General features: G+C 51.6%; 5 protein-coding genes, 1 long non-coding RNA gene and 1 pseudogene across 14 annotated transcripts; 5 read left to right on the forward strand and 2 right to left on the reverse strand.

The window, feature by feature from the left end:
* Window positions 1–234: 234 nt before the first annotated feature.
* On the reverse strand, window positions 235–8030 carry BCDIN3D (BCDIN3 domain containing RNA methyltransferase). Its single transcript, XM_005663848.4, has 2 exons — window positions 7781–8030; window positions 235–3538 (listed from the first exon to the last, which is right to left on the reverse strand). The coding sequence occupies exons 1-2, from the start codon at window positions 8012–8014 to the stop codon at window positions 2864–2866; spliced, it is 909 nt and encodes a 302-aa protein (XP_005663905.1). The 5' UTR covers window positions 8015–8030; the 3' UTR covers window positions 235–2863.
* An 84-nt stretch (window positions 8031–8114) lies between these two features.
* Window positions 8115–52389, forward strand: LOC102167177 (uncharacterized). 5 transcript variants are annotated; one of them, XR_014803217.1, is made up of 7 exons: window positions 8115–8209; window positions 13176–13335; window positions 34619–34702; window positions 38448–38595; window positions 46557–46649; window positions 47760–47831; window positions 51987–52389. It is a non-coding gene; the product is annotated as an uncharacterized LOC102167177 (long non-coding RNA). The 5 variants fall into 5 exon arrangements; XR_014803216.1 differs by lacking the exons at window positions 46557–46649; window positions 47760–47831 and adding an exon at window positions 36518–36586; XR_014803215.1 differs by lacking the exons at window positions 46557–46649; window positions 47760–47831 and adding an exon at window positions 36518–36586 and having other exon boundaries at window positions 52191–52344.
* On the forward strand, window positions 21379–22167 carry LOC110260659 (translationally-controlled tumor protein-like; annotated as a pseudogene).
* FAIM2 (Fas apoptotic inhibitory molecule 2) lies at window positions 25801–59353 on the reverse strand. 2 transcript variants are annotated; one of them, XM_003126120.6, is made up of 12 exons: window positions 59244–59353; window positions 55339–55534; window positions 52830–52933; window positions 52333–52397; window positions 51569–51622; window positions 45581–45631; window positions 45207–45246; window positions 44399–44436; window positions 43751–43838; window positions 43381–43476; window positions 41618–41671; window positions 25801–29364 (listed from the first exon to the last, which is right to left on the reverse strand). In XM_003126120.6, exons 1-12 carry the CDS (start codon window positions 59256–59258, stop codon window positions 29215–29217), a joined length of 951 nt encoding a protein of 316 aa, XP_003126168.5. In that variant the 5' UTR covers window positions 59259–59353; the 3' UTR covers window positions 25801–29214. The 2 variants fall into 2 exon arrangements, 1 of the variants encoding a protein (XP_003126168.5); XR_014803211.1 differs by lacking the exon at window positions 25801–29364 and adding an exon at window positions 34944–39355 and having other exon boundaries at window positions 41120–41671.
* On the forward strand, window positions 52509–85239 carry LOC146403175 (uncharacterized). Of its 2 annotated transcripts, XM_084955710.1 has the most exons (5): window positions 52509–52696; window positions 54022–54125; window positions 64247–64318; window positions 65383–65519; window positions 84530–85239. In XM_084955710.1, exons 1-4 carry the CDS (start codon window positions 52619–52621, stop codon window positions 65432–65434), a joined length of 306 nt encoding a protein of 101 aa, XP_084811836.1. In that variant the 5' UTR covers window positions 52509–52618; the 3' UTR covers window positions 65435–65519; window positions 84530–85239. The 2 variants fall into 2 exon arrangements, 1 of the variants encoding a protein (XP_084811836.1); XR_014803214.1 differs by lacking the exons at window positions 64247–64318; window positions 65383–65519; window positions 84530–85239 and adding an exon at window positions 56823–57529 and having other exon boundaries at window positions 52554–52696; window positions 53585–54125.
* Window positions 85240–110546: 25307 nt separating this feature from the next.
* On the forward strand, window positions 110547–118804 carry AQP2 (aquaporin 2). 3 transcript variants are annotated; one of them, NM_001128476.2, is given in 4 exon segments: window positions 110547–110986; window positions 114284–114448; window positions 114752–114832; window positions 115492–118804. In NM_001128476.2, coding segments are annotated over 4 exon segments (816 nt in total). In that variant the 5' UTR covers window positions 110547–110626; the 3' UTR covers window positions 115702–118804.
* Window positions 118805–123669: 4865 nt separating this feature from the next.
* Window positions 123670–126751, forward strand: AQP5 (aquaporin 5). Its single transcript, NM_001110424.1, has 4 exons — window positions 123670–124033; window positions 125131–125295; window positions 125618–125701; window positions 126488–126751. Exons 1-4 carry the CDS (start codon window positions 123671–123673, stop codon window positions 126671–126673), a joined length of 798 nt encoding a protein of 265 aa, NP_001103894.1. The 5' UTR covers window position 123670; the 3' UTR covers window positions 126674–126751.
* The last annotated feature ends 8206 nt before the right edge of the window (window positions 126752–134957 follow it).

Below are 134957 nucleotides of genomic sequence, written 5' to 3' on the forward strand. Positions count from 1 at the left end.
GGCTCAGCGGGTTAAGAACCCAAATAGTATCCATGAGGATGTGGGTTCGACCTCTGGCCTTGCTCAGTGGGTTAAGGATCTGGCATTACTGCAGCTGCAGTGTAGGCTGAAGATGTGGCTTGGATCCCGTGTTGCTGTGGCTGTGGTGTAGGCTGGCAGCTGCAGCTCCAATTTGACCCCTAGCGTGGAAAACTCCATATGCCTCAGGTGTGGCCATAGAAGGAACAAAAAAAGTTAAAATTGTACATTTTATGTTACATAAACTTTACAATTTTAAAAATGCAAACATAACCCCAACACGAACAAACAAAAAGAAACAAATCAAACCAAACCAAACCAGAATCTTAAGCCCCATTTCTGGTCTGAATCACTGTTTCTGGAGATGAGTCCTGGACTCCTTGGGTAATTCTTACGTAAATTAAAATTTGAACTACTTGCTTAAAGGGTAGAGAGAAACTAAGAGATAGGAAGAGAATAAAGGGAGAATGGTTCAATAAGGAAGAAGGGATCAATAGTGTTGAATGGTTCCATGGCCCAAGAGAAAGACTGAAAAAGAGGCCTCAGAGTATGGTGTTCAGGAGGTCACAGATGAATGCGAGTGAGGGAGCTGAGGCTGTAGTGTCTGTTCTTTCAAGGGCTGTGCTCATGTTTGTGGTGGCGAAGAGATGGAGGGAAAGCCTGAATAAGCTTGAGGGGGGAGACAGGACACAGGAACAGTTGGTGGCTCTGAAGATGAAAGCGAACAGAGCGTGTTGGTAGGTGGATAGGAGCCAATGAGACCAAGGAGACACAACGGGGATCCTTACTAAAACACAATTTAGGAGAAGTAGCAGAGATTCGGATTGCCTAAGGAACTTAGGCAGAGGTTATTTGGGTAAATTTCCAAGTGAAAAGGAGGGAAGATGAAGGGGTTCAAGACTGAGGGCAAGAAAAGACTTCCTGACACAGCAAACAAGAATGGCGCTGGTTGGTGTTAGGTCGCCTGCTTAGATTTATGAAGCAGCACTAGACTAAAGAGCCTGAAGAAGGGTAAGAGTCTGGAAGTCAATGGGAGGAAAGGCATCAGGAGCAGCAATATAAAAAGATTCTGAAGTAGCACTGGAGTCCAACTGAGATTGGAAATGGCCCACACCACACAATTACCCTGCACAAAATAGAAAAACTGGTTTTCCTAAATGAAGGTTTTGGTTTCATCCTCCTATTATTTAGGGACTGTTCTGGCTTCTGCTCTCTCATGCAAAGAATTCAAATTCCTCAGTAGGAACTTTTACTAACTTCTCCTTCAAGAGGTCCAACCTCTAATTGGTGGTTCAGACTCTCTTGTCCCTGGTTCCTCCTTCTATAACATCACTTCAGAAAATAATAAGATTTTAGAGATTTTGAAACGCATCAATCCAATCTCCCTTCTAAGCAAGATATCTTAAGTTTTTCTATCTTCTCTCTACCAACTCTTTATCTTCCACTTTCCCTTGGAGTGGACTTGTGGGTGTTTTAAAAATCAAAACCTGCCAGACATCAGTGACACCTATCCCAGAACAGTGACGTTGTGCCATCCAACTGTGGACTGCGTTTTGTATATGCTTCCCTGTATGTATTTCCTCCCCCATACTGGTGTGTACCCCCTCCGCCCCATACTGGTGTGCTTTGGCAGAAGACACTGACCAAAAAAAGTCCTGAATTAGTTTACTCACTGGCATGCTTTCTGTTTTAAGCCTGGGTGAGGTTCTTTTTCTTGTGTTGAAACCTCCATGGTCAGAGTGGTTAAAAGCAGAAGTTTCTTATCTATCCCAGATTCACAGGGCATTCTCAACCACACTTGGCCCTTTTATTATACTTAAAATATAATTGTAGATAGACTGTATACAATGCCACTTCATTTATTTCATTTGTACCAGTTAGATTTTGAATTCATAATTTAAATCTTTTAAACACTAATCAATGCATCTTGGCTAGTACTGTGTAACAGTTGTGCTCAGCCCAGGTATGCTGGAAACTTGACCTGCTCTGAAAAGTTGTATTTCCTACCAAAGCTCTCCCTGAGCAAGGCAAGTGACTTTTCATTCCAGATTGTATTGTGAGATTTTTGCCTCACAGACAGGATGAGTAAATCCAGATGCCTGAAGAAGGCAGATTAGATTCAAGGAGCCCAGGGAATGGATACATTCTAAGGCTAACCAGGTCTAAGCCTTCCTGAAAACAAACAAACAAACAAACAAAAAAACACCAAAAGTGGCTCCTTCTATACCCCAGAACCAGGATCTCTTTCTCTGGGCCATTTCATTCCAGACAGCCCAGATCATTACTCCACAGATGTATTCTCCATAGGGATCATCCCCCCAAATGGGGAACAGACACTGATTCTTTTATCGGAGCCATAGCCACTGGCCTACGCCAGAGCCACAGCAACGCCAGATCCGAGCTGCGTTTGTGACCTACACCACAGCTCATGGCAACGCCAGATCCTTAACCCACTGAGCAAGGCCAGGGATCGAACCCACAACCTCATGGTTCCTAGTTGGATTTGTTAACCACTGTGTCACGACAGGAACTCCAGATACTGATTCTTTTAATTGCATGTCTTGGACATTTTTTTTAAATGGCTGCACTCATGGCATGTGGAAATTCCTAAGCCAGGGACTGAATCTGAGCCCAGCTGGGACCTACACTGAGGCAACACTGGATCCTTCAATCAACTGCACCAGGTTGGGGATCCAACCCAAGCCACTGTAGTCAGATTTTTAACCCAATGTGCCACAGTAGGAACTCCATGTCTTGGATATTTTAAAAGTTTCTGCCAGGTTTTGAGGCTGCCTAACTATCAGGAGTTACGGAGAGTAAACTTAATTCTTAATATAAAACCCTTTTAATATCTACCCTGGTCTTCCAACCCTCCCATCTGTCTCCAGAATCTTAATCTGTTCCTTTCTTTCCCTTCTTCTATCAGTGATTCAGGGATGGGATGAGTCTCTGTGGTTTGTTTTGCCCTGAAGAGCAGAAGGCTTCGGTCCCAGCTGGTATTGCCAAAGCAGCATACGAATTCCATGCCATGGTCTTGGGTCAAGATCTGCACAATCTGATTGGCCATATCTCCTCGGATGGCAAGGGAGCGGAAGTGGTCAAAATCATGGAGGCCCAGCTTCCGAAGACGCCTTGCAGCTGCCCGATAACACTTCCAGGGCTGTGGCTCCACAAGGAGGTAGCGGCATAGGGAAGAAAGGTGGGCCAGGAACTCCCATAGACCTTGGTCCCCATGGTTCAGATGAATCCACATGGTTATAGACATGCAGAAGCCAATATCAAAAACTGAGCGTCCAAACTGGCTTAAGAAAGAGCTCAAGAGAACTTTCCGGGTCTTTTGATTCATAAAGTCCAGGGTAATAAAAGTCAAGCCATCAGGAAAAGGGCATTCTTTTTCAGCTCGTTCCACCAGGACAGGATCTATGTCGCAGCAGAGGAGATGGAGTTCTCTTGAGGCATCTGAGCAGGTCTCCCCATCATGTAAGGAAAGGAAATGTTTGTATAGGGCCACACTCAAATCCTAGAGGAATCCAAAAGAGCTTTGTCATTGCAGCTCTCAACCAGTGAATGGAAGAGAAACCTATAACTCCTAACTTCCCATTGAGACTGCCACATACTTCTGGCTTCACAGGCTGTAAGGTTCCTAATCTATAGCCTAAGGAGGTTACCCCCAAACAGTTTTTTATGGAGTGGGCTTGAGCTCAGTGCCCTCCAGGGGTCTCAGGCTATAATGCATCATGTCTATACTTTCCTGATACTGATGGGTTGTACGGTTGAAAGTTATAGCTCAATGGATACAGCAAAGGAGTCCAGAGTGTTATTTTCCAGCTCAAGTAATATGCTGGTAAACTCACTATCTCTTTCTTTTGGGGGCATTGCAGGCCCCAGGGAAGACGAAAAGGTTTGGGTGGCATAACCAGTGCTCTTTACCAGGAAGGTGAGGAATAGAGCAAGCACCAGCTTATAAAAATCTACTTCTCAGCAGAGCTTCTGTGCCTGCCCACTTGCATCTCTCACAAGTGTCCTATCTTAATAAATCTATTTCTTGCCTATCCAAAAAAAAAAAAAAAATCTACTTTTCAGACCTGTGGTTGGGCAAGTCTGGATTTCAAACACTCCTCATTCAGCCTTCATTCTACAGCTTCAATTCTGCTACCTGTCTTATGCTTCACCACCCTCTTCTGAGACTTATTCTACTTTTACATCCACTGCTCTCAAAAGTCACTGCTGAACTCCTTCTAGCCAAATCCAATTTGTGATTTTCATCATCTTACCACCGCTTTGACTTGTAAGCAAGTAACTATCTCCTTTCTCTAACTCTGACTTCTATAGTCATAACTAATGCAAATTTGTGTCCTAATGTTTTTTCAAGGCATTTTTCTATTCACTACCTCATTTCCTCTGTGCAACAATCCTGTGAGAAATATATTTATACTCCTTGTGCAGGTGAATAAAGTGTGGGTGGAAACAACCCAGATGTCCAATAATAGTAGCACAAATTAAGACAGAATACCAGATAGCAATTAAAAATGAAGGAATTCAGCTCAGTGCAGCAACATGAATGACTCACACAAATACGTAATGCTGAGTAAAAAAGCAAGACACAAAAGAAAATACATGGCAAGCTTCCATTTATATAAAGTTCAAAAATGGACAAATTTTTTAAAACAACATTGTTTACGGATACAAAAATAGTAAGCTATAAAAAAAGGCAAGGAAACAGGAGTTCCCGTCGTGGCTCAGTGGTTAACGAATCCGACTAAGAACCATGAGGTTGCGGGTTCAATCCCTGACCTTGCTCAGTGGTTAAGGATTCGGAGTTGCGGTGAGCTGTGGCATAGGTTGCAGACGTGGCTCGGATCTCGAGTTGCTGTGGCTCTGTGTAGGCTTGGCAGCTACAGCTCCAATTAGACCCCTAGCCTGGGAACCTCCATATGCCATGGGTGCAGCCCTAGAAAAGGCAAAAAGACAAAAAGTAAAATAAATAAATAAATAAATAAAGCAAGGAAACAATAATAATAAAAGTTGGGCTAGTTACCACCTCTGGGTGCAGAGAGGAGTTTATGAGCAGGAAAAGGCATATGGGAGACTTCTTTGGGTGCTGACAATGTTTTAATCTTGATCCAGACAGTAGCATAAACGGGTCTGGTTCATAATAATCCATAAGGTGTGAATTTGTGTTTTGTGCACTTTTAAGTGTGGCGCAATTCACCAAAAAACCCTATATCTCAAAAATTATGGTTCAGAGGCTAGTCACCCGTCCAATGTCACATGGTTAATACATGGCAAGATTGAGTCTGCATTTAGGTTCCGTTCTCCATACCAGGCTTCTCAGACTTTAACAGGCATACACATCACCTAGGGATCTGATTAAGTCTCCTTCCTCCTATCTGATGGGTCCCTCCTCCATCACATCTCTTCATCCTCAATTCCCCAATCCCAGAGTCCCCTGGAAGCTTAAAAAGGAAGCACAGACTCAAGGGCTCAATCCCCCAAGATCCTGATTCACTAGATCTAGAGTGGGGCCTAGGAGTTTTAAAAATTTAAACAGAGCACTTCCCAAATTACTGCACAATAATCATCTACACAATTATTATGAAGCTGCTAAAAAAAGAATGCAGGAGCTCCTCTGTGGCTCAGTGGGTTAAGGACCTGGTGTTACCACTGCAGCAGCTTGGGTTGCTGCTGTGGTGTGGATTCGATCCCTGGCCTGGGAACTTCCACATGCCATGGATGTGGCCAAAAAAAAAAAAAAAAGAACATAATGATATGAGTGATCTCCAAATTATTAAGTGAAAAGCAAGGTGCAAAACAGTGTGCTACCATTTGTAAAACTAGAAGAGGTAGCATATTTATATTTATATATACATAAATGCTTGTGTACACATAGGATGTACTCCCAAGAAATTATTTTGTCATTGTGTAGGGGATTAGGAGGATTCAGAGTCAAGGATAGAGACTTGCTTTTTACTATAAGCCCCTTTGCATTTTGAATCCCCCCCCTTTTTTGTTTTATCAAGTACAAGCATGTTTCTTAAGTGCAAAATAAAAAATTCCCTATGGAGTTCCCGTCGTGGCGCAGTGGTTAACGAATCCGACTAGGAACCATGAGGTTGCGGGTTCGGTCCCTGCCCTTGCTCAGTGGGTTAACGATCCGGCGTTGCCGTGAGCTGTGGTGTAGGTTGCAGACGCGGCTCGGATCCCTCGTTGCTGTGGCTCTGGCGTAGGCCGGTGGCTACAGCTCCGATTCAACCCCTAGCCTGGGAACCTCCATATGCCGCGGGAGCGGCCCAAAGAAATAGCAACAACAACAACAACAAAAAGACAAAAGACAAAAAAAAAAAAAAAAAAAAAAAAATTCCCTAAATGTACAGCCAGGTTAGGGAACCACTGCCCTTTTTAACTGCAACTATGTCCTTGCCCCTAAGGTGCATTAATACCACTTTCAAAATCTCTCTCGGTTTCCTACTGCCTTTCATGAAATCCCAAGTCTTGGAGTTCTCTTGTGGCACAGTCAGTTAAGGATGTGGCATTGTCACTGTAGTGGCTTGGGTTGCTGCTGTGGCACAGCTTCCATCCCTGGTCCCAAAACATCAGCATGAAGCAAGGGTGGGGGGGGGGGAAATAAACCCCAAAATAAAGTCTTAAATGCGGTCTCTCTTTTCCTTTGCTTCCTCCCTTTGGTATCTGTATCAATCACAGCAAGGAAATGTTTGCAAGGGATAGACAGATACCCACCCACCGGTTCACTCCAGTTTTTAGCCTAAATGTCCTCCTTCCATTTACCAGCTGTGCCCCTATAGCCCTCAACTCCATACCAAAGTCTCTTCCGCCTAAGGCCAGCAACACAGTAAAATTTTCCTCACCTTATCCGACTCCTAGCCTGGAATGGAGTGATGGTACTAACTTATGAAGCATTTGTAATCACAGGGTCAGAAGGACTGCTCCTCTAGAATATCCTAGTGGCTACAAATAGGTGTCAGAGTGACATTTCCCTGTTTTACTTGTGGACTGACTATAATTATTGTATGCCTAAGAATACTTTGTGGTAAGAAAACGTGGCAATGCCTTCCTCTGGCAGGATGCTTTATTTTCTTTCTTAATGTCACTTCTATACTCAGCCAACTCACTGCTTTTAAAATAAATATCCTCTTGGCTCCAGGGTCCATTCTGCATTGTGTTTCATTCGTGATTTTTTTTTTTTCCCCCTTTTTGGTCGTGCCCAAGGCATGTGGAACTTCCCGGGCCAGGGGTCGAACCCGCGCCACAGCAGCGACCCAAACCACAGCAGTGACATCAGCGGATCCTTAACCTGCTGCTCCACAAGGGAATTCTCACACGAATCTTAATTCCAGGTATGATTCTGTCACCCCTCAGTAAACCAATCCCAACTCCATGCTCCAAACGTGAGTGTCGGGAAGCGCCCTCTCCCCCAGCCTGATTGCCAGCCACGCTGGACAGGAGGCAAGCGCCAGAAGCCCAGACACGTGGCCCTTTCCACCCGCGGTTTGGCACGGCGTCTGGGGCGCAGGAATTAGGAACCAAAGTTGAAAATGATTCCTCCCCACGAGTCCTAAAAGAGATGGTGCTGGGATCCTGGAGGTCAGATAGCAGCAGCACGGGGTCGAACGCTATGCCTTTAAAAACTTATTTTGTGAAAGTTGTGACGGATGTGATGCCACGCCCAGGCCAGAACCCCAGTGGACGTGAGGCCGCCAACCTCTAGGCTCAGCCGACGTCCGATCCCTCCCCTGTCACTCACCCCGGAGTTACAACCCACGTCGAGCCCCAGGATCGGCCTTGTCTCGGGACTCTGAGGGAAGAGTCGGCGAAGCAGCTCTGGGGGAAGGAGGCGGAGCCGTTGCTCTGGAGGGTGGAAGCGGGAATAATGAGGGAAATTTCCGAATGGGGCGGCCCCGGGTTCTAGAACTCGTGGTTCCTCTTCTGCCGTAGCCTCGTCAACGCTCCCGGTAGCCTGCTTCCTGGACGCCGCCATGAGTCTCAGTCTGACCTCTGGGTCCCCGCGGAACCGGAAGTCGGGAACCTACGGGCGGGGCGAGCGCCGTCTTGGCTCCAGTGCGCGTGCGCTGAATGACAAAGGCTGGCGGGTAAAACGGTGGCCTACCCTGAACGAGGGCGGAAGCTTGGTGTTGGCGTTCCCTTGTGGGACCCTGGCTGTAACTAGGAGGTGGTTAGTAATATCCTTCCATTTTTCTGGTCGGACAAGCACAGAGAGGTTGAGTTGCCCAGGCTGACATTGTTTCAACTTGGGCTACCCAGAACAAGGAGTTTGTTGGGATTTGGAAATCAGTTTTGGTTCAGCTTCCTTCCTTTACAAATGCATAAAGTCAAAGCTAGAGAGTAGCAATTACTCGTCCAGGGTCACACGGTGAGTCTCTGACACAGGAACTTGCTCCCAGTTCATCCTGTGATTCCAGGAAACGGTAGCCAGGAACTACGGTCATTCCAGGTACCACAGGTGCCCCTATCCACCTGTCCCACGTGACAGTCAGGGCCCAGAAGACCCACATGGCCCTGACTGTCACGTGGGACAGGTGGATAGGGGCACCTGTGGACTGTGAGCTCTTGAGAGGCATGGACTGTACCTTAAGAGCCAGCACTTACAAATGTTTACCCGGCGCCAGACACTTTTCTAAGCCCTTTACATGCATTAATTTTCACACCAACCCTTGTGAAGAAAGGACCATACTTAATATCACCTTTATATTGTTAAGGACTTTGGGGCTCAATGAAGTTAGTAATTTGCTCAAGGTGACACAGTTAGAAATGATAGTACCAGGATTTGAACCCAGGCACTTTGACTCCACAGGATGTACCTTTGCTCTTATCAGCCTTGAAAATATGGTAGCCTATGCCTACCTTAATGCCTGGCCCAAAGAGACTTGATAAATATTTGTTGAAGGAAGACTCCATAACAAATGGGTATTGGGAAATTGGATATTCATATGCAAAAGAATGAAAAGGGACCCTTACACAAAAATCAACTCAAAATGGATTAAGCACTTAAGACCTGAAACTGTATAACTCCTAGAAAAAAATCATAGGGGAAAGGCTTCAGGACTGATCTTGGCAGTGATTTCCTGGATATGATGCCAAAAGCACAAACAAAAGCAAAAATAGACAAGTGCAACTGTGTCACACTACAAAGTCAAAACTATACAGCAATAGAAACCATTGATACAGTAAAAAGACAGCCTATGGAATGGGAGAAAATATTTGCAAGCCATGTATCCGATAAGGGATTGATTTCCAAAAAAATATAAGGAATTCCTATGACTCAAAAGCAAAAAAAAAAAAAAAAAAAAAAACCCTAATAATTTGATTTTTTAAATGGGCAGAGGACTTGGATAGACATTTTTCTAAAAGAAGACACACATGACCAACAGGTATATGAAAAGATGCTCAGTGTCACTAATCATCAGGGAAATGCAAATCAAAGCCACAGTGAGATATCACTTCACACTTGTTAGAATGGCTATTATGAAAACAAAACCAAAAGACCAGAGGTGTTGACAAGGATGTGGAGAAAGTGTAAAGCTGGTACATTGTTGATAGAAATGTGAAATGGTACAGCCTCTATGCAAACAGTATGGATGTGCCTCAAAAAGTTAAAAATAGAACTACTGCATGATCCAGCAATCCCGTTTCTGGGTAATTATCCAGAAGAATTGAAATCAGAATCTCAGATGTTAGCACTCACATATCTGTTGTGACACTATTCCCAATAGCCGAGATGTGGAAGTGACTTAAATGTCCATCTGCAGATGAGTAGATAAAAGAAATGTGGTACATACATACAATGAAGTATTATTCATCTTAAGGAAATCCTGCCATATGTGACAAAGTGGATGAACCTTGAGGACATTATGCTAATTAAATAAGCCAGTCATGGAAGGATAGTTACTGCATGATTTCCCTTATATAAGGTAGCTAAAATAGTCAAACGCATAGAAGCAAAGAATAGAATGGTAGTTGCCAGGGGCTGGGGTGAGGGGCAGGTGGAGTTGCTAGTCAACCGGTATAAATTTTCACTTATGCAAGGTGAGTAAGTTCTAGAGATCTGCTGTACAACATTGTGTCTATAGATAACCGTACTGTACTGGACACTTAAAACCTGTTAAGAAAGATCTATATTAAGTGTTCTTGCCGCAGTGAAATAAAGTTTAAAAAAAAAAAAAAAAAAAAAAGCACCCAAATGCCATTGTGGAGGCAAGTAGGCAACTAAAGCCAGGTCTGTTTTGAGAAAACTAAAAAGGAAAAAAGAAAAGAACTGAACTGAAACAGACCTTGTGGAAAGGAGCTAGGCAAAATGTGGGCAGAGCTAGAGATGAGAAAAAAACAGAGCTAGTAAGAGAGAAACTGGGGGTGGGGGCAGGGCATCAGCCTAGGTCGAAGGTTCTAGTCAGCAGCCAGGATAGCCCAGAACAGCCAACAGATTCAGCCAGGGGTCTGCAGAGTTGTGCTAACCTCTACCCACCTGAATGACCACCTTAAAGGGGTGTCCAGCTTCATGAGGCCAGCGATTTGCTCAACTTCTTCCAAGGCTTGAAGCACAACTTCAGGTTGTGCCATCAGAGGGTTAAAATAGGCTTATCTCTTTTTCTCTCAGTATTTACTTCATACTTTCATCTGTCTCTGATCTATTAGAGGGGACATAAGTTAATGGCCAAAAGTCCCAGCCAAAATGAGTTAATCATGATATCCTGCACAGTTTCTAGAAAAAGAGGGTGTGCAGGGGACAGCAACACCACTATTTCCCCAGTGTTTGACAGATTTTGGTGACCTGAGCTTACCCTTTTTTGTCACTAGATGATGCTAGCACAAACACTCGACAACCCTTAATTTTCTTTCTTTTTTTTTTTTCCTTCTTTTTAGGGCTGCAACTGCAGCATATGGAAGTTCCCAGGCTGGGGGTTGAATCAGAGCTAACAGCTGCCAGCCTACGCCACAGCCATGGCAACGCAGGATCCCAGCCTCGTCTTTGACCTGCACCACAGCTCACCCCAACACTGGATCCTTTAACCCACTGAGTGAGGCCAGGGATTGAACCTGAATCCTCATGGATACTAGTCAGGTTCATAACCCACTGAGCCACATGTCGGGAACTCCAATCCTTAATTTTCAAAGACCAGGAATCACCTTGCTTTTGTAAATACTTTTCTGTTTGTCTGTTTAAACACAGTCTATATAACGTTTTGCCAGTAAAGAGTTTAATTTCATTAAGGACATGGGCATGATTTTGGACTTCTCAAAACACTGTTCACCTAAAAAGAAATAGACAACAATCCTAGGTAATGAATGGCAGGCTCCTCCTGATCCTGAGATCCTCAAGAAACAAAGATAGGAGTGGGCCTGGTAATGTTACTGGGGACCTGAAATGCCTCAGAGGTGAGCCCGTAAAGAGGCGTTTCTGTTCCACTCACTCTGGTGGCTTTTTAGCTGGGCCATTTTTTTTTCCAGAACCTTCATCAGCCCAAGTGACCTGATCAGACTCAGCTCCAATACCTTACACAGCTTTTTTTTAATTTTTTTTTTTTTAGGGCCACACCTATGTCATATGGTAGTTCCCAGGCTAGGGGGCGAATCAGAGCTGCAGCTGTTAGCCTACATCACAGCCACAGCAACTTGGGATCCAAGCCATGTCTGTGACCTACACCACAGCTCACGGCAATGCCAGATCCTTAACCCACTGAGCAAGGCCGGGGATGGAACCCTCGTCCTCATGTAACTAGTCAGTTGTTTCTGCTGAGCCCTGCCAGGAACTCCTACCTCAAATAGCTTTAGTAGCACCTAAGAGCACGCTCTGCACTGCAGTTGACCAGATTTTATTGGAGCCAGATGCTTATACAGTTGTGGGGGTGGGTAGTGCTTTACGGAAAAAAAGGTACACACATAAAGGATAGGTATGAAAGTGAATATTTGTGAACAATGAGAACAAACCACAACAAATCACAGTTTTTAAAAAGTTGACAAATACCACGAATATCGCAAAAGTTTTCCTAATAGTTTGATAAATCAAATGCCAATCACACCTAAATGTGACTTTTTTCTTACATTTTTTGGCCTCACATGCTTTGATTGCTTTTTCACGTGGTAATGCTTTGATAAATGCCATTTTACAGAGAGGACTAGAAAGATAATTCAGTCTTAGCATGGCAAGTCAAATTTGTTTTATTATTTGATCATTCAGAAAATTTCAGGTTCATGATTTGTTGTTACCAGTGTCATGTAAATATTTCAGTTTATTCTCAAATCGGGGAAAAACTCTGATCACGTTTCTTTCGTCTAGGAGCTATGCGATTTCAGAGCATTTCAAATTTTCGTGGGCAGGGATTAACCTTAGATATTCTCTTCAAATTGACTGTATTTACAAGCCAGTTGGTCTTTGAAAACTATAAATGGTGTATTATGAGTTTTTTTTTTTTTTCTTTTGTTGTTGTTGTTATTTCTTGGGCCGCTCCCGCGGCATATGGAGGTTCCCAGGCTAGGGGTCGAATCAGAGCTGTAGCCACCGGCCTACGCCAGAGCCACAGCAACGCTGGATCCGAGCCGCGTCTGCAACCTACACCACAGCTCATGGCAACGCCGGATCGTTAACCCACTGAGCAAGGGCAGGGACCGAACCCGCAACCTCATGGTTCCTAGTCGGATTCGTTAACCACTGCGCCACGACGGGAACTCCCTGTATTATGAGTTTTTTATTATCTGCATTGATATCAGTAGTTTGTGTCACATCATCAAAAAGTGTAAATATAGCTGTTTTGATAAACTGTATTTTGAACAGTTCCTATCAAAAAAAGAAAAGAAGAGGGAGTTCCTGTGGCTCAGTGGGTTAAGAACCCAACCTGGTGTCCATGAGAATGTGGCTTTGATCCCTGGCCTCACTCATTGGGTTAAGCATCTGTAGTTGCTGAAAGCTCTGGCGTAGGCCGGCAGCTGCAGCTGCGATGCAACCCCTAGCCTGGAAACTTCCATATGCCACAGGTGTGGCTCTGAAAGAAAAAGAAAGAAAAGAAGAATCTGTGCTACATTTATAAACAATATGTGCAGTGTTACTGAATATTTTGCTGACAGGACAAAATTCTTTGGACTGGATGTCAATAAGGACAGAATTCTCTGCTTCTGTTTTTGTACAGCTGATGATTGGAAGAATTTTTTTCAGACTAGCTTCTGGCTTCATACATTTTCAAAACTTGATTGACTTCTACTCCCACACGCTTCCGGTCCTGGGTGCAGTAGGACACGTTTAGATCCTGATTTGAACACTGGCCTTGCACCTTCAGGTCACGACTTGAGGTGAGTCAGCCCAATGGGCGGTTAAGAGATTCCTGGAGCTATTCCTTCATCTGGGTGGCAGGTAATAGCTGTAATAGCTCAACCCTGGTTGGCAGTGTCTGTAAACTGTGTGGATAGATCCTAAACAGAGTGTTTCCCCAACTTAACTTCCCCTTAGCTGGATTCCAAGAATGCCTGTGGCCATTCCAGGGCCATCTGACGCGAGGGGCAATGTGAAGGAGGGGAAGTCAGAGTGGAAGTAGCAGTTTTGGGGTCTGTGGCTGCCCTGCAGCATATGGAGTTCCCAGGTCAGGGGTCCAATGTGAGTCGCCGTTGCGACCTATGCCACAGCTGCGGCAATGCCGGATCCTTAATCCACTGTGCTGGGCTGGGGAGGATTGAACCTGCGTCCCAGCGCTCCAGAGATGCTGCTGATCCCGTTGCACCACAGTGGGAACTCCTAGGCAGCAGTCTTAATCTACTGCAATTAAAATGTCTCACCTTTTCACATTTTATAAAAATCAAATGACCTTGGGAATACACTAGGGCCTTGGAAGGGTCCTGGGGTGCAAGTGAGGGCCCTGAAGGTTGAGCTTCATTAGCTCCACGGTAAATGCATCTCTGCCCTGCACAGAACATGTACTCAAGCACAGTTAAAATGAAGTATATATTGAATTGAAAACATTCATCATGGTGCAACACGGTACATGAACTATGATTAAAAAAAAAAAATTCAAGTTAGGAACTACATGTAGTCAAAATTGAGCTTGCAGCCATGTATAATGGCTTCTGTGGACTCCCAAGGAATCTTGTGCCGCTGACATCCTGGCCTGTGGTCCAGCTCCCCCTACCCTCCCATCCTGTCCTGCTCTAATCACACCCAGAGCTTCTGCTCAGTCCCTGCTCTCCCACCTCACTCACTGCCTCCAGCTGGGGTTTAGGAGGCCTCAGAACTGAGGGTTAAGCAGGAATCTATGTATATTTTAAAATATTAAATCTATTTCTGCACAGAAACAATATTTCAACCAGGGACTCATATCTGGACTTTTGGAACACAAACCATCTATGAATGGAGAATTTAATTGTTATTATGGTTGAGAAATGCTGCACTTAATCCTGGTAGAGTTTTAAACCACTTGGAAATAATAACCATATAATTTCTAAAGAGAGTATTGTAGCTGAAAGGCAACCGATAGAATACCCATTCCAAACTCCTCATTTTCAGACGAGGAAACTGGGACCCAGGAGGTAAAGGCAGTTTCTCCAAAGATGGAACTAAATTGGTCAAGGTAGGCTAAGTGCTGTAAAAAATTACCCTCCAAATCTCAGTGGCCTACCCCAATAAAAGTTTATTCCTCTCTTTGTCTCAATTTAGTGTGGGTCAGAGGTGGGGTGTGTGGGGGGGACCCTACTTCTCAGAGACTTCATAGACCCATCTAGAAGCTCTTAAAAACATCTGGAACCATTTCACTGAAGGCAAATAAACACATGAAAAGATATTAAACATCAGTAGCCGTTAAAGAAATGCAAACTAGGGCCACCACAAGCTCTCTCAATACATCTTATTAGAACGGTGAAAATAAAAACATATTAGGTGTTCCTTGATGGCCTAGTGGTTGGAAAATCGGCGTCCTCACTCCTGTGGCTGGGCTTCGATCCCTGTCCTGGGAACTTCCACATGCCGCAGATGCGGCCAAACAAAAAAACAACCCCCAAATCCCAACATATTGACAACACCAAATGCTTGGAATTCTTGGATGCAGAGAAATTGAATCTGTCATGTATTGTTGTGAGACTGTCAAATGGTATAGCCACTCTGGAATATAGTTTGGCAAATTCTTAAAATAACAGCAACGACTAGAATTAGGAGGAATGAAGTTTAGCTGTTAATGGATATAGAGTTTCTTTTGGGGGGACGAAATGTTCTAAAAATAGATTATGGTTAAAGAAAATCGATTGTGGTGATGGTTTATTCACACCCTCTAAATATACTAAAAAGATTAAATTGTACACCTTAAATAGGTGAATTGTATGGTATGTGAATTATATATCAACAAGTCTATTTTTTTAAAAATGAATTCACTTACCATATGACCCATCAATCACACTCCTGAGCAATTATCCTGGAGAAATGAAAACTTATATCCACACAAAACCTTTACGTGGATGTTCATAGTGGCTTTATATGTAATAGCTAAAAACTGGAAACAACCAACATGTACTCAAGCAAGTGAATGATTAATCAAACTGAGGAACATCTACAGCATGGACTGGTACTCAACAATAAAGAGGAATGAACTGCTGATACATACACAACGTGGGTGGATGTTGAAGCATTATGCTGAGTTAAAAGAAATCTCAAGGGAGTTCCTGTCATGGCTCAGAGGGAGCGAACCTGACTAGTATCCATGGGGACGTGGGTTCAGTCCCTGGCCTTGCTCTTGAGCTGTGGTGTAGGTTGCAGAGGTAGCATTGCTATGGCTGTGGTGTAGGCAGGCAGCTGCAGATCTGATTTGACCCCTAGCCTGGGAATGTCCATATGCCTGGAAAGACAAAAACAAAAACAAAGCCAAACAAAAAAACCACCCCAAATTCAAAAAGATACAAACTATATACAAACCATTTATATAATATTTTTGTAATGAAAAAATTACAGAAAATGGAAAACAGATTAGTGGTTTGCTAGAGTTAGGGATGTAAGGGGGTGGATGTGACCATGGCAAGGTTAATGGAGATGTTTGTGATGGTGGAATAGGTCTGTATTTTTTTTTTTTGGCTGTACCTGTAGCACGTGGCTGTACCTATAGCATGTGGAAGTTCCCAGGCCAGGGATCCAATCCATGCTTTAATTACAGCAATGTCGGATCCTTCACCTGCTGCGCCACAGGGGCACTTTCCTATATCTTTATTATAGTGGTGGCTACATGAATCTATGTGCTAAAATGTCACATAACTATATACACACATTGTACCAATGTTAATTTCCCAGTTTGGGCAGTGCAGTGTAATTGTATAAGATGTAATCACTAAGGGAAACAGTGAAGGGCTGAGGACACCTTGCTGTACCTTTGTGTGACTTCTTATACATCTCTATTTCAAAATAAAAAGTTAAAAAAAAATAAGAGGAATTATTAGATAGTCAATATGAGAAGCAGTTACACCCCACCGGCTCCACCATTCAACGTTGCCATCTGACCACGTGCCCCTGCCCTCCTGCAGCCCCAGCAGCAAAGAGTATGGGGTCGGATAGAGGATCCCTGGTCTGGGGGACATCAGCCCCCTGGAGGCAAGGATAACTTTTGGGGGGCTTAAGTGAACGTTTACACATGGAATGTTGAAAATGGCAGGTTTCTTGATCTACCACTTTCCAGATCACAGGCAGCCAGGATTACACCCTTCAAGTAGGAGGGTTTGGAGAACCTTCTTGGGGACATTTACTAATATCTGGGGTTCCTTAAGGAAATGGCCCAATCAGAACACAAGCCAATGAAGCTCACAGGGGCAAGCCCACCTCCAGCTCAGAGCTTTTTAGTTCCCCATTCCTTCTTTTTCAAATAGAAGATTTTGGAGTTCCCACTGTGGCTCAGTGGTTTATGAACCTCACTAGTATCCATGAGGATGCGGGTTAGATCCCTGGCCTCGATCAGTGAGTTAAGGATTCCTTGTTGCTGCAAGCTGCGGCATAGATCACAGATGTGGCTTGGATCTGGCATTACTGTGGCTGTGGTGTAGGTCACAACCCTGGGAACTTCCATAGGCTGCAGGTGAGGCCCTGAAAAAGGAAGAAAATTCAATACAAGATTTCAAGCCTATGTGAAAGTAGAGAGAATGGTATGACTTCTATGTACCTGTTACTCAGCTCCAACATACAGCAAGTCTTATTTCTTCTGTACCTCTGTACTTTGAATCTGCAGGTGCCCACTTTCTTTTTCTTTTTTTTCCCCCCTCAGACATTAGCTATTTTGCCCTGTAGCATTTCCCATATTCTGGGAAGTCATTTAATAAGTTTCTCGAGCTTTGTGGTCTATATAAACTCTCGGTTAACTTTAGAATCTTGATCAGATTCAGATTTGATTTTTGGCAGGAAAACTACTAGGTGGGGATGGACTTCCTATTGCCTACTCTGGAAGTAGAACAGATGACCCTAGATCATTAGGCATTTGAGGAAAGTCTCTAACAGGAAAAACAGAGTCAAGTAGCCTGGCAACAAAGTAAATCAGAGGAGTAAAGACCATGCCAGGAGGAAAAAAATCTAAAAAGTCCTAAAATAGTAATATTCTCTAAGAATTAAGGGAGATATTACATCCATGAAACAAGCTAGAAAAAGAACATTCAATCCAGGTGATAGTTAATGTTTACCATAAAATTCTTTCAACTCTTCTATACATTTAGAAACTTTCACAACAAAATGTTAGGAAAAAAGAACATTTAAAGAACAAAAAGAGTTCTCATGGTGCAGCGGGTTAAGGATCTGGCATGGTCACTGCAGCAGCTCCGGTCACTGCCGTGGCACGGGTTTGACCCCTGGCCCAGGAACTTCCACATGCATCAGCGTGGGCTAAACAAACAAACAAACAAACAACAAAAAGAAGTGTTGGGAGTTGTTAGAAATATGATAGCGGATTAAATACTCCATAGAGCAGTTGGAGGCAGTCTTCCACAAAGTGGAGCAAAAACGGCAGAGATGGGAAATAGAAGATGAAAGATAAAAGTCCCACCTAGAGGTCTGGATGTAAAATAATAATAGGAATTTCAGAAAGAGATAGCAGAGGGAACTATCAAACTGTCTATCAAGAACTAGCAAAGAAATCAAAGAATCAGCAACTAAATAATTCAAGAAAATTTCTCAGAACTGGAGGTATATAAAGGATAAAAATAGTTCCATAACAAGATACCACATGGTAGATTTTCAGAACATTGAGGACAAAAAGGGAATGATGTTTCCAGAAAGATTAAAAATAAAATAAAACAAAAGAAGCATGCAAAAAGGATCAAGGATCATAACAGCAGTGGATTTCTCAACAGCCATGCCGGCAGCCTAGAAGGCAGTGAAACAGTGCCTTGAAAATTCTGCAGCAACATGATTTCCTCCAACCTTCCATTCTATGCTCAGCCAAATGATTAAGTAAGTGTGGAGACAGAATGAAGACATTTCCAGACATGCAAGAAGCCAAAAATATTATCTTCAATGAGCTCTTTCTCAGGAAGCTACTAGAAAATATTTTCTACCAAAATGAGGTAGGAAACCAAAAAAGGGAAATTCATGGACTCTTGAGTGCTAGTTTCTAACAGCAGAAAGTGGTGGAGGGGATCCGCTGGGTGGGGGTGAAGGAATATTCCTGGACGTTGTTGTGCAGCAGATCTTTAGAGCAACCAATGCAAGGCAGGCAAGTCAGGAGATTCCAGGAGCGGAGATGGTGTCAATAAGATGAAACTGATAGAACGGCTAGTATATCTGAACATGTCGAGAGTATATTTACCCACTTAGGGGAGTGTTGAAAAATAAGTTACTTATAAGGACATAAAAATTAAACAAACGAGCAACTAACAACAGCAACAATGACTAACCTCCAGAAAAGCAAAATATGCAAGAAAAATAATCATTGTATACCATAGTTCAGTGGTCACCAAGGTTTAGAATCTCAATAATGTAAACAATAAATATTGATCAATCCATATCCAAAGCAGAAGGACCCAGGGTGGGGAGGGGGGAGAAAAAATGCGTGTGTGTGTGTGTGTGTGTACGTGCACACACGTGCGCGCACACACTTGATTTCTATCTCCCAGTTGTGTGTTTTTTGTTTTTTTTTTTTTGTCTTTGTCTTTTTGTCTTTTTAAGGCTGCACCTGCGGCATATGGAGGTTCCCAAGCTAGGGGTAATTAGCTGGTAGTTCCCAGCTAATGAGCTGAAGCTGCCAGCCTACAACGAATCCTTGATCAAGGCCAGGGATCAAACCTGCCACCTCATGGTTCCTAGTCTGATTTGTTTCCGCTCCTCTCCCGGTCTGTTTTTAGTCCTTTCTGTTTCTTTCTCTGACTGTCTTTTTCAGACTAATGTATTTCCTAAGATCCCTATAATGTACATCTATTAGAAAGAAAATGTATAAAGGTTATTACAAAGAAAGGGTTAGGAACCGTGTCTCCAGGCACCCTCAGCTCTTCTTAATTCACCTTGGACTTAGCATCTGTGAATTTTTCTGAACATTATTTGAGCCTTCTTACCATTTCAGCATGTACCCCTGCTTGGACATGATGGGTTCCACAAGGTCACCCTGCTGTGCAAAGTATTCTTTAATAGAACCATAGAATCTTACACTTTCATTTAGTATCTCTCCAACCCAAAGGATCCCCTGCATTCAAGAATTTTATGGCATTCCCATTGTGGTGCAGCAGAAATGAATCCAACTGGGAACCAAGAGGTTGCCAGTTTGATCCCTGGCCTCACTCAGTGGGTTAAGGATCCAGTGTTGCCGTGAGCTGTGGTGTAGGTCGCAGATGCAGCTCGGATCCTGCATTGCTGTGGCTGTGGTGTAGGCTGGCAGCTGTAGCTCTGATTGGACCCCTAGCCTGGGAATCTCCATATGCCGTGGGTTTGGCCCTAAAAGACAAAAGACAAAAAAAAGGAGTTCCTGCCATGGCTCAGTGGAAACTAATCTGACTAGGAACCATGAGGTTGCAGGTTTGATTCCTGGCCTAGCTCAGTGGGTTAAGGATCCAGCGTTACCATGAGCTGTGGTGTAGGTCACAGACATGGCTAGGATCTGGTGTTGCTGTGGCCATGGTATAGGCCAGTGGCAACAGCTCCAACTAGACCCCTAGCCTGGGAACCTCTATATGCCATGGATACGGCCCTCAAAAAGACAAAACACAAATAAATAAATAAAAATACTTTACTGTTTTTCCATATGCAAAAATTATATTAATTTCCCATTAAAAAAAAGAATTTTGTAACATGTGTTCAGGACAATGAGACTGAGGCAAGGTCTGTAAAGGGAGCAGTGGGTGCCAACCTAGAGTGCTTTAGGATCAGAGGGAGGAAAGGGGCTGGTGAAGAAAGCAGGGAAGGGTGGCCTAGGAAGAGATGAGGCTGCCTCTGAGGAGGCCAAGGGAGGACGCATCTTACTGGGACGGACGCATCGACTAACCTCCCGAAAAGCAAAATATGCAAGAAAAATAATCATTGTATACCTCTGTTGTACCTCAACATAATAAAGGCCACATGTGGCACCTACTCAACAGAGAAATAGGTAACCTCATACTCAACAGTGAAAAGCTGAAAGCTACCCCTCTGAAACAAGGAATAAGATAAGGATGCCCGCTCTCACTATTCTTATTAAACACAGTAGTGGAAGTCTTATCCAGGACAATTAGGCATGAAAAAGAAATAAAAGTCATCTAAATTGGAAAAGAAGGAGTAAAATTGTCACTCTTTGCAGATGACATGATTTTATATACATAGAAAACCCTGAAGATGCCACCAATACTAGTTATTATCAGAAATAATAAACAAATGTAGTAAAGTTGCAAGGTACAAAAATCTGTTGTGTTCTATACTCTAACAGTGAGCTAGTAGAAACAAATTAAGAAAACAATTTTATTTACAACTGCAACAAAAAGATACCTAAAATACCTAGGAATAAGTTTAATCTAGGAGGTGAAAGACCTGTGCACTGAAAACTGTAAGGTATTGTTGAAAGAAATTGAAGAAGACACTTTCTTCGATGGAAATGTATTCATGCTTATGGACTGGAAGAATTAACACTGTTAACTTGTCCATATTATCTAGAGCAATCCACCTCTTCAGTGCAGTCCCTACCAAAATCCTGAGGACATTTCCCACAGAAATAGAACCCCAAACACTCCAAAATTTGAATGGAACCACAGAAGACCCTGAGTAGCAAAAGCAATCTTGAGGAAAAAAGAACAAAGCTGGAGGTATGACACACCCTGATTTCAAAGTATATTACAAAGCCATCATAAACAGAATAGGCTTTTCTGCCCGCTCCCCCCTCCCTCCTCCCCCGGAGTGCCGCTCCGGCTGCACTGCGCCCGCTCTGAGCTCCTGGTTCCTGCTAAGCTAGCGCCGCCATCGTCTCCCTCCAGCCACCATCATGATCATCTACCGGGGCCTCATCAGCCACAATGAGATGTTTTCCGTCGTATACCAGATCCGGGAGATCGCGGACGGGCTGTGTCTGGAGGTGGAGGGGAAGATGGTCAGTAGGACAGAGGATAACATTGATGACTTGCTCATTGGTGGAAATGCCTCCGCTGAAGGGCCGGAGGGCGAAGGTACTGAAAGCACAGTAATCACTGGTATCGATATTGTCCTGAACCATCACCTGCAGGAAACCAGCTTCACAAAGGAAGCCTACAAGAAGTACATCAAAGATTATATGAGGTCAATCAAATTGAAGAACAGAGACCAGAAAGAGTAAAACCTTTTATGACAGGAGCTGCAGAACAAATCAAGCACATCCTTGCTAATTTCAAAAATTATCAGTTCTTTATTGGTGAAAACATGAATCCAGACGGCATGGTTGCTCTGCTGGACTACCGTGAGGATGGTGTGACTCCATATATGATTTTCTTTAAGGATGGCTTAGAAATGGAAAAATGTTAACAAATTTGGCCGTTGGGATCGGATCTATCACCCGTCGTCATAACTGGCTGGCCACTGCTTTTCATCCACAAAACACCAGGACTTAGACAAGTGGGACTGATGGCATCTTGAGCTCGTTATTTTGACACTGATTTTTCTTTGGAGCGGAGGCATTGTTTTTGAGGAAAAAAAAACATGTCATGTAGATTGTCTAAAAATAAAATGCATTTAAACTCAAAAAAAAAAAAAAAGCACAGTATTGGCAGAAAGACAGATGCATAGATCAATGTAACAGAATCGAGACCTCAGAACTAAACCCATGCATATATGGGCAATTAATTTATAACAAAGGAACAAAGCACATATAATGGAGAAAGGAGTAGAAAGGATAAGCTCTTCAATAAATGGGGTCAGGAAAAATGGACAGCTTAAAAATGAAACTTGGAGTTCCCTGGCAGCTCAGGAGGTTAAGGATCCAGCATTGTCATTGCTGTGGCTTGGGTTCTACCCCTAGCACGGGACTTCTACATGCTGTGGGCATGGCCAAAAAAAAAAAAAGGAAAAAAAAGAAAGAAAAAAGATACTAGACTACTATCTCATACCATACACAAAAATCAATTCACTGTGGATTAAAGACTTAATTGTAAGACTGGAAACCATAAAACTCCTAGAAGAAAACCTAGGCAGCACACTCTTGGACATCATTCTTAGCAATCTGTTTCTAGATAGATCTCTGCGGGCAAGGGAAACAAAAGCAAAAGTAAACAAATGAGACTAAGTCACACTAAAAAGTCCTGCACAGCAAACTAGCAACAAAACAAAAAGACACCCTTTCAAATGGAAGAAGGGTTTTCCCAGAAAAGGAAGCAGAGACCCTGGGGAGGGGTTGGGGATGGTGGGCTGGGAAGAAAGGATCTTAGCCTTTCAGCCGAGTGTGTGTGTGTGTGTGTGTGTGTGTGTGTGTGTGTGTGTGTGTGTCTGTGGCAGGGGACAGTCAGTGAAAGGGCAAACATAAGTTTGCTGGGAGTAGCTGGACCTGAGTGTAGACAGATGGATGGCACGTGGGGGCTGGATCTGGTCAGCTCGGCTCTGGAATTTCTCCAGCCTGGCTTGGGAGCCTGGGAGTGGGAATGAAGACCCTCAGTGTGAAGACCATTTCTTGGGGGGTGGGGGTGGGGGTGGGAGGGATGTGCACAGAGGTCACCACTTGAGGCAGCAGCTGCCAGAAGGGATCGGAGGCAAACCTTGGTGTTCCTTGGCACGTGGCGGCCCTCCAATCTCTGCCCTGTCCTCACCTGGCCCCAAAAGAGGTGTCTAAGTCCTCACGCCTGGTACCTGTGAACAAGGCCCTTTTGAAAGTAGTAGTTGTAATTAAGGCTCTCAAGAAGAAATCATCATCCTAGATTTAGGGCGGGCCCTAAATCTGGCAGCAGGTAACCTCATAAAAGGAAGGAGAGAGGGATTCAAGACCCAGAGACACAGAGGAAAAGGCCAGGTAAGGACAGGGCAGATTGAAGGGCCGCCACGAGCCAAGGAGCACCAAGGTTTGCCTGCAGCCCCAGATGCTAGGAGAGACTCGTGGAACGAATCCCCCTGAGACCCTCTAGGAGGAACCAGCCCTACTGACAGCTTGGTTTCAGGCTTCCAGCTTCCACAACCGTGGGAGAATAACTTAGCTGTGCTGTTTTGTTTCCGTGGTTTTTTTTTTTTTTTTTTTTTTTTTTTGTCTTTTTGCTATTTCTTGGGCCGCTCCCGCGGCATATGGAGGTTCCCAGGCTAGGGGTCTAATCGGAGCTGTAGCCACCGGCCTACGCCAGAGCCACAGCAACGCGGGATCCGAGCCGCGTCTTTGACCTACACCACAGCTCACGGCAACGCCGGATCGTTAACCCACTGAGCAAGGGCAGGGACCGAACCCGCAACCTCATGATTCCTAGTCGGATTCGTTAACCACTGTGCCACGATGAGAACTCCAGCTGTGCTGTTTTAAGCCACCCAGTGTGTAGTAATTTATTACAGCAGCCCTAGTGACTAGTGAAGACAGAATGGGTAGAAAGATGTCCTGAGGCTGAAGGGCTGGTTGGAGGTGGGAGGCGACGAGGGAGCCCAGTGTTGCCATCTTGGGCTGCCATCCCTCTCTCTCCACCGGGCTGTGCCCCTCTGCCTCCATTCACTCCTGGCCCTGACTCAGAGGCCTCCCCTTTCCACTGTTCCACCTCTCCTTGCTTCTCTGCCAGGGCTACTTTATTATTTTTGTAGCTTCTTGATGATATTTATTTATTTATTATTATTATTATTTTTAGGGTCACCCCATGGCACATGGAAGTTCCCAGGTTAGGGTTTGAATCAGAGCTACAGCTTCTGGCCTACGCCACAGCCACAGCAACGTGGGATCCAAGCCACATCTTTGACCTACACCACAGTGCACAGCAGTGCCGGACCCTTAACCCCTCGAACGAGGCCAGGGATGGAACCCGTATCCTCGTGGATACTACTTGGGTTCGTTTCTGCTGAGCCACAAAGGGAACTCCTATTTTTTTTTTCTTTTTAAATTTTCTTTTCATTAGCGTGTAGTGACTTAGCGTGTTGTGTCCATTTCTGCTGTGCAGCATAGTGACCCAGTCATAAGTATATACTTTAAAGCACATTTACTTGCATCTCCCAGCTTTGTGGTGTGCAGCTGGCAGCTATGTTTTCTCTCCTGCAACACCTTTGGTGATTTCTCCATCTCCTATCTCCTCTGACCCGTGGAAGCACTTGTATACAGGAGGTGCTTAATAAATGTTACTTATTCTTTCTTCAGAGTCCCCTCACTGTTGCCCTGCTCCTTTCCCTGCTCCAGTTGCATCAATACCAAAACCCTGTCTACCAAAACCCTGTGGGAGGTGAGAGAATGTCTCCCCCTGCCCCGCCGTGATGTGTCTCCAAGCACATGCCACCCTCAGCCCCGAGTTCCCCAGAGGAATCTGGTAACGTAGGCATCACCCCACGTGCCCTCTAATCCCTCTCTCAGTCACTTGTGTATAGACCTGGACAAGTCACTGCACCTTCTGCTCCTTAGTTTCCTTTTCAGTAAATTAAAAGGGTTGGAGGAGGTTCATTATTCATTCCTGCAATCATTCAGAAGCTATCGGTGTTCCCGTCATGGTGCAGCAGAAACGAATCTGACTAGGAACCATGAGGTTGCAGGTTCAATCCCTGGTCTCTCTCAGTGGGTTAAGGATCCAGCGTTGCTGTGAGCTGTGGTGTAGGTCGCATATGCAGCTCGGATCTGGCGTTGCTATGGCTGTGGCATAAAAAGAAGCTATCTATTGACACCTTTTGCAATAAGACCTATGAATTCAAGGGTGAACGAGACACAGTTTGCGCCTTGCAGCAGTTCACATTTTATAGAAGGAGACAGAAAGAGTGGTAAAAACTCAGCTAGGGTGGTGCAGGGCAGGGAGGCTCCGAGGAGGGAGTGGCCAGGGCACCAGGGGAAGGACTGAGAAAGACTTCACAGGCCAGGCGAGTCTTTAAGCTACTGTTCTTGGGGATCCTTCGAGGTACAACATAGGCTTTCCTCCTAGAGAACAGATTCTGGGTCCAAAAAAGGAAGACTCTTCCAACAGAACTGTGCACAAAACAGGCTTCAGGGGAGGGCCCCCTGTTGGGAGGAGTCTCTGGCAGGGCTGTGACAGGTGCAAGGATCCCCAGAGCCTCTGCTAAGGGTCTGTATCCAGAGGAGGGCCAGCCCCCCTTTTCGATGTAGAGGACTGAGATTTCTCACTTACCTGAGCTGCGAGCAGCAGCCCTGGTGTGAACTCCCCCCCCCCCCCGCCCCCCGCCACCGCTAACACACACACACTCCCTGAGCCATCTGAAAGAACAAAAGGCAGGCAAGGTTTGGGTGTCACTGTTATTTTTATTCTTATCTCCCATCAGTCATGGACCAGAAAGGTGAGGCCAGGGAAGGGAACACTGTGGACCCTGGGAAACTTGGAGCAACTGAGGCCAGAAGGACTTATGTCTGGGGGCGTGTCTCCGCCCTCAGGCACTAGAGAAAAAGCTCTGAGGCCAGGTGGCACAGGAGTGGTATCCAGCAGACAGGTAAAGTGTCCAAGACATGACAGTGGTTGGACTAAGGGAATAGCAGGAGGCTGATGTGGTCCAGGGAGGTCTGAGAAGAGCCAGGAATGAAAGCCAGTGGCCAGATCCTGCTCGCAAACCTCAGGCTTCCTCCCTGTGAAAGCAGGCCCTGCTTTTCCTCAGGATGCCACCAGGGGGCAGCAAAGTGCCTGTGTGCAATCGCAGGTGGGCCAGGGAGGGAGAGGGGGAGCTTTTTGGAATAAGGGTATCTGCCTGATCTTGACTCCCCTGGGAGAAAGAGTTGAAGGTGGAAGAACCAAGACTCCTGGAGCTTCCCCAGGCGATAGAGAGACCACACCTGAGCCTGGGAATCGGTGCAGGAGGCCGGGCACTTGAGTGTACCTCCCTGGCCCCTCATCTACAGTCCCCAGAGAGGATCTCTATCTGCCTTCCCCTCAGTAAGAGACCTTGGACTCACATCCCAGCTGGGAAGATTCATGGCTGTCTCCAGCTTTATAAAATACAACCCACCCCTTCCTGGCCTCAGCCCCACCCCTGCCAAAAATGTGAGGGGCCAGCAGGCTCCCCTCTTCCTCTGTAGCTTGTGGCACCTGCCCAGCTTTGGTTTCGCTGTTTCTCGTAATCCCACATTCCTGTTCCCCCACCCTTTCTCTTTCCAAGACCCATCCAGGTGTTCCTGGGGCTCCTCATGGCCTCAGCGCAGGTGGAACCCAGGGGCCTCAGCCCGGGCTCTGCTGCCAGCTTGTGGCGTGTCCTGGACCCCTCCCAGGACCCAGAAGAGGAGACTCCATAGTGTACTCTGCTTTGAGAGGGCCTGAGTTGTTCTGCCCCATTGTTTACTCATTCACACTTTGCCAGCTCAGCCTCAGAAAAGCTTCTTAATCCCCAGCTTCTGCATTAACTGGCCCAGGAAGAGGAGGACTTGGACAAGTGGATTCTGGGAAGCATGACCAAGGCCCAGGCTGAGAATTCCTGGCTAAGGGGTAGGGGAGGTAACCCTTTTAGAACTGGAACTAGAGATTAGGAAGGAAAGAGAGGGGACCTTGGAGAAGTGATGGCCACTGGATAAGCAAGTCTGTCAAATTGGTGTTCCGGTGCCTCTCCCTGCGCTTCTCCCTGAGCCGCCCTGGCTGTGGTCTTCCATCTCGCTGATAGGAAAACTGCATCACAGACAGCAAGAAACACTTGCTTAAAACCAGGAGCGCGCTGGCAGCGTGGTTGGAAATCAGACACTGGAATCCTGCTTCCCAGCTTGTGTCTAGAAGTTGAAAACTACCGCATACAAAATCTGGTGGTGGTCGTTGGTGGGGGCGAGGGGTGGCACTGAGAACCGCAAATCCCCCGACGTGTCAGGGCCTGGCCATCCAGTCTCATTTCAGCCCCCACCTAGACTGTTAGCTCTAAGACCTTGGGCCAAGCCTCTTCATTGTCGCAGCTTCCCTCCACAATGGGGCTGCACAGGGTACTGCCTTTGCAGGACTGTTGTGATGGATTAATTTGGACCCGCACACAGGACGTGTTCCACTCCTGCTCCCAGCCGCCTTTAACTCACACACAAACACCACCATCCATTCTTGGTTCCCTCTCTCCTCAGACCCAAGATGGAACAAAACGTCAAATGCTTCTGCAATATTTTTTAAAAGCTAGAAATAGGAAGGGCCTTGGGGTGGGGGCGGGGGGAAGGGCGGGATCAGGAAGACATAAGTGACAAACTAGTTACCCTCCCCAGGGGCAAACAGAACCATGGGCATATGAGGAGAGAGGCAGCTCTGGAGGGAGAGGCAAGGAAAGGTCCAGGTATCCACTCTGAACCTCCCTGACTCCACCCAGTAACTTTCCACTGGCCCAGTGAGCTGCTGACCAGTGCAGGCTGCACGCTTCCCCCAGGTGGGGCCCGCTGGTCCCCTCCCCAGAAGGACCCGCAGGGGGCCGGGTGGCTGACGCACACCCTGCCGGAGATCTCAGCCGCCTAGAGGCTGATAAGGAGACTCGACCCCATCACAGGGGACCAGCTGGAGGGACTTGCCCTGGTTGTTAACATCGGCTGGATGCCTTCCCAATTGGAGAGATGAGGAGATAAGGGGTAGAGTGGCTGAGGCCTCTGGGCTGAGTGGCCAGAGAAGCTGGGAGAAGGGACAGGGGCACTGCCAGCTGAAGCCTCTGGGAGGCCTGGCTGGGGAGAAGCCAGCACATGGCAGCAGAGGGGGGAGGGTGTAGGAAATAAGGGGCCGAAAGGCGGGGGTGGGGTGGGGCTGGGGACAGGTGGGGGCCAGGTTCCCTCTTTCCAGGGCTGGCTCAGCAGCTGGAATAACCTCCCTTCCTCAGAATATACAGGCCTTTTGGACTGTGGGAGCAGCCCGGGGTTTGGGAGGATGTAGGGCTCAGCCTGCCATGCCTCCTGGGAGGATGCAGGTCTGGGTGAGCCCTGGCCTCCTCCCAAGCTGCTGCTCCCGCCCCTCTTGGAGTCCCAGGCCCAGCCCCACTCAGGAGCAGGGCCCTCGGCCCCTCCTGCTGCCCCAGCAGTGCTCTGTCATGACCCAGGAGGGGAGACCGAGGCAAGCACGGATGGCACTGGCTCTCTGCCCTTCTCTCGCTGCCCTTGGTCCCCAGGGCTCAAGTGCCTACAACAAGGCGCTGGTCGCAGAGCTGAGAGAGGATGTGCAGCCCGGGACTGCCATACTGTTCCCTGCCCCGACGGAGCGCCCACACCCTGGCTCCCCGCTGTCCTGCCCAGCCCTTCCTTACAGAGCGTCACGGCCTGACCTGGAAAGGGGGGCAGGTAGACACAGGGTAGTGTGCCCCAGCATCACGCAGTGGTGGCAGCCTCGGCAGGAGGTGTGGTGGGGGCACAGCCTCGGCCAGGCTTCCTGGGGTCTCTTTCCCACATCTGAAATCCTTCCAGGCCCCTCCCACTCATCCTTGGGTCCCCTGGAACGCAAAGGGGCCTCCAGCCTCGACCATCCCAGTTTGGGAGATGTAATGGGGGCGGGTGCACAGGGGAGGGTGTGACCTGGGTTCTGCAGGGCCCCTGATGGCATGGGTTCAAGCTGCAGAGGGTGAGAATGAGGTCTGGGCTGAGGGCAGTGAGCGGGCTGGCCACAGGCTGGGCTGGCAGCTAGCTTTATATCTGGGCTGGCAGGAGCGCAGGGCGGGGCAGAGGACCAGCAAGGGGGCATTCTCTGAAGGGAGGAGGGGGTGGGAAGGGCTCCTCATTCCCGGTTGGTGCCAAAAAGCTGCAGGAAGAAGGTGAAGATATAGATGATGTCTAGGTAAATGTTGAGGGCGCCAAAAATATACTCCTCCGGGCTCAGCGAGTGGCGCCGGCTACCCATCAGCAACTGGGTGTCAAATGCCAGGAACTGAGGGAAGGGAGAAGAGAGAGAGGGGTCAGAAGGTCCAGTCACTGTGACACTGACCACGGGAGCCCAATGTCCCCACCCAGGCCCACAGTGCTTTTGTTATCAACCTGCTGCCTGGCTGCTCAGTGACCCTCCTGTAACAGCCCCAAATCTGGAACTTTCCTAACACCTTCCACCCCTAATTCAACACCTATTTACTGACCACCTACTATGCACCAGGCACCAATGCAGCAAAGAATGAGATGGACAAGATCCCTAACCTTGCAGAGCTTATGAGTCTAGCAGGGAAGACATTGTTAGTATGATGAGACACCAAAGAGAAACACGCGGTGCCACAGGGAGGTGGGGGCGCTGGTAACAGGAACCTAACCTCTGTGAGCGTGGCAGGGGTCAGGGAAGGCTTCCTGGAGGAGGGGACCTGGAAAGCTGAGGCATAATCTTCGTGCCATTAGGGCCCTGCTCTTGGAAGATGAACCAATGCTCCAAGAAACAGCGAGCAGAGAGGGGGCACCTATGTGCTTTACAGACAGCTTACTTTGTCCTAATAACATCCCTCTCCAGTAGGGAGTCTATCATTCCTAGAGGAAACCAAGGCCCAGAGATGTTAAGTACTTAACGAGAGTTCCATGGCTCCCAAGTGGCAAAGCCAGGATCTGAACCCAAGCAGACTGGCTCCAGAGCCCCCTTGTGTAGCCATTCTGCTCTGTGGCTTACAGGCAGCACCCAGGGTTAAGGTGTCTCCTGCCAGGAAACAGGAGCTCCCCCTGGAGCCCCAGCAGCTTGCTCTGAGCTCTGAGCTGCAGAGACAGTGAGGACCACCGTGCCTGCTTTGGGGGCTCACTCCTTAGTGGGGGACACCCACAGATGATTACAATAAAACCCGGTAAAAGCTACAATAAGGGCTGATTGGGCAGGAGGAAGGTGGCCCAGGAGAGGTGACACTTACCTGGGGCTTGAAGGATAAGCAGGCGTTTGCTAGACTAAGCAGGTCCCCCGGAGGTGAGGGGAGCAGTGTGAAGAATGAGGACTCAGTGGGGCAGGAGCAGTGGGGCAAAGGGACAGATGGAGAGAGGCTGGAGCCCAGGGGCCAGAGGGTCCCAGAACGAGCAGCCCCAGATGTAGGACCTCAAGGAACGTCACCTGAGAGTGAGATGGGGGTGATCGCAGGTACAGGCTTGAAAGTCAGACCGACCTGGAGTCCAGTCTTGGCTCTGCTACTCACTAGCTCGGGGAGCCTGACCCAGGTGATTTAGTTGCTCTGAGCCCATGGGTCCCAGTCGGCAGAGGGCTGATGAGTGTGCTCGCCTCCTGAGGCGGTTGTGAGGGTGAGATAATGCGTGCAAGGCGCCTGGCACACTGCCTGACACATGGTAAGCACTTAATGAATGGTGGCTATTAATGTGGTTTTATTGTTATTATCTGCAGGAGAGGTGCCCTCTTGAGAATGCGTGTATGCTGCTGCTGAGACTCAGGTGTCTCCTGCCGCTCATATCTCTAGGGAAGCCTTGTGGCCTTAACAGAAAGCACAAGGAGAACCACACTCAGGGCTGAGGGCCCTCCCTCACCCACCCCCGTGCAGGGCATGAGAGCACAGGACCGGAGTCAGAACACCTGGATTTGGGGGTCTGTCCCTCGGAACTGTCACCCACTTGACCTCAGTGTCCTCATCTGCAAAATGGGACAGTAATGACGACCACACCAGGGGGTGGCTTTGAGGGTAAATGGATGGCAATGCATGTGGCATCGACTATCATCATTCCCCCGTGTCGTTTCACCCCATCCTACTCTGCTCCTTCTCAACTTGACGTGGGTTCCCAGGCAAAATTTCCTTCTGCAGTGAGAACAGGCTAGGAGAGGGGCCAACTCAAATGCTAGACAGCTGCCAGGAGAAGTTAATAAACTGCTGATCTGCCTTACCCATCAGTAGCTTGCTTGGTTGATTTCCCAGAGCCTGGTCACCCCTGGGTGAGCTAATGAAATCAAATCTCTCAACCTAGAAGGCTTGGAACCTGACCCGGTCTGGGGGTGACCTCTCCAAGGAACCTCCTAGAGCAGCCAGCTGGCTTTTCTCTTGGAGAGAAGAGGAATGAAACAGTTTCTGCCTCTGGCCTCTGGCCATGGATGCTTATCTACACAGTGCTCTATGGGACGGCCGACCCCACATTTCAACCCCACTGCCGGGTACCAGCCATCACTGCATCCTCATGCCTGCGAGTCAACTGACTGTCCATTCATTTATTCCCAACAGTATTTATTCAGCATCTCCTCTGTTCCAGGGAACTGACCTTCAGAGCAGGGACAGTCTAATGAGAGCAAAAGACATTAGCAGATGTTACCTTAAGAGCAGGGGCTCGTTAAAGGGGAAAGGAACTCTGTCATCTCCCTGGGTGATGAGCACTGTTAACTAACATCTTGGCTACCGAGAGCAGGTATCTTGGTGATAGTTAACATCTTAGCTGGCAGCTAGGACCTTAGTTGAGAGCTGACAACTGGGTTGACCACCAACCCCTAAAAGGATAGCAAGCATTGAGTTGCTAGCCAGCTGGATATAGGACCTGGCAAGGGGGGCACAAGCGACAAGGGGCAGGAGGCAGGGACAGGACTAGAATGTGTTAATTTAACATCTGAATAGTCCTTTCACTCATCCTTTATCTCACTTGCCCAATTCACCCCAGGAGGTGGATACTATTAACACTATTTTACACATGCAGAAAGGAGTCTCATAGCAGTGGGTTGCTGATGGTCATTTATCTCGGCTGAACCCAGATCACCTGAGGGAGATGGGGAGAGGGTGGGCTTGCAGGGAGGGAGGAGCCAAAGGGAGACTTTCCTGGTTCACCCCCTTGACCAGGGCTTGACCTGGTTAGGCCACACACTCGGCCTGACCCTGTTGTGTCCAGGGTTATGCCTGCTGTCCTCCCACAGGTGGGGCTGAGAGGCTCTGGGAGAGCCAGGCCATGCAAAGGACAGCTCAGAGCCACCAACAAATAGGCCCTGAATACAAAAAGCTGGGGTTGTGATGTGTTGAATCAGCATAAAAAATAACACGTGGACCATGTCCATCCCACAGAAATGCCAGCACAAGTGTTCAAGGGAGCACACCCAAGGCCATTCACGGCTGCATTGGTTCTAACAGTTGAAACTCTGGAAACAACCCCAAACTCTGTCAGCCAGGGGATTGTTAAATAAACTGTGGGTAGCAGTGCTGAGGCAGAGACATCTCCAACACAGACTTTTATGGGAACGGGACAACTTGCAGGAAAAGCCATATCACATGAGCCCCTTTAAAAAACTCACAAACCCCTATATTTTTTTTTGTTTGTTTGTTTGTTTTCTTTTTTTTTTTTTTTTTTTTTTTTTTTTTTTTTTTTTTGGTCTTTTTGCTATTTCTTTGGGCCGCTTCGGCGGCATATGGAGGTTCCCAGGCTAGGGGTTGAATCGGAGCTGTAGCCACTGGCCTACGCCAGAGCCACAGCAACGCGGGATCCAAGCCGCGTCTGCAACCTACACCACAGCTCACGGCAACGCCGGATCGTTAACCCACTGAGCAAGGGCAGGGACCGAACCCGCAACCTCATGGTTCCTAGTCGGATTCGTTAACCACTGCGCCACGACGGGAACTCCACAAACCCCTATATTATAGGAGCCTACAGAGCATATATCTATAAAATGCATATAGAAAGGTCTGGAAGGAGAGAGGACCTCAGCAGTTAGCACTGAGGAAGGCAGTGAGAGAGGGCCAAATGACATCTGCTTTATCGATACAATTTAAGATTAAAAAATTGCAATCTATGAATAAGTGTATTCATATACCGTATTAGAAAAATGTAAGAGAAGGGTTAAAGTAACACATAAGAGTTGGCGAACCCTTTCATTTAATTCTCACTGGCGGCCCCTGTAACAGGTGTTGCATTGTTGTCTCCATCATGGAGCTGAGACTGAGGCCCAGAGAGTGTACGTGACTCACCCACTTCACCCAGCTGAGAGGACAGCTCAGGTCTTCTGACCCCCAATCCCATCCGCTTTCCACCATGTTCACTGCTTTGGGGCATGGCGTGTGTGTGTGTGTGTGTGTGTGTGTGTGTGTGTGTGTGTGTGTGTGTATAGAAGGATGGAAGAGGTGGGAAGAGAAGTGTAAACAGAGCTCATGGCCAAGAGCCCAGGCTACCAGGGGCTGGGGGGATGCAGGGAGACCTGCACCCCCACACCTGGCCCCGTCACCACTGTGGAGGCTGGAGGGTGAGCCTAGGCTTTGAGGATTCCATAGAAAAGAGATGACCAGCCTTGAGCCTTTGTGCCCTTGGCTGGGATGCAGGACAGGGAGAGGGGTGCTGAGTGGAGACCTGGGGTCCATGAGTTGCCTGGGACCCACAGAAGATACCTCTCGTGTCTTCAGGGGCCTGGGTGTTCAAAGTTGAAATGGCGCACACGACCTCTGTGTGCAGCCCTGGTCCTCGGGAGACCTTCAGTCCTCCCACCACGAAAGGAATGGGGCCTGGCAGGCATGTGAGCCAGAAACTCTGGCCCAGGATAAAGAGGAGCAGTGTGAGAAGGTATGTGAAAGGGGAAGGGCATGTGTGAACACAGCGCTTAAGAACGCTGACGGGGGAGTCACAGAGACCTGGGTTCAAAGCTTGCCTCTGACCTTAGGCAACTGACAAACGTAACAGTATGGACCACGGATGACATGCCAGGCACTTTCTGAGTGTTTTCTCTGCACATATTAATTCTCTTAAAAGTCACAGGCCATAGGCGGGTATGATGATGATGATTATTTTTAATGACCGCACCTACAGCATACGGAAGCACCTGAGCCAGGGACTGACCCTGTGCTACAGCAGTGGCAGATCCTTAACCCACTGCACTGAGCCAGGGATTGATTTTTTTTTTTTTTTTTTGTCTTTTTGCCTTTTCTAGGCCGGCTCTTGCAGCATATGGAGATTCCCAGACTAGGGGTCGAATTGGAGCTGTAGCCACCAGCCTACACCAGAGCCACAGCAACGCCAGATCTGAGCCGAGTCGGTGACCCACACCACAGCTCACAGCAACGCCGGATTCTTAACCCATTGAGCAAGGCCAGGGGTTGAACCCGAAACCTCATGGTTCCTGGTCAGATTCGTTAACCACTGAGCCATGACGGGAACTCCCTGAGCCAGGGATTGAACCTGCACCTCCGCAGTGACCCGAACTGTTGCAGTTGGAGTCTTAACTGTGGAACTCTGCAATGAATATTATTATTATCTGCATTTTACAGAGAAGGAAACAGAAGCACAGAGCAGTGACATGACTTGATCCGTCCACACAGCTGGACTGTGGCAGAGAATGGATTTGAACCCAGGTACTGTGCTCCAAGATCTGGTGTTCTGAATGACAATAAGGTAAAAGCTACCATGGTAGTTGAGGAACTACCGTGTTCCAGATGCTAGGCTGTTTTCTTTCTTCTGTTCATATATTATTAAGCATTACTGCAGCCTTGGGAGAGAGTTAATATTAGCCCCATTTTACAGATGAGGAAACTGAGCTCAGCACAGAGAAATCACGTAACCTGCCCAAAGGTCACAGCGGTGAGAGGATGAGCTAGACCTTGCCAGTGGCCTGGGTGGGTGCAGGTGGCCCCCTGGGGAGCTCCTGAGGCCCCTCTGACAGCGCCCCTTCCTGGCTCTCAGTAACTCCTTCCCTGCCTGCTCCGCTCAGGGACTCTGCACCACCCCTCCCTCAGCCCACACCCCTCAGGCTGGGGGGCTTCTTTCACCTTCTCTGGGTCAGGGTGTTGGTTTGCAGGGCTTGGTCTGAGCAGGGTGTTGGTTTCTGAGGATTAGTGTCTCAGGAAGTGAGACTGAGGTGAGGCCTGGGAGGGGGACACTGAGTGTACTTTACCCCCGAAAAAGCAATTACCCATCAAGCCCCCACTCCCCGCCTCCGGCCGCCCTCAGTGGAATCCAGTCAACTTCCAGAGGGTTTGGCTGTGGGCTTGGGTGAGGCCTCAGGGCTGTTATAGTGGCAGAGGGTGGGCAGGCAGAACACAGAAGGTTCTCACTGGATCTTTTGGGCTCATGTAAACCACTGAGGCCAGAGAGCCTCGAAACTCTGAAGGAAATAAGGGTAAGTCTAAAATGAAGTCGTGATAGAACATGATGGAGGATAATGTAAGAAAAAGAACATATATATACGACTGAGTCATTTTGCCGTACAGCAGAAATGGACGGAACATGGTAAATCAACTATAATTTTAAAAATAAAAATAAATTAAAAAAAATAAAGTCAGATCCCTGCCTTGGGTTTGTGTAGCTGATTTTACTTTTCAAAGTGTTTCTCTGACTGTGAAGAAGGCAGGGCACACATCGCAGCCCCCACTAGAAAAGCAGGATAAGAGGTGGGTGGGCAGCCTGGAGACTTTCTGGAGTCCCTCAGATGCTGTGTGTTTGGTCTAGGCTGGATGGAACATTGACAGGACACACAGATTCCCTGCTGGGGCTGGATGGAAGCCACAAAGCCTAGTCTCATGGTGACAGAGGCTGAGAGGGCCTCTCTGGGTCCTCCTGCCATGAGGGGACCTCTCTAGGCCTCTATCTTCCCATCTGTGAAACAGACAGGGAGACAGAGTAGAAAGAAGGCTGGGCTGAGAGTCGGGAAGATGGGACTCTCACCCAGCTTGGCGGCCAACACTGCATGAGTGTGAGTGTGTGTGTGTGCGTGTGTGTCTGGGTGTGCTCTCTCTGGTCTCAGCACAGGGAGGTCCCTGCCAGCTCAGGGCTCACGGGCTCAGTGCTCCCTTTCTTCCAGGGGCTGAGGACAGATGGCTGGGTGTAGGCCCTCAATGGTTAGGGGTCAACACCCAGCCCTTCCACAGACAGAACGTCTGCCTATTCAAGCTTCACTCGTACAAATGCCATCAGGCCCTGAAGGATCAGGACTGACCACACAGGTTCTCCCTGCCACCCTGTCCCCGACTCTGACACTGCAGTGGCCTCCTAACTAATCTCCCAGCCTCTGGCCTGTTTACTGATCTGGTTTCTCACTAATCTTCCTTAAGCTCAGAGACCGATGTTTCCTGCGGTCCTCAGACTGGCCAGGCTGGGCAGGGAGGGGAGCATTCTGTTCCCACTGGCTCGTCACCTAATTTCTAAAGTCCTATTCTTGGTTTCTTCCCTAGGTATCGAGGCTTGGCTTCCAGATTTAAATGACTCGGAGACCTTAGCTTCCCCAAAGGACAGACTCTGAGGTAGGGCAACCTGCCTCAGAAAGTCACGCAGGACAGGGGCTCCATCACTGTGGGAAACCAGCCGGCCAGGCCCTGAGCTCTTCCTGCTCGTGCTCTCCCAGACCCTGTGCCTTGCCTGCTCACCCCAGCCTAGCCCTCATGCTCCCCTGTCTAACCTTCCATGAGCTTCCACAATGAAGCACTCGAGGAGGGGGTTCTGGAGGGGCCAGGAGGTTAGGGCCATCCAGAGGCCAGGACATTTGGCTGACTCACGCACTTGCGCTGGCATTTGGCTCTGATGTCCAGTGAGGGGTATGGAGGGTAGGGTGAGGCAGAAAACCCAAGCCTCTTGAGAATGTGCCAAGGCTAGTCGAGGCAAGGCCTGGGAGGGGCCCTAAGAAGCCTCAAGTGTAGCTGGGTGGCCCTGCTCTCAAAGACAGAGTCTCTCGGGAGGGGCCGAGTTGAGGTCTCTAGGAGAAAATCCTTTGACTGTCATAGCCCTTGCAAGGTTCAGGCCCGTGGGGGTCGGGAGTGCTTCTCACCAGGGGTCTGGGACCTCCTCTGACATTTCTGGTCTCCCTTCCTCCTCCAGGCAGCCAGGAGGGTGGGGATCGCTGAGTGAAATTCTTGTCTAGATGCATGAGGGCCCCTCATGGTGCTGAGAATTCCCCAAAGGTGAGGGTAGGAGATGCCAGGATGGGCAGCTGGAGAGATCAGGGGTGCCAGGCACTGGTTCTGGGGATGGGTTGGAGCTATGGGACCACAGATTCCATAGGACAGAACTGATGCTGGAAGTGGGGTCAGATTGAGGTCCAGGACCTTGTGCGCTGAGTAATGGGAAAGTACGGGGGATCTTAGTTCTTATGGGGTGGGGCCTCTGAGTGCCTCCATCCACCTGTAACTGAGGCAGGGGCGGAATTTGTCCAGCAGCCCCTCCTCAAATCCCCCCATCCCATGGAACCTAGGGGATGGCTGCAGGTCGTCCCTCCTTGGGGCCAGAGGATGGGCTGGGGGATTGACCCCACGTGCTGCTACCATTGTTTACAAAACCTTCAGGATGAGCCCAACCAAGGCCTGCTGCTCGCCTAATGAGACATTAACGGGTAATTAGGCGCAGTGGTTCCTCCTCCCCCGTGACTCACAGACAGCTGATGCTTAAGTCAACTGTGCGGCCAGGCTTTCTTTGCATCGCTCTGACAGCACCTCAGCCAGACCCGGCCTTTCAGGCGCCCATTTATTTTGCAAACAGCTAGGGGGTGCCTACTGCATGTCCTGCTCTGTTCTAGTCACTGGGAATGCAGTGAGTCAGATTTAAATTCTGCTGGACATTGAGAACTATGTCTAGATACTCATGTTGCAACAGAAGAAAGGGTGGGGGAAAAAACTGTAATTGTAATGTATACATGTAAGGATAACCTGACCCCCTTGCTGTACAGTGGGAAAATAAAAAAAAAAAAAAAGTTAAAAAAAATAAATTCTGCTGGACAGAGACAAATAATAAACAAACAAATCTGGGAAAATATATAGAATGTCAGAGGATGAGAAGTGCCATGGAGAGAAATAAAGGGTGTCAGGAGCAATGTGCATGTGCTTGTGTGTATGTGTGCGTATGTGTGTGTACACTCAGGCACATGAGATTGTAAATAAAGCAAACACTTGATGGAGGGGAGAGAGGGAGCTGTGAGCACATCGGAAGGAACAGACAGAGGCAACCGAGGTAGAGAGGCCCCAGGCTGGGAGGGAGTGAGCCTGCCGTCCTCAGGAGCAGCAAGGAGTGGGAGGCGGAGTGGGAGGTGGTGAGGTCAGTGAGGGGCTGCAGGCGTGGGGAGAGATTGCTGGGGGCTAAGCGGAGGAATGATGTCACCTCTCTAATGTTTAACAGGATCACTCCGGCCGCTGCCAGGGTGGACACAGACTGTAGAGGCAGCACCAGGAGAGACCATTTCAAGAATCCAGGGGGAAGGTGATGGTGACACGAACCAGGGAGTTGCCATGAAGGTGGAAAGAAGTGGTCAGAGTCTAGATGGAAGGTGAGGCCAACTGGGTTTGCTGCCAGCTGTGGGGTGTCGGGGGAGTGGAGCAGGTCATCAAAACGTGTGGCCTGAGTGACCCAAAGGATGGAGCTGCTCTTCACAGAGAGGAGGAAGGTGGTGGGAGAAGTGGGGATTCAGGGGAAGGGCAGGAGCCCAGTTCTGGACATGTGAAGTTTGCGGTGCCTGTTAGATTTCCAAATGGGGATATGGAGTAGGTAGTTGGAGTTTCTAGTCTGGGATTTCAGGTGAGTGATGCAAAATTTAGGCTCATCATCATAAAGATGGGATTCAGTCTCAAGAGCGTCTGGGACCCCCTAGGGAGTGAGTATAGAAAGTTCATGGCCTGAGGGCCTTCCAGTGTGACACGGATGGGGGGGTCAGGGGTGGGGGCAAGGGCAGGAGGAGAACCAGGAGAGCTGGTGGCCTGGGAGCTGAGTGAAGAGGATGCTTCTGGGGGGAGGGGATGCACAACTGTGTCAAATGCTACTGAGAGTCGATGATGAGGACCGAGAAATGACCTCTGGATTCAGTCACAGAGAGGCCAATGGGGACTTCGGTGAGAGCATTTGGAAAAGGGTTAAGAGAGACTGGGAGAAGGAGTGGGCAGAGAGGAGGGAGAAAGGAGGAAGGGAGGAAAGGAATTGGAGGTAGTGTAGATTCCCTTATAAGGAGCTTTGCTGTAAAGGGGGGGGCTAGAGGGAGATGTGGGTTAAGAGGGTTTGTGTGTTGCTGCTTTTCAGGTGGGAGAAATCACAGCCTGTTTCTGTGCTGCTAGCAATAGTCCAGTGGAGAAGGCAGTACTGATGGGGCAAGAGAGGGCCCCTTTCTAGAGAGCTCTCCAGCCTCTCCCCATGTCCAGCCAAGAGGAGTTGTCCTCTCTTAAGGGGACAGTGGGGGCTCTGGAAATGGCACCAGGCTGGGCACAGGATGTCTGAGTCCTGTCCTAAATCTGCCCCTTGCTGGCAGTGGGACTCTGTGCCAGCCCCTTAACAGCCAGGGCTTCAGATGTGGAAAGCAGGTCTTATAAGAGCAGCGCTGCCTCCCTGCCTGGGTGGTGATGGAGATTGGATGAGGAAAGAGGTGTGAGTGCTTTGTAGAAAGCAAAGGGTAGAACAGATACTTGGGATTATTTTTATTATTCTAATCACTCAAGGGATTATTAAGCAAATGTAAGGGATTACTGCTCATTCAACCCTACCTGTAGGCGCAGCCTCCCCACACAACGGGCACAAGAGCGAGTTGTGACCTGATCAGCAGGAAGCCAAGTAGACTCCCTGACCCTCCATTGGGGCTCCCCCTCCTACCACTCTGTGCTCCATGGACCCTCTCCTTCCATTCATCGCTGGCAAATGCTGGCCTTGGAGGCCTCCCCAGTCTCAGTCCCCTCAGTCTGACCCTCCCTCTCCTTCCTCTGAGCCCCACTCCCCGCCCCATCCTTTTCATTCAAATCTGGAGGAAAGAGCTCAGAGGGGTTAGTGCCATAGGATAATGGCACTAACAGATGGTTTCCTGGTTTGCTCAAACTTGGAGTTCCCCTAAGAAGTGGGACTTTGAGTGCGCAAACTGGGCAAGTGCCGGGTAAACTGGGATAAATCGGTCACCCCGGTCTTGACCAAGACCACACTTAACTGATTTACCATTATCTTGTAGGGAGGCCTTAAACAAATCACTTCATTTCTTTGGGGTTAAGTTTCCTCGTCTGCAAAATGAGAGGCTTTGTTTCGCCGGAGCCCCTTTTTGGTCCCGTCCGTCCCTCTTGTTCTGAGCCTGGAGGTCATTTACTCCACAGACATTTACTCAGTGCCACTGGGTGCCACACTCTGTGCTCTTCCTGCTGACCGTGGCATCCTGAGTGCACAGCACACACCTCACACTGGCAGGTGCTCAGTAAAGACCTATGACAATGATGAATGAACCTACCCTACCCCCATTCCTGGCTTGATCCTTATCCAATCCCCTCTGCTTATAGTTCTGACCGCACATATTCTCCCAATCTGTCACCTATAAGCCGCTGGAACCCATGATTTAAGCCCAGAACTCTGGCCAGACTGAGTTGAGCTGAAAAGTCCAATGAGGGACAGGAGAGTCTGGTCACTGCTCCTGCTGGCAGTAGATGTCTACCCTGGATGCCACCTCCCAAGAAGATGTCACCAACATAATGCTTGTCCACTGTGGGTCCTGGAGCACCACCACATTCAGGTGCCGGGAGCCCACTGAGCAAAGGGCCTGTGTTGGGCTGCTCCAGGCAGATGTCTGCCCCTGGTCACATTCTGTCCCCTGGGCATCTGCCTCCAGCCACCCCACTCCCTTCCCCGCCTAGCCTCAGACCCCAAGTGGGGCTCTGGGGCCAGACTGGCTGGATTCCCAACCTGGCCCTCCACTTCCCAGGATGCTATACGCCCTTGCAGAAGTCACATAAAGTCTCTGAGCTTCAGGCTCCTCATCATAATTTGAGAACAGAACTCCTTTTAGGTTCATGGGGAGGAGTCCGTGTACATGGAGCGCTTGCTGTGGGAGAAGCAAGTACTCAGTAATTATAAGCTATCATTGGTACCTCCACCATCTTCCTTGTCATCAACACTCTGTCTGGTGAGAACAGCCAAGAACAAGCTCACGCTAAATGCATCTTGGTCACAAGGTACTTGGATCTCTCCTGCTCCGAGAAGCCTTCCCAGATTACTCCAGGAGAGCAACAACTAACAGTCCATGTGGCCAGGACACCCTCACTCTCCCACCCCCACAAGCAGCACTGAACCACTCCACAAGCCAGGGGTACCTCTCCCCAGCCCTGTCTAAAGCTTCAGTCCTGCCGTGACACCCTTCCTCCCCCCTCTGCCCAGGTCAGCTGGTCTGTCTTGGCGATCTGAGAGATCCCTGCCCGCAGCACTGAGCCCCTCCCTGCCTGCTGGTGCTTCAGAATAGTTTAGAGAGGAGGATTATGAGGAGGACAGGGACAGTGGAGGGGCCTGGGGAGATAGACGGTGGGAGGCTGAGACGGTGGGGCGCCCCCTAGACTCACCAATGTAAACACGCCTGCTCCCAGAACGGCATACACTGCGTGGAGCCAGGGCACCTGCAGGGCAGACATAAAGTGGGCTTAGGGGTGGTGAGATGGGCCAGGGGGCGGAGGGGCAGGGAGGAAGGATCAGTGCAGAGAATGGAGGATGTGGGACGGACCTCCCTTCTCTGACCCCTCCCAAACCCAACCCCAGACCGAGAGGTCCTTAGTTCTCTGTGTGCTCAGGGTGGTAGGGGAACCCCAGGATAACAGTGATTGTGGAGGGGCTGGTTCTTCCCTCCACACAGCCCCAGGCTCAGGCTGGCCCAGGGTGACTCAGGCTCTGGGGCCCTGTCATCCTCCCAGCCTGTGTCTGGCCCGAGGCTGCACCCTCCTCCCAGGGTGCACTTAGCCTGTCCCTCCGTTGGGAGCTCCCTGGCCCTGCCGCTGGGGTAAGAGGCTCAGGCAGAAGGGGACAAAGACTTGAACTCAGGGGACCAGCTGCAGAGGCTGGAACTGGGCCCCCTCCCAACCTCTGCTCGAGGCAGCCAGCTGTGTGTGGAAACCCTGAGAGAGGTGCTACCGCAGCTGTGCCCTCCATAGGGCCTTCCCCCAGAGATTCCTGGAAACACAGACATCTTCATCAGCCTGACCTTGGTCAACAAAGGGTTCTTTGAAGCTCTGGGGCTCCCTTCCTGTGCCCCCACCCCCGGATCCTAGATACACAGAGGGCCCCTAGGCCAGCTCCGGCTCCTCCCTGCGTCAACAGGATCCTGGGAAGAGCCAAGAAAATGCCAGAACCAATCCTGACGTCCTGGACTGGGAGCCAAAACCCTGGGACCCGGGCAGGCTGGCGCGGGGGAGGGGCAGAGTGAGGACTGCTGCTCCCAGCCTGGCAGAAAAGGGGCAGTGGGCACCGGGTAGCAAAGGTGGCTAAGAGGAGCCTCAGGGCGGATATAAAGCACTGAGCCCTCAGCAGGGATTCAACAGCTTCCTCTTTGGGGTTCCCAGGACTCAAACCCCCTCCTGGGATGCCCTCAATCTGCCCTTCCTCTACCTGAGGCGCCTGAGTGCCTGAATGGGTCACTGAGCCCTGAGCAGTCAGTGCTAGCTGGACTTCCCAGGCAGGCCAGACACTTCCTTTTTTTTTTTAAATTTAAACAAATTTATTTTATTTTATTTTTATGGCTGCACCCATGGCATATGGAAGTTCCTGGGCCAGGGATTGAACCCGTACCTCCGAACCACTGCAGTCAGAGTCTTAACCCACTGTGGCACAGCGGGAACTCCCAGACACTTCTTAAAGAGCTGGTTTGGCTGTCCCCATGGACACTGTCATGAGGTCAGGGTATGTTCGGAGCCCCACTGTCCACTTCCTGTCCTCCCTTGCCAGCCAGATTCTGCCTCTCTGGACCTAGGGCCCCTCTGGGCCTGGGGGCCCCGTGGAGCACCAAAGCTCCCTCCCCTGCCTGGGGTTTAAAGGCTCCACAACCTCCCTTTCAGCCTCGCTGCCATCCTAGGGGGAAGGACCGGAGAGGTGAAGCCGGATGTGGCTCATGGAGCAGGCAGGTGTCTGGGGCCTGCCAAGAAAAGCCTCCCTTAGTTGTTTGCTTACAGTGCCAGCAAGCCCAGGGCAGGTGCCAGGAGGGGCAGGACAGGATGGAGGCTATGAGCCCTTGGCCCCAGGCCTTCCCTGGAGGGTGTAAGAGGAAACAGCCCCCTTGGGCCAGCGGTCCCCCCCTCGGCCGCCCCCATGGGGCTGGCTGGGAGCCCCAGAGACTCACATATTGGAAGGGCAGGAGGATGGCCAGGATGAGTCCACTGAAGAAGAGGGTCATGAGCAGCACGAAGAGCACACCCTGGCAGGACGTGAAGTCGAACTGCAGGGACAGGACGGGTGTCAGCTGCCAGGCCCCTCTGGCCCACACAGAGCAGCTCGGCATTCCTGGGGGACCCTGGCTGGGCAGGGTGCTGGCCAGAAGGCCAAGGCCTCTGCAGCAGGCCACCTTCCCGTGCTCACCCCCAGAACCCAGCGTTCCTCCCCCTCCCACACCAGGTGGCCTCCCAGACCCTCCGCATCCCTTTACCCCTCCCCACGAAGCTTGGAGCCCCCACCCCCTCTGCCTTCACTTGCCCGCAGGCCCCAGAGCTGACCTTGGTCTGGAAGCTAAAGACGGTGACCGAGAGGCAGACGAGGGCCGTGATACCCAGACACAGCAGCACGGATGTGGTGTTGTAGTAACTGCAGGACCGGCAGGCCGGGAGGTCAGCTTCTGACTGGGTCTTCTGGTTCACCCTGCCCGCCCCCCGACCCGGGCCCTCTTCCCAGGCCCCCCCTTTTCTGCCAGGACCTGATCCCACAACCTCTGCTCACCACCCTCTCCCCTTTCCCATGATCCTCCCGCTCTCTGCCTCCCCATCCTTTCTGCTGGGACCCGCCCTTTCCAACATGCTTAGACTCAAAATCCTCTTTGAAGCATCTTGAAGAGGTGGGAATGGGGTGGGGAGGGTTTTGTGCTGGTGCCTCTAGGTGGTTTTCAGGGAACTGCGTGAGCATGAAGCTGGGGTCTTTTTGGCTGCAGCTTGAGAGGGGTCCCCTTGCTCTCTTCTGCCTCCCACCCCCATCCCACTAACCCAGCCAGGTCCTGGAGGCCTGCCCGGAAGAGAGCAGGAGGAGAGGGCTCTATGCCAATGTTTCGTGCCTGCCCAAACCCCACCCCATCTAAATGCTCCCAGGAGTGATGGTGTTTGGGGAAGTTCCCCTTGGGGTGTAGCCAGTCCCCTTCTGTCTGTCCCCTTTACCTGGACAGCATCCCAGTGAGGTAGGCCATGGACAGGGTCTGAAAGGAGAAGGAGGATGAGCGAACGCTAGGGGCCCAGACACCTGCGAGGGCCAGCCAGGGTCTCCACCCCTTGCAGGTACCCCTCAACTCTGAGTCTGCCTCACTCATGCACACGTTTAACTCCAGGACTTGGCCTGACCTCCTCTTTCTTTCAGCTGTCCCTCTCCCCCCACTCCTTTTTTTTTTTTTTTTTTTTTTTTTTTTTGGTTTTTAGGGCCACACTTGAGGTGTATGGAAGTTCTCAGGCTAGGGGTCGAATCAGAGCTACAGCTACCAGCCTATACCACAGCCACAGCAATGTGGGGTCTGAGCCACATCTGTGACCTACACCACAGCTCACAGCTCACAGATCCCTTAACCCACTAAGCAAGGCCAGGGATTGAACCTGCATCCTCATGGATACAGTCGGGTTTGTTACTGCTGAGCCACGATGGGAACTCCCTGGCCCCTTCTTTCTTTTGCAGTCTTGCTCTGCCCTCTTCCTGAGACACCCCCTCCCTGTTATCCATAGCCCTAGGATTCCCCAAACATCTTAAACACAAAGTCACAATGGAAAGAGAGAGAGAGTGGATGGAGTGGGGAGAGAAGCCCATTTGGAAAGGAAAGATGGGATGTCTCTGTGGAAACAGTGGGGTGAAAACACCCCTGCTTCCCCCAGTGACCTCACTTTGGCTGTCCCCAACTCCTAGCCCTCGAAGCCCACTTTCCATGTCTCTGCCCTCCATCCCCACTCAGCATCTGTCCCCAGACACCCCCACATAACTTACAAAGATGGTCAGCAGGATCAGATTCCAGGGGAAATGCCTCCTGAAAGGCAAGCCACCGAGTTCAGAGGTGAGTGGAGAGGGTGCCAGCAGCACAGGCTGGGTCACCACTGCACAGAGGGCTCTTTCTCGCCTATTCACCCCCATTCCTTGGAACCTCTTCCTTCAGCCACATCCCCATGTGCCCCCATCTGTCCATGCACTCTCCCCCCACCCAGGTGCCAAGTAGGAGGGAGGGACAGGCCTGCTTGATGGAGCCCAGAGAAGGATGGGGCCCTCTTAGGGGTGCATAGCACTGGAGGCAGGCAGGACTGGGCCCAGAACTTCCAAGATCCTGCTCATGTTCCCACAAGCTGCCCCTCAGGCCATCATCATACCTGGGTCCAGAGCAGCAGGCCAGGGTCAGGTAGGTCGCAAAGAATACAGCGCTGATGAGAGACGGATGGATGGGTGAGTCAGCTAGTTCTCGCTGAGGCCCCTCCACCCAGACCCCTGCTCATTCCACCCTCTGCCACCCCTGCCCACAGGGCACCGAGCAGGGTCTGAGGGACAGGGATGGGGGTTGGTGAAGCCCACGATCATCCTAGAACCTTGCAGTGGGTAGGGCGGTGGTCCACTTCCAAAAGAGAGGAAGGGGAATAAGATGAGCCTACTTCTAGAAACACTGAATCTTGGATGCCAAGGGCTCGCTAAGCACCTTATCCAAAGTGGTTCCCCCCAGACAATATTACTTAAAAAAAAAAAAAAAAAAAAGCTGACATACAGTGTTCTCTGTGTGCCAGGCAGGGTGCCGCGTGCTTCATGAACATTAACTAAAATGACCCTTGTATCTTCTCTATGAAGCATGTTCTTCGCTTTATAACTGAGGTACAGGGAGGCCAGGTGACTTGTCCAAGGTTGTGCAGCTACCCCATGACAGAGGCAGGATTAGAACCCAGGCACTCTGGCTCCAGAGTCCTAGCTTATAACCACTACCCCACAGTGACTCCTTTAGGCCTTCCCTGGCCCTGTCGCTACCTGTAATGATCTTGTCTGTCCTGCCAGCGTGTGGCACAGCAAGAAGTACCTGTGGCATGAATTTCTGGGTCAAGTGACTGTGTCCATCCGGAGACTGGCAGGAAGCTTGGGTGTCACCCAGAGATAGAGGTTGAGGAATTGAGGATTTTCTGGGGAGCAGTGGAGGTGGAGGCCAGGCCAGGAGGTGGGAGATGAGGGCTGAGGACCCAAGGGCAGGGCATGCTCATGCCTACTAGACTGGTGCCAACACCAGCTCCCAGTGTGCTCTCAACATGGCGCCTGTCCTCCTCCCCCATCCCCCTCCTCTGTTCTCTCTCCCACCCCCCACAACAGCAGTGCTGACCGACCTCCTCCATCTGCAAACGTCCCAGGCTGCCTTGGTCTCCTGCCTGGTCTGGCCTGATGCGTCCCAGAAAGATCTGAGAGGAGGTAGGGCTCCCCTGGCTCCCTGCCTGCCACCTGCAAATGTCACGTCATGCATCTATGTGCCCTCCCTGTCCCTCTTCCCATCCCAGGCTAATCCCCCCAGCCTCTGGCCCCCCACCCTCCACTGCCCTGCCATCTCTGTTACTGACACCATCCTGCTGCTACATCTTCTCCCTCACAAACCTCCTTGGCCATTTCTTTTCTTCTTTTCTTTTTTAGGGCTGCACATGGGGTACATGGAGGTTCCCAAGCTAGGGGCTGAATTGGAGCTGCAGCTGCCAGCCTCTGCCACAGCCACACTAACACCAGATCTGAGCCAGGTCTGCGACTTACACCACAGCTCACGGCAATGCCAGATCCTTAACCCACTGAGCGAGGCCAGGGATTGAACCTACGTCCTCATGGATGCTAGTCAGATTCATTAACCACTGAGCCATGACAAGAACTCCTCTGATCCAGAATATCCTTCTCCACCTCAGACCTGAGTAACCAACTGCCTACTGGGCAGACATGGCTGTTCAGAAAGGTGCCAAAGGCTGCAAGCAGGTTAGAGCCGAACTTGCCCTCGTCGCAGTTCCCTCATCCCCCATTGCAGAGGATGTCATGCAGCCTCCAAGTCACCCAACCAATGACCTCGGTCAGCCTTGCCTCCCACCATGTCATGCCCAACTAACCACCTGGACCTGTTGCTACCCAGTCAGCTCTTGAATCTGTCCCCTTCTCTCCATTCCCACTACCACCCTCTTAGGTCAGGCCACTTCTTTCTCTCCAGTCTTCCTGTCTCCAGCCCTGCCTTCCACTCTCCAAGGTACAGGCAGGTCTGATCATGTGACCCTTCTGTTTAAAATTCCGAACACTTGGCAATGCCCTGCAAGATCCACCCCCGCCGACCTCTCCAGCCCATCCCTCACGCACTCCGCCCCTCCATTCTACCTTCTCATCGCCCTCTGCCTCCTCACAGTGCCCCTCCACGCTCTGCCCCTGCTGGGAAGGACCAGCTGGCAAGGATGCCTGGGGCCGAGGTGAAGGGGCTTCCTCTGTGCACCAGGGGCAGTCCTCCACCGAAGCCTGCACCCCACACCTCTCAGGTCTGCTCATCTGACCCCCATCCAGGTGCAGCATCTGGAGCGACCTGTCCTCTAACCCTGGGCCTGGCTTAGGCTAGGTGATCTTCAAATATCGAAGGTGAGATATGAAAACACAGGGAATGTAGGGGTTGAGGCAAGCCTATTGGATTTGGCGAACAGAGCCACTCATCCTCACCCTTTCTCATTCTTCACTGGTTCCCAAATGATGTGTCACTGTTGTCGCAGTGATGGAGGGGTTCTCAGTGCCAGGGCCAGGACTGCAAGACATCCTGCCCTGTGAGGGGCAGTGGAGTCGTCCTGCCCCACTTGTTAAGAAACACCCCAGCATTTGCTCTCTTTTGATCTCCTTTGAGTCACTGGTCAGTCACTTCAACAATAATGATAATAATCATACCCTTGTCTATTCATATCCTGGGTGTGGGGCCTGTCTCCCTGGCCAGACCTGAAGCTTCCTGAGGGCAGGGCCCAGCCTTTTGTTTCTCTCTGGTCCACAGCGCCTCAACCCTCAAGACGAGTGGTCAGGAGGAAGGGCAGAGGGATGGAGTACGTGGAGCATTGGGTGCAGCTTGGGAGCCTGACCCTGCCACTCACATCCCAGCTCTGCCACCACTGTCATGTGCCCTTGAACACAGAGCCCCAGGCTCCTGCTTTGCAAAGCGGGAACACTGGTACCAACTCACTGGGCTGCACAGAGGACTGAATGAGAGAATGCACTGTGAGCCTTGAGCCCAGGGCCTGGCTCAGGTGTTGGGGCTTGAGGATGGGAGTTATTATGATAATTAGAACCCGCTGACTGACAGCTTCCTGAGGAGGCTCGGACCCACCTCCCCCAGCTCTGGTCTCCTACTTTTCCTCCTCTGCCGGGTCTCCCCCCGACGCCACCCCACAGCCCTCACTCCTCCCCACCGCAGGGAGGCCCGAAGTTCCTGTTGCCAAGGCTCAGAGGGAGCAATCAGACAATAGGGCAAGAGCCCACTGAGGGAGATGACTGGGCCTGGAGAAAGTGGGGGCTGGGGGGGTACTGGAAGGCTGCCATCCCAGGGAGCAGAGAATGAGTCAGAGGAAAAGAGAGAAAGATGGACTTGCTTGTCAGAGCCTGGGCCCTAGGGCCTGGGCTGGAGCCATGGTCTGTTTACAGAGCATCAGAGGCGTGAGGCTCAGGAGGCCAGCATCACCTCCCCCCAACTTATCCTGCTCTGGGACCGGTCCCCCGCTACGGGGGGGTGGGAGGGTGCGCAGAGCATAGAGGGGAAGAACGCAAGCTCTGCCGTCGGAAAGACAGGCTTCAGTCCCAGCTCCACTGCTTAGGAAGCAACACCTTCTCTCTCGGCCTCAATTGCCTCATCTATAAAATGGGGATAGTAATAGTATCTGCACAGAGGGTTGTTAAGGAGCAGATGAAAAACACCTGCAATTCACACAGCACAGTGCTTCACGCGTAGAAAAAGATCTGCTTTGTTCTTCTTGCTGTTAAGGGCTTCGTATTCAGAGGAGATGAGATCCACTAGGGCTCGGACCCAGGGCAGATTCAGGGAGTGGGATGGATGGGGGGAGAGGGGAGAGAGGGCCAGAGCAACAGGCTGGCTTTCTGGAGGACAGGGCAGCATCCTGGTGGTGAACTGAATTCCCAAGCAACTTTTAAGTCTTTGTGACACCCCATGAAAAGCGTCCCCGCCTACTTCCGACTTCTCTCCACCCCCACCCAGCCTGAGCTGTGGACAGCATCCCGGTCCTCTGCCAGGAGATGGGGAGGAGGGAGGATGCTGAATCTCACGTTCGGAGGTCAGAGTCTCACGTCCACCCTCGGTGGGGGCGGACTCTGCCTCCACCTCCTGAGCCTACTTATTCCTGCTCTGTCCCCCTGCCACCACCTGCTTAGGGCACAGGGTCCCAAAGACCCTCCCACAGGAGCCTGGAGACTCCATTCCCAAGGTCTCCAGGCGCACAGGCTGCCAGGCGGTGCTGACGTGCCGGGAGCCATGCCAACCTGCCGTGTGGGCTGGCCCAGGAGGCTGTCCCTGGGGCCTCATTAGCTTTCCCTACAATGTCCCTAGATCCCCAAGACGCCAGCCTCCCTGTCCGGTCTGCAGACAGGCCCTTGGTCCTGTGCCTTAAGAAAGGCTCTGGGTGTGAATGTCTTCTCCCCTGGGACCCCAACTTGCCTGAGCCACCCCCCGACTCCTCCACTCCTCTGAGGGGCCCCAGAGGTCTAGACGCCTCCTTCCTGTCTGCCTCTGGCTGGCTTGTGTTAACTCGAGCCCCACTCTGGGATTCCCCACCCAGGAATGGGCTGGGACAGCCATGGTGCCCACCCAGGAACGGGCTGGGTGGCCATTAGTGCCAGAAGGCCCCACTGCTCTCTGGATGCCCTCTGTGGGGCCTTCCAGCACCCTGCCAGCCAGTCCCTAATTTCCTCTCTTGCTTAGGCCATGCCAGTCCCCAGTCCTCTTGGCCCATTCTTTTTTTTTTTTTTTCTTTTTAGGGCCCCACCAGCAGCACATGGAACTTCCCAGCCTAAGGGTCAAATAGGAGCTGTAGCTGCCCGCCTACACCACAGCCACAGCCACAGCCACCAGATCCAAGCCGCATCTGCGATGTACACTGCAGCTCACGGCAAAGCCAGATCCTTAACCCACTGAGTGAGGCCAGGGATCGAACCCACATCCTCATGAATACTAGTCAGGTTCGTTACTGCTGAGCCACAATGGGAACTTGGGCCCATCCTTTGAGGTGCACCCTTTGATGTGGCCTGGGGGCTCCCCTCCTCTGAACACTGCTCTTTCACAGACTGCCTTGTGCTGCCCGCCACCTTCCCTCGCAGAGGCCTCCTGGGCAGCCCCAGTTCCCAGCTGGGCTCGCTGTGGATGCTGAGGGAGACTTTGGTGACAGTAGTTCTTTTTTTTTTTTTTTTTTTTTTTGTCTTTTTGGGCCTCACCCGTGGCCTATGGTCTAATCGGAGCTACAGCTGTCAGACTACGCCACAGCTCACGGCAACACCAGATCCTTATCCCACTGAGCGAGGCCAGGGATCGAACCCACAACCTCATGGTTCCTAGTCAGATTCCTTTCCACTGCACCACAATGGGAACTCCAGGTGACGGTAGTTCTGTTCTGAGCTTAGGGGTGGTCTGGCCTAGAGTTATCCAGAGTGACTCCTTAACTGCCCACATAGGAGAGTCAGAATAAGCTTCTCTCAAGCTAACACATTCAAGAGTATAGGACAAGCAGGAGCTGGGTGCTGGGGAGGAAAGGAATCTGCCCAGCAGAGGGATTAAGAGTGCGAGCCTCAACTTGAATCTTGGGTTTGAATCTCAGCTCCACCACTGCCTCCCTGTGTGACCTTGGGCAAATTACTCAACCTCTCTGAGCCTTAGTTTTCTGAGGTAATCATACCCAGTAGATTGGAGGAGTGAGTGCAACACTGTACATGGAGCACACAGAACAATGCCCAGCCCTTATTAGGCACTTCATAAGTGGTAGCTATTATGATTAATAATTCGTAAGCACTAATAACAACTATGTTAATAAGAGTAGCAACAGTATCATTAGTGTGGGCCAAAGTGTTCCAGGGCCCCTTCTCCTCGGGGCCAAGGTCTAGGTCTCTCCAGCCGTGACCCCAGCCCCACCCTTCCCTCCTTGTGCAGGTGCCGGAACCAACGCCCATCTCCTCCCCTCCCCCTCAGATCAAAACACCCAGAAGGGCCCTTTTGGCCATGCTCTTGTGAGGATAGTTCCTACGGGGTGGGAAGGGGCCACGGGCTGGGATTCTGCCAGCAGAGATTTCCCCCTTGTGCCACCAAGGGTGCTCTGGGAAGGGGCTTGGGGTATACTCACTAGGATGCCCAGTACCAGCCTGGGTTGGCCTGGACATAGTCCTTCACGGGATCACTGCAGAGAAGGGAGGGAGACAGAATCAGAATTCACCCTGTCTCTGTCTTTTTTTTTTTTTTTTTTTTTTTGCTGTTTAGGACCAAAGCTGCAGCATATGGACGTTCCCAGGCTAGGGGCTGAATTGGAGCTGCAGCCACTGGCCTGTGCCACAGCCACAGCCACAGCAACGCAGGATCCAAGCTGCGTCTGTGACCTACACCACAGCTCGTGGCAATGCCAGATCCTTAACCCACTGAACGAGGCCAGGGATCAAACCTGCATTCCCATGGATACTAGTTGGGTTCATTACCCCTGAGCCACAACAGGAACTCCCTCTGTCAACCTCTTGGTTCAACTTCTGCACCTGCCTCCCCCTTCCCAGTTCACAGAACTTGAGAAGAAGAAAGGAGGGACCACACCCCTGGCAGCTGAGGGACCCCTGGCCCCAGTCTCAGGTTGAGACATAGATGTGCCTGGGTGTGGGGCTGGTGTATCTGAGAAGAATGGCCGCCTCACAGACACCTGCCGGCCCAGAAAGCATGGGGGCTGCCGCTGCCTGATAGAGGACCCTTCTGTGTGCACTAAGGTTCCTCCCAGTGCGGCGGGGGCCGCTGTCCTGCACAGACATCTTCAGGCAAACATTCCAAGAACAGAGTGATCCTGGACCCCTACCACCCGAGGCCTGGCCCCACCACCCTGGGACGTGCTGGTCCACATGGTCGACTCACCAGAAGGTGAAGAGAGCCACAACACCCAAGGTCACCAGCAGCTGGATCAACAGAATGGTATAGACCTGGGGGGTGGGAGGGGGTTCCGCTCAGCCTGGGGGGCCTTGTTGGAGGCCAGGGAGGCTTAGGCCCCCAGCAAGGTTCAGGGAGACCCCCAGCTTCCCCAGAGACTCCATCTCCCCTCCAGACCTGCATCCTGTGCCCTCCACCCTTCTTCTTAGAGGGTCACTGGAATGAATCCAGGACAAGGTGAAAGGGGAGCAAAGATGCTCCAGAACCCACGCCCATGGGATCTGGAGAGAGGAGACCACGTGTTCAGGCACAGCAGGGAGCAGTGGGGTCAAACCTAAGGAAGCACTTCCTGGTAGGTGCCATCCGCTGGGATCACAAGAGACAGGGAGAGGGATGGTCTCTGGGCAGAGGGCTGGGCCAGGGGCTTCTCAAGGGGCTCCCCCCGCCCAGCCTCCCAGTCCTGGAGAGCTGGGGGAGGCTCTTACCTTTCTGATGAAGACTCGGCGAACTTTCTGGTCGTCCCAGCTGAAGGTGGTGAAGAGCTCATGGTCTCCAGCAGGGAAACCGCTCTCATAGCTGGAGCCGCTGCCTGGGTGGGCAGGGGGGAGCCCATGAGAGCCTCTACACACAAACACCGCCCCCAAAGGCCACCTGCTCAGAGCTGCCTTTTGTCAGACTGGCTTTCTGGTCCAGGCGAAGCCTTTCTCTCCAGCCCCATTCTCAACCCCCACCCTCCCACCCCCCATCCCCCAGAGATCCCACATCTCTCCCAGGCTGCCTCTCATCTTTCCTCTTCTGAGTCCTGAGAATGAACTACCATCCCCCTTTCTCCACCCCCACCACCCCCTGGCGAGGGCTTCCAGGGGCGGAGCTCTGCCACCCAAATGGGACCTTTTCCTCTTGGGTCCCCCCCCCCCCCGCCTCCTCCCTTGTGCCTAAGAATCAGAGAGGGACAGCCACTCTCCCAAGGCCACTTTGCACATTCCGGGGTCAAAGGTTCTACCCTGGCTTGCTCTGAGGCTCTTGGGGTGGGAACTGGGGACCCGCTGGTTGGGTGGACCTGCTGGTACTCCAGTCGGTGACCAGGGATGGGGGTGGGGGAGACTGGTGGGGAAATAAAGTCAGGACAAGGGCAAGAAGTGGGGTGTGTGTGGGGAGGAAGTTTTGGGTCCTGATCCCAGAACTCAGGCTTTCAGAGAGCATGCGCTCCACAGGCTAACATGCACTTTTCCTCCTCAAGGCTGACAAGCTGTGTGACCTTAAGCAGGTCGCCAGCCTTCTCTGAGTCTTTTCTGCGATATGGGCCACCTCATGAGGATGAAACGAGATAAAAGTTTCTCTCTTCCATCGCTCGTCTGGGCCATTCCTAAGGCCTCAAATGTGTCCAGTCTCTTCTCCCCCACGGTTCCTGCCAGTTCTTGTCACCTTCCCCTCCACAGCAACAGCCTCCGTTGTTGTCTTCCGAAGCTGACCTCGCCACTGCCCTGCTTCAGGCTCATTAATGGCCCCCCACTGCCTTCACTCAAGTTCAAGTTCCTTAACTGGGCCTCCTCAGCCTTCTATGAGCCCTCCAGCCCCACCGCCCACTACTCCCTTCCACTTTTTTTCCATCCTGACTATATTTTTTTCAGCAGTGTGTTCCCCCGCCTCTGGGCCTCTACACATTCTTTCTTTCAGCCTTGGACCCTCATTTCCCCACCTCTTCACCGAGATAACACATGCTATCCTTCAGGACTCCATGTGGATACCCCTTCCTCCAGGAAGTCTTCCCTGACTGCCAGGTTGGTTCAGGATACGGGATAATGAGGAAGGGGGAGGGAGGTGGACCCACTGCCAGCCTGGGGCTTGGAGACCCTAAACTTCACATCCTTCACTCCTGCGTGTTCTGTCTACATCCTCCACCAAAGCCCAAAGGGCCAGGCCACAGAGGAGGGGGAAAGGGGAGAAAAAGCAGTTCTGTGGCTGTCAAGGGCGGCGGGGAGGGCTCCCATGAACACCAGACCTTCGAAGGCACTCCAGTAGGTCACGGTAGAGTGGGTCTGCTTGGGTCGGGGCCGAGGGGCTTTGTGGTGGGAGGTGCGGACCATGGTAGCTGCCCGTCGTGAGTTGAGACTCTGTCTAAGGCATTGTCCCTGGGAAACCTTCTAGAATTCTGCTGCGGGTCGGGGTGGGGGGTTGAGAAGGTGGGGGAGGGGGTCGAGGGGGCTGCTGGGGGAAGCTGAAGGGACCAAGGAAGATGTCCTTAGAGCTTGTGGGCAGCTGTATGTCCCCAGCCTGGAGGTGAAGTCCCCACAGGCTGCTCCACCTAACAGAGTCCCCCCACCAGAAGCGATCCTTAGTCTGCAAGGAGCTGGCATCAGCCTGGGTGGGTCTGCCTATGAGCTGGGCCGAGCCAAAAGGGACACTGAGGCTCCTATCCTCATGCCTTCCACACGTCATGCTCTCCTGCCCCCAGTTAAGGCCTGAGGAAGGGGAGTGAGACAAGGAGAGCGAAGTGGATCCTCAGGCCCCCAGTCCCCAGCAACCCTGGGCCTCCATGGGGACATGTCCCTCCTAAGGATTCAGATCAGCCCACATGTAAGCACCCTGCGCCCTCACTCTCAGGAAGCCAACTCCAGCCAAGGCCAAGGTCAGCTGCAGGCTCATACTGTCTGACCTCTCCCACCCCTTCTCTGCATCCCTTTTCTCTAGATTAGCCCCTGGCTTTTCTCCCCCATCTGTCCCCTCTTTTTGCCCTGGCTTGGTGACTTGGGAAAAAAGCCCCTCTTCCTCATCTAAAAGAACCATGACTGCAGACACCATATCTTTCCTTTTCCACAGAGTTCTCCTTGACCTACCCTCGGAATAGACCTCTAGATCCTAAACCCTTGACATCAGGTCTTGTACAATGACCACACAGTGCACCTGTTTCTGGGCAACTTCCTCCTATCCAGGTTTTCCATCTTGGCCCACCATACCCGCAATGCGCCAGCCCCCAGGAGCAGAGAGACTTACTAGGGTCCACGTAGGCCCAGCTGGGGTGGAGAGGCACAGCCGGCGGGGCTGGAGGAAAGGCTCCTGCCTTCAGGCCCTCCCCGGAAGTGGCCTCCTCATAGGAGGGCGGGGCTGAGGGCACTGCTGGAGCCTCCTTCTTCTCACCATTCGCCTGCTGCTGCCCCTCTGTCCCGGGGGCCTTGTTAGCCACAGAGAGCTGCAGAACAGAGGCAGAGAAAGACAGTCACCAGGGAAAGGGTGTCTTCCAAGTCCTCCTCACTAGCCCCTCAATTTCTGGAGCTTCCATGGGTACTTTTTCCTGCACTAGGAAGGGTGGCGGGGGGCACACACGAATCTCCCTATTTTATGTGGGGTATATATACAATGGAGTACTACTCAGCCTTAAAAAAGAAGGAAACCCTGTTATTTGCAACAACATGGGTGAACCCAGAGAACATTATGCTGAGTGAAATAAGGCAGAGAAAGATTAAAAACTGCAGGATCTTGCTTATATGGAGAATCTAAAATAGTCAAATTCATAGAAGCATAGAGTAGAATGGTGACTGCCAGAGGTGGGGGGCGTGGGGGAGGTGGGGAGAAATGGGGAGATACTTACTAGTCAAGGAAGCGGGTACAAAGTTTCAGTTCTACACAATGAAAAAGTTCTGGAGATCTAATATGCCCCGTGGTGACTATAGTTAACAATACTGCATTGTGTACTTGAAATTTGCTGAGAGAGTGGATCATAAGTGTTCTTGCCACAAAACCAAATCAAAAAAAGAAAAAAAAAAAAGTACCTCTGTGAAGTGATGAGTTAACTAGCTTCATTATGGTGATCATTTCACAAAGTATATATGTATGTCAAAATATAGAAAATGGCATACGCTTTTGAACTGTCAGTTACACCCCAATCAATCTGGAAAAAAAGAGAATCTCCAAGTCCCTGTTGTGGCACAGCGGAAACGAATACGACTAGGAACCATGAGGTTGCATGTTTGATCCCTTGCCTCGCTCAGTGGGTTAAGGATCTGGCATTGCCGTGAGCTGTGGTTGTTCACAGATGTGGCTTGGATCCTGCATTGCTGTGGCTGTGGTGTAGGCCAGCAGCTGGAGCTGCAATTTGACCCCTAGCCTGGGAACCTCCATGTGCTGCGGGTGTGGCCCTAAAAGGAAAAAAAAAAAGAATCTCCCTATTTTACGGATGGGAAAACTGAGCTGTAGGAGGGTCAGGGCTGGCCAGGGGTGCACACTGGAGCTGGGATAAGAACTGAGGAAGGAGAAATTTCTTAGGTGAGCCCACCATTGGCAGTCACTGTTCCCAAGGCAGAGGCTGGCTTGATATGGTTCCACTGTTTCCCTGGGGTCCAGGGAAGAGCCTGGCACAGAGGGGCCCTGCAAAATATTATTGAATGAAAGGTAGTCTCAGTTAATCTCTGCTACTCGTGGTGTTCTGACCCTTGTTTTTCTTTCTTTTTTTTTTTTTTTTTCTTTTTTCTTTTTTACAGCCACACCTGTGGCACATGGAAGTTCCCAGGCCAGGGGCTGAACTGGAGCTGCAGCTGCAGCTTATGCCACAGCCACGGCAAGACTGGATCGGAGCTATATCCGTGACCTATGCTGCAGTCTTTGGCAATGCCGGATCCTTAATCCACTACGCGAGGCCAGAGATCAAGCCTGCATCTTCACAGAGACAACATTGGGTCCTTAACCTTCTGAGCTGAGGGGCCAAGTGGGAACTCCTGGACCCCTGTTTCTAAATGAGGGAAGAATGACTCAGACCCACACATGGTCCCCTGGGCTGCAGAGCCCCAGGCACGGTCCACTGGGACCAGCCTCCTTCTGCTGGGCTGGACATGACCAAGCAGGGAAACAGAAAAGGGGGAGGAAAGGGAACAAAGAGGCAGAGGAATGGGGGCTACTGGGTGGGGGAGTGGCTATGGGTCTCCTTTCAGCCCCATCCTGTTGGAACCTCAGCCCGTCCCCTAAATCAGACCAGAATCACAGACTGTCACTGATGGATGGGAAAACTCCTAGTTCAGACCCTTCCTCCATCTTATAGATGTGGAAATTGAGGCCCACAGCAGGTTGAAAATGCAAGTCTCTTTATACTCAGATATGCCCCCGGCCCCACAAGGTGTGAATTTAGCTTTGGTGAGAGGATAGGGCTGGGATGGCCTAAGGAGGCCGCCAGAGAAGAGGATGAAAACCGAAACAGCACCAATGGGACTGAACCTCAGAAAACAAACGGGGTTTAGGTCTAGTTTCAAAAAGAAGGTGTTACACCTGCAGGGCCATGGAGGAAGACTGTGGAGTTTCAGCTCTGTGGGGCGTGTCTAGTGAGGCAGCCCGGAGAGTGACAAGCACTGCGAGGTCTCTGCTTCCATCCAGCCCTGAGGACCACTGAACTGGAGGGGTCTTTTCCATCACCAGAAAGCCTGGGAGCCAGCTAAGGGGTGAGAAGCAGAGGAGGCAGGGGCAATATATTCACCCCAGGACAGGAGGCAGCGTCAGCAAAGGGACTGGCAGAAGCGGGGATGGGAAATGGAGGGAGAGAAGCCACAGAGGGGGAAGCCCTGCAATTTCATCACAGTGAACATCGCCCACCCCCAACCCCAGCATCCTCAGACAAGGGCCTTGGAAACCAGGCCTGTGGGAGAGGAGGCTGGCTCATCTGCTTCCCTTCTACTCCCCGACCCCCTGCATCACCCAGACCAGAAGGGTCCTGCCCAGGAAAATCCATTCCAGCCCCCCTAACAACCAGGTCCTCTGAGCCCAGATCCAGGGCTTGTGCCTGGGAGAAGGGTTACTCCCTCTACCTTCAGCCCTACCCAAAGCTGGTCCTCCTCCGCAGCACCCCCTCTGCTGACTAGCACCCCCACCCACCCACCCAGAGTCTCCTGGGCACTGCTCCCCACAGACACACACACATCCGGCATTCCCAAGTGAAGTCTGCCCGATGGCGGAAGGTGGTATCACCCAATGACATCATTTTGAGGCCTGATGAGCTTTAAAAACAGGGAAAGGAGGGTCTGGGAGCCCAGGAAAGATGCCATTGGCCCGAGGTTCCTTTCAGAGAAAAGAAGGGGGAGTGGAGGGGAGGTCCCTTTTCTGTTTTCTCTGCCCAATCCTTAGCACCCCCAAGCAGAAGGCCAGAGGACCCTCCCCCTCTGCCCCAGGCCCTGGTGGTTGTATAATTCCACAGGCTGTTGATGTTACATAACCCCACTAGGCCAGCCAAGTCTCTGCTCCAGCCCCTCCCCTGCAATTCAGACCTAAAATTGGAGGAAAAAAAGAGAGAGAGAGAGGAAAGAGAGATAGGGAGAAGACATTTTATCCAGTCCCGTGTCCCGCCAAAACAAAAACAAAATTTAGAACATCCTGAAGCAGGGTTGTCATAGTAACCCCCTCAACCACAGGGGATGTATTCAGATATGGGATAATGACAGGGCGTTGGGTAGGGGGGTGGTCTGTGGAGTGTGTGGAAGATGAGCATAGTGTGGTTGCAGTTGGGATCAGACAGACAGGGGGGTGCCCTACTGGGAGTGCCCCTCACAGCTGGGGCGCAAGCGTGGGTACATACACACACACACACACACACACACACACACACACACACACTCACACACACCAGGCACCTAGGCTAACTCCTTTAAGGGGACCTGGGTATCTGGGGAGGGCCCTGTGATGCCAAAGCTCAAGGTGGAAGGTAGATGGGAGGAGAGGTGAGCCTAATGGGCAGAAAGAGGCTACAACCCATTCCTTGAAATGGGCCTTCTGGTCCTCTGACTTCAGCAAGGACCACAGAGGACCTTGGCACAGGAGCCATGGGAGGATGCTTTCAGTGGTCCAGAGAGCTTGCTTTGGAGGACAGGGAGTCGGGGGAACCAGAGGAGGGAGGATGGTGCAGGCGGGGGAGATGCCAGTACCTTTCCCTGGGTCATGGTGCCGTCTCTCGGGGAAGGGGTCCCTGAGGCAGGGGCGGCCGCTTGGGTCACCGCAGCCTGCCTGCGTCTCTTCCTTTCTCCGCGTGGGTTCTAGCAACATCCACCGCAGCCGGGCCAGGCAGACCGGAGCATACCATCCAGGCTTGGGGGGGGGTATGGGGAGGGAGGAGGGGGCCCCCGAGCGGGCAAGGAGGCTGCTGCTGAGGCCTCTGCGGATTTGCAAGCGTAGGAGGACGAGGGAGAAGAGGAGGAGGAGAAGGGGGGGAGGAGGAGGCGCACCGCCCTCTCCTCCCGCCTCCTCCACCCTGGTACCCTCACCCGGGCGACCAGGGAGCGCTGCGCTGCGGAACTGGCCAAGTGGATGGGTCCGCGCCGGCGGGAGGAGGCGCCTGGGCTCGGTGACACCTGACCAGCTGATGCCGCCTGCCTGTAACTGGAGCTGGGTGTCAGGGTCTGATCTCTCCACATCTCTGCCACTGCCAGGAGCCATCCGTATCTCTTTTTTCCCCCTCCGTCTTTGGATGCATCCCTGATTTCTGTCTCCATCTTCACGTCCCCTCTCATCATCCCAATTTCGTCATCTGAGCTGGGGGTGGGAAAAGTCTCTGATGTCTTGTCTACCCCACCCGGCTTCCTACAGGGCCCCGGGGCCCTGAGTTCCTGTGGGTCTTTGGGCAGGCCAGGCGGGCACCTCTCCTTCCCTCCTTTTCTCACCTGTGAAATAGAGCAAGAGGCCCCTCCCTACCTTGTCACACAGACACAAGTGTGGGAAGATGCAGCTTCTATTTCTTTTTTTTCAATCCTGCTGGGACTGAAAATCCTGGGCTTTTACCGGGTCTCCCTGGAGAGACCTCTAGTTCCGTCTCAAAGCCCCTCCAACCCACCACCCTGCTCCCTGTCTGCCTCCCCTCTCAGCCTCCACCACCCCATCTCCATCTCCTCCCAATTCTGGACCTGGTCCCACCCCCTCCCCAGGCTTGTCCTTGGTACTTGGCCATCACCAAGCCCTGTTTTCCGCAGCTGCTGCAGTGTTGCTGTGGGATTTGCCATCTCAAGAGCTAGGCTCAAGTCCAGTTGAGTCACCCACTGGCTGTGTGACCTTGGCTAAGCCTTGACCTCTCTGAGCTGCGGCATCTTCTACAGAAAGGAGGATAACAGTGGAGCTCTGTTCGTCCTAGACTTACTATAAGACACAAGGGCTATGGTGGTGGAAATGCATTGAAGACCACACAGGGTTGGATTGGAGTTATTATTAACTGAGGAATCTCCTAGAGTGTCTCGAGCTGCCCCTAGCTGAGGACTCAAAGAGCTGCCTAAAGGGAAGGATCTGAACCTTGTAGGATGGTGCAGGTGGCGGTGGCCCGCTACCTTCTGTTTCTCTGTCACCTCCCAGCTAGACCTACCTAATGACCCATGAGAAAGCAGGGCCCTAGATTGGCAGGTAAATTGTTAGTCTTTTTTAACCACCTCCACTCATCCAGTGCCTCCTACTCCATAACCACGGACTTCCCACATACTTAAACCTGGGCCTCTCTGTCCAGAGGCTCTGTCAGCCCCCTCCCCCGGCCCCTCCTACCAGCCCCTCCCTCAGCCCCCTCCCTCTCTGTCCCATCATTATTCTTCATCCCTTCCTCCCTCAGGCTGCCCCCCCCCCCCGCCCCCCACACTGCTGCTGGAGCTTTGCCTGGCATTCCAGGCTCTGCCTGCCCCTCCGTCTCCGGATCTGTGTTCTGGGACATCTTCCTTCTGTTTGGCAGGTCAAGGGCCATCTTCTCCAGGAGGCCTCCTTGGCCCCCTAGTCCAGGTTAGATGCTCTCTTCATGGTGTCATAGCACCCTGACAAAGCAGCTGTCACATGGCACCGTGGAGTTTGTCTTTTTCTCTGTTAGACTCTAAGAGATTCTGTCTGCAGCAGTTTTTGTGTTGGCAGGACTGAGGACTGTGCCAGGCATGTGGAATGAATGAATCCCATTACTATAACGCAGACGTGCAGTGATACACAGAGGCTGCGTTTATGTAGGACTTGGCATCTGCATGTGTTTGTGACTCTCACCTGCTCCTTCTCTCCCCCTTCTCTCTGCCCTAGGCTTCTTGGCTGTTCCTAGACTGGGTCAAGCTTAGCTCAGGGCCTTGCCCTTCCCCTGCCCTCTGCCTGGCATATCTACAGATCGCTGGCTGGCTCACTCTCCCACTTACTGCACTGTTCTGCTCAGGCACCACCTTATGGGGGGGGTGTCCTTCTTGATCCTGTACACATGCAAATGCCACCAATGTAGTGCCACCCATTTCGTTGGGCTGTCCCTTTTTCCTGAGCCAGCTTAATTTTTTTTCCCTGGCAATTGTCTCTTCTGATACATATTTTTTGTTTAGTTTTTGGTCTCTCTCCCACTGAAATATCAACTCTATGAAAGGAGGCATTTTTGCTCTACACGCTGGGGTTAAAATAGTGCCTGGCATGGCTGAAGTAGGTGCTTGGTAAATGTTTGGACGAGTAAAGTACAACATTATACACAATCCTTAGATTCCTCAGACATCTTGACTTTGTCATTGCTCCGATGGTTCTCAGATGTTGGACCCCATGACCTTGACGTCACTTGTATGTCACTATTAGGTAGTCTTTGGATGTCACCTGGACGTTGGAATATGTCTAGAGCTCCTCTGGCCTCTGGAGCCAGTAAGGTCTGGTGGCCAAGAGCACAGACTTCAGAGTCAGGCAGCCTCGGTTCTGATCCCAGCTTCTCCACCTGAAGGCTGTGTGACTCTGGACAACGCAGTGCCCCTCTCAGAGCCTCAGTTTCCTCACGTGTAAAATGGGGGAATAGTGATAGTGCTGACCTCAGAAGATGGCAGAGACGCTTAATGATAATGCATGTAAAGTGTTTCACAGCCTTTCCAGCACAAAATAAGCTCTCTGTGTAAGTAAGCTGTTAGCCTTAGGGGTTCCACGAATGTTGTTTAATGAAATAATTAATTTCCTCTCTCCTAAAGCAGCTCAGTTCTACTGTTATTTATTATCAAGTGTGTCATGCCTTCCTCTGTGTGAGGCTCTGTGGTAGATGCTTTGACGGTTCCAAGAGGAGTCAGACCTGCAGCCTTTCTTTAAGGAGGAAGGATTCGGGCGCATTCGGATCTCACCCCTGCGCAGGGGCGGGGACAGCAGGGCTGGCAGGGGGCTAAAGGAACGGGGTGCCTCAGGGGAGCTGGGAACAGTAAGAGGCTCCCCAGTGGAGCTGGGAGCTTGTTACAGTCACATCCTGAATCCCTAGCCCAGAGGCGGGTGGGTGCTTTATTCTGTTGGCACTAGGTAGGGAAGTGGAGCCAGAGGAGGCGGGGCGGCTTTAAGATTTTCATGTTAACATGTTAAAGGCATGCTTCAGAAAGACCACACTGCTGGAGTCGTTTTTGTCCCTAAGGCCTTTTCCTTCCTTTCTTTTGTTTTCTTTTGAGGGCTGTACCTGCAGCATATGGAGGTTCCCAGGCTAGGAGTCAAATCAGAGCTATAGCTGCTGGCCAACGCCACAGCCACAGCAACATGGGATTGGAGCCTCGTATGCAAACCTACACCACAACTCACAGCAACACCGGATCCTTAAACCACTGATCGAGGCCTGGGAGCAAAGACATATCCTCATGGATACTAGTCAGGTCCTTAACCCACTGAGCTACAACAGGAACTCCTAAAGCATTTTCTTAAAGAGAAGGCGGGAGAAGGGGTCTGTGAGCAACGTGTGGGAAGGACGGAATGAGGGAGAGACTCAGGTGCCAGGATGAGCAGAGACTTTGGGAGAGTTCTCATGATGGAGGTTGGGAGCCTAGACTTGAAAGCAGGTTGCCTGGACTCAAGTCCAGACCTGGGGTGAGATCCTTCACTTCTCTGTGCCTCAGTTTCCTCTGCTGTAAAAAGAAGGTTGTGAGGTAGGATTGGTAAAGTGCTTAGAGCAGAGCCAGGCATATAGTATTTAAAAATGAAACAAGGGTTTCCTCCTGCTGTGGCGCAGTGGACTAGTGATCCGGCTGTCTCTGTGGAGAAGCTGGTTTGATCCCCAGCCCAGTGCAGTGGGTTAAGGATTCAGTGTTGCTAAAGCTGTGGTGTAGGTTTCAGCTCTGGTTCAGATTTGATCCCTGGCTTGGGAACTGCCATATGCCACTGGTGTGGCTGAAAAAAAAATAAGAAAAACAAAAAGAGAGACAATGATCCAGGGGCAGAAAAGATGGGGAGAGGCAGGCGGCTTGTGAAGGAGGCTAGATATAGGCTAAGGGGTGAAGGGGCGTCAGAAGAGATGGAGCTTTGGAGGCTGAGTCCCTGGGAGAATGGTGCTGTATTTAGGATGGAGGAAGGTGTTGACATATTCAGATGAGGTCAGGGTGAGTTTGTGGTGCCCACGGGACCCCCGGGTGGAGATGTCCTGCAGGCAGTCGACTGGAGGTCCCGGCAGGGCCTTAGACAGCTCAGGGGGCACCATGCACTGAATTTGTGGGGACCGCTGCTTCCCTTCCTGCCCTGGAGCCCAGCCCTGCCGCCTCTGGGACTTGAGCGGTATAGTTGACGGGGACTGCGCAGCCACAGGTCATTAGCATATAGACGGTGGCTGAATCACAGAGTATTTGTTTGAGGATGTCCCTGGAGGGTGCGCCAAGGAGGAAAGTGGCAGGGAGTTGGGGGGAGTGGGAATTGTAAGCAGCACAGAAGAAAGTTATTTTCTCCTTCCAGAATCCCCCTTACCGTCTTCACCAGGTTAAGGTGGATGTGGAGAGATCCGAAGACCATGCCCCGGACCAGGGGAGATTGTGGGGCCGGGGGCGGGGCTGGCGGTGGTGGGGTCCCAGGCATTTCCTTGCTGCTCCTTTCAGGCCCACACCGTGGCAGTGGCAGCCCAGCCCAATCCTTGTTCTGCCATGGTTGGCACCCAGCTCTTTTTTCGGCAAGTGCCAGGAAGGGGAGGGGGTCAGAGGTATGGGCAGAGACATCTCTTCTCATTTTACAGCCTTGAAGCAAATGGCCAAAGAGGGTGCGTGACTAACCCAAAGTTACATGGCACGTTGGGGGCTGAACCAAGGTAAGAAGAATGAATGTGACCCCAGCTCGGGGACCCTCAGCCCAAGAGTGATCTCATGCCGACACTTAGACGGGTGTGAGGAGGAGTTGGGATGTTCTCAGGCTTCCTAGGGGGGCCGAATCAGAGCTATCCAGGCACCTTTCCCCAGATCCTCACTCACTGCTCCCAAAAATCTGCACACCCAGCCTGCAACAGCACCTGCCCCCCAAGGGTAGGGCCTAGAGCCCGGGTGGCTCAGAGAGGCAGGTTTCTTGGGCTGGGCTGCAGCTCTGGCATACCACTGTGTGCGCCGCCCCCCCCGCCCCGCCCCAAGGGATACCTGAACCTCAGCTGTGCTGCCTCCCACAGATTTTGAAACAGGTCCCTGGCTTCCTACCCTGCTCCTTGCTATCCTTACGGGCCCTGTCTACCTCCCCCGACCCCCCTCAGCAGCCCTATAGTAAAGAACCTGACCTCCTGTACTGGCCAATCATAGCCTTGTTGGACAACCCCTCTGGGCTGGGGTGTCCATTCCTGCCTCCCACCCCTCACCTCAGGACACTTTGCCCATCCCCTCCGCCTAGATACAGTCTGCGAAGCACAGGGACCTGAAGCGCTTGACAGGCACCAACGCCCTGAATCACCCTCCTTCCCATAAGCATGGGGGTTGCTTATGGTGTGATACCTCATTCCTGCTGCTCTGGGCAGTGTTGGGGCCCTTGAGAAGTCATTTCCTTCCCCTGGGGCTTGGTGTGGGTGCCATCCCCCCCCCCCCGTCCCTGTCCCTGATTCCTGGAAGGGTCACTGGTTATTACGATCACTTGTTGTGTTCTGTGTGCTATGCTTCTACATTTCTGCTTTTCCACCAGATGGAAAGCTACTTTATTTTTTTTTATTATTACTCGATGAGTTTATTACATTCACAGCTGTACAATGACCATCACAATCCAGTTTTATAGGATTTCCATCCCACACCCCCAGTGCATTCCCCCCCCCCAAACTGTCTCCTTTGGAAACCATAAGTTTTTCAAAGTCTGTGAGTCAGTATCTGTTCTGCAAAGATGCTCATTGTGTCCTTTTTTCAGATTCCGCATGCGAGTGATAGCATTTGATGTTGATGTCTCATTGTCAGACTGACTTCGCTTGGTGTGATAATTTCTAGGTCCATCCATGTTGCTGAAAATGCCATTATTTCGTTCCTTTTAGGAAAGCTCCTTTAAAGGTAAGAGTGTGTATCTTGATCCTTTCAGTCCTCACCCCATCTCTTCCACCTGCCAGAGATCAGTGGTGAAGAATACAGATTTTGGGAGTTCCTGCTGTGGCACTGTGGTTTAGGAATCCAACTGCAGTGGCTCAGGTTGCTGCAGAGGCAAGGGTTCAATCCTCAGCCAGGCGCAGTGGGTTAAGGATCTGGTGTTGTTCAGATACAGTCCCAGAAACTTCCATATGCTGAGGGTGCACCCATAAACTAATAATGATACAGATTTTGGAATCTGACCCATCTGGGTGCAAATTCTGACCTTGCCATTTACAACATGAATGATCCTAGGCAAGTCACTAAACTTCTCCGAGCTTATCCATTAATTAATTCACTCATTCAACCAATGTTTATTGAGGACCTATTATATCTGATGTGTATACAGCAGCGAACACAAAGGAAGCAAATCCCTGCCCTGTGGGGTTTACTTTTAAGTGGGAAGTATTAATAACTGTTTCCTGGGGCGATTGTGAGGACTCGATGAGCCATCATATGGGAAAGGCTTAGCCCACTGCCTGACACGGTAGGCAGGAGAATGGGAGCAGTTGTTGCGAGCAACCATTTCGGACCATTTAGCAAGAACTTACTATGTGCCAGCTCCGTGCTGGGTGCTAGGAAGACATAGCTGCAGCACACACATCTATGCCCTTAAAGAACTTGCAGGGAGTTCCACTTATGGCTCAGGGGAAATGAATCTGACTAGTAGCCAAGAGGATGCGGATTTGATCCCTGGCCTCGTTTAGTGGATGAAGGATTCAGCCTTTGGCGTTGCCATGAGCTATGGTGTAGGTTGTAGATGCGACTTGGATCCCATGTTGCAACGGGTGTGGTGTAGGCCATCAGCTAAAGCTTCAGTTCAACCCCTAGCCTGGGAACTTCCATATGCCACATCCGTGGCCCTAAAAAGCAAAAAAGCCAAAAAAAAAAAAAAAAAAAAAAACTTGCAGTCTACTGCACATGCTAACAACGGGCACCATCTTCATCATCATTCAGAAGCTGGAGCAGCGCCAGTTTGTATCAGGTACTTAAAAGAACTAAAAAGTCCTAGAATGTCAGGTAGAGCAGAGACATCTGTTTGTCCCCCAATATCCTTCAGAGAAAGCCGTACATGGATGGTAATCAACACTATGGTTGTGGGAGGTTCAGAAAGAGATGTGATTATACTTGGTTGGGAGATCAGAAGGGATTGTAGGAGGTGGTTTTTGAACTGCATCTGGAAGTGTACAATTTTTTTTAAAAGACTTTTCTTTTCTTTTCTGTTTTTTTAGGGCCATACCTGCGGCATATGGCAGTTCCCAGGCCAGGGGTCAAATTGAAGCTGTAGCTGCCGGCCTATGCCACAGCCACAGCAACGTGGGATCCAAACCAAGTCTGTGACCTACACCACAGCTCATGGCAACACCAGATCTTTAACCCACTGAGCAAGGCCAGGGATCCAACCCACGTCCTCATGGATATTAATCGGGTTAGTTACCGCAGAGCCATGATGGGAACTCTATTTTTTCTGTCATAGTTGATGTACAAAGAAGAGTAAAATGTAACAGATGGAGAGAGTGTTAGCAGCAATAGGAAGGGAGGCCCTTCAGCAGACGAGAATGGCACACAAAGGCTTGGAGGAAGGAAGATATGCGGCACCAAGTTTGTGCTTAATTCCAAAATAGCCTAGCCGAGAGTGAGGTTGAAGGCTGATCCAGGCAGGGCAGCTGTATTCACAGGCACAAGAAACAATTGCTCCAGAGGTAGGGCTTATAGGGGCCCCTTCCCAGCCCTCTACCCTTGGCTAAGGCTACCCCAGGCTCAAAATTACACCATTAGATATTCATTTCTTTGGATAAGCATTCAGCCTCCAGGAGTTCCCTGGCAGGGGGCAAGTCGTCCCACAGGAATAACATGGAAGGATGGTTCTTGGGCCATGAGGTGAATAGTGGGGAAAAGACCTAGGAACAGTGGTGACCGGGGTGATGTGATGGGGAATAATATAACAGCAATAGCTAACACTTACTGAGCACTTCAATGCTAGGCACTGAGCTAAGTGTGCTAAGTGGATTGTTTCATTTCGTCCTTGACAGCAGAGATAGGTCCTCTTATTTCCATTGTACTGATGAGGAAACTGAGACTTGGAAAGGTTAAGTGATTTGCTCAAGGTCTCCCACAGCTGGCAGTCAGCAGCCAGACCCCAGAGCCCAGCTCTCTACCACAAGTTGTCCTGTCTCAGATACTATTTTCTTTTCTTTTCTTTTTTCTTTTTTCTGTCTTTTTAGGGCCGAACCTGCAGCACGTGGAGGTTCCCAGGCTAGGGGTCCAATCGGAGCTTAGCCGCTGGCCTACGCCAGAGCCACAGCAACGCAGGATCCAAGCCGCGTCTTTGACCCACACCAGCTCATGGCAACACTGGATCCTTAACGCACTGAGCAAGGCCAGGGATCGAGCCTGCGATGGATCCATGGATGCCAATCAGGTTCGTTAACCGCTGAGCCATGATGGGTACTCCAGATACTGTTTTCTAACCAGTTAGATGGGGTTCACGGTAGCCCCTTCACTGAGCCGGGAGGCTTCTGTGATGAAGGTGAAACTCCCTGAGTGATGTGACATGCTGTAGGTCTTCACACCTGCCTCGTCCTTTCTCTTTCTCCTGAGTGGAAAGCCCTGTTTCACGAGCCAGGAGCCTCATAAATATTTCAGTGGCATCTGTGTGTGGTTGGGGCTGTGCAACCCGTTCTCCGAAGCCCTTGTGACAGTGAGGTCTGGGAGACGTCCCGGGCCTGTTGCATGTGTTTGATCAGCTTCATTGTAAGGAAAAGACCTTTTCCCGGCAGAGCTGACAGTCCCTGGCAGGAGACAGATCTGTAGACTTCTTCTGGAGAGAGACCAGAGCAGGAACCGGACCAGGGTCCCGTTTCCCAAGGTCACGGCCATACTCAGCAGCCTTCCACGGGCTCCTCCTTCCAACCTGGCTATTATGCCAAGGGGTCTGTCACACTTGGGATCCCGGAAGTGCTGCAGGGAGCCCAGAGAAGAAAACAAGGGACATAGGCTGTGCCCCTGGAGCAAGGGTGGAAGCTAGAACCGAGGGCAAGTTGGCCTGGGTCAGTGCCTCTGGAGCACTTGAACTTCTTTTTTAGAAAAGAATACTTTGCTGATTTAGGCCCTGGGAGTCTGATCACTTTGTTTCCCACTGGCTCCTGTTCCTCTCCTTGACTAATCCCAGGGGCCTCCTCAGGCTCATCCACCAGGCAGATGTCGGGTGCTCCTAGGGACCCCGCCATTGCCCCTGGGAGAACGCCAGGACAAGAAACTACCATCTGGCCAGGACCCAGCAGACCCCTGTCTTGTCGTGACTTCCTAACCCAAAATAGGGGATGTTTCATACATCCAAATGTTCATGGCCCTATTCTAAGATCCAGGTCTAGGAGCTCTTGTCGTGGCTCAGCGGGTTAAGAATCCAACTAGTATCCATGAGGATGCGGGTTCAATCCCTGGCCTCACTCAGTGGCTTAAGGATCTGGCATTGCCGTGACCTGTGGTATAGGTTACAGATGCGGATTAGACCTGGCATTGCTGTGGTTGTGGTGGAGGCCGGCTGCTGCAACTCTGATACGACCCCTAGCCTGGAAACTTCCACATGCTGTGGGTGCGGCCCTAAAAAGAAAACAAAGAAAGAAAGATCCAGGTCTAAAGACCTGCTGGTCTGTGACTGGCTCACAGCCCTTGCAAAGTGCCTTCTTCCTCCACACCCCTACCCCGTCACAAAAAAAAAAAAACAAACAAACCCAACAACCAAAAAAACAACTTTGTTGAAGTAAGAACATTTAACGTGAGATCTACCTTCCTAATAGGGGCACAATCCACAATTGTTAACTATAGGCACAATATTGTATAGCAGATTTCTAGAACCTATTCATCTTGCATAACTGAAACCTTATACTCGTTAAATACCAACTCACCATTCCCCCCCCTCCCCCGCCCCTGGCTCCTGGCAGCCGCCACTGGGCTCTCTGCTTCTATGAGTCTGACTTTCATATACCTCACGAAAGAGGACTCATGCGGCATTTTTCCTTCTGTGATTGGCTCATTTCATTTAATATAATGTTCTCAGGTTTCATTCATGTTGTTACTTGTAGCAGGATTTCCTTTTTTAAGGTTGAATATGTCACATTTTCTCTACCCATTCATCCACTGATGGACATTTAGGTTGTTTCTACATCTTGGCTATTGTGAATAATGCTGTAATGAACATGAGCGTCGAAATATTTCTTTGAGACCCTAATTTCAGTTCTTTGGGATTAAACACCCAGAAGTGAGCTTCATGGATCGTACAGTAGCTGTAGTTTTAATTTTTTTGAGAAATTGCTCTACTGTTTTCTGGGGTGGCTACACCAGTTTACATTCCTCCCAATGTGTGCGAGGGTTCCAGATTCTCCACGTCCTCACTGACGCTTGTTATTGGTTTTGAGGGGTTGTTGTTGTTGTTTTTAATATTAGCTATCCTGACAGGTGTGATAAGGTATCTCACTGTGGTTTTGATGTGCATTTACCTGGTGATTAGTGACATTGAACATGTTTTCATAGATTTGTTGGCCATTTGTATGTTCTCTTTGGAGAAATCTGTTCAAGTCCTTTGCCTAGTTTTTATTTTTTATTTTATTTATTTATTTATTTTTATTTTTATTTTTTGTCTTTTGATTTTTTTTTTTTTTTAGGGCCACGCCTGCAGCATATGGAGGTTCCCAGGTTAGGGGTCTAATTAGAGCTGCAGCCACTGGCCTATGCCACAGGCACAGCAATGCCTGATCTGAACCATGTCTGCGACCTATACCACTGCTCACGGCAACGCCAGATCCTTAACCCACTGAGCAAGGCCAGGGATCCAACCTGCATCCTCATGGATACTAGTCAGATTTGTTTCTGTTGAGCCACAATGCGAACTCCCTTTGCCTATTTTTTTAATCAAGCTTATTTGGGGCTTTTTTGCTATTGAGACAATATGAAAAGCATATATAAAATATTCATAAATTTTAAATTGACTACATAGTGAAAATATTTTGGGTATATTGGGCTAAATAAAAAAGTTAATAAATAAAGTTAATTCTATTTGCTCTTTTTTTCCTTTTCTTTCCTTTTTTTTTTTTTTTTTTTTTTTTTTTTTTGTACCCGAGGCATATGGAAGTTCCCAGGCTAGAGGTGGAATGGGACTTGTAGCTGCCGGCCTATACCACAGTCACAGCAACACCAGATCTGAGCCACATCTGCAACCTACACCACAGCTCATGGTAACGCTGGATCCTTAACCCACCGAGCGAGGCTAGAGATCGAATTGGCATCCTCATGGATACTAGTCGGGTTCATTACCACTGAGCCACAACAGGAACTCCTCTTTTTGCTTTTTTCAAGTGGGTATTAAAACAAATTACAGACGTGCTGGCATTTGTGTCTTGGATATTTCTTTCTATTGATCAGTGCTGATCTAGACGGAACCACTCCCTACTCCCCAAGGGAGAACCCGTGGGGAGATATTTCGGGGGACACCCAGATGGAGAGGGATTGTGTTGGGCGAGATCCACGGAGACTGGGCTGGAGATGGGGAGGGATGCGCGGGGGGCGGCTCTGCCTGATGAGGCCCCTGGAAGAGGGGAGCGTGGAGCCGGTATTTTCTCTTTCACCTCCGTATTTCTCTGTTCCTATGTCTGCCTCCTTAGCAGGCTGTGAGCTCCCGGAGATGGATCTCTCTGGGATAAATAAGACCTTGTTTTATCCATCTTCATATCCTCAGTGCCAAGCATAGAGCCTGCCCTAGAGTGAGTGCTTGGAGACATGCCCTGCACTAAGGGATGAGGCAAAGGATGGGATGAATGGAGAGAGAATCCAGGCAGCAGAGGACGGGGTGCTGAGATGCTGCCAGGCCCACCTGGGGGCTACAGCACTTGGAACATTTGGAGATTTTAATCCTTAAATCTTTTAAATTATAATCTCCAGAGAAGAGGCATATGTACTTCAGGGGTGGGGGGGCGCAGGTGGTGGAAGACAATAGGGAACAGGCAGTGAGGACACCCTGAGGTCATCCCATCCAGCCTCCTGCCTCTTTGCTCCCTTCAAAGCAGCAGGTTGCTCCCCCTCCCGCTGTCAGCCTGCGAGCTCAGGTCTGGTCCTTCCCCAGGGCACGCGCATTTGGGAGAGAAGTCAGCAGGTCTCTCCCTGCTCAGGCTGGGGTGGCAAGGCTGCCTAGTGCAGCCCAGAAGGCGGAACTGTTCAGTTGCTCCTGCTTGGCACAGCTCTGCTTCCATTTCAAGCCAGGGCCCCACCCTGGCCCAATTCATGGGTCAGCAACTCTAAAGAGCATCCTTCTCACACACCTCAACTCTCGAGGTGGGGTCCAGCTGGGAGGTTCCCACAGTCCCCACCCTCTGGAAGCCTCTTCTGCCCAGCAGCAGGCAAGGGAGGGAAGCAGCAGGGTCGGGGAGGGCTTGGCGACACAGAGAGGACCCCGGAGGACCTCAGAGGATGGATGGTTTGCACTGTGTGTTGAGAAGCAGCCTGTTGTAGAACTCGAGCACTGGGGTGCTAAAGCTGGAACACCCGGGTTCACATCTCAGCTTCTCCACCTGCTGGGTGTGGCCTTGGGCAAGTTGTTAGCTGACCTCTTTAGTCCTCAGATCCTTCCCCTCGAAAATGGGCACAATCCCGGTGCCCTGTCCAAAGGGCAATTCAGAAATGCAATGACTGAAAACAAATCAGGGATGTAGAACCGTGCCTGGCACATGGTAAACGGTGTTAGAAATAGTCTAATCCCTCACGTCACCTTTGGGGAAACGAGGCCCAGAGAGGAGTAATAACTAGGCATTGTTATCAAGACAAAATGGTTTTATATCATTCAGTGTTTTTCTTTGGGTTTTTATTATGGAAATTTTCAAATGTACAGCAATGGAGAAGTAACACAGTGAACTCCCAGGAACTCCTTACCCCACTTCAACGCTTATCAGGCCCACTGAGGTTCATCTATAGCTCTGACATACCCCTGGGTTCTTTTGAAGCAAATCTCAGCCATTATATCATTTCACCTGTAAATATTTCAGTATATATCCATGAGAAAAGGACTTGAAAATAGCTGCATTACCATTATTATACCCGAATTATTAACAATCATGTGTTAATATCATCAAATATCCAATCATTTTCAAATTCTCTGTCTCATTTCTAAAATAATTTGTTTAAAGCAGAGCTCAAATAAAATCTATATATAGCAAATGATTGCTGTATCTTTCTTTTTAGGGCATCTAAAAAGATGCCATCTTTCTTTTTAGCCGAATCTGCAATTTATCTGCAGCTCATGGCAACGCCAAGTCCTTAACCTACTGAGTGGGGCCAGAAATCAAACCCACATCCTCACAGATATTATACTGGGTTCTTAACCTGCTGAACCACAATGGGAACTCCTGCTTGCTGTGTCTTTTATTTCCCCTTTATTTTTTATTTTTAGTGCCACACCTGCAGCCCATGGAGGCTCCCAGGCTATGTGTCAAATAGGAACTGTAGCTGCTGGCCTCTACCACAGCCACAGCAACACAGGATCCGAGCTGCTTCTGGAACCTACACCACAGCTCACAGCAATGCTGAATCCTTAACCCACTGAGCAAGGCCAGGGATCGAATCTGCATCCTCATGGATGCTAGTCAGATTCATTTCCGCTGAGCCATGACAGGAACTCCTACTGTGTCTCTCAAACTGTAGGTTCCCCCTTTCCCTTTTCTCTCCCTTACAGTATATTTGTTGAAGAAACCAGGTCATTTGTTCTGTAGACTCTCCCAGTTTTGAGTTTGGTCGCATCCCTTTATCTAAAGGCTTGATGTGATTCAAGTTCAACATGCGGGACAATAATCCCACAGGCAGTGGTGTGTTCTTCTATCAGAAAAGACAGTGAGCGCCTGATGATCAATGCTTCATCCATTATTTCTTTAAGGGTTGCAGAAGAGTGCTATTTCATCATTCTTCTGCATTTAATAGCTGAAAGGCTTTTACTAAAAGAAATGCGCATCTCTCAACTATTTGGTTAACCTGAATTAACTTTTATAAACTAAACAGGAAAAGCCGGTCAGTGCTTCATTCTTCTCCCTTTTTATACACTTTCTGAAATGATGAGTTACATCCTTTTAGCATCCCCCAAAGTGATGGATTTTTTTTGAAAAGTCATAGGCGTTTCCCTTGTGGCTCAGTGGTAATGAAACCAACTAGGATCCAAGAGGATGCAGGTTCAATCCCTGGCCCCACTCAGGGGGTTAAGGATCTGGCGTTGCCATGAGCTGTGGTGTAGGTCGTAGACACAGCTCAGATCCCACATTGCTGTGGTTGTGGTGAAGGCCGGCAGCTGCAGCTCCTATTCCATTTCTAGCCTGGGAACTTCCATATGCCACATGTGCGGCACTGAAAGATTAAAATTAAATTTAAAAATTGAACTCAAGAATTTAAATATATCAAAAGTGTTTCACATCATTGCCATTACAGTTAGGATATATTTTAAAACTTGTTTCCTGGCTTAAATTTATTGAATGAGGGTTATGAAAATAAAGGTAACTCTGGGAAAGCTGGGCCAACACCAGCTTTGGAGTCAAATAGCCCAGGGGTGGAATCATGGCTCTACCACTTACAAGCTGGGTGACCTTGGTCAAGTTTACTTAATTTTTAGTTCTATTTCCTCATGCCCCCAAGAGGGAAATAGTAACAACTAACATTTATTGAGTGCTAGCCATCTTCCAAGCATTGCGCTAAGTGCTTCAGAGACGTAATGAGGGAGATCCTGCTGTGGCTCAGTGGGTTAAGAACCCCGCTGGTGGGAGTTCCCGTCGTGGCGCATGGTTAACGAATCTGACTACAAACCATGAGGTTTCGGGTTAGATCCCTGGCCTTGCTCAGTGGGTTAAGGATCTGGCGTTGCCGTGAGTTGTGGTATAGGTCGCAGACGCTGCTCAGATCCCGCATTGCTGTGGCTCTGGCGTAGGCCAGCGGCTACAGCTTCAATTCAACCCCTAGCCTGGGAACCTCCATATGCCTCGGAAGCGGCCCTAGAAAAGGCAAAAAGACAACAAACAAACAAACAAACAAAAAGACCCAAACACACAAACAAACAAAACAAAAAACCACTGGTATCCATGAGGATGCGGTTAGATCCCTGACCTTGCCCAGAGGGTTAAGGATCTGGCGCTGCCTTGAGCGGTGGCATATGTCACAGACACAGCTCAGATCCTGCGTTGCTATGGCTGTGGCATAAGCCAGCAGCTCCGATTCAACCCCTAGCCTGCCTAGCCTGGGAACTTCCATATGCCCTGGGTGTGGCCCTACAAAGCCAAAAAAAAAAAAAAAAAAGGCATAATAACATGTAATCCTCATATCAGCTCAGTGAGGTAGAAGCCATTATCATCCCCAGGTAGAGATGAGGAGGAAACTAAAACATGAGCTAGTTGAGCAATTAGTCAAGGTTACACACCTAGAAAGGGGTGGAACCTGGACTTGAACCCGGGGAAGCCTCGCTCCCAAGCCCACTGTTGTCTAATGGTTATTGTGAAGCTTTGAGATGATGGTGGTGATGCCCGTTCATCCCATGCCCATTCCATGCCAGGCACTTGGCTTGACTCCAGAGCCCATAGTCTTAGCTCGTACCCTGTTTTCACCGTGCTGGCCTATAGTCGGTACGTAATTAGAATGATTGTAATTAGAATTATCACTCCCACCATGGGAGGAAGGGATGGGGTAAGGAATGAACCAGGAAAAGGGCAGGGCCTGGAAGGTGGGAAAGTCAGGGCAGGGCCCAGAGGGCAAGCGGGGTTCTCACTGGCTCTTGGCATCTCCCCTCAGAAATGGAGCGCTGTCAGATCTGGCACAAGGGGGAGGGGGCGACACTCCTGCAGCTGTGGTCTCTCCCTCCCCAGGGTCCCCCTCAGCTGCTGAGATGCAGGTCTCTTGCCCAAGAAGGCAGCTGTTCTGGGTGAGTTCTGCGTCCACTGCCCTCGTGGTTCTCATCCTAATTGCTTTGTTAATTAAGGGCAGGAACGTTCCCTCTGCTTCCCCAGAGGGGCCTGGGTGGCCTTCAAGTAGTCTCAGAGGACAGTCTAGGTCCTACCTGGTTGGGGACGAGGGCAGATATCGTGGGTGCAGCTGGGAGGGAGGTGTTATCGATAAGAACACCAAGAGCAGGTGTTCCCGTTGTGGTGCAGTGGAAAAGAATCTGACTAGGTACCATGAGGTTGCGGGTTCGATCCCTGGCCTTGCTCAGTGGGTTAAGGATCCGGCGGTGCCGTGAGCTGTGGTGTAGGTCACAGACACGGCTCGGATCCCAAGTTGCTGTGGCTCTGGCGTAGGCCGGTGGCTACAGCTCCAATTCGACCCCTAGCCGGGGAACCTCCGTGTGCCGTGGATGTGGCCCTAGGGAGAAAAAAAACCCACCTAGAGCAGCATTTCCTGAGCACCTGCCTTGTGCCAGGCAGGGGTCAGGCCCTAAATTATCTCAGCTCAACCTCATAGTGCTCAGAAAGGGTGGGCTTTCTTATCATCTCCATTTTGCCAGTGAGCAAATGGAGGCTAAGAGAGGTTAAGCAACTTTGCCTGGGGCAGGTGGCAGAGCCAGCAATCTCATCTATGCTGCCCAACTCCACATCGGGTACAAGCTGATGAGGAAGCAGGGTGCTGCAGAGGCAGGTGATGCTGAAGTTCTCCGGGGAGTGAAGAAAGGAGGGGCCTTCCCGGCAGGAGGAACGGTTTGTGCAAAGGTGTGGAGGCGTGAAAGGGTCTGGCCTGTTCAGGGTGGTGACTAACCCTGTGGCCAGAATGAAAGGAGTGGAGGGAGGAGTGGCAGCAGATGGAGGGGGCCGGGGAGGGGGGCAGGTTCTGGGGCCAAGGTAGAAACCTCAGGTTCCAGCCAAGGAGCTGGAATTTGGTCCTTGAGGGAGTGGATGCAGGGCCATGGGAGGCATTAGGCAAGAGCGCTGGCGACAGTGATACCTTGGGTTTGCGTGGAGATCTGTGGTTTATTAGGAGCTTCTCGAGGGACATTATCGAGTAGAAGCCTCACCCCAATCCTGAGAGCTGCCCATTTTGCGGATTAGCAAAGACAGTCAGAATAGTTATGAGACATGTTCAGGCCCCAAAGCCATTAACCCCTGGCCCCAAGCCCAGTGCTCTAGCCAGCATGGGACACTGCTCCAACACGCAGGGCAGAGGGAAAGAGACAGAGGCAAGCTTTAGCTGCTGGCTTCAGCCCTGCTCCTGCTCAGCCTTGATGGGAGTGTGAGACCGGGATCACCTGGGCCTGCATCCCAGGCATCCCTGCTTATCAAGAATGAGACAGCAAGTAATACCAACAGATATTCATTGGGCTCCAGCTATGTGCTACGTTTGGAATACCTCAGTGAGCAAAATACAAGAAAAATGAGTAATATGTCTAGTAGTTAGAGGTGCTGTAGAAAAAATTAGACAGAGAACAAAAGCAGCAGACACCCTCTTTGATAACTATTTTTTTTTATGCTGTACCTGCAGCATGTGGAAGTTCCCAGGCTGGGGATTGAATCCGAGCCTCAGCCACAACCTAGGCCTCGGCTGTAGCAATGCCAGATCCACTGTGCTGGGCCTGGGATCGAACCCACGCTTTTGCAGTGACCTGAACTGCTGAAATTGGATTCTTAACCCAGTGCACCGAAGCAGGAACTCTTGATAACTAATATTCTTTTTTTTTTTCCTTCGATTTTTAGGGTTGCAAGTGTGGCATATGGAGGTTCCCAGGCAAGGGGTCTAATTGGATCTGTAGCCAATGGTGTATGCCACAGCCACAGCAATGTGGGATACGTGCCACATCCAAGACCTACACCACAGCTCATGGCAATGCCAGAGCCGCATCTACAACCTACACCACAGCTCATGGCAACACCAGATCCTTAACCCACTGAGTAAGGCCGTAGATCGACCTGGCATCCTCATGGATACTAGTCGGGTTCATTACCACTGAGCCGCAATGGGAACTCCCTGATAACCAAGATTCTGAACAGAGGGTTCCTGGTGCTGGACTAGGAGGTGCCCCAGATCTGCCTGAAGAGCTCAAAAGGGCCCCAGTGGGAGAGAGCTGCAGGTTTGCTGGCTCAGGCCCTGACTTAGCCGTGACCTTGAGCAAGGCAGGCCCTCTGTAAATCCGTGGCTGTGTGAGGGGGCTGTGCCAGAGAAGGGGTTTTTAATGTCAGAAGCCTCGAGGAAGATCTCAAGCTGACTCAGGAGGCCCAGGGAAGGGACTCTGCTGGGGGTAATTTAACAAGCTCCATGGGAACCTGAAAACACACCTGCTTAGAAACAACCTGATTATTGAGGTCCCTTCCAAATCCTGTTCCATGGGTTCAATACGATGCATGTTTATTGAGCACCCCCATGTCCCCCTGCTGCTTTGAGATAGATCAGTGAGCAAAATGCAAGATAAATAGGTAAGATTTCCTAATAATTAGAGCCATACCCGCCGAGTGCGATGAGGAGGCTGATTTGAGGAGAGGTTACAGGATTTGGCAGTATGAGCGACATGACTTGAAGGAGGTGAGGGGGCAGCTGAGTGGACACCTGGTGGGGAGGATGCTGCGAGCCGTCAGCAGCTACAGCAGAGGCCCTGGCACGGCAGAAGGGTAAGCGATCCCGAGGATGCAGAGTTCAGAGGGTCCTTATCGACCAGTTAGGGGACCCTTTTTTTAACCTCTCCTCCCAGGCCAGAAAAAGTACTGCACTCAACACTTTTTTTTCTTTTTATGGCCTCATCCACAGCATAAGGAAGTTCCCGGGCTAGGGGTCAAATTGGAGCTGCAGCCTATGCCCCAGCCACAGCCACACCGGATCCAAGCTGCACCTGAGACCTACACTGAAACGTGCAGCAACGCGGGATCCTTAAGCCACTGAGCGAGGCCAGGGAATGAACCCACATCCTCGGAAGACAGCACTGGGTTCCTAACCCCCTGAGCCACAATGGGAACTCCTCAAAACCTATTTTTAAATAAATGCACTTCAGTTTGCATGATAAATGGGAGTATTAACATTTTGACTGAGGGCTCCCCAGAGCCAGCCTCCACCCACTTCCAAGCTCACTGTCTGGTTTTAGTTTCTGACCCTCCTCTCAGCAGCACTTTCACACCCCCACACTCTGTGTCAAGGGGCCACCAGGCCACTTCTGTTGAAAGGTAGGTCATACCAGCACACAGCTGATGTAATGGGCGTTTAAGTGTTCTACCAGCTGATCAATGGCGAGGCTGCCTCCGTTAGCAAATACAAATCCAGGACGCTGTTAAGTTTGAATTTCAGATAAATAACCCAAGAAAATTTTTTTTCTAAGTATATCCCGCACACTGTTGGGGACTGTAGGGGAAACAAAATTTTATCTCTATTTTCTAAGTGTCGTTTGTTGTTTGTTTTTTGTTTTGGCGGGGCTTGAGAATTAAACTGATGGAAGACAGGTTAACAGGAGGAAAGTCATTTCTATAGATTTTATAAGACCCAAAGGAATGGTGAAAACGACGTGCCTTTATTTGGGGTTGAACAAAGAGAGACAATTGTGGAAAAGTAACCAAACTCCACGGTGAGGAAAAAGGAAGATAAGAGTTACTCTAACAAGGTCCGATTGTACAGAAGTCTCTGGGCTTTGACAAACCTTCGGAGAATGTTTCTTGTCTTCCTGGTACAGGCAGGGCATCTTTCACATGGGAGTTTTTATCTCCTTTTTCTCAGGAAGAAAAGAGGAGATTAGGATGCCTTTCTCGCATCTGCTGTTTCGCAAGTGCCTGTAGCTCAAAATAATCCTCATGTCAAAGTGGTCTATTTGGGGATGGTGTGTTCTGCCACCCTCCAGGACATATTTATAACACAAAAATATGATTTGCTGTTTTGCTGAAATTCCGGTTCATCTGAGCATCCTGAATTTTATCTGGAAACCTTGCTGATGACAGTTTAGGGACTCAGTGGGATGGCAGGGCTGCGGGGCCAGGAAATGGCTCTGCAAAGGCGATCTAAAACTGAACTGGGAGTTCCCGTCGTGGTGCAGCAGAAACAAATCTGACTAGGAACCATGAGGTGGCGAGTTTGATCCCTGGCCCCGCTCAGTGGGTTAAGGATCCGGTGTTGTCGTGAGCTGTGGTATAGGTCACAGATGGCGGCTCGGATCCCGCGTTGCTGTGGCCCTGGCGTAGGCCGGCGGCTACAGCTCCGATTAGACCCCTAGCCTGGGAACCTCCATATGCTGCGGGTGCAGCCCTAAAAAGACAAAAACGATTAAAAACAAAAAAAGATAAAGCTGAACTGAATGTGAGAATGAGCATCAAGACACCTCCTGGAGCCGTGGGATTGTTGCTGTGCCATTGTCTTAGGTTTATTTGTTAGTCAATCCCCCAGACTCAGCCTTCTTGGGACCAGTCAGTCTCTGTTCCCGGCATGTCTGGGCACCTTGCCCTCCCAGGACCCGCCTGGACACTGCCCTCCAGGAACCTGGAAGCTGTACAAAGTGATAACATTTATACCACTTCCTGTGTGTCCACTGGGGACCAGGAGCCAGGCTGCGTGCTCTAGAGACAGGAGCTCCCACAGCCACGTGGCTTGGCTGACCCCAAAGCCCAGCTCCATTTCCACTGCCCTTGCAATGGTTCAAAGACCCAAGCACCTGGGATGCGAGGAGCAGAGGTGGACATGGGGTATCCAGAACTGGCTTCCCACCGTGTCCCAGGCACTGTGTTAGAACTCACTGAGTTGTCACAAAATCTTGTAAAGTTTATTCTCTAGGAGACTCTGGAAGTTCAGTATCTTGCCCCAGGTAAAAGTATCATGACTCTGCAAGTTCAGTATCTTGCTCCTGTGGAGCAGGGATTTGAACCCAGGTCTGTCTCATCTCAGAGCATAAATAATTTTGCCCTCCTTTGTGCATATGCCTTGTGCATGCCCGTGCACTGTGACTCACGGTCACTTCCAATCTTCAGCGTAGGGTTTTCCAGTCCTACCCGAGCCTTTCTCTCTTGGGAGGGCCTAGGGCAGGGGAGGGGGCTCCCTCCAGCAGTGCTGGCCCAGGGCTGGCTTTCTCAGGGGCTTGTGCCATCTGTCCATTCTCCTTCAATCAGCAGCTTCTCGTAGGCCTTGCCTTCCTGTGCCAGAGCCAGTGTCTCCAAGATGGCAGACAGCTGGTCCCCCAGCCCTTGATTCTTGGGCAGAGGAGGGGGGTGTGGATGGTGAGGAGGGCAGGGCTGGCACTAAGAGACTGACCAATGCCATGGATGCCTCCATCTGCAGGTTTGGCTCACACACTTGTGCACGCACTCTATCATCTCTAGACTCGAAGGGGAGTTCTGTTGTGTCTCAGTGGTAACAAACCCAACTGGTATCCAGAAAGACGCAGGTTCGATCCCTGGACTCCCTCATCGGGTTAAGGATGCAGGGATGCATTGCCATGAGCTGTGGTGGTTGCAGGCGCGGCTCGGATTTGGCATTGCTGTGGCTGTGGTGTAGACCAGCAGCCGCAACTCCAACAATTTGACCCCTAGCCTGGGAACCTCCATATGCTGCCCATATGCTGCAGGTGCAGCCCTTAAAAAAAAAAAAAAGCTGGAAAGGGTCTTAGAAACCATCAGGTCTTATCTCCTCATTTTACCGAGAGAGGTACAGTGGCCCAGAAAGTGGAAATGACTTGTTAAGATCACTCTCAGGCTAACAGTACAGGCTTAGAACCCAGGTCGCCTACCCTCCAGGCCAGGGCCCTCCACTCCCCACATCCCCACCTCATCTCCTCCCATGGGATGGCTTCCATCCTAACGTGTTAGGACCAAGAGGAACCTCAGATTAGGGGAAGGGCTGGGAACTCTAGTGAAAAGCGCAAGCATTTCCGTTCAAATCAACAGGAGTTTCCACTGTGGCTCAGCAGGTTAAGAACCCAACTAGTATCCATGAGGATGCAGGTTTGATCCCTGGCCTCACTCAGTGGGTTAAGGATCTGGCGTTGCTGTGAGCTGTGGTGTAGGTCACAGACGTGGCTCAGATCCTGTGTTGCTGTGGCTGTGGTGTAGGCCAGCAGCTGTAGCTTCAATTCAGCTTCTAGCCTGGTACTGTCCTTATGCTGCAAGTGCAGCCCTAGAAAGCAAAAAATTAAACAAATAAATAAAAATAAAAAGCCTAGTTATCATAAAAACTAATACCTAATAATTATTGACTATGTTCCAGACACTATTTTAGGTACATATATTATTTAAGTCTCACTGTAGGTAACACTATGAGAAAGAGGCTATTATTTACTGTATAAATGAGGACATAAAAGCAGTTTTTAAATTTTTAATTTATTTCTATCTTTATTTTTTTGGCTGCCCCGCGGCAGATAGAGTTCCCAGGCCAGGGATCAGGTATAAGCCACGATTGCCACCTACGTGCCAGATCCTTAACCCACTGTGCCGGGTTGGGGATTGAACCTTTGTCCCAGCGCTCCGAAGATGCCACCAATCCTGTTGCGCCACAGGGGGAACTCCGGAAGCAGGTTTTTTTTTTGGTTTTTTTTTTTTTTTTTTTAAGAGAGTCTAAAAATATAGCCAGGTAGCTTACAGAAAAAGAAACATCAGGAGTTCCCGTCGTGGCGCAGTGGTTAACGAATCCAACTAGGAACCATGAGGTTGCGGGTTCGGTCCCTGCCCTTGTTCAGTGGGTTAACAATCTGGCGTTGCCGTGAGCTGTGGTGTAGGTTGCAGACGCGGCTCGGATCCCGCGTTGCTGTGGCTCTGATGTAGGCTGGTGGCTACAGCTCCGATTCGACCCCTAGCCTGGGAACCTCCATATGCCACGGGAGCAGCCCAAGAAATAGCAACAACAACAACAACAATAACAACAACAACAAAAAAGACAAAAAAAAAAAAGAAAAGAAACATCAATACACATTTAGACATATTTAATACAAAGCTAATAAACATGTAGAAAGATGCTTATCACTCATAATTGAAAACATACAAACACACTAGAATTTAGATATCCCTTTTTCACTCCTCGCTAGGCAGAAATGAAAACATGTGCCACTACCCAAGGGATGAGGGTGTGGGAATCAACCTACTCTCTCGGCATCTTTGCATATTCTGGGTTCTATCTTGTGGTCAGTTCATGTCCTAGGAAAATTATACATCTGAACCACATTAGCTTAGCTGCCCATGCAAAAAAAAAAAAAAAAAAAAATGCCTTCAGCCTCTTTCCATTTCAACGGTACACTCTTGGCATCAGTAAATGTTTGGCAGAAGAAATGACCACATGAGAAACACTGCATTATTTTTATCCTAAAAACAGTACCACTAAAGGCATTGTCTGATCTGGTGATCTGTTCCCAGACGGAAGGACCCACGTAGTACATTTATGACTAGGAAAAGAATTTCTCTCTCCTGAAGACCCGATATGTTTTCTTTTCCCAGATAATGATAACTATATGACTACTTCTCCTTCTCTCTTTGCTTTGGCTATCAGGAACCTCAGAGCCATAATTAATGGTCCATTATGGCAACAGTGTAACTAGAGCGATTGACATCTGACTTCTTAATCCAATCTGATGTCACTTTAGTTCTCCTTTTCCCTCTCTCCTTCAATTGCTTCCTCTCCTTCCACCTGCTTTGTCATTTTCCAACTCTAGTTTAAAAAAATGACTGTAAATGTGTGTTTAATTGGAAGTGATCTCAAAATCTTTTGGAAACAAGTAGGATAAAAGTAGTAAGTAGATAGTCAACCCCCCCCCATTTTATAAATGAGAAAGTCAAGTCTGCTAGAGACTACATGACTTACTCCAGTCACCCTGTTAATTAGTGCTTAACTCCATGCACAGGTGGCTCTGATACTCTACTGTAAGCTCCTTAAAATTGTATTTATCTTTGAGACACTGGTGGCCAGCTCTGAGCCAGGTGTGTGGTAGGTGCTCAATAAATGCATAATTGGTTGAAAACATTGTTAAGTGTTTTGAGGAAAGGGATGAGGTCTGGCAGGTAGTAGGTGCCCATGAGAACTGAATTAGCAACAGCTCTGGCCTCATCCTGCCACATGCTTGGGCCCCCATCCCTCAAGACTCTAAGGGCTGAGGCCCAGAGCGGTCAATCTGCCTCACCCCTCCACTGGGCCTTTGTCCCCACCCTTCCGCCTCGGCCCTTTTGTCTGGTCCAATGAGCTCCCAGGTCTTTCTGAATTTCACCCTTGGAGGCATGTCTGTCCTCCAAGTCTCCTGGCCCTGAGATGCCTCGGGGTAGTGAATGGCATCCTCTTTTGAACCCTGTGCAGCTCCTAACGTGGGTTGCTCATGAGTGATAACTGAGGAGGAGGAGGAAGACCCAAGGTCCTGGCTCTCTCTGTCCTTGTAACCACAACTGATTGTGTCCTCATACCCATGGTTGGACGGAGGGGACATCAGAAGTTGACAGGGTCACTCTTTCTCCACGTTCCCATCCTTCCTTCCATGCCAGGAGGCAAAAGAGAGGCATAGACAGGAGGTCAAGCTGGACTATGCAGATGAGGTGAAGGGGTCTAGGGCTTCCTCTGCCGCGATGCCTCCTAGGATGCCGGACACCGAGCTGGCTTCCCATTGGCTGCCACCCTGCATCCTCGCCCCCCAGTCCCCCACCTGGCTCTTTCTGAGTGGCCTCTGTGGAGATGTGTAGAAAGAGAGCTGAGGTCTGGGTGAAACCTTCTCACCCAGATTTCCTGGACTGACAGACAACCCGTGTTGAGAAACTGTGTCCAAGTGAGCTGAGCTGGGATAGCCGCAACTGCCAAGCCACAGGGAACCTCGGGCCTGGAGCTCTGGGACCCAGCCTCCTGCAAAGGCCGTCCTGCCCAAAGGAGATGCTCTGCCCTTTGTTCTCACCTAGGACATCAGGCTCATCATTGCAGCCCACGCGAGGGTGCGCGGGGACGGGAGGAGAGGTCCCTGTGGTCCACCCCCTGTCCTGGTCTCTGTGTATATAAAATATCTGCTTACACTGCAGCTCAAAGAGCTCGCTGTGGAGGACAGAGACTTTTCTCACACCTCAGGCAATGCCAGCGCCACGGAAAAGGCAACGAGCGTCATGATTCAAGGTGAGGCAGGGATTGCACACCTTCCACTCTCCTTTGGTAGCAGAACTACTGGCTTGAGTGAAAAGTGGCTGACATGGGATCTGAACATTCTGGAAGTTCTTGCCCAATTCTGTGAGAAATAATGACCTAGTCCACAGCTCCAGACCCGCCCTTAACGTGTACAGGACCCAGGCAGGGTTCTTACACCATGTGTCTATATATTGAAAAGGTACCGGTCAAGCTAAGTGTCAAAGTGCCAACTGAAATAAGGTCTATCACCTACTTTGACCATATACTTTCATAATGACAACATTTTGCAAATGTGTGACATTAGTGTTATTGTATAGCTAAAAGTTATTATATAGCTAATAAATTTAATTATTATTGCCCTCATCTGGGTGTACTCTTGATGGGCTGGCAATGCTTGGTTGAGTAATAAATGTATGTGTAATTAATTATACATAATTCATGTTAATGAAAATTTTTTCTTGCTTTTGTCATAGTTACCAACTATATGCTTATAATAAAGACTTTCATGTAATAATTATAAATGGATTATGATCTTTAAAAATTGTGAAGCACTGTATCATACACCTGAAACTTATGTAATGCTGTAAATTAAAAAAAAATTGAAAAACAAGATTTTTTTTCACATAATTTGTGTTCTGTTGACAGTCATGCCAAATGAGACAATCTTTCTTGGGTGATTATAGTGGTTAGTTTTTTATTAACTTCAGTCTAGAGAAACTTCACGAGGCTGGAAATCTTCAATACGATCCTCAAAGCAATGCTTGGATTCAGAATGAAATCATAAATTTTATGTATCATGTACAAACAAAATAATGGGATGGCATATGATACATTCCCACTGTTACCAAAAATTACAAAATGTTTTTTGTTTTCGTCTTTTTGTCTTTTCTAGGGCTGCTGCCGCAGCATGTGGAGGTTCCCAGGCTAGGGGTCTAATGGGAGCTGTAGCCACCGGCCTATGCCAGAGCCACAGCAACTCGGGATCCGAGCTGCATCTGTGACCTACACCACAGCTCATGGCAATGTCGGATCATTAACCCACTGAGCAAGGCCAGGGATCAAACCCACAAATTTCTTAAAGCAATATCTCAATCTATAAAATAGCAATTCTCAAATATTTTTAGGTCAGAACTCCTTTGCATTCTTAAAAATTATTGGTGACTCCAAAGAGCTCTTGTTTATGTAAATTGTAACTATCTGCAGTCATCATATTAGAAATTAAACTGATAGGGGTTTTTTTGGGTTTTTTTGGCAGCACCCGCGGCATATAGAAGTTCCCGGACCAGGGATCACATTCGAGCCACCACAGAGACCATGTTGGATCCTTAACCTGCTGCACCACGGGGGAAACTCCATGATGCTTTAGTTTTGTGATGAAGATGGTTTTGACCTCATGGACCCAATGGAAGGGCCCAGGGATTCCCGGGAATCCTCATTTGGAGAACTGCTGCTGTGGAACAATGTAAAGAATGGGAGTTCCGGTGGCGCAGTGGGTTAATGATCTGGCTTGTCTCTGTGGAGGTGCTGAGCTGCGGCTTAAGGATCTGACATTGCTGCAGCTGTGGTGTAAGTCGACTCTGGCTCTGATTTGATCCCTAGCCTGGGGTCTTCCATGTGCTGTGGGGGCAGCCAAAAAAGAAAAAAAAAAAAAGAATTGATATCATGCTACCTCCACATTATACCTAGACCTATGAATATACAATAAGGAGTTATGGAGTTCCTGTCATGGTGCAGCAGAAATGACTCCGACTAGGAACCATGAGGATGTGGGTTCGATCCCTGGCCTCGCTCAGTGGGTTAAGGATCTGGCGTTGCTGTGGCTGTGGTATAGGCTGTCAGCTGTAGCTCCGATTGGACCCCTAGCTTGGGAACCTCCATATGCTGCAAATGCGGTCTTAAAAAGCAAAAAAAAAAAAAAAAAAAAAAAAAAAAAAAGGAGGAAAAAACAACAATAAAGGGTTATAAGAATTGGTCTTATGGGAGTTTCTGTTGTGGCTCAGTGGAAATGAACCTGACTAGTATCCGTGAGGATGCATGTTCTGTACATGGCCTTGCTCAGTGGGTTAAGGATCTGGTGTTGCTGTGAGCTATGGTGTAGGTTGAAGACAAGGTTTGGATACCTCGTTGCTGTGGCTGTGACATAGGCCAGCAGCTGCAGCTCTGATTCGACCCCTACCCTAGTCTGGGAACTTCCACATGCCACAGGCACAGCACACACACCCCCCCCCAGAATAATATAAAATAATAAAAAATAAATAAAAAGTCAGGCAAATTCTATCAAGCAGAGAACTATCAGTTACATTTAAGCTTATCTAGTTCCACTCATATATAAAGAGTGGGGTTATGAATAATCTCTCTTTTTTTTTTTTTTTTAAGGGCTGCATGTATAGCCTATGGAAGTTCCCAGGCTAGGGTTGAATCTGCACTGCAGCTGCTGGTCTACACCACAGCCACAGCGATGCCACATTCAAACTGTGTCTGCAACCTATATACCACAGCTCATGGCCACACCCCAGATCCTTAACCCACTGAGCGGAGCCAGGATAAATAATACAGCCATCCTCATTCACTACTTTTTGTGCACATGCGTTGTAAAGACTTTGAGTTTACAGTAAATCAGGGAAACACATTTTCACTATTTGATGGGACAACGACCATTATTGGAGGCTACTTCTTGCCCAGACTCTTACATGACCCCCTAACTGGGGTTCAGCCTGGTCTATCCAGAACCCTTCTTGGGTCCTTCTTGTCCTGCACATGGTCTCAAGGGCCATTCAGGCTCTCTGAAGGTCAGCACCAGTCACCCTGGACACCTGCTGCTCTCAGCCCACCTTTTCCCTCCTTCTTTGCTGATGGGTCCCCCAACCCTTGAAGATCCTCAGGTCAGAGGTCAGAGGATGCCTTTTCTTCTTTTTTAAAATATTTGTTTCCAGGAGTTCCCGTGGTGGTGCAGTGGTTAACGAATCCGACTAGGAACCATGAGGTTGCGGGTTCGATCCCTGCCCTTGCTCAGTGGGTTAAGGATCCGGCATTGCCGTGAGCTGTGGTGTAGGTTGCAGACGTGGCTCGGATCCTGTGCTGCTGTGGCTCTGGCATAGGCCAGTGGCTTTAGCTGTGATTCGACCCCTAGCCTGGGAACCTCCATATGCCGAGGGAGCGGCCCAGGAAATGGCAAAAAAAAAAAAAAAAATTGTTTCCAAACTTGCTATGACCAGCATGAACTATCTTTAAATGTGATATATAATTCTTGGAGTTCCTGTTGTGGCTCAGTGGGTTAAGAACCAGGCTAGTATCTATGAGGATGTGGGTTCGATCCCTGACCCTGCTCAGTGGGTTAAGGATCTGGTATTGCCATGAGCTGAGATGTAGGTCTCAGATGCAGCTTGGATCTGGGGTTGCTGTGGCTGTGCTGCAAAAAAAAAAAAAAAAAAAAAAAAGGGGGGGGGGGAAGGGAGGAGAAAAAGAAAGTTGACATATAATTCAAATGACATAAAATTCATCCTTTTAAAAAAGCGTACAATTCGGTGGTTTTTAGCACAGTCACAGGCTGTGCCACCACCATCATCTAATTCCAAAATACTTTCGTCATCCGCAAAAGAAACCCCATACCCTTTAGCTGTCACTCCCATTCTCCCTCTCCCTGGCCCCTGGCAACCACTAATTTGCTTACTATCTTTGTAGATTTGCTTATTCAGGATGTTTCGCATAAATGGAATCATAAAATAGGTGGCTTTTTGTGACTGGCTTATTTCACTTAGCATGATTAAGGGTTCATTCATGTTATAGGACGTATTAGAATTTCCTTTCTTTTTGAGGCTGCATAATATTTCATTGTATGGAGAAACAACATTGTGTTTCTCCAACCATCTGCGGACGGACACCTGGGTTTGTTTCTTCCTTTTGGCTATTGCGAATAATGCTGCTGTGAACATTGGAGTACAATGACCTGTTTGAGTCCTTGTTTTCAATTATTTTGGGTAAGGAGTGAAATTGCAGGATCATATAGTAATTCCAGTTAACTTTTTTTTTTTTTTTGGTCTTTTTGCCTTTTCTGGAGCTGCTCCTGTGGCATAAGGATGTTCCCAGGCTAGGGATCGAGTCAGAGCTATAGCCACCAGCCTATGCCAGAGCCACAGCCACAGCCACAGCAACGCCGGATCCGAGCCACGTCTGCGACCTACACCACAGCTCACGGCAATGCCGGATCCTTAACCCACTGAGCAAGGCCAGGGATCAAATCTGCATCCTCATGGTTCCTAGTCGGATTCATTAACCACTGAGCCACGACGGGAACTCCCCAGTTAACATTTTTGAGGAACCACTACAATGTGTTCTACAGCGGCTGCAACATTTTCTATTCCCACCAGCTCTGTGTGAAGGTTTCAGTTTCTTCATGTCACTGTCAACACTTGTTATTATCTGTATTTCCTGTTATAGCCATCCTAATGGCTGGAAGTAGCATCCTATTGTGGTTTGAATTTGCATTTTCCTAATGACTAATGCTGTTTGCCATCTTTTAAATTGCTTTTGGCCATTTTCTATATATTTGTAGAAAAGTATTCTCTCTCTAAAAATCTAAAATATCTCTATATCTAAAGTATACCTCTCTATATGGAGATATAGAAAGATAAAAAATACATATATATATTTGAGAAATATCCATTCAAATACTTTTTACATTTTTATTTTTCATGGCCACATCCACGGTATATGGCAGTTCCCAGGCCAGGGACTGAATTTGAGTCACAACTGCAATCTATGCCACAGCTTCAACAATGCTGGATCCTTTAACCCACTGAGCCAGGCTGGGGATCAAACCCTTGCCTCTGCAGCAAGAAAGCTGCTGCAATTTGATTCTTATCCTATTGTGCCACAGTGAGAACTCCAAGACAGCGTGGTTCTTCTTCTTTTTTTTTTTTTTTTTGAATTCATGGCGTGAGGATGTTCCCTGGGTCAGGAATCAAACCCATGGCACAGCAGCAACCAGAGCCACAGCAGTGAGGATGGTGGATCCTTAACCCACTGCACCACCAAGGAACTCCCTTTTCCCATTTTTAAACTGGGTTATTTGTCTTTTTATTGTTGAGTCATAATTATTCTTTACATATTTAGGATACTAGACATTAGACATATGATTTGCAAATATTGTCTCCCATTATATCGGTTGTTTTTTCATTTTCTTGATGGTATCCTTTGAAGCACAAAAGTTTTCAATTTTTATGACATCCGATTTATTATCATTTTTTGGTTGCTTATGCTTTGTATGTCACGTCTAAGAAACCATCACCCAATCCAAGGTCAAAGAGCCTCATCCCTATATTTTCTTCTGACGGTTTTAAAATTTTACCTCTGACATTTAGGTCTTTGATCATCTTGACTTAATTTTAATCTAGGGCTCCAAATGCATTCTTTTGCATGTAGATATCCAATTATCCCAGCATCAGTGGTTGAAAAGATTATTATTTCCTCATTGAATTGTCCTGGCACATTTGCGGAAAATCAATGGTCCATAAATATATAGGTTTACTTCTGGACTGTCAAGTCTATTCCACATCTTCCTTATACCCGCCCCACACAGTCCTGATACTGGACACGGAGCACCACAGCAGCTTTGCAGTGAGTTTAAATCAGGAAGTGTGACTCCTCCAACTTTGTTCTTCTTTTTTCAAGATTGCTCTGACCATTCCGAAGCATGAACTACTTTTTTGTTTGTTTGCTTTTTTAGGGCTGCACCTGCGACATATGGAAGTTCCTGGGCTAGGGGTCAAATCAGAGCTGCAGCTTCCAGCCTACGCCACAGCCACAGCCACAGCCACAGCAACACCAGATCTGAGCCGCATCTGTGACCTACACCGAAGCTCATGGCAACACCGACTCCTTAACCCACTGAGCGAGGCCGGGGATCAAACCCACATTCTTACGGATACTAGTTGGATTCTTAACCCACTGAACCACAACGCAAACTCCATGAATTACTTTTGCAGAAGAAAAAATATATATATTACTGTTAGCAAACTCCTGTGTATTCCATTCATTCCAACCCAAAAGCCACCTCCTCTAGGGAACTTCTCCCAGACTTTCCATTCAGGATCTGCCTTCTTATGGATGCTTCCCTAGAACTTGTCTTACAGCATCTTCTACTCTTGTGAAGTTGCTGGGATCACCAATCTCACTGGAAGAAGAGCTCATTGAAGACGGGGGTTGGTTTTTTATTTGAAAATATTTCCCATACCCCCTGGCATGGAGCCTAGGACTATGATAGAGCTGCGCACATGATGAATGAATGAACAAATAAGCATATAAATAAATGAATACTATTGAGTCACTCGTATAGTTCATATTCTGATCAGAACCTGACAAACATCCTTAACAAAGAAGGGCTTAGGAAAAGCATTCCTTAAATTCGGAGTTACACCTCTATTGACAAGCATAGTCATGTGTTGTTTCACCTGAGGTTTCCTTAGTTTATTATAGTCATTATAAGGCTTGTCAATAAGAGAAAAATGTGCCTGAATTAGTGGAGGAGTTATGTGTGAATTGCACACTTAGGCATTTCACCGCCAGGCCTGGCCTCAGTCAATACTGTAACACAATGACAGGTCTTATCAAAGCAACAGACCTTGCTTCAACTAAAAGATTATTAGCCTTCAAATTAGCACTCCAAACAGGGCCCTTAATTAATCTGCTAATGATTTTCTTTGTTTATAGGGATTAGCCCTAATTGATTCTAATATATGCTCCCAGAGCTAACGTATTTATTTGTCCCTTACACCGTCCAGTGGGGAGCTGGGGTTTGAGTCTCTGGCCTCAGTGGAAGCACAGACACGACACACTTGACTCTTCTGAGTCAGGGAGCCAAGCGCTGGGTCACACAGTGGGCCCAGCTGGGTGGGCATAATTCTGCCTGGGAGGCAGGAGACCTCAGGCCACCTCAGATCTTTGAACTGAGCCTGGAATCCTGCCTAGGGTTCTGTCGGGTACAGGCAAAGACTTCGGGTTTCAGGCAGGGTGGGCGAGGTGTCCCAGGCAGATGGAACGGCTAGAGCAAAGGTGTGTTCATCAGCACACATTGTACCAACACACACACACATACACACACGCTCAGGTGCATCCTTCTCCCAAGAACCGGGAACTGTCGGAAAGATGTCATCTTGTCCACCTGCGTCAGCCCACAGCCCCAGGTCCCACCAGGCTCTGGGTCCCAGCCGTCCTTTCCTCCAAGGGGGCATCAAATGTCTGCCATCCCTGGCCTTCCTTCTCATCAGTGCCAGCGCTTTCTCTGTCACCAGGCTGGACATTCCCTTCAGGGTCCTTACTCACTGCAAACTCTGGCACTTATCTCTGGAGACCCGGCATGAACTCAGCCAGAGGTTCCTGGTCCAGATGAAGCTCAGGTGTCACAAGATGCAGACTTTTCACCTGCCTTTCTGGGGCCCTTGTCTGCGAGCCAAAGCTATGGGGGTGGGGAGCGCCTCCGCAGCACTGGGAACTCTGTGTAGCTTTGTCCAGTGCTCAGAAACTGTCCCAATGTGCTTTCCTGCATCAATCAATGATAAGCATTTACTGATCACATAGCTGTTCAGTTTTGTCATCGGCATATTACAAACAAGTATTAAGATGCACGTGTCATCAACTGAACACACCCGTGTAACCAGAACCTGGATCAAGAGACAGAACATGACCAGCATCCCAGAACTCCTCTGGTTCCCCTCTCAGTCACCCCTCCTCCCAAGGACAACCACTGTCCTGGCTTGTGACAGCATAGATCAGTTTTGTCTGATTTTGTCCTGTATATAGATGGAATCACATAGTGTGGACTCTCTGGGCACTTGCTCCTTTTTTTTGGGGGGGGGCTTCACCCGCAGCATGTGGAAGTTGCCAGCCAGGGATCGAACCTGCAACCCAGCTGCGACCCAAGCCACTGCAGCGACAATGCCGGATCCTTAAGCCACTGCCCCACAAGAGAACTCCCTTGGCACTTCCTTTTGAACAAACAGATTGGTTAAAACTCTGAAGAGGGAAAGCAAGAGGGTGTTTGAAAAACTGGCTTGAGGGACTTACAAATATAAAATGGAGTAAATGTTGGCGTTCCTGTCGTGGCTCAGTGGTTAACGAACCTGACTAGGAACCATAAGGCTGCGGGTTCAATCCCTGGCCTTGCTCAGTGGGTTAAGGATCCAGAATTGCCGTGAGCTGTGGTGTAGGTCACAGATGTGGCTCAGACCCCGCATTGCTGTGGCTGTGGTATAGGCTGGTAGTTGTAGCTCCAATTAGACCCCCTAGCTTGAGAACCTCCATGTGCCACGAGTGTGGCCCTAAAAAGCAAAAAATAAAATAAAATGGAGTAAATGTCATGTGTGTGGGTCTCTGCAGCCCATGAGAGGGTGGAGAGGGCAGGTGGCCTGATGGGAAGCACTCTGGTCCAGGAGGAGGGGACTTGTATTCAAATTCTGTATCTTTCCTCAGCTGACTGTGCAGTCTTGGAAAATCTTTCCCTCTCTGGACCTCAGCTGCTTCCTCCGCAGGGCTGGAGTGGATAATAGTTTCTTGTCTTTTCGCCACCAAAGCAACCCTTTGTTATCTATCCCCACCTCCGCCACTGCCATGGATGACATGCTTTGAAAAATGTTGCCAACTGAGCGGACCACATGTGAGTAATGATTAATTTGTTTCCCCATTTCTTGTTCGCGGAAGACGTATGGGGCCGACTCAGATCTATAGCAGAGAGCAAGCCTGCCAACCAAGGTTGGTACAACTCCAGGAATAAGCAGAGGCTCTTTAGGGCTGAGTTATTTGATGGCAACCTCATGTCAGGGAAATGTTCAGAGCCTGATACACCCGTTGAATAATAGTGAAGAGCTTGAGAAGCCCCATCCCAGCCTTTGTGCAGCCCTGGGCCCAGGAACCACCCACAAGACAAGCAGTGGCTGACTTTCCCTCCTGCTCTGAGAAGCCAAGGGTCTGGGGGTTGGCCAGTTCCCCCTGGAATGAGTGTAGGGTTGTGGAGTGTGGACCTCTCCCTGCGAAGGGCCTCCTTCTCAACCTGACCTTATTCGCTGCTCTGTGCCCTTTACCCCAGCAGGGCCCCGGCCCAGCCCACTGCTGGACAAGTCCTCATGGACCCAGGGTTGTCTCATGTTGCCCTGGAAGGACGATTTGGAAACTGCTGATGGAACTTGAATTCCTGGAGCCCTGTGACCATCACCCTCTGCAGCTCCAGGCAGCCCCACCCCACCCCACCCCCCCACAGTGCAGGGAGAGACTCCAGTGTGTGGCTTTGTCTGCCTCCTCCTCCAGTCCAGGCTGCTCGGAGCTCTGGGGCCTCACTCCCCTCTCTGCACCCCTAAGAGCTCTCTACTTCCCGGGCCTGTCCCCGTTTCTGTCCACCACCCGAGGATGGGATGAAGTCTGCTTGGGGAGAGGAACTGGGCTCACGGCTGGGAGCAGGACCACACCCAGAATAAGTCAGAATCCATCTAGAGCTGAGGGCGGGGAGGGAGAGAGCTTAGAGGGGAAGGATTTGGTCAAAGAGAGAACTTCCTGACAAAGGGGACTCAGGCTTGGATGTGGAGGGAGAGAGGGCAGAGCTCTAGGGAATGGGGGCGGGGGCGGTGGCACATTACAGATTGGAGAGTCTGTATGCCGAGAGATGGTCTGCATGCATGCTCATGGTCTAGGAACTAGGAGGGTGTGCAGAGCACCAAGAGGTCACCTCTAGAGGCCTGAAGTAACTAGAAACTGTCTAGGGTGATGAGTCGGGGAGGGGGGAGGAACGCAGCCAGGCGGAGTTGGGGGGTGCAGGCAATGAGTCTGCTGAGAGCTTGGGACCTGATATGAAGACATGGAGAAGCCTTGGGTGGACAGCTGGCCATGCCCAGGGCAGATAACTGGATGGCCCGAGTAGAACAACCCATCAATCCAGAATATGATCCAACTTCACCATCTTCAAGACAAGGTGCTTAGCCTTTGTACTGTGCTGGGCGGAGGAACTGAGGGGTCAGGCCTGAAGCGTCACCCTGGGATAAAGACATGCTTACCTGCAAGTCCACTGGGATAGGCTTCTTGAAAGAGAAGCATGGCAGATTGTCTGCTTACAGGAAACACCATTCTTTTTTTTTTTTTTTTTTTTGTCTTTTTGTCTTTTCTAGGGCTGTACCCACGGCATATGGAGGTTCCCAGGCTAGGGGTCTAATTGGAGCTGTAGCCACCGGCCTACAACAGAGCCACAGCAATGTGGGATCCGAGCTGCATCTGCGACCTATGCCATAGCTCACGGTAACGCTGGATCCTCAACCCACTGATCGAGGCCAGGGATCGAGCCCGCGACATCATGGTTCCTAGTTGGATTCGTTAACCACTGAGCCATGACGGGAACTCTGGAAACACCATTTAAACATAGGCTGTGGGCTGGTGCAGCTGTAGGAAAGAGGGCTGAACAGCTGTGACCCCTGACCTCAGGAAGCCAACACTTGTGGAGAAGGCAGAGCACGGAGGGCTCAACCCAGTAAAGATATGGAGCCTGAGAAAGGCTCCAGTGGGGGAGGGAGTGTTTTCCATCAGACAGGTAGATACCACTCTCAGTCAGCTATGTCTGATTCTCACTTTGGTGGAAAAACAGTTGTTCAGAGAGTGAAGTAGGCACCTATTCAGAGGCTCAAACATCCTGTGCCAATCTGATGAAAGTTATGGGCCTTCGCTCAGAAACATACACACAGGCAGTCACACATTCACATACATGTGCTTCATGGATCTTGGCATGGGAATCCCAGGAAAGGCTCTGAGGCAGCCAGAGCACAGCCGTGGTCAAGGTCGTTGATCTCTGGAGCAAAGATGAACCCCAAGGAGAAGGGCCCTGGCCAGGGCACAGCCTGTCCATGAGTCTTGGATGTGACAGTGTGATTCCCATGACATGTCCAGACTGCTGGTGGGAGAGGGAGCTGGGCTTCAATGGAAGCTGGTTCCCTGAGACCGAGCTGCGCTGAGGGTGCAGTGAGGAGGCTGTGGGTGAGGGGCTGGGTGAGGAGGTGATGGCGGTGAACACTCTAGTGGGGTGGGTGGTGATGTTTCAGATCCTGAAGTGGGGGTGGCGGCGGTTACGGTTAGAGCAGCTCAGGGTGGAGACCAAGAGCAGTGGTTTCAGGGAGTTCCCATCATGGCGCAACAGAAGCGAATCCGACTAGGAACCATGAGGTTTCGGGTTTGATCCCTGGCCTCACTCAGTGGGTTAAGGATCCAGCATTGCCGTGAGCTGTGATGTAGGTTGCAGATGAAGCTTGGATCTGGCATAGCTGTAGCTGTGACTTGGGCTGGTGGCTGTAGCTCTGGTTGGACTCCTAGCCTGGGAAACTCCATATGCCTCAGATACGGCCCTAGAAAAGACCAAAGCCAAAAAAAAAAAAAAAAAATCAGTGGTTTCAGAGTCTGCACACCTTGCTTGAACCCCATGGGTGGTTGTCACCTCACAGTTGGCCTGGCATTCAGCCTTGAGCAGTGGTCCTGGGGGCTGGGAGATGTGGAAGTAGCATCACCCAGGGAGCTTTCTCAAAGTATGTGCCCCATTCCCCCCCCCCCCCACTCTCACCCCCACGTAATTCAGACAATGCAGGCTCTGGAGAGGGTGGCAATTGTACTGCGAAAAGCTTTCTGGGTAATCTGGATCCACCCCTGACACTTTGCCCTCCCCCAGAAAAACTACCCAGAAAGGAGCATTGAGAAAGGACCATGACACTGTTCCTCTGAACTAATTAGACCAGCAGCAGCCCAGCCTGGTCCAATTCAACCCACTAGCCCATTCTTCCAATATGTCTTTTTTTTTTTTTAATTTTTTGTCTTTTTTCTAGGGCCACACCTGCAGCATATGGAGGTTCCCAGGCTAGGGGTCCAATCAGAGCTACAGCCGCCAACCTACGCCAGAACCACAGCAACGTGGGATCCAAGCCGCATCTTCGACCTACATCACAGCTCACGGCAATGCTGGATCCTTAACCCACTGAGTGAGGGCAGGGATCAAACCCACAACCTCATGGTTCCTAGTCGGATCCGTTAACCACTGAGCCACGACAGGAACTCCTTCCAACATGTCTATATTGAGCTTCCATATTGGTTCAGGTCCTGGGCCTGGTGTTAGAGACCCAAGCCCCTGCTCTTGTACCATCCACGGTGGGGAAGGCAGGGCAAAGCAGAGACATCCCAATACCATGACAGCTCTGTGATAAGGAATGTTCCGAGTACTCTAGGAACGCCCAGGAGGGGTAGTCTTGGGTCATCAGGGAAGGCTTCTGGGAGGAAGAGTAGGCCAGGGCAAGGAGCCAGCCAGGAGGGTGGAGAAGGCCTTTCAGGAAGAAGCCACCTGTGCACAGCCTGGAGGCAAAGAGAGAACAGAGAAGTTCAAGGAAGTGAAAGTAATCCCCCGAGTGAGCTGTGGGGTGAGAGAGAAGGCCAGGGGCTCCGGGCTGAGCCTGCTGACCACAAGGAGGCAGGCAGTGATCTCAGGGATACTGGGGAGGGGGCAGGGGCACCGTAGTTTCCGTGGGGGCACAGATGGGCCTGGAGAGGGAGGTCCCTGGCATCAGGGGTAGACCTGTGGTCTGCTCTGGGGATCTCAGCAGAGATGCTGATGGACCAAATGAAGAGTGTCCATGGGGCCAGAGACAGGGCACTGGATTCCTCAGAAATGCTACCCCAGCCTTGGCCGACGCCCCTCCTCCAGGGGCACATGCCAGGTGCACCAGAGGGCTGCGGAGGGGATTGTTCCAGAAACCTTGTGTTCAGCCTCCCCTGTTGGAGATGTGAGACCACATGGCCGTCCTGTCTTCCCCTACTCTGCTCACTCTCCCGTCTCTCCCTCTCCAGTCTTTCCAGATCCTCTCACAAGCCTCTTATTTCCTCAGCATGGCTTGGTCCTTCCACTTCCTGGAAGCCTAGCTCTCCTCTGCGACCTACACCACAGCTCACAGCAATGCCAGATCCTTACCCCACTGAGGCCAGGGATCGAACCCACAACTTCATGATTCTCAGTTGGATTTGTTTCTGCTGCGCCAAAACGGGAGCTCCCCCATCCCCCTTTTCATCAGTCCCTCCCAACAGCCACACCCTGGAGCTTGTCTTTCCTAAAACACCTGCACTTCCCAAAGCTGAAATGAAACCCTCCACTCTCTGCCCATGTCCCTCTGTGCTTCTGAGGTTCTGAGGGACTCCCTTCTTCCCGGCTGCCTGTCCCAGGGTCTCATCCCACCCCAACTCTACCTTCCCTCCAAGCCCGAGACCCTCCTGCCTTCCCACCCTGCCCCGCCTGCCGCCCCACGCCCAGCTGCCCCATGTACCCACACAGCACCCCTGGGGCCGGTGCAGCTGGCTGCCCTGGCTGCCACCCTGGGCTGCTTCGCCCTCCAGAGAAGAGCAGACCGCCATGAAGGCCCTGTCCCCTGCCCCGTCTGGCCCCCTGTCTGCTCTCTTTCAAACCCGCTCCAGTCCCCTCACGCTTTCCCCACTCAGGCTCCTCTTTCATAGCTGACCTTCCTCCTCGTTCAGACAGAAAGCAGGAGCCTGGAGCTCCTGGTACCCCAGCGCCACATCCTGACCTCACACCTGCCCCTCTTTTCTTCCTCCTGAAGCACAGACCTCCCCGCTCCCGACTGGGGGCAGCCCAGGCCCTGGGGCCCAGCTCCTCCCGGCTCCCAGCACATCGGGGGTCCCTGGCATCCCCTCCCTCGTCCATCTCTCCAGTTGTGCCTTTGCCCCCAACCCCTCCCACAAGCACTCAAACCCTCTCTGCTCTCCCCTCCTGCCTCCCCTGCCATTCAGTCCCCCAGCTGCCTCTGGCTTCAGCAGCTCCTGGCACCATCTCTTACTCATCTCAGAAGCACCTCAACATCAGAACAGCAGGGCTCATCTCATTTCTCCCTGACCTGCTTCACCTCCAGTGCTCCCCATCTTGGTAAAGGGCAGCGGGGCCCAACTACACACCAAAGTCTTTCTGCACCCTCTCCTTAAGCCCACATCCCAGCACCCACTGAATGTCCTCCAGACTCTGCTTTGTGTGTGTGTGTGTGTGTGTCTTTTTAGGGCCGCACCTGCAGCACATGAAAATTCCCAGGATAGAGGTCGAATCAGCCACAGCCACAGCAACGCAGGATCCAAGCCACATCTGCGACCTACACCACAGCTCACGGCAACGCCAGATCCTCAACCCACTGAGTGAGGCCAGAGATCGAACCCACATCTCATGGTTACTGGTCAGGTTCATTACTGCTGAGCCACGATGGGAACTGCCCAGGCTCTGCTTTAATATCCCCAGAATCCATCATTATGCTTCCTTGCTGCGCTAGGCACCTACCCTGCAAGGGCTCGGCACATTATTCGCTCAGGTATTTGTTCAGTAAGCATTTCTTGGAAAACCCATCCTGTGCAGCACTGACCTGACTCAGGTGTACAATTCCAGCTCAGACAGTCGCACTTGGCACCTGACTTTTCTTATCCTAATAGCAGTAATTGACTAAACTTCACCCTTGTTGACCAACAATGTCTCACCTCCTGTGCTGCCTGGGAGTTTGGCTGCCCTTCCTCACGGCCATCTCTGGTTTCCGCTGGCCTCATCCTGCCACCCTGTCACATGGCAATTATGACGAAGTGGCTATGAAGGCTCAGTGGTAGAGGTAATGGGGAAACGCTCTGAGATGGCGCTGGTAGGAATAGTGAGTCTATGAGAATTCTCTTAGGGACACTTATTAATTGATGCACTCAATAAATATTTATTGAGCAACTACAATGTACCAGGCACCAAGCTAAGCCCTAGGGAGGCATCAGGGAACAAAACCACACAGGCTCCCTTCTTTCTCCAGAAGCTTACCGTTTAGTGGGAGAGACATTCATCAACAAAGTGTCATGATTATGACCAAGACAAATGCTTGGTCACTTGGTGGCACATGGTGCTTAGGTAAGTAACAGAGGAGTTTGGTCCTCTCTGAGGAAGTGATGGTGAAGCTGAGATCTGAAGGATGAAGGTGTGTTAACTAGAGAAATGGGACAAGCAGCCCAGGTAGAAGGACCAGCATGTGCAAAGGCCCTAGTGGGGAGGGAGGAAGCAGAGGCCAGTCATGGGGCAGGATGTCTCACACAGAACTCACTCATGCCACACCCACAGCGCGTGGAAGTTCCCGGGCCAGGGATCGAACCTGCATCCCAGTTGCAGCCTGTGCCACAGCTGCGGCGGCAAGGACAGATCCTTAACCTGCTGTGCCACAGGCGAACTCCCCACACTTTTGTTAATCGTAAAATAACACAAGACAAAATTCACCATTCAGCTGTCTCCAAGCGGACAATTCAGTGGCGTTCAGTAAATTCACAATGTTGTGCAACCACCACCATTCTCTAGTTCCAGAACATTTCATCAGCCCTAAAGGAAACCCTGTACCCATTAAATAGCCACTCCTCATTCTTCTCTCCCCACAGCCCCTGGCAACCACTCCTCTATTGGCTGTTGCTATAGCTTTGCCTATTCTGGATGTTTCATATAAATGGAATTGCAGAATTCGTGGCCTTTTGTGCCTGGCTTTTTCACTCAATGTGATGTGTCTGAGGTTCCCCCATGCTGGAGCCTGTATCATGCTCCATTCTGTGCTATATGGCTGAATCATATTCCATTGTACAGACGTAGTGCATTTTATTTATCTATTCGCATCCTGATCACCGTTTGGGTTGTCCCCATCTTTTGGCTATTGTGGATCACGTGGCCATGAACGTGTGTGTACAAGTTTTTGTTTGAACACCTGACCTCAGTTCGTTCTTTCTTTCTTTTCTTTTTTTGCTTTCTAGGGCCGCACCCGTGGCATATGGAAATTCCCAGGCTAGGGGTCCAATCGGAGCCACAGCTGCCTGGCCTACACCACAGCCACAGCAACGTGGGGTCCAAGCAGCATCTGTGACCTACACCACAGCTCACAGCAACACCAGATCCTTAACCCACTGAGCAAGGCCAGGGATCGAACCTGCATCCTCATGGATCCTAGTAGAGCCTGTTACCGCTGAGCCAAAAAAGGAACTTCCCTGACTTCAGTTCTTTCGAGTCTCTACCCTGGAAGGGAACTGCCAGGTCATAGGGTAACTGTATTCACTTTTTGAGGTACAGCACACACTTTTTATTGCATTTGTTGGACATGGTTTAAATTCAAGCTGTGGTGGGTAAGAGAGGAGTGAAAGTGACATGGAAGAGTAAACACTGTTGTTTTCTAATACTGATAACTTCTTTTCATCTCTTTCCAGGCTGCTTAAAGTGGAGAACAGGCAGAGAGGTGCCATCTAATAAACTACCTCTGCAGTCCTTGCTGCCAGGCCAGGGATCTGTGTCTGTTTTTTTCCCCCAACGTATCTCAGAGCCTAAAATGGTACTTGGCACATGGTTGGTGCTCATTAACTATTTGTTGCATGAATAAATAAATACAATGAGCTGCTTCAAGTGCCCTGGAATCCCATGAACGCAGACATGCATTAGGTACAACCCGAGAGGATGGGCCGATGTGACGGCCTTAGGTAGATGGTTAAGAGAGGAAGAGATTCCCCAGAGCCATAGGCCCTTGGCCCCTGGGGAAACCATGGCTGCTATTTATTTATTTTTTTTAGGGCCGCACCTGCGGTATATGGAGGCTCCCAGGCTAGGGGTTGAATTGGAGCTACAGCTGCCATCCTATGCCACAGCCACAGTGAAGTGGGATCTGAGCCTTGTCTGTGACCTGCACCACAGCTCATGGCAAGGCAGGATCCTTACCCCACTGAGCAAGGCCAGGGATCGGACCCATATTCTCATAGATACTAGTCGGGTCCTTTACTGCTGAGCCACGGCAGGGACGCCTCAGCTGCTATTTTTGAAGAAACGCCATGTGAAGGTGCTTTTACGTTTATTCACCTGGAAGATTGAAGAGCCTGTGTGGCTCTGGATTCCACAGCCAGGCAGCCTAAGAGGTGGAACCTGAATCCACCCCGGCCTCTGGACATCCAGACCTTGCTCCCTAGGTGGGGACAGCATTCCTTCCATCCCAGGCCAATGCTCAGCCCTGAGCCGGCCTGGGAATGTGGTCAGCCAGAGGGACTCCCGAGGGTCCCTCCAAAGCGTCACGGAGAGTACTCACGTCTCCCTTCCCCCAGCGGAGGCTGGAGGGAGGAGGGAAGGCTGGCAGCAGAGCGTGCAAATTGGAGGTTGATATTGAATTGCAGCAAAATGAGCAGAGGATTAGATGCCCCACCTGGACCCAACCCAGGAGAATACCAAGGCCTGGGCTGGCTCTCGTGAGAAGCTGGCAGGCCCAGTACCAGACAGAATTGTGGCTGGAGAAGCAGGTGTCACTAGGCAGGTGGCAGGGCCCACGGGTGGAAGACACCATTGGTTTGGCTGAGGCCTTCCTCTCCTGGGCCTTCTACCTCCAGGCTGGGCACCCTGCAGTTGCAGGGTTCCTCCTGAGTGCTGAGGGCAGAGCTGGGGGGACCAGAGCCAGGATGAGACACTATCTCGGGAACCTGCCTTCAGAGAGGGCAGGGGAGGAGGGGGATAGGAACACAACCAAATACCCAGGATTTGGGGAGAGGGTGGGGAAACTGCCATGACTAAGTCAGGGAAGGCTTCCTGGAGGAGGGTGAAGGGTGTGCGACTGGGTTGGGATCCAGGGAGATCTGAGTTTGAATTATGGCTTAGCTATTTCCTAGCTGTCTAACTTTGGGCAAATAGTTCATTCTACAAACTTTTTTTTCTTTCTCTCTCTCTCTCTCTCTTTTTTTTTTTTTTTTTTTTTGTTTTATAGGGCCAGATCCACGGCATATGGAGATTCCCAGGCTAGGGGTCCAATCGGAGCTATAGCTGCCAGCCAACACCACAGCCACACCAACGCCAGATCCAAGCTACATCTGCGACCTACACCACAGCTCATGGCAACGCCAGATCCTTCACCCACTGAGTGAGGCCAGGGATCGAACCTGAGTTCTCATGAATGCTAGTTGGATTCGTTTCCACCGAGCCACGACGGGAACTCCTACAAGAGCTTTTCAGAGCATCCACTCCATGCCAATCACATATGAATTGTTGTGACTCCAAAGATGAACTCACAGTTCCTGTCTTCAGAGCTTGGACACATCATGCAGGATGGCGTGATCCATGAAGCAGGGCGCTGCGGGGGCGGGGGGCAGAGGAAGTGACAGCCACTCAAGGTTGTCCTTGAGCCTTCCTACTCTGATTGGCACAGTAGGGTTGGTGCCTGCTCCCCGCATAGCTGAGAAGACTGCTCGGTGGCAGAAGAAGCGTAAGCCCAGCTTCGTGCCCCGCACATCAGATGGGCAGGGCAGGCCTTGAGGAGAGGTATGAGGCTGACGGGGCTGAGGCCTGGGAGGGACACAGGGGGGTGTGACACGGGACGGCAGGCGGGATGGCATGCTGGGGATGAGAGGGATTCTGCGCAGAGCCTGAACAGCATCCTGCAGGTCAACCAGTCGCTGGCACCGCGGATACTGGAGGCAGGCCCCGTGGAGCCAGGGCAGCCCAGCTCCAGCTGCTCTGAGTGGGCAGTCAAACAGGTTTTGGTGACCCTTGTGAGCAAGGTCATGGGGCACTGCCCACAACCCTTTCAGCTGGGTTACCACTCCCTTCTCGTAATGACCCTGGCACGGCCTGACCCTGGCATGCGCAGCACTTGTCTCTCCCTGTAGAGCAGAGACACCAGCCCCCCTGGGCCAGCCAGCAACTACTTCCTCCTCTGCCTGCCCGCCCTGCGGGGAGGACCCCCGCCCCCCAGGGGGAAGGGGGCTGTCAAGTTACCCTGGGGTCTTTGGGGCCTCTAGCCTGGCCAGCCTCCCCCAGAGGTGACCAGGGAGGGATCCAGGGACCAGGAAGTGTTCAGTCACGGGAGGAGTAGTATGTCTTCCCGGCTGCTCTCCCCCTCCTGCTGGCTCCCACAGGGGCTCCCAGCCACGAGCCTAAAGAGCCTTTATTATCCTGCAAGCCACCTTCTCCTTGCTGCCGAGCTGTGTGCAACTGCATCATTCAGCTTGTCTAACACTCCCCTGGTGCACCAGCTCCTGCCACAGCTTCCGCAGTGTTTGCACAGACTTCACTGGACTCCTCCAAGCGCCCGGAACTCACTACCTCACGAGGCAGGGTTATCAGAAAAATCTCCCTGCCTCGAGCCCTATACGCATACCTAATCCTTCTCAAATAAGAACAAGCTTGCTCCTGACCTTGCCTCACCCCACCAATGCACATGCGTGCTCCTCTCTCCACCCAAGCTCTAGGAATCAACTTCTCTCCTGATCAGGACCCCGAGGAGGGCCATGTGGCTGTAACTTAAAGGATGCAGGGCAGGGTGCAGCTGGGCTTGAGGGGATGAGGGCTGGCAGCTTTGCTTGTTTATTGACTTGACAAACATTTATAGGGCATCTGTAATGTGCCAGGCCTGGTGGTTGCAAGGCAAGCAAACCCAGATATGGTGCCTGCCTTCTGGGAGTTCACAGTCCAGAGGAGGAGCCAGATGTTGAACAGATAATGACTCACTTCTGAGTGATACGAAAGGGCAAGGCACATCATTGGCTGATGGCCTTGGGATGGTGTGTTATTGGGGCTACACGAAGACTTCCCTAGAGACAAAGTGATTTTTAAGCCAGGATCAAAAGTGGTATTTTTCAGAGTCCCCCATCTCCCGCCTCCCTGCCCTGGATACAATGGGATCAGTGCTGGCTCCGAAGTGCCAGGACACAGGTTCGATCCCCGGCCCAGCACAGTGGGTTAAAGGATCTAGCGCTGCCCCAACTGCAGCACAGGTCACAGCTGCAGCTCCTTGGATCTGATCCCTGGCTGGGGAACTCCATAGGCCTCAGGGCAGCCAAAACAAAAAAGAAAAACAGTGTATTTCAAACTGTGACCCATTAGTGGGTCATGAAATCAGTTTAGCATCTGTGACCTAAATTAGCTTTTTAGGGCAATAGAATGGAGGAATTTAAAACATCACATTTTGGAAATGTTGCTTTTTGAATTATTAGTTTTAGTGCTCTTTTTCTATCTATTGAGATGTTTATGGATGAGGATGTTAAATGTCTCCATTAAAAAGGTTTGAAAGGGAGTTCCTGTTGTGGCGCAGTGGAAACGAATCCGACTAGGAACCATGAGGTTATCGGTTCGATTCCTGGTCTCGCTCAGTGGGTTAAGAATCCAACGTTGCCATGAGTTGTGGTGTACACAGACATGGCTTGGCTCCTGAGTTGCTGTGGCTATTGTAGGCCGGCAGCTATAGCTCCGATTGGACCTCTACCCTGGGAACCTCCATATGCTGTGGATGTGGCACTAAAAAGACAAAAGACCAAAAAAAGAAAAAAGAAAAAGGAGGATCTGGCCTGGAGTTTGGAGAAAAGTTGGCCATGGTGACACATGTTCCCGGCAGAGGGAACAACACGCATCAGGGCCCCAAAGTGAAAGGGCTGGTCTGGCCTTGTCCTGTGGGCAGTGGGAGCTGTGGAAGGTCAGGTGAGATTCTTTCTGCTTTATCCCTGGGCCCAGCCTGTGGGCAAGAGGGAGACAGCCGGAAGCTGTCTTTGATTCTTCCCAGGAGCCTGGACCTGTGACCTTCCTGGCTCCACGTGGGCCTCAGGTGTCAGGACTGCCATGCCTTTGAGGATGAAGTCAGCCAATCACATCAGCCAATCGCAGGGGCAAAAGCCTGAACTTCTGAATCAGATAGACCTGTATTCATAGCTTGTCTCAGCTACTTCCCATCCTTGGGATCTTAAGCAACTTTTATAGCTTCTCTGTGCCTCAGTTTCCTCCTGTGTTAAATGAAGCTAATAAGACTCACCCCCAAAAGTCCCTGTGAGACTTGAGTTTGATACCCAAATGTCCCCAGGCCTTCAATCCTCATAGTTCCCTCTTTGCTTTCACATAGAATAGGCTTTTCAGATTTAGCAAATAAAAATACAGGACACTCAGAGAGTTCCCCTCATGGCTTAGCAGTTAACCAACACAACTAGGATCCATGAGGACGCAGGTTCGATCCCCGGCCTTGCTCAGTGGGTTAAGGATCTGGCATTGCTGTGAGCTGTGGTGTAGGTCACAGATGAGGTTTGGATCCTGTGTTGCTGTGGCTCCGATTCAACCCCTAGCCTGGGAACTTCCATATGCAGCAGGTGTGGCCCTAAAAAAACAAAAAACCAAAAATAAACAAACCAAAAAAACAGGACATAAACTTAAACTTCAGTTTCAGATAATGAACAATTTTTCTTTTTTTCTTTTCTTTTTTTTATGGCTGCACCTGCAGCATATGGAAGTTCCTGGGCTAGGAGTTGAATTAGAGCTACAGCTGCAAGCCTATACCACAGCCACAGCAACACCAGATCCAAGCCACATCTGTGACCTATACCGGCTTGCCAAATCCTTAACCCAATGAGCAAGGCCAAGGATCGAACCTGCATCCTCGCAGAAACTATATCAGGATCTTAAATCAATCTTCTGAGCCACAACAGGAACTCCTGTTGAGCAATTTTTCAATAAAGTATGTCTCATATCTTTCTTGGAATATACTTATGCTAAACAATTTGTTATTTCTCAGAAATGCAAATGTTGCTGGGCATCCTGTGTTTTATGGCAGCCCTGCCTAGAGATCCAAATGCTCTCACCCAGGTCCAGAGCCGTGCAGATCTGACACCTTGTAATACTTCTCCGGCTTCCCGAGGGGGCCGGAGCCCCAGTCTCCCGGCCCAGGACGCCCTTCTCACTCTGTCTCACTTCACTCGATGGCAGGTCTCCCTCAGTCTCCAAAGTTCCAGCCTCACAGGCTGCGGAGTGTGACCCACTTTTACTGACCTTGTGGGGAGGATGGAGGCCATTTGCAGCTCTGTTGAGAGCAGGTAACACACCTCACGTCATCTGTCAGACAGCACTGGCCCTGAATTCCATCACGGTGCTCCCATGTGGACCACTGGCCCTGGCCCAGCTCCCCCACAGACACGGTCCTCCTACCTCTGCTCTTCCAAAGTCTCAGCTCCTCCTTCAAGCCAGCGGCAAATAATACACAAATCCCCACTTCCTAATTATTCAGAATCCCCTAGCCGTCTTTCTCACTTCTTTCCTGTCTTGATTATTTCACAGGGTGGGGGTGAGGTCCCCTACTCACAATCAGAAAAGTCCTCTTGAAGCCAGGCTCCTGGGATTCTAATTCTGCCTCCCCATTTACTAGCTGTGTGACCTTAGGAAAGTTACCTAACCTCTCTGTCTCATTTTCCTCATCTTTAAAAAATGAGATGAGGAGGTCCTTTGTGGAGCAGTGGGTTAAGAATCCATCATTGTCGCTGCAGTGGCTCGGGTGGCTGTTGTGTCTCAGGTTCGATCCCTAGCCTGGAAATTTCCACATGCTGTGAGTGTGGCCAAAAAAATAAATATGTAAAAAATGAGATGATAATTTTAGCTCATAAGAATTCTATGAGGACTCAGAGTTAAGATCTGCAGGGGTGTCTTCTAAGAGCAGTGGATGAGAGAGTGAGCACGAAATACATGTTTAATATTAGAACTGCTATATTTCAGAGTCGTGGCTCAGTGATTAACGAATCTGACTAGGAACCATGAGGGTTCGATCCCTGGCCTCGATCAGTGGGTTAGGGATCCAGCTTTGCCGTGAGCTGTGGTGTAGGTCGCAGATGCGGCTCGGATCCCGTGCTGCCATGGCTCTGGTACAGGCCAGTGGCTACAGCTCCGATTGGATCCCTAGCCTGGGAACCTCCATACGCCGCAGGAGCGACCGCAGAAAAGGCAAAAAGACAAAAAAGCACTACCATATTTCATTAGTTCTAAGGTGTACCATTCCCCCCCACCACCCCATTTTAATATCTTAACAATTGCAGTGTCTTAAAGCAGCTGGGAATGGTTGTCACTGCTTGTACTTAAACTTGGTCAGGTGAGTTTCTGCCTTCTCATTCCTAAATCTGTTCAGTCTAATTGCTACTGAAAATGTCTTCAGAAAGGTTACACTCTGGTTTAGCAGTTAAACAAAGTTATTGTGTATACAGAAGGACATGGAAACAGAGCAGCATGGCAAGAATTTGACATTAGGGAAGCAAATCGTTGTTGAAGAATGACCACAAATCTGTATTTTCTCGTAAAACAACAGGTAAGTTTTTTATGGAACCTAAGAAAGCAAGAGTCTCACAAGTAAGATGAAATTGTTATATTTCACTGCTGAGAAAAGAAAGGACAAAAGGCCTCCTGGTCACATAGGAAGCAAGAAAACACCTGCAGGAAAGCTTACAAAGGAGTATCGGAGGCTGGAAATGCAGTGGACGATCTTGTAAAAATGATGTATTTTACTACATTCCTCACGGCGCAGAGGGTGATACTGTGTAGAAAAAATATCAAGGACTCAAGACTCAGAATCAAAATGGGATTTAGGCAAGTCAAACTCTGAATGTGAGGGAATTTGGGAACAATTTTAGCCCATTTGTTTTGCTTATAATTTCCTTTTTTACATGGACACGAGTGATTTTTGACTAAAAGCTGACATCTACATAAATTTCAAGGACTCCTTTCCACATGTACAAAACAAAAATGGAGAAGAAAATGTTTGAGGGGTTGTTTTCCTTCACCGACTTTTTGAAATTATCTTTAACATAAAGTTTCTCATCTTAACCATTTGTAAGCACACAGATCAGCAGTATCCGGTCCATTCGCGCTGTTGAGCAACCACCACCACCATCCTTCTCCAAGCAAGCATTTTTGTCACACTCTAATTAGTAACACACTACACAACTGATGGCACCTTGTTCCTCATAAGGCACATTGTCGTGGTCACTGTAAACAAAACGCTGCCCTTGGAGTTCCCACTGTGGCTCAGCAGGTTAAGAACCCGAGTTAAGAACCCAACTAATATCCATGAGGTTGCGGGTTCAATCCCTGGCATTGCTCAGTGGGTTAAGGATCCAGCGGCGATGCTGTGAGCTGTGGTGTAGGTCACAGATGCAGCTCAGATCTGGCCGTGGTGCAGGCCAGCAGCTGCAGCTCCAACTGGACCCCTAGCCTGGGAACTTCCACATGCTGCAGGTGTGGTCCTAAAGAAAAAAGACTGGAAAAAAAAGAAAATGCTCCCCTGGGGAAGCCCCACATCCAGCAGGGATCACACTGAAAGCTTCCCCGCTTCTCAGGAACACCTTCCACCCCAGCTCAGAGGGAAAGCACAGCACCAGTAGGGGCCCAGTCATGGGTGGTGCCCTGCCTTCCTTCCAGACTGGGCCCAGACCAGAACGTGAGCAAGTCGCAATCTCTCTGGATTTCGTGCTGTAATCTGTAAGATGAGATCCGTAGGCTAGATGGCCTCTAAGATCCCACTGGGTTCTGAATGGATGAGCGTGTGACCGAATGACACATTGGGGTTGGAGGTTAATGGGCTACAGAGACGTCATGACACCTCTTCTGGGTTTATCGGGAGGTAAGACATTTTCACTTGACTCGGTTAGGGGAAGTCCTGCCCAGCATCACTGGTCCTTGGGTCCCTCTCTCTCTCTCTCAAGATCATGAACACTTTGACCAAAGAGGAAGGACCAGAACAGGTGTGTGGCCCATCCAAGGGCACACAGCAACACAAGGGGCTCTTCTCTGAAGTCTCCAGTTGCTCCCAGATTTCTGCTCCTGGGCCTATGACTTGCCTGGGGACAAGCTGGACAGGACGTAGAGCAGTGTCCAGAAGCCGGTCCTTCCGATCACACTCTGAGCCTGACTCTGCCTTTGGGTCCCTAGGAGGGGAAACAGGGCTGGAGGGATTAGAGTGATGGAGTGGGGCTAGAGGACCCCCAGACCTAAAAGTCTCCTAGAGCCCAGGCCAGAGCGGCATTGAGGGCAGGAGGTGGCACTGCCCAGATGCTGGGCTGAGTGGGCACCAAGGCCAGAGAGCCGCTTATTACAGCCTCCCTGCGCCTGCACAGCTCACTGCCCCACAGAAATGCCCCCACCCCCACCAGTGGCCTGGGTGACTCCAAGCTCCAGGGGGTACCTAGGGCCTGTCACAGCTTCTGGGACCCTGATGGGTGGGTAAGTTTGAAGAGTCATAGGCTCCCCCCACCCGAGTATAAATAATGTTATTAATGACAGGTGATATTAATTGACAGCTGACTGTGAACCAGGCACAGCCGCGAGCACTTTAGTTCATTTCAACCAAACCCAATTCCATGTCAATTTGTTCTCCCCTTTTTAAATTACAGAGATGCTCCATGGAATGGAAGCCCACAGCTTCCTCAGTTGACCCCAGGTGGACTTCATCACCCAAGGCCAGGGTCCCAAACGCCACTGAAACCACCCCCTGCTTCCAGGCCGTGGGAGCTGCTATTTGGCTGGGGTTCCAAGGGGCAGGGGAAGGTTAATGTCTTCTGGAAGACTGACTGCAAGAAGGCGAGCACCGAAAAGACACAAAACCTTAACGCCTTGGAAGGTTCCTGTCACAGCCAACCCCTTGTTTTCCATCCCCTGCAAGAAGGAATCATTGGAGGTCAGACAGCAGGAAGAATTTCCCAAGGACTAGAAGGGGTAGTAGCACTAACACCCTCTCTCAGGGTCGGTTTGGGAAGCTGTTGACCCTGCCTTGGCCAACAGTTTGGAATCAGAGAGACAGGATTGGCACAATCCCCTGCAGAATCCCCACAGGACTGCAGGGGCAGGGGAAGCCCTGGGGCAACCTAGGGAACAAATGCGGAAAACTAGGGGACGTCAGCCCTTATCTGGTGCTCATTAATGGGGAACATTAGTCAGCTGTGAAGTCCAAGATGGGGCGATAGGCATGCTGTGGGCGGGTGGGGCATGGGGGGCAGGAGGCAGCCATAGGGAAGAAGGGGTCTTGGCCCAAACTCCACCTCCAACTCACGTGCCCAAGTCCAGAATGGAGGGACCCTATAAATGCCCACAGCCAGCCTCCCCAGAGACCCCGAGAGAAAGAGCAAGAGACGGAGAGACAGCCGCAGGCGGAGACCCCGGGGCCAGCCACAGCAGGCTCCCCAGCATGTGGGAACTCCGCTCCATAGCCTTCTCCCGGGCGGTGTTTGCAGAGTTCCTGGCCACACTCCTCTTTGTCTTCTTCGGCCTCGGCTCGGCCCTCAACTGGCCACAGGCCTTGCCTTCTGTGCTGCAGATTGCCATGGCCTTCGGCCTGGCGATCGGCACCCTGGTGCAGGCTCTGGGCCACATCAGCGGGGCCCACATCAACCCTGCCGTGACTGTAGCCTGCCTGGTGGGCTGCCACGTCTCCTTTCTCCGAGCTGCCTTCTACGTGGCTGCCCAGCTGCTGGGGGCCGTGGCCGGGGCGGCTCTGCTCCATGAGATCACACCGCCAGACATCCGAGGGGACCTGGCCGTCAACGCGGTGAGTAGCCAGAACTTCTTCCCTTTCTCAAGGGCAGAGCCTGGGGAGTCCCTTGTGAAGGATGAGATGGGAGGGACCACACAGGGGTGAGGGTCTAAATGAGGCGAGAGACAGAGGCAAGGCAGGTGGGCATGGGGTTGGGGGGCAGAAATGCTGGAGCCAGACACATGGCTGCCACAGGAGAGTCAGGAAGAAGGAGCAGTTGGAGTTCCCGTCGTGGCTCAGTGGTTAACGAATCTGACTAGGAACCATGAGGTTCCGGGTTCGATCCCTGGCCTTGCTCAGTGGGTTAAGGATCTGGCATTGCCGTGAGCTATGATGTAAGTTGAAGATGTGGCTCGGATCTGGTGTTGCTGTGGCTCTGGCGTAGGCCAGTGGCTACAGCTCTGATTAGACCCCTAGCCTGGGAACCTCCATAGGCCACGGGGGTTGCCCTAGAAATGGCAAAAAAAAAAAAAAAAAAAAAAAGGAAGAAGCAGCAGTAATGTCAGCACATGGATGCTGGCACCTTCTGCCCTGAGCCCCATGGAGGAAGAGGAATATCAAGCTTTCTGTTGATCGGCGCCTGCCTCCCAGTGAGGGCTACGCTAGAACTCAGTACAGGGCAGGGTCCCAAAACATCTGTGCTTTCCAAGCTGGGGGGAACCGCACAGGGTGAGTCCCCAGCATCTTCTTAAGAGAAGAAGGACCCAACATTTCTTCAGCATCTACTGCATGCAGGCTCCTTGGCAGGGGCTCCTCACAAGCCACATATTGATACCTCACAACAGCCCTGCGGGGGAGGGATAAGAAGCACATTTCTTAAGGACATGGAAGCTGAGGCTCAGCAAGGAGACAGACCAGAGCCAGCCTTCCAACCCAGGCTTGACTGCAAAACCCATGATCTTTTCATCCGACCAAGTTCCTCTCTCCGAGCCACCATCTAAGTCCTGTTTTGCAAGCAAGGAAGCTGAGGCTTAGAGAAGGGAAGTGATGGGCTCAAAGTTCTCTAGCGGGTCGATGGCAGAGAAAACACCAGAACCCAGGGGAAAGATGAAGGGGCAAGTTCTCTTCAGAACTTGGAGACGGTCCCCAGAGGCCAGGAGCTAACTGCTGATTTTAAGAACAGTGGCTCCTCGGGCAGGGCAGTTCCTTTGGGAGCTGAGAGTCATACTGCAGCCCCTCCCCCTCTCCTAGGTCATTGCAAGGACTGAGCCTCTGATGGCTCTTGCTCCGCCTCCCCCATCCCAAGCCAGGTCAGTAAGTCACCTTTTCCTGCCTCCATCTCCTGCATTTCTTAGCCTTCTCTATCCCCGGGCCCCCAGATAAGAACGGCGACGTCTCTGAAGAATCCTGGACAGTCTCTGTGGCCAACCCTCCTCTCTGCACAGGTGGCCTTCCTCATGGAAGGGCCAGGGATGTCGCAACTGGGGGACTTCACTCTTCTTCCACACCGAAAATATGATGAGGCTGAGGGCCGAGAAAAGGCTAGAGTGGCCACAACGGTGGACAGACTGAGAAGAGTGACCATTTCCATTGAGAATGAAGTTAATTCAGTGTGCAGCAAGACGAGGTCCAGTAAGACTGAAAGGGGAACGTCCTGAGAGCATGACCAAGAAAGTCTCAGAATGAGTGGCTGGGGAATCTCCTCTTAGAGCAGGGTGATGGGTGTGCTAAGGGGCCATGGGGACCTTCAGTCCTGCTCCTCTGTCATCTCAGAAGGAAAGGATCGGGGAACGCTCCCCCAAGATACTGCTCAGCATTAACCATCTTGAGAAGCAGGGGAGAATCTTCCCGGCTGGAATGGGGCAGCAGTGGGGCGGACTTGTCCTGAGGCTAACCAGGGCTAGATGACCCCCATGGCTGTGCCAGGCATCCTCTGAGGTCACTGGAAAAGCCAGTCTGTCCACCAGAAAGTTACCACTGATGCATACTTGCTCTGGGCCAGGCCAGATTTCATCTCATTCTTGGATCAGCACTATAAGGTGAATTCTGTGATGCTCCACCCTGAGGGGTAAATTGAGGTTCAACATTCAATTGACTCAAATCACAGCACCAGAGTCAGCACTTGGAGACAGACCCAGCGCTGTCTGACCCCAAACCCATGTCTGCCTGCACTCTCTCCCCCGGGGGCAATTGTTCATCAGAGGGGATGGGGCTTAGCTCTACCCTCGCCATTTCCAGTCCTCACACCGTCCTCCAGGGCCCATTCTCTTACCCCCATTTTACAGAAAGACAAACTGAGGCTGAAATAAATAGGGTCCCACAGCAAGTCAGAGGCTCCAAGGTGCCTTCAAAGCTCTTCGCTCTAGGTGCCGACATTGGAAGACAGGGTGGGTTGAGGTTAGACTCTAGAGAGACCCAAAAGTACCAGACTGATGGCTAGGGGTGGGGGTTTAGGGCCTGGAGAAGGAGCGTGGGAGCTCAGAGCTGTCACAGCTCTACTCGATGCAGTGCCCAGACCCAGAGGACAGGGCGTAGGGCACAGGATGACAAAACTCAGAGAGAAATCCAGTACTGGGTGTGGCCCAGTTATGAAACCACCTCTTTGCTCAGCCCCGAGTTCTCCCATTACCCAAGGCAAGGTCTGCTGGGACCATGAGCACCCCACATGGGCATGGAGACATCACAGAACAAGGGCTTCAGCACCCCCACCCCAACCTCCACAGGATGGGCAGGAGCAAATCCACAGGGCAAAATTGAGGCCTGAAGTGCAGTGTGGAACAGGTAAAGTCAAGGGGAACATACAAAGTTTAGAGGAAAGAGTTGTAGACTGGATTTGGGGGCCAGGGCAGGGGGGAAACACCAGCACCATCCCCAGAGCCAGGTCCCTAGATCCGGTCCCTGGGAGCCCTTTGACCAGAGACAGAAAGACCACAGGCCTCTCGTTACACCATAGGTTACGGCTTAAATAGAGAGGAAGTTCTTCCTATTACCTGGCCTAAAACTTCCTGCTGCAATCAAAACTTTTTCCCTCCTTGTTCTTTGGGAAACAGAAATTCTGGATCTCAGCATCCTTTTCCTCTCACCTTGGAGGCACATAAGCCCAGCTCCCAAATCTAATGGGATATGAAGTCAGTTTCCCTACCTTTGGTCTGGGGACCACGAGCAATCATAGGGTCCATCCCCCTGCCTTTGGGCCATGGCCCAGGAAGAAGGCATCCGTAGTTTAGGCCAAGGTGGCTGGTGGACCCAGGTGTTCTGGATCGCAGCCCAGAAGCCTATGGGAGCCTTGACTGCAGGGGTGGGGGAGGGGGAAATGGCGCCAGTGTGGGGAGCATCCTCACCGTGTCCCCTCCACTTGTTCTCTGTCCCCAGCTCAGCAACAACTCAACCGCTGGCCAGGCAGTTACTGTGGAGCTTTTCCTGACCCTGCAGCTGGTGCTCTGCATCTTCGCCTCCACCGATGAGCGCCGTGGGGACAACCTGGGCACCCCCGCCCTCTCCATTGGTTTCTCTGTGGCCCTGGGCCACCTTCTCGGGGTAGGTCCCAGCCACTGGTTCCAGCAGACGCACAGACCTTTCCCCAAAGAAACAGACCCACAGACCACTGTAGAGACAGATATACAGAACTCCCAAGGGGGACAGCCACATGAACACACCCCAGAGGTATGACTCCCAGATACCACCAAGGGGCAGATACCACTCCAGCTTCAGCTGAACACGAATTTCATTGTCCATCATGTGGGTTCCCTGGAGGCGGAGGTCAAGCACTGCAAAGGGGGACACAGACTCCCTGCCTGTCCTCACCACCCTGCCCTTCCTGACCCCTTCCACCCACTGCAGATCCACTACACTGGCTGCTCCATGAATCCTGCCCGCTCGCTGGCTCCAGCTGTTGTCATCGGCAAGTTTGATGACCACTGGGTAATGGCTGAAACCTCCCTGCCTCCCCCTCCCCGAGAAACCCATCTGTGCAAGGGCTGGAAGAGAGGGGGGTGGGATGGGCCAGCCCTCCACAGTCCTCCTCCTGGGGCCTGGGGTTGGGGGGGGGGGGTTGGGTCCGCCCTTCAGGTCTGACGCCAAAGGCTCCGTTTCCACATCTTTAAGTCAGATAAGAGCAGTTAATGGCTTCAGCTTTTCGGAAAGGCTGAGGTTACCGGTATAAAACAGATGACGCAGTGCCTTAGATCTCGATCAATGGTAATGTTTATACTGGGTAATGTATTTCTTTTATTTAGCACTTATCTCGTACTTAACATATGCCAGGTCTTATTCCAAGTGAATTGCAAACATTGACTCATTTAGTTTTCACAACAACCCTAGGAGGTAGGTATTAATTATTACAGTGAAGAAACTGAGGCACAGAGAGGGTAAGAAACTTGCCCAAGTTCACCCAGGCAATCGGCTCCGAATTCGCGCCCTGAGCCCCCAACTCCCAAGTTTTCCCAACAGCTCGCTGGCCGCTATTAATTACATGGATGCGCCTTTGATCACCTTCCCCACGTGAGGCGCCCCTTCCAGCACGAGGTGGGGGAGGAGCACGTCCCGGGCCACCCGCCAGCCGCCCTCTCGCTCTCCCCCAGGTCTTCTGGATCGGACCCCTGGTCGGCGCCATCCTGGCCTCCCTCCTCTACAACTACGTCCTCTTCCCGTCCTCCAAGAGCCTGTCGGAGCGCCTGGCGGTGCTGAAGGGGCTGGAGCCGGACACCGACTGGGAGGAGCGCGAGGTGCGGCGGCGGCAGTCGGTGGAGCTGCATTCCCCGCAGAGCCTGCCGCGGGGCAGCAAGGCCTGAGCGCGCCAGACCCGGGCGGGGGCTCGGGGGAGCTCGGGTGACCGCCGCCACCCGCGCCGGACCTCCTCTCCCCAGGTCCGAAGTTGGCCCCCAGGGCAGAGTAGCTGCTTCCGGAACGTGCCGCGGCCAGAGCTGCGCGGGTAGCGGTGAGCCCGGAAGATCCCCTGCCCTGAGGCTACAGGGCGGGGAGTAGTAGCCCACCCTCTGGGCCCTTGCCGGGAGCTGGGACTTGAGCTGGGGAGAGGGCAAAGGAAGCTCTAGAGAGCCTGCGCAGGGTATGGGGGGCTAGGTCGGGGGAGGTGCATACACCCCCCACCTTGGAGGGGACAGGGTCTGGGTGCATCAGGGTTTGCTAGTTCGGCCCGGCGCCACCCCCACCCCGTGCCTTTTTGTCCCCAAGTGCAGGGAGGTTCTTGCTCCTGAGTGTGAGCAGGTGTGCCCTGTGGTGATGCAAGGGTGCAATGGTTGGCCACCTCTTGCTTCCCTCTTGCCCCTCCCTCTCCCACCTGCAATAAATCCACTTCCTCTGCAGTGGATGAGTCTTGCTGACAGTCCTCCCTGGGAGCTCTAGGTGTGCTCCTCAAGGGAAGGGAAGAGGAGGGTCTGGAGGCTACTTTGAGGGGGTTGGTGGGAAGGCATTGATTTCCAGCCCCTATGCTCTCCTTCTGGAAAATGCTCCCAAGCTGTAGCACTGGGTCCTCAGACTTGGCCAGGACCCATTGCTAGAGGCAACGAGTATCATCCAGAAAGCAGCTCCCCCAAAGTAGCCTCCAGGAAAAAGGAGAGTTGAGTGGCTAAGGACCTCCTTCCTTAGAGAGGACCTCACCCAAGGAGGAAGCGGGGCATATGTGGGCAGGCAGCACAAGTGTACATGCGACCCCCATCTCCAGGGGGGGCTCCAGACCCAGAGATTAGCCTCCCACTGTGGCAGAGAAAACAAAAGCCCTTTGTGGGCCTCTGGCCTTTGTCTGCAAAGAGGGGGAGATTTGCAACTAGACACTTCTTGAAAGGAGACACTCAGTTTCGCAAGTGAGCCCTCTCGCCCAGCACACACCTATGGCCGGCTGGGCAAGGCGCTCAGGCAGGAAACCACAGGCACCAGCCAACACCCCTCCATCACCCATCCTACTGCCAGCCCACCTCCCCAGGCAGCAGCTCCTCCTCCCCTCCCTCCCGCACACCCCCAGCAGCTCCAGTGCTCCCACCAGAGGATATTATTATGGAGAGAGTAGCCTAGCACTCTCAGGACTCAGGAAGGGCAATGACTTGTCCAGGTAGAGGCAGTTCTGTTTCTAGAGCTGGGCTTCTAAATTTCCAGGCCAATGCAATGGTTCTCAAATAAGATTAACTGGGATTAAGTGAGATGATGCATGTAAAGATGCTGTGTGAACTGTAACTCCTCATATCATCATTACGCATTATTGGAATCATTTCATTATTTCTACTTCCGGGGGAGAGGGGGAGAATGCAGAAGGGACCTGACCCTTGGCCTCCTTTATTTGGTGGCCAAAACAAAGGAGAGCTCTGGGGCCCCAAGCTGTGAGGAGGAGATGGGTTTGGGGCTGGCCCCATGCTGGTCTTAACACACCTTGAGCCCTTGTCCATGCTCTGTTGCCTCCATGATGTCAAGGCTTGTCTCCGTGTCTGTCCCACACTGCACCAAGCACCACTGTGCACCAGAGTTTCCAGCTCCTTTGGGCCCTCCACTCCCTTCCGAGATAGACTGCGTAGGAGGAACACACCTCTGAGCCCACTTCCTCATCTGTGCCCTTTTCTGTCTTCCGTGACCAAACCTCCCTTTGGGTTAGAAAAGGCCTGCCCTGGGCCATCGGCGCTCTGGAGATGGTTCTGCAGATGCTCGACTGCTGATGACAGTCACCTGGCCTCACTCCCAGGGGAGGGGTCCAGTCAGAGACCAAAGGGACCTCTGGGGCTGTATTCCTGGCAGCTGAATGTCCCTGCTCTGGAAGTTCAAAGGCACTGAGCTGTGAGCCAAGCCTGGATGTGTCTCTGGTACTTCATCCCCTCGTCACATCTTCCCAGAAGATCCCTCGAGAGGTTGCCAGGAACGTCTATGTCTGTTCCACTTCCAAGACTGCATCTCCCGCCAGACTAAATGTGAGATCCCCATCACTTCCAGCCCCGATTGCCTAGATTGGGGTCCCTAAAGGTCAGAGGTCAAAGCAGGATTCAAGTGATGGGGGTGGAGGGGAACGGACACCTATGAAGCTTCTCTTGTGCCCCAGTTTCTGTGCTGGATGCTTTACATGCATTAGCTCATCTAATCCTCCTAAAACTTCGGGCAGGTTAGGGAAGGACAACAGCCTGCAGCCAGACTGGATTTTACTTTTTCCAAAGCATTCCCTTATCATCGCCTGTGATTATCTCCCAACCCCAGGAAAGACACTGAGCAAATACCATCCTTCAAATACCTTCCCATTTGAAGCTGAGTCTGAGGCTCAGAGACGGGCTAAAGTCACACAGCTGTGCATAGTGGAGCTGAGACTCGACCTAGGGCCTTCTTTTTCCAAATCCCATAATCTTTCCACTCAGAAGCCGGGTCTGGGGTGAGGCCAGTCCTGGGCCCCTCCTGGGAGCCACTGGCAGAAAGCAGAGCACCCGACCTGGCCCATCCAGCCCAGCCCAGCCCACTGTCTTGTGGTGGCCTTGGGGAGTGCTACAGCCGGGTAGGGAGAAAACGTCAAGGAGCACAGGCTGGCTTCTGCCCTTGAGGAGCACCTGGTCTGGAAGAGGGTGGAGGTCAAATACCCCCCAAACCAGACAGAGGCAGGGAAGCATGGAGGCGGGTGGGCAGACCTCCAGGTCCCCGCTGCCACCATGCCCGCGCTCCCACTTTGTGCCGGATGACTCTGCACCTGCACACGTCGCATCGATATTGTTGTGTGTCTTTAAGCTGGGATTCTGCATCTAGGCAGTGCCTCCCAGCTAGACTGTGAGCCCTCTGAGGGCAGGGCTCCTTCTGCTTCTTGCATAGCTTCCTGCCTCTCTAGCCTCCCTCCTCTGCCTTACCTAGCACAGTGCTCTGCATGTAGTAAACGCTCAATCAATTCTCATTTGCCAATAAATGCTACTTGTTTCACAATATAGAATTGGCCCACACATCCCAGGTGCCAGAAGCCTGGGGTCTGTGGTGTGTCAGGAGTCCCCCAGAGCTGCTAGGAGTGGGGCGGCGGGGTGGGTGTCCATTCCGAATAAGCTCAACTAGGAGGCCTGCGGTAGCCAATTCCCACTGTCAACCTGGCCAAAATGGCCATGCCGGGCTCTGTGACCCAGGTGGCACTGCAGGGAGGGCGCCAAGACACAGGCTGGGTGTGTGGTCTCCAGAGAGGGCGAAGGACAGCCCCTTTTGGTCCCCTCATGCTGGCTGTAGTGCCAGGTTGGGAAGTCAGGGCAGAGAGTCCAGGGGCTGGGACAACCCCTGACACTCACCATGTCCAAAGCCAGCCTCCCGCTCTTCTCTCCAGACCTGCCTCTCCCACAGTCCTCCCCATCCCAACTGCTGGCAACCCCATCTTTCCAGCTGCTCATGCCAAAAGGCTTGTCATCTCTGACACCTCGTTCTCACACCCACCCCTGAGTCCATCAGGGAATCCTGTCAGTTCGACCTGCCAAAGGATCCAGCATCCCGACCCCCTCACCTTCAGTTCCCATCCCCTCCCCCGGCCCCGGGCACAGGGCCAAGCCGCCAGCTCCCTGCCCCCATTCCTACCCCTCCCATCTCAACATAGCAACAGAGGCTTCACATTAAAACTTTTGTCAGCCCACACCCGCCCCCGCTCGGTGACTCCGTCATTCTCTCCAGTGGAGCCTGCGGTCCTTCCGGTGATGTTACAAGGTCTGCCATCTCCACCACCTCTCTGCCCTCCCTTGCTCTCTCTGCTCCAGCAACCCGGGCTGCTCCCTCTGCCTGGCATCTTCGTCCCCAGATACGTACACGGTTCCTTCCCTCTCCTCCTCAAGGCTGCTCAGATCCCACCTTCTCAATAGGACCTCACCGACACCCACTTACCATTGCAAAGCATCAGTCCCCCTCAACATATTGCAATTTCCCATAGCACTTAACCAGAGTCCATCATACTACGTAATTTCCACATATCCATCGTTGATTGTCTGTCTCCTGTCACTGGAATATGAGCTCCACAAGACAGGGACATTGTCTGCTGGCTAACAGATGTATCCTCAGTGCCTAGAACAGTGCCTGGTACATAGGAAGTGCTCAATAAGTCTTTGTGGAATGAATGAATGAATGAATGAATCAGTCAGTGAATGAATGACTCTTCCTCTAAGCTGGGGTATGTGGAGTCTCGGGAGCATCACCTGCTGCCAAGTACTCTACCGTATCTACCCCCAGCCCAAAACTGCTCCCAGGGAATCAAGGAGGCCAATTTCAGGAGAGGAGGGAGCCCCCACCCCACCCCGAGAGCTTCTACCTCTCCCTGCCACCCATGGGAAGAGCCGCCTTCCAGCCCAGAGAGGCTCCGGGGAAGGATCCCTCTGGGGCTGGCAGGGCATGGTCCAAGAGCTCAGGGCAAAGACAATCCCAGCATATAGGTGCTCTTGTGATCACTTGGGGACAGAGTGACCCTGATGGTTCGAGCGAGGCAGAAGGACCTCAAAAAAATCAAGCACAGGCCTAGGAAACGTAACCACCTGCCACCTGAGCAACCTGGACAGGTAGGGTCTCTTTTCTTCAGCCACACTAGGCCATTCCTGACAACCCTGTGGGTCCCATCTCAGGTCACTGTGTGACCCCAGGTAAGGCAAAACCTCTGACTCTGATTTTCCCCACGGGGAGCTCTGGATTAAATCACACTGTGAGGCCAAAGCCATGTGTTAGCCATAAAGGATGGGGCTCGTAGAGTTCCCGTCGTGCTCAGGGGTTAATGAATCTGACTAAGAACCATGAGGTTGTGGGTTCGATCCCTGCCCTTGCTCAGTGGGTTAAGGATCTGGTGTTGCCGTGAGCTGTGGTGTGGGTTGCAGACACAGCTTGGATCCCGCATCGCTGTGGCTCTGGCATAGGCTGGTGGCTACAGCTCCGATTCGACCCCTAGCCTGGGAACCTCCATATGCTGCAGGAGCAGCCCAAAAAATGGCAAAAAGACAAAAAAAAAAAAAAAAAAAAAAAGGATGCGGCTCAGATCCTCAGGTAGGAGCTTCCTTCCCCTGGTGGCACTGCCAAGTCCTTCCCACTCTGAGACAATGGAGTATGAGATCTGTGGATTCACGACAATGGTGCCTGCCCAAGGAGAGGCAGACAGAGAAGATAGAAGGGTGCAGACCCGAGGCAAGTTCAGCAGTGAAAAGGCTGGGCCCCCAAAGGCTTCTGGGGGCATCAGGGTCACTGTTGTCGTCTGTACCAGGCCTGCATTTGACCCCTGAGCCCCAAGCCCACATGAAGACCCTGAATACAGCTGCCATGCTCTGCCAGGGGCAGGGCCCCAGAACCCATGGCAGAAGGGACAGACAGACCTCCTGCTTTAAGAGGAGAGACCTGGAGGAGAGCTGTTCCAGGAAACCTGGGGCAGAGCAGGAACAATAGTGAGGTTTCTTCTGCCCCTGTTTTCTTTGGCCTCTTGGCTGCCACGGAGCCCAGAGCCGCACCTCCAGGTCCTTGGCTTTCCTCTGGGCCCCTCCCCTCAGTCCCCCCCCCACCCCGAGCCTGACAGAGGTGCACCTGTTCTCTCCCTGTGCTGCACCCTCCTGCTTCCCTCCACACAGAGACCTCAGGGGGCTTTTAAAATTACAGTCACAGGAGTTCCCATTGTGGCTCAACTGTAATGAACCCGACTAGTATCCATGAGGACGCGGGTTCAACCCCTGGTCTCCCTCAGTGAGTTAAAGGATCCAGGGCCATGAGCTGTCATATAGGTCAAAAACGCAGCTCAGATCTAATGGTGTTGTGGCACTGGCACAGGCCTGCAGCTGTAGGTCCAGTTCTACCCCTAGCCTGGGAACTTCCATATGTTGCAGATGCAGCCCTAAAAAGACAAAAATAAAATAAAATCACAGTCACAGCTTGAGGAAATTTTACTGAACCTACCCTGTGCCAGGAACGGTGCTAAGTGTTTCCCAAGGACACGTCATGGTAGTGGTAGTGGGGTCTTTAGTGCAGCTCCACTCCTGGGAGCCTGGGGATGGGTCCCTGACCTTCATCCAAGCCCTTGCCCTTCAGCCTCATTCCCCACATGCCAAGAGGAAGGAGGGGGAGGGATGGGTGGAGAATTGCTGGGTGCTCAGAGGGAAGGGGCAAGAATGGAGGGGTGGGTGGGACTGGAAGAAAGTGTCCCCCAGTCCAGGAGCGAGAGGACCTCACTTTGGGGGAACTGAGAAAAACGACATGTGAGTCAGACAGACATGGAAAATGATGGAGAGACGGATAGAAACAAAGTCACAGAGAGTAAAAGAGATGCGGAAAGATGAAAGAGAGGATATAGAAACTGAGAGATGAGTAGAGAGATTGAGACAGAGAGTAAGGTTAAGGCTGTAAAAGGAAGTAGAAAAACAACAGAGACATTGAAAAGACAGGGAGCATGGGGTCAGAGGGGAGCCTAAGAGACAGAGAAAGACGAGAGAGAGACAGAGACAGAAAGAGGAAGAGAGCCACAGAGGGAGAAGCCCCTGGAGACTGAAGGGAGAGACCAAAAAAAGACTGAAAAAAAGATAGGCAGGCAGGGTCTGGAGAGAGATGCTGAAGGAGAAAGAGGAGAGGCAGTTCAAGAGGGAGAGAAATCAAGATGGAGTGAGGCTCCGAAGGACAAGGAGACTAAGGAGCAGGAGGAGGAGAAGGAAATCCTGAGATCCCGAGTGGGGGGCTCCCGCAGGGAGACTGCGGACAAGACCAAGACGGGGCACGGGAGGCCAGGGGCCCGCTTGCCCCCCCCCACGCCAACCCCCAAGTCCCAAAGCCTCTTCCTTGTCCCCAGACAAAATCCAACCCGGTCCTGCCCCCTCCAGCCCAAGGGACAAAGTGAATTCACGGCCCCCACTTCCTTCGGGGACTCGCTGGGATCCCCAAGAGAGCTGTGCTCCCGAAGCAGCTGGGACAGCGGCAGAGGAGGGGAGGGCGCCTCTTGGGGTCCCGCCGCCTCCTGCCAAGACTACCAAGCTCCTGGGCTCCTGGGCGTCGAGGATTGCCGAGTCCCGGGCAGGCTGGCACGGTGCCCACTTTTCCCCAAACGCCCTCGCTTCCAAACCGGAGGCCTGCCCGGCCCGAGCCGGGGAGAGGCCCACGACGGCCGGACCGCCCCGCACGGCCCTGCCCGGCCGCCCGCCCCCGCCGCCGGCCTGCAGGGAGCTGAGTGACGGCGGCGCTGTCCTCGGGGAAGCGCATCATTCCAGCCCGGCCGGGGCTGAGGCCGGGTCAGAATGCCCGGGTTGCAGGAGGAAAAGGAGGAGCTGGATCCAGGGCCCGAAGAAAAGAAAAGGCGAAGACCACGGCTGGGGATAAAGGCCCCGCGGAGGCAGACGCCCGGAGGTCGGTAGGACGACAAACCCGGGACCCGGCGGAGTCTCCCGGGGAGCCCGGGACAGACAGCGCGGAGGAGAGCGCGGGAGCCGCTCGGAGCGCACCATGCGCGGGTTCCAGGCCGCCGGGCCGGTCTACACCTCCGGCCGGGTCAGGTGGACCGAGCGGGCGGGCTGTTGCCCCGGCCTGGGGGCGCGCGGGGCCCGGGGCAGCGGCGAGCTCGCGGCGGCCGCGAAGTTCCCTCCCTGCGCGCCGCGCTGGCCCCCGGGCGCCGCCGGAGCCGCCCACTGCCCCCCCGCGCCCGCCCCGCCGCCGGGCGCCCGCCCTCTATATAGCGCGCCCCCGCCGGGCCCGTGCCAGGCCGCTAGCCGCGTCGTGGGCGTCGGAGAGCACGCCGCACCGGGGAGCCAGCCCCCTGCGCCCAGCGCCGCCGCCCCCCCGACGGGCGTCTCCCGCAGCCGCGGTCCCTGCCGCGCGACCATGAAGAAGGAGGTGTGCTCTCTGGCCTTCCTCAAGGCCGTGTTCGCCGAGTTCCTGGCCACCCTCATCTTCGTCTTCTTCGGCCTCGCCTCGGCCCTCAAGTGGCCCTCGGCGCTGCCCACCATCCTGCAGATCGCGCTAGCCTTCGGCCTGGCCATTGGCACCCTGGCCCAGGCCCTGGGGCCGGTGAGCGGTGGCCACATCAACCCTGCCATCACGCTGGCCCTCCTAGTGGGCAACCAGATCTCCCTGCTCCGGGCTGTCTTCTACGTGGTGGCCCAGCTGGTGGGCGCCATTGCCGGAGCAGGCATCCTGTATGGGCTGGCACCTGGCAATGCCCGGGGCAATCTGGCCGTCAACTCGGTGAGTGCCCACCGGGCTGGGGTAGGGCAGGGACCATGGGGTGGGCTCCCGGACCCGGTCTTCAAACTCCATCTCCAGAATGGGTGCCACAAAGTAGGCCAGCGCCCACCATTGCCAGGAGGGCCGCAGCCTTCCAAGAGGAGGAAGATGAGCCTCCGGGCAGGATACATGCCTCTCAGCCCACTCCTCTGGTTCATACCCACCTCTGCTGCCTGCTCCCCTCATGCTGCCCCATCCCCACCTTTCTCCTGGGGCCTCCTGCCCCTCTTTTCTTACCCAGAACTTCTGTCTCTTCTCCTGTCTTACCTCTGTGTTCTTCTGTCCTTTTGGGCACCTCACTGCTCCTGTCCGCTCCTCGGCGGAGTGGTCTCATGGAACCATCAGAGAGACCTGGGTTGTGATCCCAGCTCCGGTGACCCCTAGCCTCTCCGGCTGTCCTTTTTCTTGTTCTCATTACTCGAGAAGGGCCATAACCCACCACAACAGGAGTTGTGGGCTTACCCTTAGAAACAATGCTTGTGCCCTCCCTAATGGGATGCCAGTGCATATGGTCTTTGGTGAATATTGGTTCCTGCTCCTGGCCCCCAGCCACCTCCCCCTCTGGCAGCCCCGGATCCAGCCCTCCTGTCCCATGCAAACTGGGTTCATTAATCAAACACAGAGGAGGATTTTCTTGGCCATTGTCAAGCTGTGACTCAGCCCCACCGGAGGGACGGGTTTGAGGTTGGCACAGGCAGCGGGTCAGGCACGGGCGGGAGGCGGGCTCAGGGGGGGTGCAGTAGGCAAACTGGGCAGTTGCCCACAGGAGGGAGGGTAAATGCCAGCTTGTGGGGGTTGGGGACAGGGCAGAACCAGTGACAGGCCCATGTCCAGGAATAGCTCCACTCACACTTGCCCCCTGGCCACAGGCCTGCACTCCAAGCTTTGCCCACACTGCAGAGCATGTAGTCTCTTCTGCAAAGGACCTCCCTGATGTGACAGGGCTTGGCTTTCAGGTGCTCGGGCTCTAGGTGTCCTTGGAGCCCCATCCCCTGCCCCCAAACCTCTGGCCACAGAGCCAAAGAAGGCAGGGTTCCTAATGCACCCTCCCCTTGCAGCTCAACAACAACACGACTCCGGGCCAGGCCGTGGTGGTGGAAATGATTCTGACCTTCCAGCTGGCGCTCTGCATCTTCTCTTCCACTGACTCCCGCCGCACCAGTCCTGTGGGCTCCCCAGCCCTGTCCATTGGCCTGTCTGTCACACTGGGCCACCTTGTGGGGGTGAGCAGTGCTGCCACCTGGCCCCTCAGGGCAAAAATTGGGGCTCTCCTGACCAAAGAGTTGCGGCCTGGAGTGGGGCTGTTGTGCTCTGAATCCCGCAACCCTTCTCTAGCTGGGGGAAAGATGGGAGTTGGGAGTGGGAGCGGGAAATCGAGCCCAAGCCGAGGACAAAGAGGAGACCAGGGGTCCGTAGGGGCCCATGGAGGGAAAGGCACGAGCCTAGGAAGTGGGAGGCAGTTAGAGACCTGGGCTGAGCCCCTGAGCTTTCGGGGGACCCTGGGAGAGTCCAAGCCTTCCTCACTGCCTCCCTCTCTCTGCCCAGATCTACTTCACCGGCTGCTCCATGAACCCAGCCCGCTCTTTCGGCCCCGCAGTCGTCATGAATCGATTCAGCCCCTCGCACTGGGTGAGTCTGGGCCTTCCCCTGGCTCCCTGGCAAGGAGGGCTTGTAAACCCAGCTTGGCAGCCAACAGCTAACAGGACTTTCCGGATGCTGTGGGCCCGGAGCTTGGGGGTAGGCCCTGGAGCGGTGGCTTGAGAGAAAAAAGGGATACAGTAGGGGACGGGATGCAGCCCGAACAGGGGCAGGGGTGGATTTAGATGACAGGGGACCCTGGCTGGGGGATGGGGGGTACTGTGTGTGTGTGTCCCTCTAGAGGAGGGAAAAGGATCTCGGAGAACTTTGTTTCCAGCCTTCTTGGGTGTGGGGGAGGGGAAGCTCTGTGTCTGTCTCCTCCGATGATTTATTTCTCTGTCCCTGTTGACAGGGTGGGGAGAATCTTCTTTCCTGTAGGTCTGTCCCCCTGGACAATCTGTCTGTCCCCTCCTTTGAGCACTCGTGGTCTCTCTCTGCAGAGTCACCTCTGTCCCTGTGCACAAGGGACAGGAGTTCTGGACATCTCTCTGAGGCTCTCTCCATCTCTGTTCCCTCGGAAGGTTCATTTGCTTCTCTTTCGGGTGGGATTGGCAGGGCCCTGCCCCTCTGTGGGTCTGTCTGTCTCCTTTGAGGATCTGGGTGTCTGTGGTCTGTGTCCCTGTCCTTGGGGCCTTGGGGTGTCAGTGTATCTGTCCCTGAAATGGGAAGAAGTCTTTCCTCCGGGAGGGCTGCAAGCCTGTACGTCCACCGCCTCTGAGAGCACCACGCCTCCGAGGCCAGGGGCTCAGCGCACTGACACGGCCCGGTCCCCTCCAGGTCTTCTGGGTGGGGCCCATCGTGGGGGCCGCCGTGGCTGCCATCCTCTACTTCTACCTGCTCTTCCCCAACTCCCTGAGCCTCAGCGAGCGAGTGGCCGTCGTGAAGGGCACCTATGAGTCCGAGGAGGATTGGGAGGAGCAGCGGGAGGAGCGGAAGAAGACCATGGAGCTGACGGCCCACTGACCAGCATCCCCCGGGGGCCAGCCTCTCAGCCCCTGAACCGCAGGGGGAAGAAGGAAAACAGATGACAGCGAAGCCTCCTTCCCCAACGGCTGGGTCCTCTGGGCTGGGGAGGAGGCGCTGGCCCCCCCACCCAGGCTGTACAGTTAGAGCTGGGAGAAGGAACACAGGTTGGGACTCTTGGGGTGGGGGCCAGGGGCGGAGCTCTGGTGGGGAGGGGGTCTCTCTGGCACAGGGCAGGCAGCTGCAGTGAGGGCAGGCCTCAGGGGCTGTGAACACAGGGACAGGTCTGCAGGCTGCCCCGGGGCCAGGCCGGGAAGGGGTGGCCTGCCATCTGCATCCCCTCCCACTCCCCAGCCCCTCCTCCAGAGCCAGGGGGGGCCAACCCCTGGGATGGCAGGGGCTAACCCTCCCCAGAGGTCCTTAGGAGGGGGGCAGGCTGGTGTATTAAATGCTGCCTTATTTATTTCTGCTCAAGGATGCATGGGGTAGGGCCACTGGTGTTTGGGGCAGGGGCTTCCCAATAAACTACTGACATTCATGTCCCGCCTCGTCTCTCCCCTGAAGCATCTCCTTGGGACACTCTGGCTCATCACCTCCCCTCTTCATCATCCCCCCCCCCACCTCCCGCCCCCGCCTCCACAGTCCCACAGTCTCTATGGAAAGATGGGGAAGCTGAGGCCAGAGAGTTGGAGAGATGGGCTTGGGAGGAGAGGAAGACCAACTGGAGAAACTGAGCGAGAGGTCGGGAGGGGGCAGCGGGAGCAGAGCCAGAGGGGTCCTCCCCAAATCCTCCGGCTGCTTGGCCCTCCCTTCTCAGCTATGTCAAGTCCCTGCCACTTGAGGAGGGCCTGGCACAAGTGCCAGGGTGTGCCAGGCAGGGTGGAGGCAGCCCCTTGAGATGCCAAGGGGGTGACAGCCAAGTCGATCACCAGAGAGGAGGCACCCAGCCCCCTGCCCCCTGCCCTTCCCTGTTCCAAAAAAGTGCCATGTTGGGAGCCTACACTCAGAGAAAGAAACCCCCTGCCCCTACTCCTACCCAGAAGCCATTCCCGGCCCACCTCTCTTCTGGGTCCCCCCTGGCCTGTCTCTGCAGGCCAGCACTCCCATGTCTCCCTCTGGGCCTGTGGCTCTGTCCTCACCTGCTCTTGTCCCCTTGCCACTGACACTCCTTAGGAGACCTCTTTAAACTCACGAGTCTCCATCTCTAAAGCTATAAAATGAGGATAAAAAAATGCTTCCCTGGAGGACTTCCTGTCGTGGCTCAGCAGAAATGAACCTGACTGCGATCCATGAGGATCCCCTGGCCTCGCTCAGTGGGTTCAGGTTCTGGCGTTGCCGTGAGCTGGGGTGTAGGTCGCAGATGGGGCTCGGATCCCGTGTTGCTGTGGCTGTGGTGTAGGCTGGCAGCTGCAGCTCCAATTCGACCCCTAGCCTAGGAACCTCCATATGCCGAGGGTGCGGCCCTATAAAGTGGAAAAAAAAAAAAAAACTCTCTGAATTTTCATTACCTCATCTGTAAAATGGGGTACTGGTACCCACTTCATGGATGGTTGTGACGATAAAATGAGATGATGGATGGGAGGGAAACGCTTGTGCAAACAGGACCAGCACTTCAGAGCAAGTGCTTGATTGATAGGCTAGTGTGAGGGGAAACCAGCACACCCACAGCTGAGCCCCCAGCCACACCCCAGTTCTGCACCTCTGCTCTCCTGAGAGTGTTTGAACCTGAGCTGCCGCTTCTCTCCCCATGGTCTTCAGTTTTGCCTTACACGAGGTAGGGCCAGAAGATGGACTGCAAGGGCAGACAGTGGCTGACAAGGGTCCGTCCCAGGGGCTGGGGGCAGGGCTGGGCAGAAGCCTGAGCCCCTCTCCTAACTTGAGTCTGGAAGCTTTGAATGGGGGCTGCCGCTGGCCCTGCCCTGTCCTGCCTGCCTGTAAGCTTACAGTTAATACCAAAGGGCCACAGATTTGAGAACCTCAGGTCCCGGTGAAGGAGGTCCCCTCTCGGGTTCTCCACCTGCTGCCGCCACCCCTGCCCTTACCCAAGAGCCCGGCGCAAGTGCCAGCTCCGACCAGCAGGGGGGGACCTCGACCACTGAATCCACCGCTACCGCGGTTCCTTCCCCCCCCCCCCCACCCCCGCCAAGTCCCAGTTCTGGGCTCCAGCCGGAGAAGTTGTGGAGGTTTGGGGGCGGGGGAGGACACCTGGGGAGTCTTTCAGGCCTAGGTCCCCTGTGCCACCAGGAAGCAGATACCCCCCAATCCACCCCCCAGCCCCCGCAATTTGGTGCAGAAGAGAGGGGATTCCCTCCCCCTCCCCACCCCCACCCCTACTCCTTTCCCCTCAGCCCAGGGGCTGCCAGTTTCACCAGGGGGGAAAGTGGACAAGGTAACCTGATGGAGAGACGGAGGAGGACTAGGGGCTAAAGACAGTAGACAGAGCGTTGGCTGTCTAGATGGACGGGCAGAGGAGGGGCTGCTGGGAGGATGGGCTCTCCCAGCCCCAGCTGAGCCTCAGCGTCCTCCTCCATCACCTGTGGATGAGACTATCAGGCCTCTTCGCGCTTCCACCCAAGGCCCAGGGGAGGCCCAGCCCTGACTGGGAGGCTGGCCTCTCCATCCAGCCGGGCAACTTGGTCCCTTTCTCGGACAAGCTCCAAGGGGAGCATGATGAGGTGAGCGGTGAGCCCAGCGGGGGATAGACCTTCCGGGCCGGGCGGGACACCCAGTCGGGGGAACCTGCAGGCCCTCTCAAAGGCGAGAGTCGGCCAAGGGCCTGGAGCTGACTAGGTGCCGCGGGCCGGGCTGTTTGGCCAGCAGAGGGCGCTGCGCTCCGTAGTGTCGGATCCTCCGGGCGCAGTTCGGCTAGGGGGCTCACAAAGACCTGCGCGCCCAGGAGCCCGCCCGCGCTGACCCCGGTCCTCACCGACCTTCGGTTGTACCCAGGGGACTGAGTCTTCTCAGCACAGACTGCTCACTCCGCGTGTGTGCAGAGCCACACCACCCGTCCCCATTCTCTCTCACAGGGCCGCTCGGAACCAGACCTGGGTGCCTGACCCCACGTGTTCTCAGGGAGATGCAGGTGTGTGTCATAGCCAAGCACACATGTGCTGTCACCCCTCCAACCCTCTGCTCCACCTGAAGACAGCACCCAGAAGTGCCTTGATTCTCCTGTAAAAGACGCCTCCCTCCCCCTCTGTCCAGGGACTGCCAGTTGTCACCAGGTAGGAAGGTGGACATGGTGACACAATGGAGAGATGGAGGAGGACTAGGGCTAAGGGCAGAGACTAGGTGGAGGGTTGGCTGTATAGATGCATGCGCAGGAGGAGGGGAGCCTGGGAGGCTCAAGCTCTCAGCCCCCTCTGAGCCTCAACTTCCTCTTGCCACACTTTTGGGGAATGGGTGAGGGGAGGCAAGTGAAACTCCCTTGAATCCTTCCCTTTCTGTTTCATTTTTAATGTCCCTCCTTTTCTCCCCCAGTCCCCTCCTCCTCCTCCTTCTTGCTCCCCTACCCTCCTCAAGCCCTAAGAGAGGACCTCTGTCAGAGCTCACAATGCCCCTTGTGTGTGTGTGTGTGTGTGCGCGCCCCTGGGAGATTTAGAGCCCACAGGCACCTGACAGGCAGCAGGAGGCAGCCAAGTGTGGGGCTTGACAAAAGCTCCTGGAGCATGAGTGACCATCAAAGTGTGCCTTTAGGGCCCAGGACTGGCTGAGTCTGAGGACAAGCTGGGTGGAGCTGGAGCGAGTCCTGGCCCATGTCCACATGTCCTCAGGGGACAAAGGACCTTGCTCCAGGCCAAGCAGGGTCCCAGGAAGCTCTGCTCTAGGCCGGCTGGAGACTAGGGCCACCACCGCCTGTAAGGCTCTCCACCTCCAGGGCCCAGATCAGGGGCCCCAGGCGTTGCCTGTCCTGGACCCTTCCCGTCCCAGCGCAGCCCTCAGAGCTGTCCCGCTGGAGAAGAGGGGGAGGTGACAACCCTAATAACTGACATTTTCTGACTGGGAGACACTTCTCTAGGCATTAGCCCATTCACCCTAACGACTCCTGGGGAGGTGGCAATTACTGTCTCCACTTTCCAGGTGGGGAATCTGAGGTCATGGGAGTTAAGCACTGGTCAGCATGCAGTTTTATTTTGTCTTTTTAGGGTCCCACGCATGCCATATGGAGGTTCCCAGGCAGGGGTCGAATCAGAGCTATAGCTGTCAGTCTATGCCATAGCCACAGCCACAGCCACATTGGATCCAAGCCTCATCTGCAATCTATACCACAGTTGATGGCCATGCCAGATCCTTAACCCACTGAATGAGGCCAGGGATGGAACCCACATCCTCATGGATACTATTTGGGTTCGTTAACCCCTGAGCCACAATAGGAACTCCCATGACAGTGTTCAGATATTTTCACTTTCTTGTCTTTCTTTTTTTTTTTTTTTTTTTTTTTTTTGTCTTTTCAGGGCTGCACCCGTGGCATATGGAGGTTCCCAGGCTAGGGGTCCAATCGGAACTGTAGCCGCCAGCCTACACCACAGCCACAGCAACACCAGATCTGAGCCGCATCTGCAACCTACACCACAGCTCATGGCTCATGGCAACGCAGGATCCTTAACCCACTGAGTGGGGCCAGGGATTGAACCTGCAACCTCATGGTTCCTAGTCGGGTTTGTTAACCACTGAGCCACGATGAGAACTCCCACTTTCTTGTCTTATCGAAGGTTCTCAACAGATAGCATTACTGCTGCTTGGTGACTTGTGTGCAGGTGCAGAAACAGACTAGGAAAGATATAGGGTGAGTGTCTATGCCCAGGCCCTCTATGACCCTTTCTGAGGTGAGGGAAGGGGAGAGGTGCCCTTGAGGCCCCCTGGGGCAGCTCCGAGGCAGGGAACCCCCACCTGTGCCAGGGAGGACTGTCACTCAAACTGCCCCCACAGCCACAATCCTTCAATCTTGAGCATTTATTGAAAGACTCCTTCATGCTGGGAAGCCTGGGTGTTTGCACTGGAACAGTGGACGCCTGGAGCAGGTCAAAGCCAGAAGTAGCCACTGGCTTTGCCCAAGCCTAGCTTCTCTATGAACCTTGCCCTGACTCTGCTAGAGGGGGAAATCAGGGCAGGCTTCACAGAGGAATTGAACTTGAGCAAAGTCTCAAAAGAGAGGCTAAGAGGAAAGGCATTCCAGGAGTTCCCGTCCTGGTACAGTGATTATCGAATCTGACTAGGAACCATGAGGTTGCGGGTTCGATCCCTGGCTTCGCTCAATGGGTTGAGGATCCAGCGTTGCCATGAGCTGTGGTGTAGGTCGCAGACGAGGCTTGGATCCCACGTTGCTGTGGCTCTGGTGTAGGCATGTGGCTACAGCTCTGATTAGACCCCTAGCCTGGGAACTTCCATATGCCGCAGGAGCGGCCCTAGAAAAGGCAAAAAGACAAAAAAAAAAAAAAAAAAGAGGAAAAGCTTTCCAAATGCAGGGTCTCTCCACTGCTCTGTGGTTACCAGGCATGTTAGAAAGAAGCCAGGAGGGGGAGACTTGAAAACCATAGATGAGGCTGAGAATGGCCAAGAGTGGGCTCCAATCACTCAAAAGGAGCCAAGAGCACAGGAAGGGCCCCCAGACCCAGACGCAGGAGAAGGGCTTCCTCTTCTTCAGGGTAGCAGGGAAGCAGGTGACAGCAGAGGGCAGCTGCTGGCGATGGGGGCAGGGGGAGATGAGAAGAAGGCTTGCTTGCTGGTTTCACTTTCTAGGTGGGACAGAGGGCAAGTCGATCGTCTGGAAGAAAGCCCGAGCAGATTGGGGATTTGAAGAGAGTGGGGAAGATTTGAAGAAGGGCTTAGAAGAACGGGGCGAGAGGCGCCTGGGGATGGTGGAAGGATGGCTGAGCAGAGCTTCGACCCCCTGCTGAGGCCAGAGACCATGGACTTGTCATGGCAGCAGTCTGCACGGCTGGGCGAGTTTCTCCAGCAGTGCCCCGCAGCGCAGATGGGAGCAGGGGGTGTGGAGGAGGATGAGGATGGAGGGATGCGGGGGTAGGGGGCGGGGTGCAGAGGACAGGGAGCTGGGACAATGGGCACTGAAGTGAGATGCCAGGGGATCTGGCTGGAGAGGGTAGAGTTAAACCAGGATGGCTGAACGAACAGAAAGGGGATGGGGAAGAGAATCGGGGAGGGATGTGACTGGGACTGAGATGGGAGGGTGTGGACAGAGCCTGTGGTTGGAGGTGAGATGTTTCGCTTGAATATTTCAGGAGGCCTTGGAGTTCTCGTCATGGCTCAGTGGTTAATGAATCCGACTAGGAACCATGGGGTTGCTGGTTCGATCCCTGGCCTAAGTGGGGTAAGGATCCGGCGTTGTCGTGAACTGTGGTGTAGGTTGCAGACATGGCTCGGATCCCGTGCTGCTGTGGCCCTGGTGTAGGCCGGCGGCTGCGGCTCCAATTGGACCCCTAGCCTGGGAACCTCCATATGCCGTGGGAGCGGCCCTAGAAAAGGCAAGAAGACAAAAAAAAAAAAAAAAGTTTCAGGAGGCCCAGCCCCAGGGGAGGACAGGGCTGAGGCTGTGAGAAGAGCTGGCTGAAATGAAGCACATGAAAGTCACCTGCCTCCAAGAGGTCAAGAAGCTTTTATTCCCTTATTCATTCATTCAACAAATATTCACTGAGGGAGTTCTCTTCGTGGCTCAGCAGTTAACGACCGCAACTAGGATCCAAGAGGATGCGGGTTCGATCCCTGGCCTTGCTCAGTGGGTTAAGGATCCGACATGGCCATGAGCTGTGGTGTAGGTTGCAGATGCGGCTTGGATCCCAAGTTGCTGTGGATGTGGCGTAGGCCAGCAACTGTAGCTCCAATTCGACTCCGAGCCTGGGAATTTCCATAAACCACAGGTGCAGCCCTAAAAAGCAAAACAAACCAAAAAAGCCAAAAAAACCCCAGATATTCATTGAGCATCTACTATAGGCTTGAGCTAATCCCTGTGCAAGAGGTTATATGTAGGGATGAACAAAACTTGGTTCCTGGCCCCTAAGGGGCTCACCGCCTCACTGGAGAGATATGCTAACACCTTGACAACACCCGATGGTGACTGCGATATACCAATATGGCCAGGTGCGGTGGGAGCCCACAGAGGGGGCCTCACCCAGGAAAGGGAGAGGTGACATCAAATCTGAGCCTTGTGAATAGATTAGGATGCACCTAAGCAAAGAATTGGGATGGGCTCTCCAAGGGGAGACCAGCATGGAATGTTCCAGAACCACTGGCCATTTGGTGAGGCCAGAGGGTAAAGGCCAAGGCAAGAAGTGGGGAGAGGTGAGGAAGGAGGAGTAGGATCCCAGAGGACCTTGTAGGTCAGGCACAGAGCTCACAGAGGGGACCGGAGGCTTTGAAGGGATTTTAGCAGGAGCAGCAGGATCAGATTTGCATTTCGAAAGATCACTGGGGCTGCAGTGTGGATAATTGATTGGAGCCGAGCAAGGGAGAAACAGAGAGGATGGTTAAAGGCTGCAGGGCAGCGGGGGGTGAGAAGAGGGCACAGTCACGAAATATTGAGGATTCAAAATCAGTAGGACTTGACGCCCTAACTGGACAGGAGCCAGAGGGTGAGGTCAACGATGCTCCCCAGGTGCCACTGGGCAATCTGAGGACAATGGGAGCCCTGGGCTCAGGGCACGGGGAGGGATGAGGATCTCATCCTGAGACAGGTCGAGTTCAGAAGCCAGAGGACACCAGGGCACAGCCATGGGGCAGGGAGCTACAGCCCGGCCCAAGGCCTGGGCACCCAGGTGTGGTTAAGAGGTGAAGATTGTATTATCTTAACAGCTCGGCAGGTTCTTCTTAGGGAGAGAATATTCTGTTTGAGAAAAGACCTTGATAGGCTGCTGGGAGTTAAAGGGCAGAGCTTAGGATGTGAGAAAGACTGTGTTGCCGCAGGGCCGGAGTGGGGATGATGGCAGGGGAGGCATAAAGAGGCAGAAGTGGTGAAGGGCTGGTGGAAACTCCCTGCTGCCAGCAGCAGAGGCACCCCCTGCCATGGGTATCACCGACTAGCTGTGGAATAAACCCCCTTTCATCTGCCCCCTCTGCAGCCCCCCAGGTTCAAATCATATCCAAGTTGCTTCTGTTCACACCTGCTTTCAGTGAGTACGGGTTCAGTGGGAATGGATGAGAGAGCTTGACTCCCATCTGGGCTTATGAGGCACGGAATAGCGTGAGCCCATTTGGAGGCCAAGCCTGAAGGCAGAGGGGGCTAGGAGAATGGGAGCCACGGAGAATGCATAGGGCCCTCGGAAGCAGGCCT

Source organism: Sus scrofa, chromosome 5 (assembly GCF_054392235.1).
Source record: "Sus scrofa isolate SSC_HxYL_T2T_F1_AM1 chromosome 5, Sscrofa_HxYL_maternal_Yorkshire_Landrace_v2.0, whole genome shotgun sequence".
Lineage (NCBI taxonomy): Eukaryota > Metazoa > Chordata > Mammalia > Artiodactyla > Suidae > Sus > Sus scrofa.

Excerpts from the sequence above, each read along its gene's own strand:
- BCDIN3D (XM_005663848.4), bottom strand. The coding sequence starts at position 8,014 with ATGGCGGCGTCCAGGAAGCAGGCTACCGGGAGCGTTGACGAGGCTACG. Across the intron at positions 3,539-7,780 it reads ACGTGGGTTGTAACTCCGGG|GATTTGAGTGTGGCCCTATA; the intron begins GTGAGTGACAGG and ends GGATTCCTCTAG.
- LOC146403175 (XM_084955710.1), top strand. The coding sequence starts at position 52,619 with ATGGGATCTGGAGAGAGGAGACCACGTGTTCAGGCACAGCAGGGAGCA. Across the intron at positions 52,697-54,021 it reads ACCTAAGGAAGCACTTCCTG|CCTTGGACCCTCATTTCCCC; the intron begins GTAGGTGCCATC and ends TCTTTCTTTCAG. Across the intron at positions 54,126-64,246 it reads AAGTCTTCCCTGACTGCCAG|CCTTGAAGCAAATGGCCAAA; the intron begins GTTGGTTCAGGA and ends CTCATTTTACAG.
- FAIM2 (XM_003126120.6), bottom strand. Across the intron at positions 44,437-45,206 it reads TGATCCTGCTGACCATCTTT|ACCCTGTCCATGGCCTACCT; the intron begins GTAAGTTATGTG and ends TTCTCCTTTCAG. Across the intron at positions 43,839-44,398 it reads CTCACTGGGATGCTGTCCAG|TTACTACAACACCACATCCG; the intron begins GTAAAGGGGACA and ends CCGGTCCTGCAG.
- AQP5 (NM_001110424.1), top strand. The coding sequence starts at position 123,671 with ATGAAGAAGGAGGTGTGCTCTCTGGCCTTCCTCAAGGCCGTGTTCGCC. Across the intron at positions 124,034-125,130 it reads GCAATCTGGCCGTCAACTCG|CTCAACAACAACACGACTCC; the intron begins GTGAGTGCCCAC and ends CTCCCCTTGCAG. Across the intron at positions 125,702-126,487 it reads GATTCAGCCCCTCGCACTGG|GTCTTCTGGGTGGGGCCCAT; the intron begins GTGAGTCTGGGC and ends GGTCCCCTCCAG.